The sequence below is a fragment of the Rhinolophus ferrumequinum genome, chromosome X, assembly GCF_004115265.2.
Source record: "Rhinolophus ferrumequinum isolate MPI-CBG mRhiFer1 chromosome X, mRhiFer1_v1.p, whole genome shotgun sequence".
NCBI classification, from domain to species: Eukaryota; Metazoa; Chordata; class Mammalia; order Chiroptera; family Rhinolophidae; genus Rhinolophus; species Rhinolophus ferrumequinum.
In genome coordinates, this window is record NC_046284.1 from 24,305,362 (window position 1) to 24,449,540 (window position 144,179).

The 144,179-nt window shown below is 37.6% G+C and overlaps 1 protein-coding gene and 1 pseudogene across 1 annotated transcript; both read left to right on the forward strand.

Annotated features, from left to right (window-relative positions):
- Nucleotides 1-3,473: 3,473 nt before the first annotated feature.
- On the forward strand, nt 3,474-110,255 carry LOC117034029 (cytoskeleton-associated protein 2-like; annotated as a pseudogene).
- A 2,965-nt stretch (nt 110,256-113,220) lies between these two features.
- Nucleotides 113,221-113,602, forward strand: LOC117026134 (60S ribosomal protein L37-like). Its single transcript, XM_033112664.1, has one exon. The coding sequence runs from the start codon at nt 113,251-113,253 to the stop codon at nt 113,542-113,544; it is 294 nt and encodes a 97-aa protein (XP_032968555.1). The 5' UTR covers nt 113,221-113,250; the 3' UTR covers nt 113,545-113,602.
- Nucleotides 113,603-144,179: the final 30,577 nt, after the last annotated feature.

The window sequence follows — 144,179 nt, forward strand, 5'->3', positions numbered from 1 at the left end:
ATTCTTTTTTCTTTCTGTTGTTCCGTTTGGGTGATCTCTTGTACCTTGTCTTCTAAGTCGCTGATTTGATCCTCTGCTTCCTCTAGCCTGCTGGTAATTCCTTCAAGTGAGTTCTTAATTTCGGTAATTGTATTCTTTAGTTCTAACTGGTTTTTCGTTATGATTTCTACATCCTTCTTTATGTTTTCTCTAAGCTTGTTCGTTATGATTTCTACATCCTTCTTTATGTCTTCTCTAAGCTTTTTAAACATTCTTATCACCAGTGTTCTGAACTCTGTCTCTGAGAGGTTGGTTACGTCTGCTTCATTTGGTTCCAGTTGTGGAGGCTTCTTCTGTTCTTTTATTTGGGACGTGTATCTTTGTTTCCCCATTCTGGCTGACTGTGTTTATTTTGATATATTAGGTAGATCCCCTAGAGTTCTTAGTTCTTGCTAGGTTATGTTATGTAGTATGTGTCCTTTATATTTGACTCGTACCATGTCGTCCTCCTCTGCGTGTGCTCCAAAGGTGACTCTTGTGTTGTGTACACTGTCCCGTTCAAGAAGATCTTTAATTGCTTTTTGCTTGTGAGTAGGTGGGGTTAACTCCTGGGCTGACCTGTTTGAGACTTGGCTCTGCCCCCCGCAGTGCGCTCTGCTGTGTGAGGGTTGACCACCCTAATGTGGTTTGGCCTTTATGGGCTCCAGTGCCTGCAGAGAACCCCCTCTGGGTGTGTGACCTGCAGGTCAAACCCGGCTGCACTCCGATTTGGTCTGGAGTTGGCCCCTGGATATTCTGGGTCCTGTGCCTCTCAAGCTAGGCTCCGGCCGGGCAGTTTCAGAACAAAGCAAATCACCAAGCACAACAGCAACGACAACAGCAAAGAAAAAAATCAAGTACATTCACATGCAAAAAAACAGCCGATAACCCCCACTCGACAGAGGCAAAGATATCAAAGATATAAAGACAAAGCAAAACAAAACAAAGCAAAGCAAAACAAAAAGCAGCGACAGTCTCGGCCTGAGCCCACCAAGCAATGTCCAGGTTGTCCTCTGCTGTACCAAAGAGCCCCCTGCTTATTGCGCAGGCAGAGCCGGTCACCTGGTGCCCAGAGAAACTTTGGTTCTGCAGACTTAAATGCGTGGGCCTGAGGGGTCTGGATGATAGTTTTTACAATGTCAGTGCAGTTTCTGCCCTTGCCTGCACAAATGCACACTGAGAGTGGCACCACCAGATTCATGTCCAGTACTCTTGAGACTTAAGGCACTTCTTCAGAGTGTTTGTGTGTGAGTGCGGGCGGGAGATTTCTGATCTGCTGAAAGCCCAGAGCTGCGCCTGCCTCACTGCTGATCTCCGGGTGTGTCTCGGCAGCTGCACCCACCCCACCCTAGGCAAGCCAGGAAGGGTGGGGGCTGGAGATGGAGGGGTCTTCACTCTCCCAGCCCAGCCGTGCGTCGCCCTCTTCCCGCAGGCCAGAAAAGGTGGTGGCTGGGGGTGGAGGAGTCTCTTCTCTCCTAGCGCAGCCAAAATCACACACACTTCCCAGTCTCCCTGTGTCAGGGCTGCCCGTCAGGCTTCCCAAAGCCTGAGCACTACGGCTCCTGTATAATCTGACACCAGTCCTCAGTTCAGGGGCCGGTTTAAGTCTCTGGAAGGGCGGAGTAGGATTGGAAGAGCGGGGCGGGGGAGGGGCCCAGGTATGGAGACTATGTTCTTTGCGCTAGGGTCCTCTGGCCGCCCTCCCGGCGGGAGAAATCAGCCGTGGGTCGCAGGGAAAGAGCCCACCCCCCGGTCTCTGCGCTCTCCGCTCCGCCCTGGGATCCCGTGCGTACCCGGCACAGCGGGTCAAGTAAGTTCTTTATTTCAGTAATTGTGTTCTTTATTTCTAACTGGTTTTTCATTATGAATTCTCTATCCTTCTTTATGTCATCTCTAAGATCCTTAAACATTCTTATCATCAGTGTTCTGAACTCTGTCTCTGATCGGTTGGTTACCTCTTTTTCATTTAGTTCCATTTCTGGAGGTTTCTTCTGTTCTTTTATTTGGGACAAGTTTCTTTGTTTCCTCGTTCTGCCTGACTCTCTGTGTTTGCTTCGATGTATTAGGCAGATCCCCTAGCGTTTTAGTTCTTGTTGGGTTATCTTTTGTAGTATGTGTCCTTTATATTTGACTTGCACTACTTTGTTCTTCTCCTCTGCGTGTGCTCCAAAGGTGACTCTTGTGTTGTATATATCGTCCTGTTAAAGAAGATCTTTAATTGCTTTTCGCTTTTGAGTAGGTGGGGTTAACTCCTATGCTGACTAGTTGTGAGACTTGGATCTGCCCACTGCAGGGTGTTCTGTTGTGTGAGGTTTGACCACTTAAATGTGGTTTGATCTCTGTGGGCTCTTGTGCCTGTAGAGAATTCCCTCTGGGTGTGTCACTTGTAGGTCAAACCCAGTAGTACTCTGGTTTGGTCTGCAGTTGGCCTCTCTGTGTGTTGAATCTTGTGCCTCTTAACCTGGGCCCTGGTAGGGCAATTTCAGAACAAAGCAAATCACCAAGCCCAACAACAACAAAAACAACAAAGAAAAAATCAAATACATTCACATGTAAAAACAACCGACAACCCCCACTCAACACAGGCAAAGTTATCAAATACAAAAAGGCAAACAAAACAAAACAAAGCAAAAAGCAGCGCCAGTTGGCTTAAGCCCACCAAGTAATCTCCAGGTTGCCCTCTGCTGTACCAAAGAGTCATCTGTGCATTGTGCAGGCAGAGCCGGTCACCTGGTACCCAGAGTGACGTTGGAACTGCAGATTTAGATGCGTGGGACTGAGGAGTCTGGATGGTAGGTTCTACAAATTCAGTGCCGTTTCTGCCCTTGCCTGCACATATGTGCACTGAGAGTAGCACCACCATCCCTGTGTCCAGTTCTCCTGAATCTTAGGGTACTTCTTCCGTGTGTGTGTGTGTGTGTGTGTGTGTGTATGTGTGGCAGGCGGAAGATTTCTGAGCTGCTGAAAGCCCAGAGCTGCGTCTGCCGCCTACTGCTGATCCCTGGGAGTGCCTCCGCAGTTGTAATTGCCCTGCCCTAGCCAGGCCAGAAAGGGTGGGGGCTGGGGATGGAGAAAAGAATCTCTCCCAGCCCAGCAAAAATCACACTCTTCCCAGCCTCTTCCCTGGGTCAGAGCCGCACGCAGGTCTTCCCAGAGCATGAGCAGTAAGGCTCCTCTCTAATCTGACACTACTCAGTTCAGGGGCCAGTTTAAATCTCTGGAAGGGCAGGGGGTAGGATTGGAAGAGTGGGAGGAGGGGCCTAGGTATGGTGTTTATGTCCTTTGTCTGAGTTAGAGCCCAACTGGAGGTCTCAGCTGAGGTTATTGCCTCAAATGCTGCATATGCTGTCCCCTCAGCAGGAGAGATCAGCTGTGGGACATAGTGAAAGAGCCCAACTCCTGGCTTTTGTGTTCTCTTTTCCATCCTGGGATCCCCTGCATCTCTGCAGTTCCGGATGCCGTTGCAATTTCCACCGCCACACATGCGGGCCGCGTTTCCACAGCTGCAGATGTGGGTCGTGTTTCCACAGGCGAAGGTGCGGGCTGCGTCCCCACAGCCGCAGATGTGGACCCCATTTCCACTCTGCTCCCTTCCCTGTTCCCCTGCTTGCCCAATTTGCCCACCTTCAAGTAATCCTTGCAGGAGTTTCTTAGCTGTTTTGCTTATTGAGCAGAGAGTCCTTTGATGAGTTATAGATGTCCCGTTTGTGATAATATCCAGAGGAGAACTTAAAAAGTGAGCCCCGCTGCCGCCATTCCTATGACGTCACTCTATACCATGCTGTTTTGATTATTGTGGCCCTTTAGTACAAGTTAATGTCAGGGAGTGTGATACCTCCAGCATTATTTTTTTTTTTCTTAAGATTGCTTTGGCTATTAGGGGTATTTTGTGGTTCCAAACAAATCTGATGAATTTTTATTCTGTTTGTTTAAAAAAGGTAGTTGGGATTTTGATAGAGATTGTATTAAATCTGTATATTGCTTTGGGTAATATGCCCATTTTAACTATGTTGATTCTTGCAATCCATGAGCACGGAATCTCTTTCCATTTCTTTGTGTTTTCTTCAATTTCTTTTAAAAATATCTTATAGTTTTCAGCATACAGTTCTTTCACATCCTTGGTTAAGTTTATTCCTAGGTATTTTATTCTTTTTGCTTCAATTGCAAAAGAATCGTGGGTTTTTTTAATGTCTTTTTCTAAGATTTCAACGTTAGTATATAGGAATTCAAAGGGTTTTGTACGTTGATTTTGTAGCCAGCAAGTTTACTGTATTCGTTGATTGTCTCTAATAGCTTTTTGGTAGAGTCTTCAGGGTTTTCTATATATAGCATCATGTCATCTGCAAAGAGTGACAATTTAACTTCTTCATTTCCAATTTGGATGCCTTTTATTTCTTTCTCTTACATGATTGCTCTGGAGAGGACTTCCAACACTATGTTGAAAAGCAGAGGTGATAGGGGACAATCCTATCCTGTTCCTGAACGTAGAGCAAAGGGTTTCAGTTTTTCACCATTAATTATGAGTTTAGCTGAGGGTTTGTCATATGTGGCCTTTATTATTTTAAGTTATGTTTCCTTCTATACCTATTTTATTAAGTGTTTTAATCATAAATGGACGTTGTGTCTTGTCAAATGCTTTTTCTGCATCAATTGATATAATCATATGATTTTTGCCCTTTATTTTGTTTATGTGATATATCACATTGATGGATTTGCGTATGTTGGACCATCCTTGTGCCCCTGGGATAAACCCCACTTGGTCGTGATGAATAATCTTTTTAATGTATTGTTGCATTGATTTGCTAGAATTTTTTTTAGGAGTTTTGCATCTGTATTCATCAGAGATATTGGTCTGTAGTTTTCTTTTTTTTTGTTATCCTTACCAGGTTTTGGTATCAGAGTATTGTTGGCCTCATAAAATGCGTTAGGAAGTACTGTCCCTTATTCAATTTTTTGGAAGAGTTTGAGCAGGACTGGTATTAGATCCTCCTTGAATGTTTGGTAGAATTCAATAGTGAAGCCATCTGGTCCCGGACGTTTGCTTTTGGGAAGGTTTCACATGACTGATTGAATTTCGTTACTGGTAATAGGTTTATTTCGATTTTCCAGTTCTTCATGGTTCAACCTAGGAAGGCTAAATGATTCTAAGAACTTGTCCATTTATTCTAGGTTATTGAATTTGGTGGCATATAGTGCTTCATAATGTTCTTGGATGATCTTTTGTATTTCTGTGACATCCATGATAACTTCCCTTCTTTCATTTCTGATTATTTTTAATTGTCTTTTCTCTTTTTATCTTAGTGAGTTTAGCCAAGGGTTTGTCAATTTTGTTAATGTTTTCAAAGAACCAGCTGTTTGTCTCATTAATTTTTTTCTATTGTGTGGTTTATTCTCTTTTCCATTTCGTTCTGTTCTGATTTTTATTATTTTCCTCCCTGGTGACTTTGGGTTTCATTTGTTCTTCTTTTTCTGGTTCTTTGAGATGTAGTGTGAGGTTATTTATCTGGGATTTTTCTTATTTCTTGTGATAGGCCTATAATGATATAAATTTCCCTCTTAAAAGTGCTTTTGCTACATTCCAAATATTTTTTTAGGGTGTATTTTCATTGTCATTTGTTTCTAAGTATACTTTGGCCTCTCTTCTTATTTTTTCTTTGACACAGTCGTTCTTTCAATATATGTTGTTTAATCTCCACATATTTGTGGTGTTTTCTGTTATCTCCTTGCAGTTGATACCAAATTTTAAAAACTTGTGATCAGAGAATATGCTTGGTACGATTTCAATCTTCTTAAATTTGCTAAGGCTCATTTTATGTTAAAATATATGGTCTATCCTTGAGCAGGTTACATGTACACTCAAAAGAATGTATTGTCTGATGTTTTATGATGAAGTGCTCTATAAATGTCAGTAATGTCCATTTCATGTAATGTGTCATTTATGGTTGCTATTTCTTTATTTTCTGCTTGGATGATCTATCCATAGCTGTCAATGATGTATGTAGGTCCCCTACTATAATTGTTTTTTGGTCAATTTCTCCCTTTAGATCTGTGAGTAGTTGTTTGGTGTATTTCGATGTTCCCCAGTTGGGGGCATAAATATTGATGACTGTTTTGTCTTCTTGTTGTATAGTCCCCTTTACCATTATGAAATGTCCATCTATATCTCTTGTTACCTTTTTTATCTTGAAGTCTGTTTCATCTGATATCAGTATGGATACACCTGATTTTTCTCTCGATACCATTTTTTTTGAGTGTTAATTTCCACCCTTTCACTGTGAGTCTAAATTTATCCTTGTAGCTGAGCTGTGTCTCTTGGAGACAGCATATGGTTGGGTTTAGTTTCTTGATCCAGTCTGCTACTATGGCCTTTTTATTAATGAGTTCAGTCCATTTACATTTAGGGTGATTATTGATATATGAGGATTTCCTATCATTCTGTCTTTGGTGTTCTGGTGGTACTGTGTCTCTATTGTTTCTTTGCCATTTTGTTGTCTGTTATTTGTATATGGTGGTATTCTATGAGTTTTCCCTGTGTTTCTTCTTTTATTATGTTACATATTTCAGCTTTGGATTTTTTTTAAGTGGTTACCATTAATTTTATGTAAAAGTAAGTTTCATGTTTATTAATTTTTTAAAAGATTTTATTGGGGAAGGGAAGCAAGACTTCATTGGGAAACGGTGTATACTTCCAGGTCTTTTTCTAATTCAGTTTGCTGTCCTTTCAATCTTAGTTGTGGAGTCCGCTGTTCGGCTCCAGGTTCAGTTGCCGTTGCTAGTTGCAGTGGGCGCAGCCCACCTTCCCTTGTGGGAATCCAACAGGCAACCTTGTGTTTGACAGGATGCATTCCAACCAACTGATCCATCCCGGAGCTCAGCAGTAGCTCATCTCAAGGTGCCGTATTCAATCTTAGTTGCAGGGGTGGAGCCCACCATCCCTTATGGGAGTTGAGGGGTCGAACAGGCAATCTTGTGGTTGAGAGTCCACTGACCCATGTGGGAATTGAACCGGCAGCCTTCAGCGTTAAGAGCACGGAGCTCCAACTGCCCAAGGCTTCGGGCCAGCTCGAAAGTTTCATATTTAGAGTATTCCATTTTCCTCAGTATGCTTATTTTCTCCATTCCTGTATTCTGGTTAAGGCCTTCACTCTCCCCCCTTTTATGTTTTTGTTGTCACAAATTATCCCTATTTATGCTGGTTGAATAGCCTCCTTCATTATTTCTTGTAGTGCAGGTCATGTGTTAGAAAATTCCCTCAGCTTCTCTATGTCTGAAATTGTCTTTATTCCTGCTTCATATCTAAAGAATATCTTTGTTGGAAATATTATTCTTGGCTCATAATTTATCCCTTTCAATAGCATGAATATTTGAGTCCATTCCCTCCTGGCTTGTTGATTTTCTCCTGAAAAATCTGATGATAATTTAATGGGCTTTCCTCTGTAGGTTACCGTCTTATTTTCCCTGGCTGCCTTGAGGATTATTTCTTTGTAGTTAATTTTTGACAGCTTCAATACAACATGCCTTGGAGAAGACCTGTTGGGATTGATGTAATTAGGTGTTCTCTTTGTTTCTTGGAATCGAGAATACAATTCTTTCCACAAGTTTTGGAATTTTTTGTCGACTCTTTTTTTGAAAATACTCTGTTCCCTCACCATTTCTTCCCCTTCTGGTATGCCCATTATTCTTATATTGCTCTTTCTAATGGAGTCAGAAAGTTCTTGTAGAGTTCTTTCATTTATGTTAAGTCTCAATTCTCTTTGTTCTTCGATCTGTGTCATTTCCAGGTTTCTATCTTTGATGTCACTGATTCTTTCCTCCATCTGATCAGCTCTATTACCTAAGCTGGCTATTTCATTCTTCGTTTCTTTTATTGATTTCTTAGTGTCCAGAATTTCCATTTGGTTCTTTTTTTAAAACTACAAGGTCTTTGGTGAAATGTTCATTTTGTTCTTTGAGTGTGTTTCTGATGTCATTAAACTGCCTGTCTGTGTTTTCTTGCATCTCATTGAGTTTTTTCAGAACTGCCACCTTGAAATCTCTGTCATTTAAGTCACATATTTCCATGTCTTTCCATTCATTTCTGGAGACTTTTCATTTTCTCTCTAAGCTTCCTTGTTACCTTGGTTATACATGGAGATTGGTGAATTTTTATTTCTCTTCCTAGGTATTTACAGGAGTGGGTTCTGCAACATGTTTGTTAAGAATAGGTCTTTCCTTTGCTTTCTGGTAGGAATTGGTAGAATGATTTATTTTTTCCCCCAACTTTCAGCCTTTAATTCGCTCTCATGCTGTAGTATTTTATTTTCTCTGCACTCTTCCTGCTTCTCAAACAAGGGGGGTATTCCTTGGAAGTTGGGCTTCTCCTCTGTGAGTTGGTTGCCTGGGTCTCAGAGCACTGCCTCCGTTGGAGGATGTGGAAATCTTCTTAAGTTCCTAATGTCTTCATGCACCAGATTCAAAGCCTGTGTGTTTCAGAGCCTCTGTTTACCCCTGCAGGGATCCATCCATATAGGTGGGGTGGAGTCAGAGTGCATTTTTTTTTAATTAATGCTTATTGGGGTGACATAGTTAGTAAAGTTACATAGATTTCAGGTGTGCAATTCTGCAATACATTATCTATATCTCACATTGTGTGTTCACTATGCAGAGTCAGTTCTCTTTCCATCACCATATATTAGACCCCGTTTACTCTCTTCTCCAGCCACCCCCAACCCTCTGGTAACACCTATTGTCTATGTCTGCGAGTTTTTGTTCCTTTTTTAATTAGTCTTGTTCTTTTACTGTTTTCAGTTTTATGTATGGCATATCAGTGAAATCATGTGGTTCTCTACTTTTTCTGTCTGAGTTATTTCACTTAGCATGATAATCTCAAGATCCATCCATGTTGTTGTAAAGGGCACTATTTCATCTTTTCTTCTGGCAGACTAGTATTCCATTGTATTTGTATACCAAATGAAATAAATGCTCCTATTTCTTTTGACTGATGCTTTACTCCATTTATATTGAAAGTAATTGTTGACATATATAGGTATTGCCATTTTATTATTCATGACTTTGATTGTTTTTTATTCATCTTAAAACAGTCCCCCCAATATTCCTTGTAATACTGGTTTGGTGGTGATGTACTCCTTTAGCGTTTCCTTTTTTGGTAAGCTCTTTATCTGTCCTTCAATTCTAAATGGCAGCCTTGCTGTGTAGAGTACCATTGGCTGTAGTTCCTTGCTTTTCATCATGTTGAACATTTTGTGCCAATCCCTTCTGGCCTGCAAAGTTTCTGTTGATAAATCAGCTGACAATCTTATGTGGGCTCCCTTATAATTTACTAGTTGCCTCTCTCTTGCTTCTTTTAGGATTCTCTCTTTGTCTTTAACCTTTGCCATTTTAATTATAATGTGTTTTGGTGTGGGCCTATTTGAGTTCATTTTGTTTGGGATTCTCTGCATTTCCTGGACTTGTACGACTATTTCCTTCACCAGGTAAGAAAGTTTTCAGTTATTAGTTCTTCAAATGTGTTTTTAATCTCTTGCTTTCTGTCTTCTCCTTCTGGGATCCCTATGATGCAAATGTTGTTATGCTTGATGTTGTCCTAGAAGTCTTTTAAACTACCTTCATTTTTAAAAATTCTTTTTGCTATTCTGAATTGGTATTTTCTGCTACCTAGTCTTCGAAGCACTGATTCGATCCTCTGCTTCATCTAGTATGTTGGTGATTCCTTCTAATGTATTCTTTTTTTTCAGTTATGGTATTCTTCACTTCTAACTGGTTCTTTTTTGTTATGGTTTCTATGTCCTTTTTTTAATGCTTTTGCTACCTGTCTGTTGAAGTTCTCGTTAAGTTCCTTGAACATCCTTATAACCATTGTTTTGAAGTCTGTCTCTTGTAGGTTGCTTGCCTCCATTTTGTTTAGTTCTTTTTCTGGAGTTTTCTCCTGTTTTTTAATTTGGAATGCATTTCTTTGTTTCCTCATTTGGGTGCCTTTCTGTGTTTGTGTCTATGTATTAGGTAAATTTTCTATGTCTCCCAGTCTTGGCCTGCTGGATTTATGTAATAGGTGCCCTAGGGCCCTGGCACACTCTCCCTAGTAACCTGTTCCAGGTGCTCCAGGAGTGTCCATGTTGTGGGTAGTGTGTGCTGTCTTGTTGTAGTTGAACCTTGAATGCTATTGGCATGTCTGTGGGTGGCATTGACACTCACCCTGAATGGCTATGGGTTTTGGCCACACCCTCAGTTTATGAGCTGCTGTGCAGGGTGGCTTACTCTACTGAATGGGGTTTGCCCCTGTGGGCTCTGGTGCCTGTTGTCACCAGCTTTGTGTGTGCTGCTTGTGAGGCTAATTGGGCAATGCTCTGCTGTGGTGTGAAGCCAACCTCCAAGTATGTTGGTTCTGGGGTCTCTTGAAAGGAGCTTTGGTGCAGGCCCAGGTCACCCACTGCCTATGACTCACTGGTGACTACCTGGTATGAGCTACAAAGTGATCCATGGTTGTTTGCTGTCTGTGGTAAAGTTGGAGGCGTGTGGGAGAGGCCATGCTGTGAACCGAGAACTACTGCCACCAGTACTGGGCCTGGGGTAGCTCTGCAAAAAGCCAGGACACTTGAAGCCTGCTGCCATCTGCTAACTCCCTTAAGGTTCAGCCCGAGATAAAGCCTTGTGCAGTAGGTGAGTTGGAAGAGGCAGCATCTCAGGTAGTCACTAGAGTGGGAAGAGTTGTGGTCACCAGGTTAATCTTGACTCTGGTTTGGTGTCAGTGCTGAGACTGGAGCTACTGAGCAAAAGTCTCAGAGTACTCTGAAGCCAGTCACTGCCTGCCTGAAGTCTGCGGACTCCAGTAGTTTTCCAGAAAGAGTGCAATATGGGTGGGGCTGGCTGCTCATGAAAAAGTGCCTCTCCTGTTGGGGGTGTTGTGGACAGGGTCCCAGGAAAACTCACCACATTATCAAATTCAGATTTGGACATCGTGGGGGAGGACTCAATACAGGAAAGATGGCACCTGCCTGCATGGGAGTAGGACCCCACACAGGGAAAATGGCAATTGCCCTGCAACCCTCACCTTAAGCCACACACCTCAGTCTGCCCCCAGATGCCTCCAACGTCCCTCGAGTCATTATTCTTGTGCCAGAGCCTAGAGTGAGTGGCTGGGAGTGAAAGAGTCTGTGTGTGAGCCATTTAAGAGGACACTTGGGTTTCCATCAGCCTTCCATCTTACAATTACAGTGGGAATTCCCACTGTTTTTCACAGCCAGATGTGGAGTCTTCTTTTCCTGGCACCAGTACTCCAGTCTAGGAAGCCTGGTGTGGTTCTGGAGTCCTTCGATTCTCCAGGGTTGAGATATACCCCTGATCCTCAACTGCCACATGGGAGTATGGTACCACCTCATCCCATCCTACCAGTCTTGACGTGCCTTCTTCTTTATATTTTTAGTTATAAAACTTCTGTTCATCCAAACTTCAGATTGTTCTCCAGGTTGATTTTTCTATAATTTAGTAGTAATTTTAACGTGTTAATGGAAGGAAGCACACACAGTGTTTATCTACATTATCTGGGATCTTCCTGGGATACATTTTCAATTCCTTGCTTTTTCTTTTCTCCTTCTGGCACCCCAATGATGTGAATGTTGATACATTTGACGTTGTCCTGTGGACCTCTTAAACTATCCTCATTTGATTGGATTCTTTTTTCTTTTTGCTCTTCTGGTTGGGTGTTTTCTGCTACCTTATATTCCAAATCTCTGATTCAATTCTCTGCCTCCTCTAATCTACATTGATTCCCTCTAACATATTCTTAATTTCAGTGATTGTAGCCTTCATTTCTGACTTTTTAAATGTTTTCTATCTCCAATTTATGTTTCCTACCTCTTTATAGAAGTTCTCACTGAGATCATTGAGCAACCTGATAACCAATGTTTTGAATTCTGCATCAGGCAGATTGTTTGTCTCCATTTTCTTTAATTTTTTTTTTTCCTGGAGATCGGTTCTGTTCTTTTATTTGGGACATGTTTCTTTGTCTACCCACTTTGGCTGTCTCCCTGTGTTTGTTTCTATGTATTAGGTAGAGCTGCTATATCTTCCAGTCTTAGTACAGTGGTGTTATGTAGGAGGTGTCCTGTGGGGCCCAGTGGCACAGTTTCTCTGGTAATCTGAGCCTTGTGTTTCATGTGTGTCCCTTGTTTTTGTTGTGTGTGTCTTTCTGTGTTAGTTGAAACTTGGTAGCTATTTTCACATCAATGTGAGGAATTGATCCTCAGGCTGATTCACTGTGAGGACTGGCTGTGACTATAATGGAGTAGCTGTTGTTCAGGGGTTGACGCCATGGAGCAGTATTCTTTTATCAGGCTCTGGTGCCTGCCCAGTCTGCTCTTTGAATGTGTTGTCTGTGGAGGCAACTGGATGGTGTTCTGGCGCAGTCTGAAGCCAGCCATTCGCTGTGCTGGCACCAGGACCTCCTGGGAGGGGCTTTGCCACAGGCCATTTTTAGCAGCCTACTGTGTCTTGCCTGGGGCCACCTGGCATGAGCCACAAAGCTCCCTGCAGTTGTCTTCCAACTGCGCCTGTCTTGGATGTGCCTGGTAGAGGCTCAGCTGTGAACTGAAGCCAGCTGCCACAAGTGCTTGACTTGAGGCTGCTCGGCAAGAGGTATGAGGCATGCCAAGACCAGATGCTGCTTTTTTGGGGTTTGTGAACCTGTGAGAGATATTAGGAAAATCTGCAGCATAAGCCAAGGCATGCTCTTCATATTGAAAAGCCACTGGAAGTGACTTGGGTGGGCCCACATTTGGGTGAGACAGGGTCTTAAGAAATCACCAGGGCATGTCAAACAGTGTTAGCTAGTTTGAAGGAGACTCAGATATAGTGGCCCACCAGCATCTGTTCACCAGGAGTTGGGAGAGCTCAAGAAAGAAAGAGTGGATTCTGCCAGCACTTCTGTCTGGGAGAAAGCTGTCCCTCTAGCCCTCATCCTGAAGCCAGACAACTCAGTTCCTTCCTGTATGTCCCTCACACCTTTCAAGCTGCTGTCCCAGTGCTGGAGCTAGAGCAAGTGAGTCTGTCAGTCAGTAAGTCCATGCATGGGCCCTTTAAGAGAATTGTCTGGGGCTCTAGCCATCCTCTGTCTCACTCAGCCACAATCTCTGCTGGTTTTCACAGCTAGAAATTATGGGGACTTCTCTCCCTGGATCTGGAACCCTGGGCTCAGGATCGTGGTGTGGGAATGGGGTCTCTTGCTCCTCAGGGAGCATCTTTACAGCTGAGATATTCCTCCCAATTTTTAACTGCTACATGTGGGTGTGTGACCAGTCCATTCCTCTTCTCTGCCCCTCCTACCAATCTCGACATGGCTTCTGTATATCCTTAAATTTCTGTTCAACTGGACTTCAGATGATTCTCAATGATGGTTTTTCTTCAGTTTAGCTGTAATTTTGATGTCCTCATGAGAGGATGCAAGCACAGCATTTACCTACACTGCCATATTGACCAGAAACCTAAGTTTAATTTTTAAGAAGTTTCCATGTGTTTTTTGACATTGTTCCTAAAATTTTACATGCCCATGAGAAATATATAAGCATTCCAGTTTCTCCAAATCATTACTAATGTTGTTGTTGGTATTTTAATTTTAGCTATTCTAGTGGGTGTGTGATAGTATGTCATTTTTAAAAAAACTATTTTGAAAGCACATCAGATTTAGAGAAAGGTTTTAGAGATAGTACAGAGAATTCCTACACACTTTCACCTTAAGATCACCCTCTTATTGAGGTTTTAATTTGCACTTCCTTACTGACAAATAATGCTGAGTACATTTCACATGACTATTGATAATTCACAACCTTCTTTTGTGAATTATATGCTCAAATCTTTTGCCTATTTTTATTGGGTTGTCCTTTTGTTATTGATTTTTAGAAGTTGGTTCTATATCATCAATATAATATTTTAAAATATATAAATATTGTGAATATTTTATCCCAATAGGTGGTTTGCATTTTCATTACTTTAATGGTATTTTTGAGGAACAAAAGCTTTAAATTTTGATGAAGCACATTACCCTTTTTAAAGATAACTTGTGCTTTTTCATGATCTGTCCAGGAAATCTTTACCCCTGTCAAAGTCTTAAAAAGTGTTCTATATTTTCTTCTAGAAGCTTTATGTTTTTAGCATTTACTTTGGTCTATAATTCATCTTTCATCAATTTTTGAGTATCGTGTGAGGTAAGAGTACAGGTTTATTTTTTTATGTGTGTATCTATATTGGTTTTCTAAGACTGTCATAACAAATTACCACAATCTGTGTGGATTAAAACAAATTTATTATCTCACAGTTCCAGAAGGCAGAAATCCGAAATCAAGTTTTCAACAGGGCTGTAGGAAAGAATCCTTTCTTACCTCTTCTAGCTTTTGATAACTTCTGCTCTTTCCTTCCTTCCTTCCTTCCTTCCTTCCTTCCTTCCTTCCTTCCTTCCTTCCTTCCTTCCTTCCTTCCTTCTTTCTTCCTTTCTTTGGCTTGTGGCAGCATGACTTCAATCTCTGCCTCCATCTTCACATGACATTCTTCTCTGTATGTCTCTTGTTGTCTCCTTGACTTGTAAGGACATCAGTCATTGGATTTAGGGCCCATCTTTAATCCAGTATGGTATCATCCTAAGATCCTTAACTAGTTACATCTGCAAAGAAACTTTCTCCAAATAAGGTCACAGTCTAAGGTTCTGGTAGAATATAAAGTTTTTGGTGGGGACACTATTCAAGCTGATATAATATTCAAGTGTTCCACCACCATTTCCTGCAAAGACTATATTTTCTCCAGACCTGGTACCTCTGTTAAATAGCCCTTATATTTGTTGCTCCAGTTCTGGACTCTATTCCAATCTATTATTCTATTTGCTTATGCTCAAAGGAATGCCAGTCTAAATATCTCTTTAGAGTATAAAAATTAGGTAGTGTGAGTCATCGATTTTGTTTTCTGTTTCAAAATTGTTGGCTATTCTTGATTCTTTATTTTTGATATATATTTTAGAAAAAAATTCAATTTCTACAAAAGTTCCTTTCGGGATTTTCAATGGATTGTGTGGAACATATAGATGACTGTGGGGAGAATTAACCTCTCGTAGAAATGAAATTGATTTAGTATGTTGACCTGTAGTCAACGAACCTTATAAATTCATTTATTATTTCCACTACCTTTTCATTTTCATAAATGCTTTAGACTTATTCTTCCTATGCTGTTGGCAAATAAAGACAGTTTTCCAGTTTGATGTCCTTTATTTCCTTTTCTTACCATATTTTGCTAACAAGAAACTCCAGTACAACATTGAATATAACTGGTGAGAGTGGACACCTTTAATTGGTTCCTTAATTTAGGTAGAAATAATTCAGTTTTTTATCAGAATATGATGGTAACTGTAGGGATTTTTTTGTTGTTGTTGCTTTTTTCAATAGATACTATTAATGAAGTTGAGGATGTTTCCTCCTATTTCTAGTTTGCTAAAAGTTTTTATCATTAACAGGTGTTAAATTTGATCAAATTCTTTTTTGTGCATCTATTAAAAATGGTCATATGGTATTTCTCCTTTATGCTTTACATAGTTACTATTTATTCTTTACATAGTTAATACCATTGATTTAGTGTTTGGATATGAAAGCTACCTTAATTCCTCAGATAAACACATATAGTCATAATATAGAGTCATTTTAATATATTCAATTGTATTCAGTTTGAATCCATTTTTGAGGATGTTTGCATCTGTTTTCTTGGGGGTGTTGATTTGTCATTTTTCCTTGTAGTGTAATTGTCTGGTTTTACTATCTGTGTAATAATCATAAAAAATATTTTGAAAGTATTTTATTCTTTTCTATTTTCTTAACAAGTTTGTATAGCATTGATTTATTTTTCCCCTGAAATGTTTGGTTGAATGTGCTAGAAAAATAATCTCATACTGGAGTGTTGGTCTTTTTCCCCCCATCATTATTGAGATATAATTGACATATAACAATATATAAATTAAGGTGTATGGGTGTTAATTTGATATACTTATATATTATAATATGACTACTACTGTAGCATTAGTTAACACCTCCATCAGTTCACATAATTGCCTTTTATTTTTCTTTTTGTGGTCCTGAACTTTCCTTGGTTGAAATGTTTTAAAGCACCGTTTCTAATGATATAAAGTTGTTGAGGTCAATTTCTTTTTGGGTTAATTTTGGTAATTTGTATCTTTGGAGGAATATGTACATTTTATCTAAGTTGTCAAATTTTTTTGTGTGAAGTTCGTAATATTCACATTTTTCTCTTTTATTATTTTAGGAACTATAATAACGGCCCCTTTCTTATTCCTGATTGTTATTTCTGTATTCTTTTAGATAGATATTTATCAAATGTATTTTTAAAATTATATTTGGGTTTACACATATCCATCTATATACTGCTTTAGCTGCTCCTACAAATTTTAATAAATTGCATTGTAATTATAATTCAATTTAAAATATATTATTTTTTTAAAGTTATACAATCATATGTTTAATTAAACATGATGAACACAAAGGTTATCATGTATAATCTGAAATGTATTTTCAGTCAAATACATTCATTTGACCCATTGAGTATAACTATATTTTTCTTTTTTAACGTGATAAAAAGATGAGGAGAGAAGACCAAATTAAATAATAAACATAATAATAAATGTAATTTAGCTCTAATAAATACAGTCAAGAGTGACTGATGTAACAGTTGATTAGTAGGTTTGAATTTATGTATCTCAAAAAATATTTTTAACACTTAGGAATTAAATTATTATGGAATTAATCATGACTTTGAATTTGAGATGATCCTATCTTATGTGCTATGTAGTATCTGCATTTGAATATTTCACTGATACTGATACTTCTTTTTTTTTTTTAATTTATTGGGGTGAAAATTGTTAGTAAAATTACATAGGATTCAGGTGTACAATTCTGTATCACATCATCTATAAATTACATTCTGTGTTCACCACCCAGAGTCAGTTCTCCTTCCATCACGATATATTTGATCCCCTTTACTCTCATCTCCCACCCCCACCCCCCTTACCCTATGGTAACAACTAAATTATTGTCTGTCTTGTCTATGAGGTTGTTTTTTTTTCTCTTAGACGTTTATCATTTATATCCCTCACATTGTGGACCCCCTCCCCCCATCCACTATCTCTCTGACATCGCACCAAGCCATCCCATTTCCACTGTATCCACTCCCAAAGCTGTACTCTGCCTCTTCTAAATGTATACATACATATATATACATATATATATATATATATATATATATATATATACACATATATATATATAAAATATTATAGTTGGCATTCATTATTGTACAGCTTCAGGTGTACAGTGCAGTGATCAGGCATCTACATCTTCCCTGAGATGGTCTCCGAAATGAGACACATGTCTATTGGCTACCCTACAAAAACTTTACAACATTATTCATTACGTTCCCCAGATTAATTTTCAAAACCCCATGGCCATCTTGTGGTTACTGATTGTTTTCTAATCCCCTCAACTCCCCCCTTACCCACACCCCCCCACCCATCTAGCAACCCTCAGTTTTTCCTCTTTGTCTCCAAAACTGTTTCTGATTAGTTCATTCACTTATTCTTTTCTTTAGATTCCGCATATAAGTGAGATCATATGGTACTTATTGTTCTCTGTCTGACTTATTTCACTTAACATAATGTTCTCTAGGTCCATCCACGTTGTTGCAAATGGTAAGATTTCATTCTTCTTTAAGGCTGCGTAATACTCCATTGTATAAATGTCCACATTTTCTTAATGCACTCATCTACCGATGGGCATTTCCGTTGTTTCCATGTCTTAGCTATTGTGTATAGTGCTGCAATAAACATAGGAGTGCATAAAGAGTTTTGAATTGGAGTTTTGGATTTCTCCGGATAGATACCTAGGTGTGGAATTAGTGGATCATAGGGTAGTTCCATTTTCAGATTTTTGAGATACCTCCATACTGTTTTCCATAGTGGCTACACCAATCTGCAATCCCACCAACAGTGCACAAGCGTTCCCTTTTCTCCACATCCGTGCCAGCACTTGTTGTTTGTTGATTTATTGATGATAGCCATTTTGACTGGGGTAGGTGGTACCTCATTGTGGTTTTTATTTGCATTTCTCTGATGGTTAGTGAGGTTGAGCATTTCTTCATATGTCTGTTTGCCATCTGTATGTCCTTTTTAGAAAAATGTCTCTTCAAGTCCTCTGCCCATTTTTTAATTGGGTCGTTTGTTTTATTGGAGATGAGAGAGTTTTTTATAGATTTGTGATATTAATCCCTTATCAGATATATCATTGGCAAATATATTTTCCCATTCAGTAGGATCCCTTCTTGTTTTATTGATGGTTTCCTTTGCTGTGAAAAAACTTCTTAGTTTGATATAATCCCACATGTTTATTTTTTCCCTTACTTCCCTCGCGTGAGGGTATATATCAGTAAAAATCTTACTCGGGGTAATGTCTGTGAAGTTTCTTCCTATATTTTCTTCTAGGAATTTTATGGTTTCAGATCTTACACTTAAGTCTTTTAGCCATTTTGAATTAATTTTTGTATATGGTGTAAGGAGGTGGTCCAGCTTCATTTTTTTGCATGTGTCTGTCCAGGTTTCCCAGCACCATTTATTGAATAGACTGTCTTTACCCCATCGTACATTCTTGCTTCCATTGTCGTAGATTAAATGGCCATATAGGCACGGACTTATTTCTGGACTCTCTATTCTGTTCCATTGATCTATGTGTCTGTTTTTATGCCAGTACCATGCTGTTTTGATTACTGTAGTCTTGTAGTGTAATTTGAAGTCAGGTATTGTTATACCTCCCACTTTGCTCTTATTTCTCAAGATTGCTGAGGCTATACGGGGTCTTTTATGGTCCCATACAAATTTTGGGATTATATGTTCTATTTCTGTGAAAAACGTCGTTGGTAGTTTGATAGGAATTGCGTTGAATATGTATATTGCCTTAGACAGTATGGACATTTTAACTATATTAATTCTTCCTATCCAGGAACATGGTATGTGTTTCCATCTATTTGTATCTTCTTTCATTTCTTTCTTCAGTGTCTTATAATTTTCTGAGTACAGATCTTCTACTTCTTTGGTTAAATTTATTCCCAGGTATTTTACAGTCTTTGGAGCAATTGTAAATGGGATTGTTTTTTAATTTCTCCTTCTGATGTTTTATTATTGGTATATACAAATGCAACTGATTTCTGAATATTAATTTTGTATCCTGCTACTTTACTAAATTCATCTATCAGCTCTAACATCTTCTTGGTGGAGTCTTTAGGGTTCTCTATATATAGTATCATAGCATCTGCATGTAATGATAATTTTACTTCCTCCTTACCAATGTGGATGCCTTTTATTTCTTTTTCTTTTCTGATTACTGTGGCTAGAACTTCCAGCACTATGTTGAATAGAAGCGGAGATAGTGGGCAACTTTGCCTTGTTCCTGATCTTAGGGGGAATGATTTTAGCTTTTCCCCATTGAGAATGATGTTAGCTGTGGGTTTGTCATATATGGCCTTTATTATGTTGAGATATGATCCCTCTATTCCCACTTTCTTAAGGGTTTTTATCATAAATGGCTGTTGGATTTTATCAAATGCTTTCTCTGCATCTATTGATATGATGTGATTTTTATTTTTCATTTTGTTAATGTGGTGTATCACATTAATTGATTTGCGGATGTTGAACCACCCTTGTATAACAGGGATGAATCCCACTTGATCATGGTGTATGATCTTTTTAATGTATTGCTGAATTCTATTCACTATAATTTTGTTGAGGATTTTTGCATCTGTGTTCATTAGAGATACCGGCCTGTAGTTTTCTTTTTTTGTGGTGTCTTTGTCTGATTTTGGGATCAGGGTGATAGTGGCTTCGTAAAAAGTGTTTGGGAGTCTTCCCTCCTTCTGGATTTTTGGAAGAGCTTGAGGAGAATAGGTGATAATTCTTTTTTGAACGTTTTGTAAAATTCACCTGTAAAGCCATCTGGTCCAGGCCTTTTGTTTGTTGGGAGATTGTTGATTACTGATTCAATTTCCCTGGTGGTAATCAGTCTATTCAAGTTTTCTGTTTCTTCTTGAGTTAGACTTCGAAAGTTGTACACCTCTAGAAAATTGTCCATTTCTTCCAGATTATCAAATTTCTTGGCATATAGTTGCTCATAGTAATTTCTTAAAATTTTGTGTATTTCTGCGGTGTCTGTTGTCACTTCTCCTCTTTTATTTCTGATTTTATTAATTTGGGTCCTCTCTCTATTTTGTTTTAATGAGTCTGGCTAAAGGTTTGTCAATTTTGTTTATCTTCTCTAAGAACCAACTCTGGATTCATTGATTTTTGTATTGTTTTTCTGGTTTCTATTTCATTTATTTCCCCTCTGATCTTTATTATCTCCTTCCTTGTGCTCCCTTTGGGCTTATTTTGCTGTTCTTTTTCCAGATCCCTTAAGTGTGAAGATAAACTGTTGATTAGTGATTTTTCTTGTTTCTTTAGGTAGGCCTGCAAAGCTATGAATTTCCCTCTTAGGACTGCTTTCGCGCCATCCCATAGATTTTGGGTCGTCGTGTTTTCATTTTCGTTTGTCTCGAGATATCTTTTGATTTCTTCCTTGATCTCCTGTTTGACCCATTCATTTTTTAGTAATAAGTTATTCAGCCTCCATGAAGAGGTGTGTCTTCCAGTTTTTTTCCTGTAGTTCATTTCTAATTTCATAGCATTGTGATCAGAGAATACAATTGGTATGATTTCAATTTTCTTAAATTTATCAAGACTTGTTTTGTGGCCTAACATATGGTGTATCTTGGAAAATATTCCATATGCGGTTGAGAAAAACGTGTATTTTGCAGCATTGGGGTGAAATGCTCTGAAAATATCGATTAAATCCAAGTGGTCCAATGTATCATTTAAGGCTGTTGTTTCCATATTGATTTTCTGTCTGGAAGACCTGTCCTTTGTTGTCAGAGGTGTGTTGAAGTCCCCTACTATGAGAGTGTTACTGTTGATCTCTGTCTTTATGTCAGTCAGTACCTGTTTTATATATTTAGGTGCTCCTATGTTGGGTGCATAGATGTTTACTAGGGTTATGTCCTCTTGTCGGATCGATCCCTTTATTATTATATAGTGCCCATCTTTATCTTTTAATATGTTCCTCATTTTAAAGTCTATTTTGGCAGATATAAGTATTGCAACTCCAGCTTTTTTCTCATTTCCAATTGAATGAAATATCTTACTCCAACCCTTCACTTTCAGCCTGTGTGTGTCTTTTGTTCTGAGGTGAGTCTCTTGTATACAGCATATACAAGGGTCTTGCTTTCTTATCCAGTCAGCCACCCTATTTCTCTTGATTGGAGCATTTAATCCATTTACATTTAAAGTGATTATTGATAGGTACATAGTTATTGCCAATTTTAAATTTGTAGTTAGATTGTTTTCATCTTTCTTCAATTTACAGAAGCCCTTTTAGTATTTCTTGCAATGCTGGCTTGGTGATAATAAATTCCTTTAGCTTTTTTTTTTCTGGTAAACTCTTCACATCTCCATCAACTTTAAATGATAGCCTTGCTGGATAAAGCAATCTAGGTTGTAGGCCTTTGTTTTCCATCACTTTAAGTATCTCCTGCCACTCACTTCTGGCCTTCAATGTTTCTGTAGAAAAGTCATTTGATAGTCTTATGGGAGTTCCCTTGTATGTAACCCTCTGTCTTTCTCTTGCTGCTTTTAGGATTCTCTCTTTGTCCTTAAGCTTTGCCATTTTTACTATAATGTGTCTTGGTATGGACCTGTTTGGGTTTATCCTGGTTGGAACTCTGTGCACTTCCTGGGCTTGTATGTTGGTTTCCTTCATCAGGTTGGGGAAGTTTTCGAACATTATTACTTCAAATATGTTCTCAATCCCTTGCTTCCTCTCTTCACTTTCTGGTATTCCTATGATGCGCATGTTGTTGTGCTTGATTTTATCCCAGAGGTCTCTTAAGCCATCCTCATTGTTTTCTATTCTTTTTTCTTTCTGTTGTTTCCTTTTGGTGATCTCTGCTACCTTGTCTTCTAAGTCGCTGATTCAATCCTCTGCTTCGTCTAACCTGCTGGTAATTCCTTCAAGTGAGTTCTTAATTTCGGTAATTGTGTTCTTTAGTTCTAACTGGTTGTTCGTTATGATTTCTACATCCTTCTCTATGTCTTCTCTGAGCTCCTTAAACATTCTTATCACCAGTGTTCTGAACTCTGTCTCTGAAAGGTTGGTTACCTTTGCTTCATTTGGTTCCAGTTGTGGAGGTTTCTGCTGTTCTTTTATTTGGGACGTGTATCTTTGTTTCCCCATTCTGGCTGACTCTCTGTTTTTGCTTTGATGTATTCGGTAGATCCCCTAGAGTTCTTATTTCTTGCTAGGTTATCTTATGTAGTATGTGTCCTTTATATTTGACTCGCACCACGTTGTCCTCCTCTGCGTGTGCTCCAAAGGTGACTCTTGTGTTGTGTATATTGTCCTGTTCAAGAAGATCTTTAATTGCTTTTTGCTTGTGAGTAGGTGGGTTTAAGTCCTAGGCTGACTCTTTGTGAGAGTTGGCTCTGCCCACCGCAGGGCGTTCTGCTATGTGAGGGTTGACTACTTAAATGTGGTTTGGCCTCTATGGGCTCTATTGCCTGCACAGAATTCCCTCTGGGTGTGTGACTTGTAGGTCAAACCCAGTAGTACTCTGGTTTGGTCTGGAGTTGGCCTCTGGATATTTTGAATCTTGTGCCTCTTAAGCTGGGCCCTGGTAGGGCAGTTTCAGAACAAAGCAAATCACCAAGCACAACAACAACAACAACAAAGAAAAAAATCAAATACATTGACATGCAAAATCACCCGATAACCCCCACTCGACACAGGCAAAGATATCAAAGATATAAAGACAAAGCAAAACAAAACAAAGCAAAGCAAAACAAAAAGCAGCGCCAGTCTTGGTTTAAGCCCACCAAGTAATCTCCAGGTTGTGCTCTGTTGTACCAAAGAGCCCCCTGCTTATTGCGCAGGCAGAACTGGTCACCTGGTGCCCGGAGTGACTTTGGGACTGTAGATTTAAATGCGTGTGCCTGAGGGGTCTGGATGATTGTTTTTACAAAGCCAGTGCAGTTTCTACCCTTGCCTGCACATATGCACACTGAGAGTAGCACCACCAGCCCCGTGTCCAGTACTCCTGAGTCTTAGGGCACTTCTTCAGTGTGTGTGTGTATGGCGGGGTGCGGGCGGGAGATTTCTGAGCTCCTGAAAGCCCAGAGCTGAGTCTGCGTTTACTGCTGATTCCTGGGAGTGTCTCTGCAGTTGCACTTGTCCCGCCCTAGGCAGTCCAGAAAGGGTGGGGGCTGGGGATGGAGGGGTCTTCTCGCCCCAGCCCAGCTGCACGTCACCCTCTTCCCGCAGGCCAGAAAAGGTGGTGGCTGGGGGTGGAGTAGTCTCTTCTCTCCTAGCCCAGCCAAAGTCACACTCTTCCCAGCCTCTTCCCTGGGTCAGGGCTGCCTGTCAGTCTTCCCAGAGCCTGAGCACTACTACAGCTCCTCTGTAATCTGACACTACTCCTCAGTTCAGGGGCCAGTTTAAGTCTCTGGAAGGGTGGGGGTAGGATTGGAACGGGGGGAGGGGCCGAGGTATGGAGTCTGTGTTCTTTGTCTGCCCTAGGCCCCACTAGCTGCCCTCCCGGTGGGAGAAATCAGCCGTGGGACGCAGGGAAAGAGCCCACCTCCTGGTGTCTGTGCTCTCCGTTCTGCCCTGGGATCCCGTTCGTGCCCGGAACTGTGGGTGCCACTGTGGTTTTCGCCGCCGCCGCTGCTGGCCGAGACCCCGCCGCGGGCCCACGCGTTTTCACTTCTCTCCCTTTCTTCCTTCCTTCCCCTGCTCGCCCAATTAGCGCACCTTCAAGTAATCCTTCCACCAGTCTCTTAGCTGTTCTGTGTGATGAGCAAAGAGTTCTTTGATGTGTTTTAGTTCCCGTTTGTAATAAGATCCGGAGGAGAACTCAGAAAGTGCGCCCCGCTGCCGCCATTCCTATGACGTCATCTCCTGCATTTATATACTTTTACAACCATTTATTTCCGACTGATCTTTTTGTATATTTTTTAAGTGTTTCTCTTATGAACAAAATATATTTGGGCTTTGTTCTTTTCCATTTTTTTAAAACCTCTGCAGGTTAATTTGAGTGTTTAATGCTTAACTATTTAATGGAATCATTGATATGATTGTTGATATGTAGTCCATTTTATTATTTAATTATTAATTTGTCACCTCTCTTTAATTATTTTTCCTATGTATCACCTTTAATAGCTTTTTTTGGTTTATTTGAATATTTTTTGAATTTCATTTTAATTTTGCTATTGGCTTTTTACTTATATTTCTTTAATTATTTTTAGTGGTTGTTCTAATGAGTAGACTTTACCTCTTTAACATATCATAGCCCACTTATGGTTATTAATGTGTCACTTAATGTGAAATATAGGACACTTGAAACCATATAGGTCAATATCCTCTCATCCTTTATACCAGGGGTTGTCAAACTGTGGCCCATGGGCCAAATCTGTCTATTTTTGCATGGATCTGAAGCTGAAAATGTTTATATATTTTTAAAGGATAATAAAAACAACACCAATGAAGAATATGTGACAGAGATACTATGTGGCCTGCTCTAAAATACTTATCTGGTCCTTTACACGATAAGGTTGCCTACCATTTTATACAATAGTTGTTTCATGTTCTATATCTACATATGTTATAAATCCTATAAGACAATGCCATAAGTTTTACTTTAGCAATCACATTATGATAAAAAAACAAAAAAACATTTTGCTATTTGTCCAAGTATTTATCATTTTCAATACTTTTCATTTTATACTGAGAATCTAAGTTCCCTTCAGCATGAAAGGAATGATAACTTACTTTATCATTTCTTATCCTGCAGTTCTACTAGTGGAAAATGTATTACTTTTATTTTATTTGGAAATGTGTTTATTTTCCATTCATACTTAGAGAATATTTTCACCAGATGCAGAAGTCTGGGGTGATTGTTTATTTTCTTCTTTCAGCCTTTTAAAGATATTGTTCCATTCTATTTTGGCCTCCATATTTTTTGTATGAGAATTCAGTCATTAATCTAATTATTTTCCCTCATATGTATTATGTTGCTTTTCTCTTACTGCTTTCAAGACTTGTTCTTTATCTGTGGATGTGAACAATTTAACTATGATGTGCATTGACATGTCCTTTTTCATGCTTATTCTATTTAATGATTTTGGATGTCTTGCATCTATAAATTTATGTCTTTATTTAAATTTGGGAAAATTTCAGCCGTTTAATTTTCAAATATTTTTTTCTGTCCCATGTTCTTTCTTTCTTTCTTTCATTAAATTTATTTGGGGTGATATTTACGCTTATGTTGGACTGTTAGATATTTTCTAACAATTCTCTGAGGCTTTATTAATTTCTTTAATCAATGATATTTTTGTCTGTATTCTTCACATTAATCAATCTTCAAGTTAATTTAGTATTTCCTCTGTCATTTCCATTCTGCTTTCAAGTACATTCAGTGAATTTAATTTCAAATATTTTATTTTTCAGTTCTACAATTCCATTTTGCCTTTTTTTCTTTGTTTCTATTTATTTGCTGAGACTTTCTGCTTTTTTGTTCCTTTCAAGTAATTTTTTCACCTCACTGAGAATAGTTAGAAAAATGTTTCAAAAATATTCTGCTAATTCTCTTGTTTGTGTTAGCTTGTGGTGGGTCTCAGTTGATTTCATTTTGTATTAAGAATGTATCACATTTTCCTGTTTCTTCATGGGTTAGGTGATTTTGGATTGTGTCACAGATATTTTGAATGGTTAGTGGTGGAAGATCTAAATTCTTTTACTTTTCTCTGATGAGTCTTGTTTCTTTTGTTTTAGCTGGCAATTATCGTGGTTGTACTCAAAGTACAAACTATAATTTTTGGATGGAAGCTCCAGGCTTTTTCATTCATATCTTTTCTCTTTAACAGAGCTTTTTTGAACCTGATTTGCCTGATGTGTGATTCTGGGGTCAGACAAATATGTACTCAGACAGAATTGGGGGATTCAGTACCGTAATATTTTTCTTCTGGAATGGCCTTTCTCTGTCCAGCACTGTGATTTATTTAGACTCAGTTTTCTGAATCCCTAGAAAAGAAACACTACCAATCTGCTCACCACCACCACTCTGCACAATGTGCTCCCTATACATGGCCTTAAGCTAAAACCCATGAAAATAGGAACTCATTTTATGCAATTCTTCTATAAGTGTGAAGTCTTCAACAGATTTTATTTATTTATTTATTTATTTATTTATTTATTTATTCATTCATTATTCATATGTTTATTTCAGTTATAGGTGACATTCAACATTATTTTGTGTTAATACCAGGTGTACAGCATAATCTTTAATATTTAAAAAATTTATACAGTGATAACGCTGATTATTCTAGTATCCACCTGAAAGTATAGTTGTTACAACATTATTATTATTATTATTATTATTATTATTATTTTTAATTAAAGTTTATCAGAGTGACAATTGTTAGTAAAGTTACATAGATTTCAGGTGGACAATTCTGTATTACATCATCTATAAATCCCATTGTGTGTTCACCACCCAGAGTCAGTTCTCCTTCCATCACTATATATTTGATCCTCTTTACCCTCTTCTACCACCTCCTCCCCCCTTACCGTCTGGTAACCACTAAACTATTGTCTGTTGTCTATGAGTTTTTGTTTCTCATTTGTTTGTCTTTTCCTTTTGTTGTTTTAGTTTATATACCACATATCAGTGAAATCATATGGTTCTCTGCTTTTTCTGTCTGACTTATTTCACTTAGCATTAAAATCTCAAGATCCATCCGGGTTGTCACAAATGGTCCTATTTCATCTTTTCTTACCCCCAAATAGTATTCCATTGTGTACACATACCACAACTTCTTTATCCATTCATCTATTGAAGGATATTTTGGTTGTTTCCCTGTCTTGCCACCGTAAAGAAAGCTGCAATGAACATTGGAGCACACATGTCTTTATGGAAAAACATTTTCAAATTTTTTGGTAGATACCCAGAAGAAGTAATTTGTAATTTTTTGAGGAACCTCCACTCTGTCGTCCATAGCGGCTGCACCAGTCTGCATTCCCACCAACAGTGTATGAGGGTTCCTTTTCCACCACAACCTCTCCAACACTTATTACTATTTGTCTTGTTGATGATAGCCATTCTAACTGGGGTGAGGTGATATCTAATTGTGGTTTTTATTTGCATTTCTCTAATGACTAGTGATGTTGGGCATTTTTTCATATGTCTATTTGCCATTTGTATGTCCTCTTTGGAGAAATGTCTCTTCAGGTCTTCTGCCCATTTTTCAATTAGGTTGTTTTCTTTGTTGTTGAGTTCCATGAGTTCCTTGTATATTTTGGATATTAGCCACTTATTGGAGACACTGTTTGCAAAAATTCTCTCCCATTCAGTTGGTTGCCACTTTATGTTGTCGATGGTTTCTTTTGCTGTGCAGAAGCTTTTAAGTTTGATATAGTCCCATTCATTTATTTTGGCTTTTACTTCCCTTGCCTTTGGAGTCAAACTCATAAAATGCTCTTTGAACCCAAGATCCATAAGTTTAGTACCTATGTTTTCGTCTATGTGGTTTATTGTGTCAGTTCTTATGCTTAAGTCTGTGATCCATTTGAATTAATTTTGGTACATGGTGACAGATAGCAGTCCAGTTTCATTCTTTTGCACGTGGCTTTCCAATTCTGCCAACACCATTTATTGAAGAGGCTGTCTTTTCTCCATTGTATGCTTTTTGCTTTTTTGCAAAAATTATCTGTTCATATTTCTGTGGGCTTTTTTCTGGGTCCTCAATTCTATTCCATTGGTCTATGTGTCTCTTTTTCTGCCAATACAATGCTGTTTTGATTATTGTAGCCCTGTAGTACAAGCTAAAGTCAGGGAGTGTGATACCTCCAGCATTGCTCTTTTTAGTTAAGATTGCTTTGGCTATTCGGGATCTTTTGTGGTTCCAAACAAATCTGATGATTTTTTGTTCTATTTCTTTGAAAAATGCCGTTGGGATTTTGACGGTGATTGCATTAAATCTTTATATTGCTTTGGGTAATATGGCCATTTTAACTAGGTAGATTCTTCCAATCCATGAGCACAGAATGTCTTTCCATTTCTTTTTGTCTTCTCAATTTCTTTTAAAAATGTCTTATAGTTTTCAGCTTATAGGTCTTTCAGATACTTGGTTAAGTTTATTCCTAAGCATTTTATACTTTTTGCTGCAATTGAAAAAGGAGTTGTGTTTTTTATTTCTTTTTCTGAGATTTCATTGTTAGTATATAGGAATGCAATGGACTTTTGTATGCTGATTTTGTAGCCGGCAAATTTACTGTATTCATTGATTGTTTCTAATAGCTTTTGGTGGAGTATCCAGGGTTTTCTGTGTATAGCATCATGTCATGTGCAGAGTGACAATTTAACTTCTTCATTCCCCATTAGGATGCCTTTTGTTTCTTTCTCTTGCCTGATTGCTATGGCGAGGACTTCCAACACAATGTTGAAAAGCAGAGGTGACAGGGGACAGCCCTGTCGTGTTCCTGAATGTAGAGCAAAGGGCTTCAGTTTTTCACCATTAATTATGAGATTAGCTGAGGGTTTGTCATATATGGCCTTTATTGTGTTAAGGTATTTTCCTTCTATACCTACTTTATTAAGTGTTTTAATCATAAATAGATGTTGATTCTTATCAAATGCTTTTTCTGTATCAATTGATATAATCGTATGATGTTTGTCTTTTATTTTGTTTATGTGATGTATAACATTCATGAATTTGCGTATGTTGAACCATCCTGGTGCCCGTGGGATGAACCCCACTTGGTTGTGATAAATAATCTTTTTAATGTATTGTTGCATTCGATTGTCTAGAAGTTTGTTTAGGATTTTTGCATCTGTATTCATCAGAGATATTGGTCTGTAATTTTCTTTTTTTGTGTTGTCCTTACCAGGTGTTGGTATCAGGGTAATGTTGGCCTCATAAAATGAGTTAGGGAGTACTGTCTCTTCTTCAATTTTTTGGAAGAGTTTAAGCAGGATTGATATTAGATCCTCTTTGAAGGTTTAGTAGAATTCACTAGTGAAACCATCTGGTCCCGGACTTTTGCTTTTGGGAAGGTTTTGGATGACTGATTCTATTTCATTACTGGTGATCAGTCTGTTTAGATTTTCCAGTTCTTCATGGTTCAGCCTTGGAAGGCTGTATGTTTCTAAGAACACGTCCATTTCTTCTAAGTTATTGAATTTGGTGGCATATAGTCCTTGTGTATGATATTTTTAATGTATGGCTAAATTTAGTTTGCCAATATGTTTTTGAGAATTTTTGCATTTATGTTCATTAGGGATATTGACTTACAAGTTTATTTTTTTGTAATGTCTTCATCTGGTTTTGGAATCAGGGTAATGGTGGCCTCATTAAATGAACTTGGGAGCTTTCCTGTCTTTTGAATTTATTGAATAGTTTAATAAGGATAGGTGTTCATTTTTCTTTGAATGTTTGGTAAAATTCACCTATGAAACCATCTGGTCCAGGACTTTTGTTTGTTGGGAGTGTTTCGATTATTGATTTGGTTTTGTTAGTGGTAATTGGTTTCTTCAGATTTTCTGTTTCTTTTTTTATTCAGTCTTGGAAGAAAGTATATTTCTAAGAATTAATCCTTTTCCTCCAGATTGTCTAATTTGTTGGCATATAATTACTCATTTTTTTTTCTTATAATCTTTGATACTTCTCTGGTGTCAGTTGTCACTTTTCCTCCTTCTTTCTGATTTTATTTATTTGGGTCTTCTCTCTGTTTCTTTTTTGTTTTTCTTGAAGAGTGGTAAATGTTTATCAATGTTGTTTATCTTTTCAAAGTACCAACTCTTGGTTTCATTGATCTTTTGTATTGTATTTGTAGACTTATTTCTGCTCCGATCTTTGTTATTCCTTTTTTTCTCCTTTCTTTTAGCTTTGTTTTCTGTTATTTTTCTAGTTCAAGTGTAAAATTAGATTGTTTATTTGAGATTTTTCTTGTTTCTTGACGTAGAGCTGTACTGCTATGAATTTCCCTCTTAGGACTGCTTTTGCTCTCTCCCATAGCTTTTGGGTCATTTATGTTTTTATCTACATTTGTGTTAAAGTATCTTTTGAGTTCTTCCTTGATCCCATTGTTGACCCATTCATTACATTGTAGCATGTTATTTAGCCTTCATTTGTTTGTGTTTTCCAGTCTTTTTTCCTTGAAATTGGTTTCTACTTTTATATCATTGTGGTTAGAAAAGTAGCTTGATACAATTCTCATCTTCTTAAATTTATTAGGACTTGTTTTATGGCCTAAACTGTGGTGTATCTTAGAAAAAGTTCCATGTGCACTTGAAAAGAATGTATATTCTGCTGCTTTGGGTTGAAATGCTCTATAAATATCAATTAAATTGTCTGGTCTAGTGTATCATTTAAGGTTGCTGTTTCCTTGTTGATTTTCTGTCTGGTAAAGTTGGTGTCAGTGGGGTGTTAAAGTCCCCTACTATGATTGTGTTACTGTTGATCTCTCCCTTTATACCAGTCAATATTGGCTTTATATATATAGGTTCTCCTATGTTTGGTGCATAAATGTTTACAAGTGTTATATCCTGTTGTTGGGTTGATCCGTTTATCATTATTTTGTGTTCCTCTTTGTCTGTTATTATAGCCTTAGTTTTAAAGACTATTTTGTCTGATATAAGTGTTTCTATACCAGCTTTTTTTTGGTTTGCATTTGCAAGTTCCTTGTCTATCCGTTTTCTTTCTGTCTGTGTATGTCTTTTGATCTGAAGTGGGTCTGTTGTAGACTGCATATGTATGGGTCTTGTTTTCTTATTTTTCAGATACCCTATGTCTTTTGATTAAAGCATTTAATTCATTTGCACTTAATGTGATTATTGATATGAATAGTTATTGACATTTTATTATTCATGTTTATATTCTATCCCCCCATTTGTTGCCTCCTCCTCTTTCTTTCTTCTTCTACTTCAAGAAGTCCCTTTAAAATTTCTTTCTTTTTAAATTAAAGTTTATTGGGGTGACAATTGTTTGTAAAATTACTTAGTTTTTAGGTGTACAATTCCATAATACATTATTTATATCTCACATTGTGTGTTCACCACTGAGTCAGTTCTCTTTCCATCACCACATATTAGACCCCATTTAGCCTCTTCTAAATGCCCCTCCCCCTTACCCTCTGGTAACCCCTAAACTATTGTCTATGTCTATGAGATTTTCTTCCTTCATTTGTTGTAATGCTGTTTTGGTGATGACAAAGTCCTGTAATTTTGTTTTTTTCTGGGAAGCCCTTTATATCTCCTTCAATTTTAAATGATAGCCAAGCTGGGTAAAGTAGTGTAGATTGTAGTTCTTTGCTTTTCATCAGTTTGAATATTTCATGCCAAGTTTTAGTGGCTTGCAAATTTTCTGTTGAGAAATTAGCTGACTATCTTATGGGACCTCCCTTATAAATAAACTAGGTGCCTGTTCTTGCTGCTTTAAACATTCTCTCTTTGTCTTTAACCTTTGCCAGTTTAATTGTAATGTGTGTTGGAATGGTCCTGTTTGGATTCATCTTGTTTGGGACTCCCTGCTCTTCCTGGACTTGTATGTACAAGGTCTGGCAAGTAAGTTGGTGCACCTGTCACAGTGCACTTACATTGGCAGCACTGTACAATTGGTAAGGTTTCATACCCTTGATTTACCAGTGTCTCACACCTGTGTTCATGTTGATGTGTGGCGGTGTCTTCCTGTGGGTGTTCATTATTGTTCGTGTTTTTGTGTGCTGTCATGAAAATGTCTGAGCTTGAATTAGAGCAATGAACAAACATTAAATTTCTTGTTAAACTTGGCAAGAGTGGAAGTGAAATCAGGGACATGTTAGTCCAAGTTTATGGGGATAATTCCATGAAGAAAATGGCAGTATACAAATAGATTGAACATTTTTCTGAGGGGAAAGAGCACGTCACTGATGAAGAGAGGTCATAGCGGCCAGTAGTGAGCAGAACTGATGAAAACATTGCAAAAATTCATCAAATTCTCTGTCAAAATCATTGGCTGACTGTGAGAAGCATAGCAGACCAAGTAAACATCAATGGAGAAACAAGAAAATCTTAACTGAAAATCTTGGCTTGAGAAAGGTGTGTGCAAAAATGGTCCCAAAGGAGCTTAGCAAAGACCAAAAGCAAAGGAGAGTTGAAGTTTGCCAAAACCTTTTGAAGAAGCAAGATGATGTTTTGGCCATGTTATCGCTGGTGATGAATCATGGGTGTAATGGGTGTACCAATACGACCCTGAAACAAAGTGTAAAAGTGCACAGTGGAAGTCAGTCAATTCTCCATGACCAAAAAAGTTCCATCAGTCGAAATTAAGAGTCAAAACAACGTTGCTAAACTTTTTTAATATCACAGGGATTATTCATTATGAATTTGTACCAACTGGACAATCAAATAACCAAGTTTACTATTTGGAAGTGCTGAAAAGGCTATGTGAAAATGTTAAACGAAAACTATCTGAACTTTTCACCAACAATTCATAGCTCTTGCATCACAACAATGCACCATCTCACATGGCACTGTCTGTGAGGGGTTTTTAGCCAGTAAACAAATAACTGTATTGGAATACCCTTCCTACTCACCTGATCTGGCCCCCAGTGACTTCTTTCTTTACCCGAAGATAAAGGAAATGTTGAAAAGAAGACATTTTGATGACATTCAGTACATCAAGGGTAATATGACGACAGCTCTGATGGCCATTCCAGGAAATGAGTTCCAAAATTGCTTTGAAGAGTGGACTAGGGGCTGGTATTGGTGCATAGCTTCCCAAGGGTAGTACTTTGAAGTTGACTGTAGTGGTATTCAGCAATGAGGTATGTAGCAATTTTTCTAGGATGAGTTTGCAAAATTAATTGGCAGACTTTCTATTTCGTTCACCAGTTTGGGAAATTTTTCAGTTAGTTCTTCAAAATCTTGCTTTGTCTCTTCTCCTTCTGGTACCCCTATGATGCTAATGTTGTGCTTAATATTGTCTTAGCCACTTCTTAAAATATCCTCATTATTTTGGATTTTCATTTCTGTTCCATTTGAACGTTTTCTGCTACCTTTTCTTCCAAGTTGGCGATTTGATTCTGTGCTTCATATATATAGTCCTCTGGTAATTCCTTCTAATGTACTGTATTCTTCATTTCAGTTATTGTATTCTTCACTTTATACTGGTTCTGGTTCTTTTTTCTTTCTTTCATTTTACGTCCTTTTCTATGCTTTCTAGCTCTTTGTTGAAGTTCTCACTAAGTTCCTTGAGCATCCTTTTAATGATTGTTTTGAATTCTGTAACTGGTAGATTGCTTGTCTCCATTTTGTTTAGTTACTTTTCAGGAATTTCTTCCTGTTATTTCATTTGGGATGTAATTCTTTGTTTCCTCATTTTGGCTGACTCTCTGTGTTTTTTTTTCTATGTATTATTTAGGTTTGCTACATCTCCTGTTTTGGCTGGTGACCTTATGTAATATGTGCCCTATGGGGCCCAGGGGCACAGTCTCCCTGGTCATCTGTGCTGGGTGCTCCAGGAGTGTCTGTTGTGAGCTGCGTGTACCCTTCTATTATAGTTGAGTCTTTATTGCTATTGGAAGTTCAGTAGGTTGGATTGACCCTCAGGCTAACTGGATGTGGGGTTTGGCAATGTTCACTGCTTACAGACTGCCATGCAGGGGGCTCACTCCACGGATGATATTAACTTGGCGCAAAAGTTATTGCAGTTTAAAAGGTTAAAAATAATTGCAAAAACTGTAATTGCTTTTGCACCAACATAATAATTAGCCCCAATGGGCTCTGGTATTTATTGAAAATGCCCTTTGTGTTTACTGCTTGTTGGGCTAATTGGGTGGTGCTCTTTTGTGATTTGAAGCCAACCTCCAGGTATATTGATTCTGGGGCTTCTTGAAAGGGGCTCTGGTGCCGGCCCAACTCAGCCACTGCCTGTGACTAGTTGGGGAATACCTGTTAAGAGCTGCAAAGTAATCCATGTTTGCTTACTTACTGTACTAGGCCTGAAGGCATGTGGGAGGGTCCACACTGTGAACTGAGGATGGCTACCACCAGTACTGGGCTTACGGTAGTTCTGCAAAAACTGGAGGGCACTTTAAGGCCTGCTGCCACCTGCAGACTGTGGTAAACCTCAGCCACTGATAGCCTCATTTGGGACATGAGTTGGGTGAGGCAGGGTCAATTCAATATAGATTCGGATTTGGTGCCAGTGCAGAACTTGGAGCTACTCAGATAAAGTCTCAGAGCACACTGAGGCTAGTTGCCCCCGATCTTGGGCCAATGGATCCCCAGTGTTCACCAAGAAAGAGTGCAATGTGGGCAGGGCTGGCTTCTTGCTGAGAAAGTGCCACTAGTATTGGGTGCAATGCCATGCAGGGTACCAGGGTGTCACCTGGGTGCAGTAAGTGGAGCACACCAGGCCAATTCAGATTCAGATTTGGCCATGTGCAAGAGGCCTAACACAGGAAAGATGGTGCCCACCTGCTGTCTGCATGGAAGGAGGACCACACAAGGAAAATGGTTACTATCCTTCTAGTCTTCACTCTGGAGCCACACAACTCAGTCTCTCCAATATGTCTCTGACACTCTCCAAGTCACTGTTCCTTCCTCAGAGCTCAGGGTGAGTGCCTGTGAGTGAATGAGTCTTTGTGGGAGCCCATTAACAGGATGTCTAAGTTTTCCCAGCTTTCTGTCCCTCCTGGATAGTCAGATCTCCACTGTTTTTCACAGCCAGATGTTTTGGGGGCTCCTCTTCCTGGCACCAGTACTCCGGGCTGGGGAATCTGGTGTGGGGCTGAGGTCACTTGCTATTCCAGGATAAACCTTTAGGGCTCAGGTATCCCTCCCAATTCTCATCTGCAACATGGAGTTTTGGGGCTGGCCTTTTCCACATCTCTACCCTCTTACCAGTCGCATTATGGCTTCTTCATATACTTAGTTATAAAACCTCTGTTCAGCAAAACTACAGGTAGTTCTCTATGTTGACTGTTCTACAATTTAGTTGTAATTGTAATGTGGTCATGGGAGGAGACATGCACAGTTTTTATCTACTCCCCCGTCTAGGATCCTCACTCCACTTTTGACCAAATTCTGTCATTTTCTATTTACTCCCCAGTGCCTTCAAGTAGCTACTTGTTATATATAGTAGTGCTGGTCTAGTAGGATTTTACTCAGCTATCAACAAAGTGGAAATCATAACTTTCTCTTATTTTTCCTGATCAGATTTGCTAGGGATTTAACCATTTTATTAACATATCCAAACAACAAACTTCAATTTTACTCATTTTCTGTTTTCTAGTTCACTGGTTTCTTCTCTTATATTTGTTATTTCTTCCCTTCTCCTAACTCTGTGCTTAATCTGTCAGCTTTTCCTATTTACTTACAGTTAAAGTATAGATAATTTATTTTATATATTTCTTCTTTTTAATACAAACACTGAAAGTTATACATTTTTCTCAAAGCATTACTTCAGCTGTAGTCCTTGAATTTTTATGTTGTATTTTCATTTTTATTTAGTTTGATGTATTCTTGAATTTTTCTTTTGACTTCTTCCTTAATTCATGTGCTACTCAGTAGTGTGATACTTAAATTCCAAATATGTGGGACTTTTCCAATACTCCATTATTGTTGATTTGTAATTTATTACTTTTATGACCAGAAAAGTTATCCTGTTTGATAGCAATATGTGAAATTTACTAAGACTTATTTTGTGGCCCAACATATGATCTATTTCAAAATTCCATATGCACTTTAAAGTACATGTATTCTGAACTTGTTGGTTGCAGTGTTTTATAAATGTGAATTAAGTCTGTATGTTTGATGGTGTTGTGAAAGTGTTCTTTATTGTTACTTTTCCCTCTGACGAGATCATTTGTATCACTCTGGCTCCAATTTTGTTAAGCATTCTTTCTACCATCTCCAAGCCATTGAATTTTCATTTCAAATAACATACTTTTCAGTCTTAGAATTTCCATTTGGTTTTATAGTTTCAATTTCTATGTTTAAATACACATTTGTCCACTTATTTTTACCACTTTTTTAAACTGTAAACATATTTATGAAAGCTTTTATATTCTCTGCTAATTCATCTAGATCATTATTGTAACCATTTCAACACACTTTTTCTTATAACTCTTGGTTAAATTATTCTCTTTATTCACATATCTAGTAATATTTGCTTGCATAGTTGTTACTATTAATAATATCTTGTAGGATAGACATCATAAAAATGGCAGCACGAGATGAGCCTCTTGAAATCTCCCTTGGAATTTATAACAAATTGAACAACTATAAGTCCATAAAGGACTCCCTGTGCAGCAGACAGACAAGACTAAGAGATGCATTACTGAAATCATCTAAAGTTGGGAAAATTGCATGAGTGGGGGAGGAGGGAAGGAAGAAGTGCAAAGACAGGGATGCATGGGTGCAGGAAGCAGGCCAAGGACTGTGCTCAGAGCTCGCTGCATTCCGGAATTACCGCAGCTACGGGAGAGGGAAGAACTCGGACTGCTAGGGCTCTGCTTGTGGCCCACAGGGCTGAGGGGACAGAATATAACATGACTGAACCCAACACTCACGGCAGAGTCCTCGGAGGAAAGACTGAGGAAAGAAGGCTGAAAATGGTGTTTTAAGCCCTCACTGCCAAGCAGAGAATGGAAGCCTTAGGCACTGAGCCTAGCCACCCCTTGTTAGCCTCCCAGAGATCACCTTGCTCCCACCTGCCCAATGATAGAAGGGGAACAGTAGCAGTGTCAGGTCAAAAGAACAGAATATTTTCAGTTCTGAGAACTGTGGTCAGCAGACAAAGGCTCGCATCCCAACTGGTTACAGCAAAATGGAGGTAGCAGTCGAAGCAGGGCTGGCTGTGGTGGGGGTTGCTGCCATTGCTATGGGCCATCTCTCACACCTCACCCCACCCCTGTCCCCACCTATCTGGGCAGATCCCTGCGGGAGTAAACAGAGCTGCTGAAACACACAAGCTCTGAATCTGGTGCAGGAAGAGCTTTGGAACTTCAGAGGTTCTCCACACCCCTCCTCCGCCATGGAGGCAGCCCCCTATGACCCAGGCAAACTGTTCACAGAGGAGAAGCACGCCTTCTGGGGAATCCCCACATTGTGTAAGAAGCCAGAATAGTGCAGAGAAAATACAACGCTACACTGTGAAAGAAAATAAAAGGCTGCAGTCAGAGAGAAAATAAAACATTCTACAAACACCTACTGGAAAACAAAAGAAAGACCTCTTTCTGTCAACCTGTTGCAGAACCCACTGCTGTAGATGTCTAGTAAGAGAAATAACAAATCATTAATTTCCATGAATAAGCAAGGAAACAAGACAGCTCAGAAAGAAAAAGAAAAATCTACAGCAAATGAACATAAAAAAATGGAAATAGGGGACTTCAATGACAGAGAATTCAAGTTTGCATCTCTTACAAAGCTCAACAAGATACAAGAAAACACAGACAGGCAGTTCAATGAACACAGAAACACAATCAAAGAACAAAATGAACATTTTACCAAAGAGATTGAAATTTTAAAGAAGAACCAAATAGAATTTCTGAAGATTAAGAACTCAATAAAAGAAATGACAAATGAAATAGCAAGCTTAGGTAATAGAACTTACCAGATGGAGGAAAGAATCAGTGACATCAAAGATAGAAATCTGGAGATGACACACATGGAAGCAGAGAGGGAGTTGAGAGTTAAAAGAAATGAAAGAACTCTATAAGAACTTTCTGACTCCATCAGAAAGAACAACATAAGAATAATGGGTATACCAGAAGGAGAAGAAAGGAAGAAGTGAACAAAGAGTACATCAAACAAATAATCAATGAGAACTTCCCAAACTTATGGAAAGAAGTGGATCCTTGAGTCCAAGAATCAAACAGAACACCTAATTACCTCAATCCCACAGCCGTTCTCCAAGACACATTGTATTGAAGAGGTCAAAAAATTAATGACAACGAAAGAATTCAGAAGGCAGCCAGGGAAAAGAAGACAGCAACCTACAATGGAAAGCCCATTAGATTATCATCAGATTTTTCAGCAGAAACTCTACAAGCCAGGAGGTAATGGACTCAAATATTCATAGTACTGAAAGGAATAAATTATGAGCCAAAAATAATATTTCCAACAAAGATATCCTTTAGGTATGAAGAAGAATAAAGACCTTTCCAGACATCAGAAGCTGAGGGAATTTTGTAACACATGACCTGAACTACAAGAAATGCTGAAGGAGGCTATTCGACCAGCATAAATAGGGATAATTTGTGACAACAAAAACATAAAAGGGGGGAGAGTAAAGGCCTGAACCAGAATATGGGAATGGAGAAAGTAAGCATGCTGAAGAAAATGGAATACTCTAAATATGAAACTTTCAGGCTGGGCCAGTGGCTCAGGCGGTTGGAACTCCATGCTCCTAATGCCAAAGGCTGACAGTTTAATTCCCACGTGGGCCAGTGGACTTTCCACCACAAGGTTGCCTGTTGGACTCCTCGACTCCCACAAGGGATGGAGGGCTCCATCCCCTGCAAGTAAGATTGAATACGGCACCTTGAGATGAGCTGCCGCTGAGCTCCCTGATGGCTCAGTTGGTTGGAGTGCATCCTCTCAACCACAGGTTGCCCTTTGGACTCTTGCAAGGGATGCTGGGGCTGCGCCCCCTGTAACTACCAATGGCAACCAGACCTGGAGTTGAACAGCGCCCTCCACAACTAAGATTGTAAGGACAACAACCTGAATTGGAAAAAGTCCTGGAAAAACACACTGTCCCCCAATAAAATCCTGCTTCCCTTCCCCAATAATATTATTAAGTAAATAAGTAAATATGAAAGTTTCTTTTACATAAATTTAACGGTAACCATTCAAAAAAATCCAGAACTGAAATATGTAACATAATAAAAGAAGAAACACAGGGAAAAATGATAGAATACCACCACATAGAAATAATAGACAACAAAATGTCAAAGAAACAATAGGGACACAATCCCACCAGAACACCAAAGACAGAATGATAGGAAATCCTCATATATCAATAATCACCCTAAATGTAACTGAACTGAACTCACCAATAAAAAGGCCATAGTAGCAGATTGGATCAAGAAATTAAACCCAACAATATGCTGCCTCCAAGAGACACATATTTGTCCTATACAAGGACAAATATACATTCAAAGTGAAAGGGTGGAAATTGACACTCCAAGCAAATGGTATCCAGAGAAAATCAGGTGTAGTCATACTGATATTCGATGAAACAGACTTCAGGATAAAAAAGGTAACAAGAGACAAAGATGGACATCTAATAATGAAAAAGGGGACTATGCAACAAGAAGACCTAACAGTCATCATTATTTATGCCATCAATCAGGGAGCACCGAAATATACCAAGCAACTACTAACAGATCTAGAGGGAGAAATTCACCAAAACACAATTATAGTAGGGGACCTAAATACATTATTGTCAGCTATGGATAGATCATCCAAACAGAAAATAAATAAAGAAATACCAGACCTAAATGGCACATTAGATGAAATAGACATAATTGACATTTATAGAGCACTTCATCCTAGAACATCAGACTATACATTTTTTTTTCTAGTGTACATGGAACATTCTCAAGGATAGACCATGTATTGGGACATAAAACTAGCCTCAGCAGATGTAAGAAGGTTAAAATCATACCAAGCATATTCTCTGATCACAAGGATTTGAAATTGGATGTCAACTGCAAAAACAAAGCAAGGAAAACCACAAATATGTGAAAATTAAACAACATACTTTAAAAGACTGAGTCAAAGAAGAAATAAGAGGAGAGATCAAAAGATACATTGAACAAATGAGATTGAAAATACATTCTACCAAAATTTTGGGGATGCAGAGAAAGCAGTTTTAAGAGGGAAATTTATATCATTACAGGCCTATCTCAAGAAACAAGAAAAATACCAAATAAATAACCTCACATTACACCTTAAAGAACTAGAAAAGAAGGACAAATGAAACCCAAGTTCAGCAGAAGAAAGAAAATAATAATGACAGAAAGAACTAAATGGATTAGAGAGCAAAAATACAATATCAAAAATTAATGTGACAAAGAACTGGTTCTTTGAAAAGGTTAATAAAATTGACAAACTCTTGGCTAGAATAACATAAAAAGAGAAAAGACACTAATAAACAAAATCAGAAATGAAAGAGGGGAAGTTATCACAGATTCCATAGTAAAACAAAGCATCATCCAAGAATACTGTGAAGGACTATATCCCACCAAATTCAATAACTTAGAAGAAATGGACAAATTCTTAGAAACATGTAGCCTTCTTAGGCTGATTCAAAAAAGAATTGGAAAATCTAAATAGACTGATCACCAGTAAGGAAATTGCATCAGTCATGTGAAACCTTCCCAAATGTCCAGGACCAGATGGCTTCACTAATGAATTCTACCAAACATTCAAAGAGTATCTAATACCTGTCTTATTCAAACTCTTCTAAAAAAATGGCAGAAGAGACAATTCTCCCTAACTCATTTTATGAGGCCAACATTACCCTGATAACAAAACCTGGTAAGAATAACACAAAAAAAGAAAACTGCAGACCAATATCTCTGATGAATACAAATACAAAAATCCTAAACAAAATTCTAGCAAATCGAATACAGCAATGCATTAAAAAGATTATTCATCATGACCAAGTGGGGTTAATCCCAGGGGCACAAAGATGTTTCAACATATCAAATCCATCAATGTGATACATCACATACACAAAATCAAGGACAAAAATCATATGATTATATCAATATATGCAGAAAAATCATTTGACTAGGTGCAACATTCACTTATGATTAAAACACTTAATAAAATAGGTTTAAAGGCCATATATGAGAAGCCCTCAGCTAATCTCATAATTAATGGTGAAAAACTGAAGCCCTTTGCTCTACATTCAGAAACACGACAGGGCTGTCCCCTATCACCTCTGCTTTTCAACATAGTGTTGGAAGTCCTCGCCAGAATAACCAGGCAGGAGAAAGAAATAAGAGGCATCCAAATTGGGAATGAAGATGTTAAATTGTCACTCTTTGCAGATGACATAATGCTCAATATAGAAAACCCTAAAGACTCCACCAAAAAGTTATTAGAAACAATCAACGAATACAGTAAAGTTGCTGGCTACAAAATCATTGCATTCCTATATACTAACAATGAAATCTCAGAAATATAAACTCAATAAACAATTCCTTTTGCAATTGTAACAAAAAGAATAAAATACCTAGAAATAAGCTTAACCATGGATGTGAAAGACCTATACGCTGAAAAGTATAAGACATTTTTAAAAGAATCGAAGAAGACACAAAGAAATGGAAAGACATTCCGTTCTGGTGGATTGGAAGAATCAATATAGTTAAAATGGCCGTATTGTCCAAAGCAAATACAGATTTAATGCATTCCCCATCAAAATCCCAATGGCATTTTTTAAAGAAACGGAACAAAAAATCATCAGCTTTGTTGGATCCACAAAAGATCCAGAATAGCAAAAGCAATCCTAAGAAAACAGGACAATGCTGGAGGTATAATATTCCTTAACTTTAACTTGTAGCACAGGACAACAATAATCAAAATAGCATGTATTGGCAGAAAAACAGACACATAGACCAATGGAATAGAATTGAGAACCCAGAAATGAAACCACATAAATATGGACAGGTAATTTTTGACAAAGAAGCAAAAAACATACAATGGGGAAAAGACAGCCTCTTCAACAAATGGTGCTGGCAGAATTGGAAAGACACGTGCAAAAGAATGAAACTGAACCATGTACCAAAATTAATTCAAAATGGATCAAAGACTTAAGCATAAGACCTGAAATGATAAACTGCATAGAAGAAAACATAGGTACTAAACTTATGGATCTTAGGTTCAAAGAACATTTTATGAATTTGACTCTAAAGTCAAGGGAAGGAAAAGCTAAAATTAATGAATGGGTCTATATCAAAATTAAAGTTTCTGCAAAGCAAAAGAAACCATTGACCAAATAAAGAAGCAATCAACTGAATGGGAGAAGATTTTTGCAAACAGCACCTCCAATAAGGGCTAATATCTAAAATAACAGGAACTCATACAATTCAAACAACAAAAAACCGAACTACCCAATTGAAAAATGGGTAGAAGACCTGAAGAGACAATACTCCAAAGAGGACATACAAATGGCAAATAGACATATGAAAAAATGCTTAACATCACCAATCATCAGAGAAATGCAAATAAAAACCACAATGAGATATCACCTCATCCCAGTTAGAATGGCTATCATCAACAAGACAAATAGTAACAAGTGTTGGCGAGGCTGTGGAGAAAAAGGAACCCTCATACAGTGTTGGTGGGAATGCAGATTGGTGGTGTACCTGCTATGGAAGGCCTCAAAAAATTAAAAATAGAATTACCATATGACCCAGCAATTCCTCTCCTGGGTATCTACCCCAAAAATCTGAAAAGATTTATCCATAAAGGCATGTGTTCTCCAATGTTCATTGCAGCTTTATTTACAGTGGCGAAGACATGGAAACAACCAAACAGTCCTTCGATAGATGAATGGATAAAGAAGTTGTAGTATATATACACAATGGAATACTGTGTGGTGGTACGAAACAATGAAATAGGACCATTTGTGACAACATGGATGTATCTTGGGATTATAATGCCAAGTGAAACAAGTCAGACAGAAAAAGTAGAGAACCATATGATTTCACTGATAATGTGGTATATAAAATTGAAAACAACAAAAGAACAAGACAAACAAATGAAGGAATAAAAACTCATAGACATGTAGTTTAGGGGTTTCTAGAGGGTAAGGGGGAAAGAGTTCTCTAGAAGAGGGTAAACGAGGTCTGATATATGGTGATAGAAAGAGAACTGACTCTGGGTCGTGAACACACAATGTTAGATATAGATAATGTATTGCAGAATTATACACCTGAAATCTATGTAGCTTTGCTAACAATTGTCACCCCAATAAACTTTAATTAAAAAAATATATTTTGTAGAATTTTTGTTTCTTTTATCTTCCTTCTAACAGTATTTTGATTTTTGTTACAGCTGGCAGTTAAATTATAGGCTGATCAGCTTGAATTTTTGAAACCTTCAATTTATACTTTGTTAGTATGAATCTGATTCAGTTTTACCTTTGGTCTATTAAAGTAAATCCTTAATCCTTGGATATAGTCTTTATTACTAAGGCATCGTTCTTTGGGAGTTTCAATAGAAAGCCTAAGATATTTACAAAAGTCCTCCAAATTGGTATAATTGAACCTCCAAACTCTGTCTCCCTTATGGTGAGCAATTGTTAAAATCTCTTTTCCAAAATTTTAGCCTTATTTCTTTTGCTTTCTGTTAGCTTTCTTATTTTTATTTATTTATTTATTTATTTATTTATTTATTTATTTATTTATTTATTTATTTAGTACACTTGCAGTTCAGGGGTCATGAAAGTAGTACGTAAAAATTAGGGCTCACTTCTCTACGACACTCATCTTTTTGGATTTTTTCCTTTGGTTTCTAACCATTCTGGCAAGTCCCAACTTTATCCTCTGTTACCACAGCCAATATGACGTAAGATTTCTGCTCATGTGTTAGCTATCTCACACCAGGTTTCCTGGGCAGTGCCTTCAGGTGAAAAGCCATATGGACATGGATCTCAACCAGTGTGTTATTAATATTTTAACCATTGAATATTCCTCAGTTTGTATTTCCCAGTTTGTGCCTTCAAGTAGTTCATTTTAAATATTTTTCTATAGTTCTTTTTTAATCTGTGTGACCATTGGTACAAAATAAGCCACTTGGCCATTCCGAATTGGTTCATATATATATTCAAAAGGAAAAATATGTCATTTGCATGACATATCTCACAGGATAAAGTGTGCAGATGCATTTACAAGTAAAACTGAAAATGTCATACAGTTATCTGTGGTTCCTCATATAATACATAACTAAAAAATTACATGTCTCAGTTTCTGGAGAGTGTTGTGTGTAACCTTGGGAACAATCACTTATTATCTCAGCAAACTATTGATAAAATAAGAAGTTATGTATATCTCGATTATACTTCATAGAAAATGTCAGTTTTTCTGGTCAGTTATCTGTTCTCATCTTACTTGGCCTACCAGAAGCATTTGACAGAGTTCATTATTCTCTCCTTCTTGATACCTTCTGCTTTTTTGTTTTCCAGAACAATACACCCCCCTGATTTGCTTTATAACTCACTGGCACCTCCATGTCATATTTTGCATGTTGTTTTCTTCATGATTTCTTAAGGCTGGAGTTCTTTAAGTCTCAGTTCTAAAAAACTTTTTGTTTTGTCTAGTTACTTATCTCTTGGCGATCTCAACCATTCCAATGGTTTTAAATATAGTCTGTTTGTTGACAATTCCCATATTTATATTTCCAGTTCAGATTTCTCCTGAACTCTAGATTCATATGTTTATTTGCTTAACTGACATCATCTCTCTTTTTTTTTTAATAGGCATCTCAAAATAAAAATGTGAAACTGAAATCTTGCTCTCTCCCTCCACGTCCTCTCTCCAAAACATTCCCTGATATTTGGAGATGGATTTCCATCTCCATTGTCCTATATTCCTAGTTTCTTAAAGCATCAACATTTGAGTTATCCTTAGCTCTTTCTTTCACACCCTGATCCAATCCATCATTGAATTCTGATGATACTTCCTTCAAATATTCACAAAATCCTATCACTTCTCACCACTTTGATTGCCACATTTTTCTAATCCACAATCATATTTTACCTGGGTTATTGCAATATTCTTCTAAGTAGTCTATATATTTCTGCCCTTACTCCATTAAAGTCAATTTACCCTTTTAAAATGTAAGTCATATCAGGACAATCCACTGCTCAAACTCTTTCAAAGAGTTAGGAATAATTATAAAAGTATGTTAATGGGCTTATAAGGTATAAACATGTAATTTATATGACAATAATATTATAAATGAAGGCAAAGGAACTGTGTTACAAAACAGCAAATTTTATGTGTATTGTCGAAATTAAATGATAATAAGTGATATTTATATCCCTGAAATTCAAGGTTGGCTTAACAGCTGAAAATCAATATAATGCACTATATTAATTTATTAAAGGGTACAAACCATATGATCATCTAAATGGATAGCTAAATAATTTGACAAAATATGGTGATGGAAGGAGAACTGATTCTGGTTGGTGAACACACAATGTGATAAATAGATGATGTATTATAGAATTGTACACTTGAAACCTATGTAATTTTACTGACCATTGTCATCCCAATAAATTTAATTAAAAAATACCTTCATGATAAAAAGTCATTAGGCAACTAGAAATAGAAGGGATGTTCCTCAACCTGATAAATTTCATCAATAAACCCCATGCAAGTATTACATTGTAATTAATGGTGAAAGACTGAAAGCTTTCCCCATAATATCGTAGAAGAAGACCATGATTTCTACTTTTGTCACTTTTGTTCAATGCTGTAGTATGATATTTGCCAAGGCAATTAGGTAAGAAAAAGAAATATCATCCAGATTGAAACAGAACTGTAGCTATCTTTATTCATAGATGTCATGATCTTGTATATAAGAAATTCTAAGAATCCACAAGGAGGAAAAACTAGTACATCTAATAAGCTCTTGCAACAAGGTTGCAGGATACATGGTCAATATACTAAATCAATGGTATTTCTATACACTAGCAACAACAATCAAAATGAAATTAAGAAAACAATTCCAATTACAATGGCATAAAAATTATAAAATATATAGGAATAAATTTAACAGAATAAGTATAAGACTTGTCTATTGAAAACCACAAAGTTGTTGAAAGTAAAGAAGACCTAACTAAATAAAATTTTCCCATCATTGTGGATAAGAAGACTTATTGATAAGATGACAATATTCCCCATGTTGATCTACAGGTGTAACACAATATCTATCTAGGTTCCAGATGGAATTTTGCAGAAACAGGCCCATTGACCTTAAAATTCATATGTAAATAAAAAGGACACAGAGTGGCCAAAATAATTTTGAATAATAAGAACAAAGCTGGAAGATTCACAAATTCCCCATTCTAAAAATTACAAAAAGATTATAGTAAGAAGGACTGTGTGATACTAGAATAAGTATAGACATATTGCTCAGTGGAATGGAATATATCTAATAAAGCCATACACTTGTGGTCAATTTATTTTGACACTAGTGCCAAGAAAATTCAATAGGGGAAATACTAGTTCTTCAACAAATGATGCTAGGAAAAGTGGATATCCATATGCAAAGGGATGACATTGGAACACTACCTCATCCTATATACAAAAGCTGACTCAAAATAGATCAAAGTCGAGACGTCATCAAAATGGCGGCGTGAGGTGACCCTCTATAAATCTCCCCTGGAATTTACAACTAATCGAAAAACAATAACTCCACAAAGGACTCTCTGCACAGCAGACAGGCAAGACGAAGAGGCCCACTACTGAATTCACCTAAAGGTGGGAGAATCACGCACGCTAGCAGGGGAGGAGAGAAGGGAGAAGTGCGGAGACAGAGACACGTGAGCCAAGGATGCAGACGTGGCTCAGTGCTCCAAGCTCGCTGCATCCCCGAACTACAGCAGCTGTGGGAGAGGGAAGAACTCGTACTGCGAGGGCTCCGTTTATGGCCCACATGGCTGAGGGGACAGCAAATAACACGGCTGAGACAACACTCACGTCAGAGACCTCCGAGGAAGCACTGAGGAAAGAAGGCTGAAAACGGTAGTTTAAGCCCTCACTGCAGAGCAGACAACGGAAGCCTTAGGCACTGAGACTAGCCCCCCCCTCCCTACCCTTCCAAGCACGCACAGCATCCACCTGCCTGGAGCTAGAAGCGGAACAGTAGCAGTGTCAGATCAAAAGAACAGAATAGTTGCTGTTCTGAGAACTGTGGACTGCAAACACAGATTCACAGTCCAACTAGCTCCTAGAAAGGGGAGAGAGTTGTGGAAGGAGGAATGGCTGTGGCGGTGGTCCCATGCCATTCCTCTGGGCCACTTCTCACAACTCACCCTGCCCCTGGCCCCACCTATCTGGGTGGATGCCTGCAGGAGTAAACAGAACTGCTGAAACATACGGGCTCTGAATCTGGTGCAGGAAGAGTTTTGGAACTTCAAAAGTTGTCCGCATACCCACACGGACACTGAGCCCTGTGACTCAGGCGAACTATTAACAGAAGAGAGGCCTGTCTCCCAGGGAATCCCCCCATTGTGTGAGAAGCTGGAATAGTGCAGAGAAAAGATAGCACTACCGTGTGAGAGAGGAAAAAAAGGCAGCAGTTGGAGAGAAAATAATACATTCTACCAAAAAGTACTGGGAAACAAAAGAAAGACCTCTTCCTATTAACCTGTTGCAGAAGCCACTCCTGTAGATATCTAGGAAGAGAAATAATAAATGAGTAATTGCCATGAATAACCAAGGCAACAAGACAGCTCAGAAAGAAAGTGAAAAGTCTCCAGAAAAGGAACTTAAAGACATGGCAATATGTGACTTAAATGACAGAGAATTTAAGATTGCCATTCTGAAAAAACTCAACAAGATGCAAGAAAACACAGAGAGGCATTTCAATGAACTCAGAAAGAAAATCAAGGAACAACATGAGCATTTTACAAAAGAGATTGAAATTTTAAAAAAGAACCAAATAGAATTTCTGGAGATTAAGAACTCAATAGAAGAAATTAACAATGAAATAACCACTTTAGGTAGTAGAGTTGACCAGATGGAGGAAAGAATCAGTGACATCGAAGATAGAAATCTGGAAATTACACAGATGGAAGAAGAAAGAGACTTGAGACTAAAAAGAAATGAAAGAACTCTACAAGAACTTTCTGACTCCATCAGAAAGAGCAATATAAGAATAATGGGCATACCGGAAGGAGAAGAAAGAGAAGGGAACAGAGAATATATTCAAACAAATTGTCAATGAGAACTTCCAAACTTGTGGATAGAACTGGATCCTTGAATCCAAGAAGCAAATAGAAAACCTAATTACCTCAACCCCAATAGGCCTTCTCCAAGGCACATTGTATTGAAGCTGTCCAAAATCAACGATAAAGAAAGAATCCTCAACTCAGCCAGGGAAAAGAACACAGTAACCTAAAAAGCAAAGCCCATTCGATTATCATCAGGTTTTTCAGCAGAAATTCTACAAGCCAGGAGGGAGTGGAACCAAATATTCAAACTACTGAAAGAGAGAAATTATGAGCTGAGAATAATATATCCAGCAAAGGTAACCTTTAGACAAAAAGAAGGAATAAACACCTGGCCAGACATACAGAATCTGAGGGAATTTTCTAATACACGACCTGTACAAATGAAATACTAAAGGAGGCTATTTGACCACCACCGACAGGGACAACCAAAGAGTGAAAAGGGGGAGAGTAAAGTCCTGAACCGTGATATGGGAATGGAGAAAGTAAGCATGCTGAAGAAAATGGAATACTCTAAATATCAAACTGTCCTTTACATAAACTTAGTGGTAACCACTCATAAAAAATCCAGAACTGAAATACATACCGTAATAAATGAATAAACAGAGGTAAAAATCATAGAATACCACCACACAGAAATAATAGATAACAAAAAGACAAAGAAACAAATGAGACACAGTATTAACAGAAAATTAAAGATAGAACGATAAGAAATCCTCACATATCAATAATCACCATAAATGTAAATGGACTGAACTCACCAATAAAAAGGCACAGAGTAGCAGATTGGATCAAAAAACTAAACAGAACCATATGCTGTCTCCAAGAGACACATCTCAGCTACAAGGACAAGCATAGACTCAAAGTGAAATGGTGGAAATTGTCACTCCAAGCAAATGGTATGCAGAGAAAATCAGGTGTAGCCATAATGACATCAGATGAAACAGACTTCAGGGTGAAAAAGATAACAAGAGACAAAGATAGAAATTTTATAATGGTAAGGGGAATATACAACAAGGAGACATAACAGTCATCAATGTTTATGCCCCCAATCAGGGAGCACCGAAATATACCAAGCAACTACTAACAGAACTAAAGAGAGAAATTGGCCCAAACACAGTTACACTAGGGGACCTATTACATCATTGACAGCTATAGATAGATCATCCAAGCAGTAAATAAATAACGAAATAGGAGCCCTAAATGACACACTAGATGAAATGGACATAATTGACATTTATAGAGTACTTCATACTAAAACATCAGACTATACATTTTTTTCTAGTGTACATGGAACATTCTCAAGGATAGACTGTATATTATGACATAAAACTAGCCTCAGCAAATTTAAGAAGATTGAAATCATACCAAGCATATTCCCTGATCGCAAGGCTTTGAAATTGGATATCAACTGCAAAAAGAAAGCAGGAAAAAACACAAATACATGGACATTAAACAACATACTTTTAAAGAATGACCAGGTCAAAGAAGAAATTATAGATCAAAAGATACATAGAAACAAAGGAGAACGAAAATACATCCAACCAAAATTTTTGGTATGCAGTGAAAGCCATTTTAAGAGGGAAACTTATATCTTTACAGGCCTATCTGAAGAAACAAGAAAAATCTCAAAGAAGTAACCTCGCGTTACACCTTAAAGAACTAGGAAAAGAAGAACAAATGAAACCCAAGGTCAGCAGAAGAAAGGAAATAACAAAAATCAGAGCAGAACTAAATGAAATAGAGAACAAGAAGACAATAGAAAAATTAATGTGGCAAAGAGCTGGTTCTTTGAAAAGATTAACAAAATTGACAAACCCTTGGCTAGACTCACTAAGATAAAAAGAGAGAAGACACTAATTAACAAAATCAGAAATGAAAAAGAGGAAGATATCCCGGACACCACAGAAATACAAAGGATCATCCAAGAATACTATGAAGCACTATATGCCACCAAATTCAATAACCTAGAAGAAATGGACAAGTTCTTAGAAACATATAGCTTACCTAGGCTGAACCATGAAGAACTGGAAAATCTACATAGACCGATCACCAGTAACGAAATTGAATCAGGAGTCCAAAACCTTCCCAAAAGCAAAAGTCCGGGACCAGATGGTTTCACTGGTGAATTCTACCTAATCTTCAAGGAGGATCTACAGCTTGTCCTGCTCAAACTCTTCCAAAAAACTGAAGAAGAGACAGTACTCCCTAACTCATTTTATGAGGGCAAAATTACCCTAATACCAAAACTTGGTAAGGATAACACAGAAAAGAAAACTACAGACCAATATCTCTGATGAATACTGATGCCAAAATCCTAAACAAAACTCTAGCAAATTGAAATCAGCAATACATTGAATAGATTATTCATCACAACCAAGTGGGGTTTTTCCAAGGGGCACAAGGATGGTTCAATATACACAAATCCATCCATGTGATACATCACATAAACAAAGTAAAGGACAAAAATCATATGGTTATATCAATTGATGCAGAAAAAGCATTTGACAAGACACAAATTCTTTTATGATTAAAACTCTTAATAAAATAGGTATAGAAGGAAAATACCTTAACATAATAAAGGCCATATATGACAAACCCTCAGCTCATCTCATTATTCACGGTGAAAAACTGAAGGCCTTCGCTCTACATTCAGGAAAATGACAGGGCTGTCCCCTGTCACCTTTGCTTTTCAACATAATTTTGGAAGTCCTCGCCAGAGCAGTCAGGCAACAGAAAGAAATAAAAGGCATCCAAATTGGGAATGAAGAAGTCAAATTGTCACACGTTGCAGATGGCATGATGCTATACATAGAAATCCCTAAAGACTCCACCAAAAAGCTATTAGAAACAATCAATGAATACAGTAAAGTTGCTGGTACAAAATCAACGTACAAAAGTCCATTGCATTCTTATATACTAACAATGAAATCTCAGAAAAAGAAATAAAAAAAAACAACAACTCCTTTTGCAATTACAACGAAACAATAAAATACCTAGGAATAAACTTAACCAAGGATGTGAACGACCTATATGTTGAAATCTACAAGATATTTTTAAAAGAAATTGAAGAAGACACAAAGAAATGGAAAGACATCCTGTGGTCATGGATTGGAAGAATCAACATAGTTAAAATGGCCATATTACCTAAAGCAATATACAGATTTAACCCAATCCCCAACAAAATCCCAATGGCATTCTTTAAAGAAATAGAATAAAAAATTATCAGATTTGTTTGGAAACACAAAAGATCCCAAATAGACAAAGCATTCTTAAGAAAAAAGAACAATACTGGAGGTATCACACTGTCTGACTTTAGCTTGTACTACAGGGCAACAATAATCAAAACAGCATGGTATTGGAAGAAAAGCAGACAAATTGACCAATGGAATAGAATTGAGAACCCAAAAATAAAACCACATAAATATGGACAGATAATTTTTGACAAAGAAGCCAAAAATATACAATGGAGAAAAGACAGCCTCTTCAATAAATGGTGCTGGCTGAATTGGAAAGCCACGTGCAAAAGAATGAAACTGGACTGCTATCTGTCACCATGTACCAAAATTAATTCAAAATGGATGAAAAATTTAAGCATAAGACCTGAAACAATAAACTGCATAGAAGAAAACATAGGTACTAAACTTATGGATCTTGGGATCAAAGAGCATTTCATGAATTTGACTCAAAGGCAAGGGAAACAAAACTAAAATAAATGAATGGGACTATATGAAACTTAAAAGCTTCTGCACAGCAAAGGAAACCATTGACAAAATAAAGAGGCAACCAACTGAATGGGAGAAGATTTTCGCAAACCGTGCCTCTGATAACGGGCTAATATCCAAAATATACAAGGAACTCATGCAACTCAAGAAAAAAAGAAAACAAACAACCCAATTGAAAAATGTGCAGAGGACCTGAAGAGACATTTCCCCAAAGAGGACATACAAATGGCAAATAGACATATGAAAAAATGCCCAACATCACGAATCATCAGAGAAATACAAATAAAAACCACAATGAGATATCACCTCACCCCAGCTAGAATGGCTATCATCAACAATACAAATAGTAACAAGTGTTGGAGAGGCTGTGGAGAAAAAGCAACCCTCATACCCTGTTGGTGGGAACGGAGATTGGTGTTGTAGCTATGGAAGGCAGTGTGGAGGTTTTTCAAAAAATTACGAATAGAATTACCATATGACCCAGCAATCCCTCTCCTGGGTATCTACCCCAAAAACCTGAAAACATCTATACATAAAGACAAGTGTGCTCCTATGTTTATTACAGTTTATTTACGGTGGCCAAGACATGGAAACAACCGAAATATCCTTAGATAGATGAATGGATAAACAAGTTGTGGTATATATACACAGTGGGATACTATTCGGTGGTAAGAAAAGATGATATAGGAACATTTGTGACAACATGGATGGATCTTGAGATTATAATGCTAAGCGAAATAACTCAGACTGAAAAAGCAGAGAACCATATGATTTCATTGATGTGTGGTATATAAAGGAAAATCAACAAAAGAACAAGACAAACAAATGAGAAACAAAAGTTTTCATATGAGTTTTCATAGACACAGACTATAGTTTAGTGGTTATCAGAGGTTAAGGGGGGTGGGTCGTGGGAGATGAGGCTAAGGGGGATCAAATATATGGTGATGGAAGGAGAACTGACTCTGGGTGCTGAACACACAATGTGATTTATAGATTAATTAATACAGAATTGTACACGTGAAATCTATGTAACTTTACTAACAATAGTCACCGTAATAAATTTTACCTAAAACAAAAAGAAAGAAAAAAATAGTTCTGCTTTCATGACTTGTAGAACTCAATGAGCATTCTGCATATAATTTTTTTATGGCTTAGTATTGGTGTTGTTGACAAACTCAGTAAAAACTAATTATGCATTTTTAGCCTTTCAAATGTTAAATTTCTTTCTTTTAATCACGTTCTGGGAAAGTTGTGGTTATGGCTCTTAAGTCTATATTCTTTACTCTCCTGCTATCAGTAAACAGCACGAAGCTTTTTTTTGTCAGTTGTGTCGATTTTGAAGGGGTCAGCTCAACCTCTAAGATGTCACTTTAAGATTCTGGCATACCTCGTGAGGAGATGGTGTTCAAGGAGGCAGAGTTGCCCATTATCAGCTGCAAGTCATAGGTGCTGTTTGGCAGAGATAAGAAATTTAAACATTTCCCAAAGCATAGGTAGTTCCAAAGCATTGCCTCTTTGTTACAACTCAAACTTGTTTATTTAGTAATACAAGGAAGGTTTGAATAAGACAATTTCACAATAAACATTAAACATAAAGGCACCTTATGTGTATATCTCTGATTAATTGTTCTTATAATCTCCTTCACTTTCTGTTCACCTAGGGTTTTGACTTTATGCCAGAAATCTTTCTGCAGCTTGTTCTCCTCTTCCAGATACAATATATTTCTCTCTCTTGAGAGAATCCTGTTCAACGTCTTTCTGAGGTAATCAAAGGAAGACATTAGTTTACCTGTTTAATTTTCTCTTGTAGCTAAAATGGTTCCTTCCTCTCCCCAATAAATTTGTCTCTGTCAGCAAAAGGCACATTTCACTGTTTGTTCTTCTCTACCTCGTCTTAGTCACTAATGAAAATGATCAAACTCTAATAAGTATTAGGTTTGCAGTTTTACTCCTTTTTATTTTTCCTTTTGAGTAATCACATTTGTTTTCCCCTTGTAGATTGTTTTACTTTATTTGCTCATCACATCTTCCTGGTTACCTTCCCTTTACTTTCAAGAGTGCTTTAGGTTAAATGAGAAGTATTTAGAAACACCAGAAACAAAACTTACAGGAGAATTTGTTCAAGGTTAAATGGGTAACATTACCACAAAATGTGCATAACACCATGGCTTCCTTTCTAAAAAATTGAGTTTTCTGCAGTTTCATTTTCATTTATAATAGTCTCCCATCAGCTTCTCTTGTCAACCAATTATGTATTAATGGCAGGAGTGCTTACCAGAGTGAAATAAAATGGATCAAATTGGGGAACTGCTTGTTAGAAAGTATCTGAAAACAATGTGGAGTCAATCAATGTTGAAACAAATTTGGGTGCTTTTTATTAGTCCTATGTCACCGAATGCATCATTTTTTGTTTCCAAAATTGGACTCATTTTGGGTTCATTGCCATTTTGAACCAACAACAGAGACCCTGACTTTTGAAATGCAAATGACCAACAAACGTAGGAAACATATTCAATCTCATTTCTAATAATACAAGTTCAAATTAAGACAACAGTGAGAACATTTTTTTCAGTCTATCATATTGTCATGGATAATTATTAAATGATACAGTCATTATTTATACAGACACAAACAAATGAACACTCATACAATAGGTATAGATGCTAGAGTGTGAATTGACAGTTTTCTTTTCTTTTTGTCTGACATGTATTCACTGTACACCATGTGCCACACATTATGATAGAAACTTAACATGTATTATCTCATTGAATTCTCAAAACAACTTTGTGAAGCAGGCACTCTTGCCACACACACTTTGCAGATGAGAAAATTGAAGTTCAAAGATGGAAAGTAACTAACTAAATTCTACATGACTGTGAATGGCAGACTTAAATACATATCTACTGGATTCTAAAACCTATGCGAGCCTCACTGAGTTTTGAGATTATAGGTGATTTTTCATTCCTCCTCTTACCCCCCCATGTATTTTAAATAATAAACATTACAATTTTTATAATCTTAAAAATTTGTACACAGTTGCTTGTTTTTAAGGAGTTGCTCCTGAGTTAAATTTTCTCTATGTCTGTGAAGAGAACAATTTGGAAGTTGCACGCAATTATCCAGGAGTAGTGTATATTGACAAAGAAAAGGTGGCCCTTTCTTTGATCAATACATATAAATATAAATTCCAGAGGGTCATCAGTTCTGGCCCTCAGTATCTACACAGTCTTGAAGGGTTCCTTTCTTCAACAGAGAACCTTCTATATGGAAGTCTTATATAGCAGTTGAGTAATTTTCTATTCTCTACCCACTCACATCCACCACTCTGAAGCCTGGGTCATGATATAAGTCATACAAAAAGAATTGAGGTAAGAATTGCCCATTTTGCAATTTTGTTCTTTATAATTTTTAAAAGAGAATATTAGAATATTGAAGAATTGCTCATTTAGTAAAACAAAATCAAACTACTCAGGATTAAAATGTACTAATTATTATTTTGTTTCATTAACTGTCCCACAAGATCGCCCTGTGTAATTTATTACTTAAATGAATGGCATTGTAAATGTTTAACCATATTTTTTCTCAGTGGCAGGATGTTCTTTATCATATGCTTGTCAGAAATAGTGGTTACCAGAGGGTAAGGGCGGAGGGAGGTGTTAGAAGAGGGTAAACGGTCTCAAATATATGGTGATGGAAGGAGCACTGACTCTGGGTGGTGAACACACGATGTAATATATAAGTGATCTATTACAGAATTGTACACTTAAAACCTACATAGCTTTACTAACCATTGTCACCTCAATAAATTTTAATTTAAAAAAAGAAACTAATTATCTTCCTAAAATATTGTTTAGAATTTCTACCTTGTTATTTTTACAAGTCAATGTCTAGTTGTTAATTAGATGAGCCTCCATGGGCTATTCAGGCTTTTTTAGGACTCTTCCTTCCTAATTATTTTTCTTAGGGTATCTTTCACTTCATTGTTCCTCAAGGTTTAAATGAGGGAAGTCAACAAAGATGTTACAACACCATAAAATGCAGAGATGAGCTTATCCTGGTCCTCGGACTCCCTTGACTGAGGTTTCAAGTACATGTAGATGTCTGTCCCACAAAATATCATGACCACAGTCAGATGGGATTCACAGGTAGATAAAGCTTTAAGCCTTGCCTCTGCAGAGAGGATCCTCAGTATAGCAACCACAATGCAAGCACAGGTGAAGGGTAGGGACAATGTGAATATGCCAATGACCAGACCAAGAATAAATCTGACTAGAGTGTCTAAGCCAATGATATTGTGTACACAAAAATGGGCAGAAATTGCAATGATTGGTATTATTGCTAAAAAAGAAGTCACTGGCCCAGATCACCATGGCCAACTATATGCAGAGCCAGTTGTTCATAATCATGGTGTAACACAGGGGATTGGAGATTGCAATAAATCTATCATAAGCCATGACAGCAAGGAGGGGACACTTTGTCATCCCCAGAAAAAGAGGGATGGTCATTTGAGCATAACAGCTAGTATAGGAAATGGTAGGGTAGTCTCTTACCACTGAACTACAAAAAAAAGGCACTGAGATGCTAGAGTAGCAGATATTGAGGAAGGGTAGGATGCTTAGGAAAAAAATACATGTGGATGTGAAGCCACCCATCAACTCTAACCATGATAATGAGATTGTTACCCACCAATGTGATCAGGTAGACTGCTACTGTTGTGCAATAAAAAGCAATCTGGGATTTTGGAGGACTAGACAAACTCATTAGGATGAACTCTGTCACTTTGCTGCCGTTATCAGTAATCAGAACATCTATTTTGTTCTATCTGCTTAGAAAGAAGAAATTCAATTTATTTTAATTTGGGAAATATTTATTGTGTCTTGTGTTCTTACAAACTTATGTCACTTAACCTTATATCAGGCACTATTAGGAAGAGATATCTCTGAAACAAGTGATGCTGTTTGGAAGTTTATGTTCTAATTTGGAACACAAAGCATTCATACACCACACAAGATTAATTTGCAAAGTAGCATAATCCATTGTGAGTCTTAATTCCTTCATTTGTAAAATGAGCAGGGTTGGACTCCTCCTGAAATGTGCTTTGGACATTCCCCTTAAAGAAAATGTGCTAATTTACTGCTCATATGTAATCAGATCCCTAAATCACAGAATTGCTAACTGATCTTTCCCACTATGGATATTAGCTAGAAATTTGTCTTAACTGGTTAATGTCTGTGACATAACATGTGTGCCCAGTTCATTTTCATTTTTTCCTTGCCCTGCACATCCAACCAATCACTGAATCCTATTGGCTCTTCCTCCTACATATATTTCAAATCTACCTACAAATCTCCATATCCACAGCCAATACTTATCTAGTTGGAACCACTGTCACCTCTCACCTGGACAAATACATGAGCTTCCTAAATAGGTCTCCCTACTTCCATTCATGCCTCTCTATAGTCTTCTCACAGCTAAAACATACATAATTATGGCCATATCCTTCACATGCTTAAAACCACTGTAGGGCTTCTAATTGCATTTTGAATGAATCTAACCTATTTACCGTGACATACAAAACTCTATATGATCTGGCCCTAAATTTATCTTGCACTGTGTCTCTTCTTGTGCTCACTATATTCCAGCTATACTGTCTTTATGAAGCACTCTAAGCTCATTCTCATCTCAGGGCTTTTGCACATTTAGTTCTCTCCACTGGAAATATTCTTTCTATCCTTTTTGCTTGGTGAAGTCCTAGTCATCCTTAATATGTCAGCCAAAAAGGAACTTCATGAGAAAAGCCTTCCCTAGCCCCACTAATCTAAATCAGGTCTCTTGCAATTGTTCATAGCACTCTGAACTTTTCCTATATTGCTCTCATCACAATTCGTATTTATATATTTATGTGATTATTTAATTTCTGCTCCCTTCTAAATCGTAAGCTCTAAGAGAAAAGAAGCCCTGACTGTCTGGTGTACTGCCTTATTTTCACCACTTCACAAAGTGTATAGTGTGAACCCATGGAATATATATTCAGTATGTGTTTGTTAAATGAATCAAGCCAGTTATTTGGCTCTTCTGTCTTACTCAACATCATGAAATTGATGTGACTAAAACTACATTGAATTGGCTGAAGGAAATAAATGTTTGAAGGTCAAAAGCCTATGATGAGAAATAGTCAATATCTCATAGTATTCATTCTTATTAATGACCTGAAGCTCAGAAATACACTTTAATGTCTTGTATTTTTTAGCCCTACAATTTATTCTTTGCATGGAGGGAAGGTATAATAGTGAACAGAGAAAATGGGTATTATTCTAGAATATGAAAAAAAAAGTGTTTTTACCCTTTTTCATCCATTCAGATTTTTATTTACTTTTTTTTATTTTACTATCAAATATAAATGCTATCACAGACCAGTTCATTATTAAGGTCAAGATCTTCTTCTGGATTGTGTGTACGATGCCCATCAAGTTTTAGTCACACATCAGGATTTTGGGCATTTTAGTATATAGTTTCAGACTCATGAGGCAGGTGAAAACAGGCTGTAGATGAGAAGGTTTGTCTTAGGAGCTAAGCAGCAGAAAGGACCATCCAGGCTAATTATGTAGGTAATCTCTTTCAATTTTCTAACTGGGACAGATTTCGGATGTCAGAAGTTGCAGGACCTTTCTGGGTAAGAAATTCAGTAAGTAGAGTAAGATTTTATAACAGGATCCTCAATAAAACTTAATACTATAGGATAAGGAGGCTCTCAATAGAAATCAGAGCCAAGGGCAAACAAACTGAAAAAAATACTTAGCTTCTTCCAACTTCTAACTACAACTGGTTTTATTTATTACAGAGAATGATTCTACAAGGAGACCCTTCACTATCTCTAATGAGAATTACAAGGCTCTTTTTGTCCTGTATACTACAAGAATTGGAATCAGAAAACAGAGTCAATCTGAAGGGAAAAAGTCTTCTTGGAGTAGAGTTATGAAGCTAAGAGTGAGGCGGAAGTCAGGTGATCTTGTCTTTATGCAGTGGTGACAATACAACCATAGATCCTGTTAGCATTATAAGAATGGAATTTTCAGGGCACAAACTTTTTCAAGGGATATTAAATTCACAATAGAATGGCAATATTTTTAATCCTTAAAGCCTTATTTTGACTTAAATTCCTCACTATCTTATAGCCCTAAAAGTTCCAAAACAAATACCAGTATAAATAGCTGGAAAACAAGGAACACATTTTTGTGTTTGCATGATTTGAGTGAATCTTGCTAGACTAAGCATATATATATATATATATATATATATATATATATATATATATTTAATAATTCAATGTTTTAGCACTGTGTAAGCCAGAATCTTCCTAAATTAACTAGACACATGAGGAGATACACATACATTCACAGGTTTTTGATCTTTCAGAAATATTTTGGACACACTTCAAGGCTTTTCTTCACACAGGTTTCCCGAAGGAGGGCCTTCCTGATCCCACCTACTGTGTAAGAGCATGCTTACCAGGAGGACTCATTTCATTTTTAATACTAAAATTAAGGGAAGAATGGAGTACCTTTCTTATTCTCAGAAATCTTCAAGAAGCTCAAAACATACTAATGGAATGGACAGTGCTTACAGATAAGAATTTCTATTATCCATACCAGGGATTTATTGTAGAGTGGTGGTTAAGAGGATGGACTCTGGATCAAAGTTTGAATCCTGGATCCATCACCAATTCACTGTGTGACATTGGTAATTTCCTTAACTTGTTTACACCTTAGTTGCCTCAATTGTAAAATTGGGATAATTATAGTTTCTATCTCATAGGGGTTTTGCGCTCTATAATAATTATTATTGTTGTTGTTATTGTTATTATTATTATTATTTTAAATTTAAGTTTTTATTTAGAAACAATTATAGATTCACAGAAAATTGCAAAGATAGTATAGAGAGGTGTCTTATACTCTTCATCCAGTTTCCTCTAAAGTTTACATTTATCATAACTATAATGCAATATCAAGACCAGGAAATTGACATTGATACGATGTGTATATATATATATCTGTCACTTTATTATAAGTGTAGATTTGTGTAACCACAATCTCAATCACAATACAGAACTGTACAATCATGAAAAAAATGTACATGATTGTTTTGCATCTTTATTTTTAGTAACCCAAAACTGGACATAACCAAAATGTCTTACAATACATAAATAATTAAACAATCTGTAATACATCCATAACATGGTATATGACTCAGCAATAAACGGAAACAGGCTACAGATACAGATAACAAGTTGAATGGATCTTTAGTCCGTTATGCATAGTATTATTTTTAAATAGCACATCACTTGAGAAGTAGCACCTATGGCAATATGACTAAATTGCTTTTCTTTCTTGTCTGGACAGTGGAAAATAATTCAATAAATGAGGACAGAAAAAAAGTAATATGGTCAGATTATACTGTAAGCCCTCTGAAAGCAGAATTTGCATTTTATTTATTTCTATAACACTAGTACTTGCCTCAGTTTCTGAAACATTGCAGGATCTCAATATTTTTGGAATCAAATATATTTTACTCACCTGAATAGCAGAAAGACAAAAACCCCAATCAAAAAACACTAAAGTCTTGAAAAGTTGTGTTGTTATAGCACCTTATGTGTTGCAGGATCATCAGCTCACTGAAGTATTGTAGTCTTTCAAGCAGAGTGAGTTACAGGTGCATCCTGGAAGATCCTTGTCAAAACTGACCATTCTACATATACAGAGGGTGCCAAAAAAAATGCATATACACATTTTAAGAAAGGAAAAAAAAAACTATTAAAATTGTAATACTCAATATATACCGATAACAAAAGATGAATGCAAGTCACATTTGGCTTCTGCAATTACAAGAGGTGCTCAAAGTGGTTACCAACAGTGTAATTTTAATTTCCTGTCTTAAAATATATATACATTTTTTTGGCACCCTGTATATATGTTTTCTTCCAAGAGACAAATATGCCTTCTTTTCTTCTTGCCAAGGTATACTTTCTTCACTTTTTCTTATAATGGGTTGTATCTTGATTCTGCTAAGCATTTTAGAAACCAGGGCTCCAAATGGTCCAAAATACAAACAAGAGAAGATCTTAAACATTCTTTGCAGCTACCTTCCGAGTTTATTCATTCTGGTTCCAAAGAAGCAATTTTACTGAAGAGACTTCAGGGACCAGGTCTCTAAAAGGACAATTGAATCCTGCTACTGAGTTGAAGCTGTATATTCATCTGGGAGTGTTATTTCAAAGTCATTAAAGTACAAGTACCTTTTGTCCACTAAATCTAATCCTTCATTAATGACAATACGATAAAACTTTGACTAACACTATCAGCTCCATTTCTTCTCTTAAGTTACCAGGGAGTAGGGCCTTCTTCAGAGTGATTACTCAGCGTCCTCTGTTTCTTGGGAGGGTTACTGATACAGTGACTCAAGAAGGTAATGCCTGAATGGAAAGGAGTGGCCAGAATCTATTGGGACTTTATGAAAACTTTCAATCAAGCATTCGGGTAAATGATGAAATTCTGTAAACAGTGTTTACTAGAGGTCTCCTCCTCCTCTTCAATTTTCAGTGACTTTCCGAAACCCATCCTAGCCATCTTTGATTTGAGTAGTTTCTGGAAATCCCACTTTGTTCTAAAACTTTCCAAATTAGTTTTGAGGTACTATTGTTGTCTAAATATAATCCTGCATCCTCTCTTTCATTGCCCCACTGATTTACTTCATCTGTGCATGTATCAAATTACAGTAGTTCTATTTTATTGATTACTTGCCCAGTTGTGGTCTGAATATATGTTGTACTTGTTTATTATTTTTATGCGTATCCTTGTTAAAATTTCCAACATAGATACCAATATTTTAGGGGGTAGGAATGAGGCATTTTTGCAAATACTCTAGCTGAGTACTATTCAAAATATTTGCAGTGAGATAAGGACAGAATTAAGAATAAACATTTAGTAACTTTTAAAATGATTTAATATTGCCATAACATTTTTATTGTATCTTATAAAATGTCAGTCTATAACACTGTGGAAATTAAAGAAAAAACAAAACAGCTACCCTTTACTACAAATCATCTAAGAAGTATTGGTTTGGCACTTATTCATTTAATCAATTCTTATCGTGCATGCACTCTGTACCAGAAACTATGCTAGGGAGACAGAGATGAATAAAACAAATTTCCTGCTATCAGTAAGCTTATGGTTTAATTGGGAATAAACACTACAAAACAACTAATTATACAATAACATGAAATACGTTAAATTTAAGGTTGGACAAAATGTTATTAAGCAAAAGAAATGGAATTAAGTCACCCATCCTGGGTTAAACAGAATGAGAAGAGCTCTGGGGAGGGCTTCACTTAGAAAATGACATTAGATCTGGCTCTTGAAGGATGACTAAGATTTTGTCAGGCGTAGAAGATAGAAAGGTCATTGCAGGCAGAGACAACAGCATATACAGTGGCATAGATTCATAAAAGGTTCAGAGAAAGAACGTTCAGTGGATCTTTAAACAATGTGGGGTTTAGGGACACTGACCCCCACACATTCAAAAATGAACTAATAACTTTTGGCTCTCCAAAAGCTTAACTACCTAGTTGTCCCTGGGTATCTGCAGGTACTTGATTCCAACACTCTGCTGATACCAAAATCTTCAGATGCTCAAGTCCTTTATATAAAATGACAGAACAATGCATACTGTATTGTTTTCCTGGAGCATGGGGTTTGTGGAGATGAGGTAGACAATGAGGATTTAAAAAGGTTAGCAGGAGCCTCAATTAATGTTGCATACCCTACAGGCAATAGGGAGCCACTAAAAGTTTCCAATCTTGGAGTGGGATTGTAGATGGGGGATTAATATGATGATATTTTCCCTTTAGAAAAGATACTCTAGAGACATTGATTGGATGGTTAGTTTAGAGAGAGATAAGACTGGATTAGAGAAAAATAGATAGGAGCTTGTTACACTTATCCTATTAGGGGTTGATGAGGCTGTGCACTAGCACGGATACACTTAGGATAGAAAAGAGGGGATGGATTTGGAAAACATTTCGGGGAAAGAATAAATAAGATTCAGTGAGTGAGTGGCTGTCAAAGGTAAATGAAATGATGTAGAAGCTAACTGTGAGGATAATGAAAATATCATCATGTATCATTTGTAATGTGCTTTTAACTTTTTAAAATCTAATATCTATGATCTCATTTGATCTTTCAGGCATTCTGAGGTAAGTTAAGGAATATATTTTCCCCATTTTGACAGACGCAGTCCAGAGAGGTTAAGTGATTCGCCCAGATATTCATCGCTCATTAATGGCAGAACCCTGACTAGAATCCAGACTTCCTGACGCCTAATCATGTGCTTTACCCACTCGATCATGATGTACTGAAAAAGTGTCTGACCTTCTGCCCACACTTAACCAGAAATAGTTACTATGCATATTACTAGTGGGAAAAAAGAAAAGAGAGAGAGAAGGTATCCACTAAGATGAGCATCGAGTATATTTGAGTCCATTGAGAATTTGATAATAATAATAATGACTATAATAACAATAATAAAAATAGGTAATGTTTATTGAGGACTTACTATGTCCCAGGCAAAGTTCTCAGCATTTTGTACAAATCAATTGATTTAATCATCAGAACAACCCTATTAGTTCCGTCCTATTAGTTCCTGTTGTACATGAGGAATTTAAGGCAGAAAATTGCCCAAGTTCATACAGGTAGTAAATGTCAGGGTCAGAGTTTTTTACCCAGGCAATCTGAAAACAGTGCTTCTTCCCTTTCTCTCAGTAACAATATTGCCTTCGTCCTACTCCTATTTTCCAAGGACTTCCTGAACCCATCAGGTTCCCATCATGAAGAGCATCTAAACATCAGAATTGTATTCATTTTACATTAAATTTATTGGGGTTACATTGGTTAGTAAAATTCTAACCAATTCTATAGGTTTCAAATGTACATTTCTATAATATATCATCTATATATTGCATTGTGTGTTCACCACCAAGAGTCAGTTCTCCTTCCATCACCATATGTTTAACCCTTTTCCCCTCTTCTACCACTTCCCCTCTCCCCTTACCCTCTGGTAACCACTGAACTGTTGTCTATGTCTGAAATTTAGTTTGTTTGTTTGCCTTGTTCCTTTGCTGCTTTCAGTTGTATATACCATATTTGAGTGAAATTATATTGTTCTTGACTTTTTCTGTATGACTTATTTTGCTTAGCATGATAATCTCAAGATCCATCCCTGTTTTACACAAATGACAGTATTTCACATTTTCTTATGGCCAAATAATATTCCATTGTATATATGTGCCACATATTTTTTATCCAACCATCTATTGAAGGCAACTTTGGTTGTTTCCATGTCTTGGCCACTGTGAATAATGCTGCAATGAACATAGAGGTACATATATCTTTATGGATAAATGTTTTCAGAATTTTTGGGTAGATACCCAGAAGAGGGATTGCTGGATATGGTAATTCTATTCTTATTTTTTCTTTCAGGAATTTCCATGCTGTTTTTCATAGTGGCTGTAGCAATTTTCATTCCCACCAGCAGTATATGAGGGTTCCTTTTTCTCCACAGCCTCTCAAACACTTGTCATTATTTGTCTTGTTGATGATAGCCATTCTAACAGGTGAGAGGTGATATCTCATTGTGGTGTTGATTTTCATTTCCCTAATAGCTAGTGAAGTCGAGCATTTTTTCATATATTTGTTGGTGGTTTATATGTCTTCTTGGGAGAAGTGTCTGTTCAGGCCCTCTTTTTAATCGGATTGTTTGTTTGTTTGTTATTGTTGTTGTTATTGTTATTGTTGAGTTGTATGAGTTCTTTATATATTTTGGATAATAGCCACTTATTTGAGGTGTTTTTTGCAAATATCTTCTCACATTTGTTTGCTTGCCTTTTTGTTTTGTAGATGGTTTCTTTTGCTGTGCAGAAGCATTTTAGTTTGATATAGTTCCATTCATATATTTTTGCTTTACTTCCCTTGTATTTGAGGTCAAATTCATAAAATCCTGTTTGAACCCAAGGTCCATAAGTTTAGTACCTATGTTTTCTTCCATGAAATTTACTTTTCAGGTCTTTGATCCAGTTTGAGTTTATTTTGGTATGTGGTGAGAGATGGCAGTCTAGTTTCATATTTTTGCACATGGCTTTCCAATTCTCCCAGCACCATTTATTGAAGAGGCTGTATTTTCTCCATTGTGTTTTTGGTTCTTTGTCAAAAATCATCTGCCCATATATATGTAGCTGTATTTCTGGGTTCTCATTTCTATTCCATTGGTCTATGTGTCTGTTTTTCTGCCAATACGATGCTGTTTTCATTATTGTCACTTTGTAGCATGAATTGAAGTCAGGGAGTGTGATACCCCCAGACTTGTTCATTTTTCTTAGGATTGTATTGGCTACTTGGGGTCTTTTGTGATTCCGTAAAAATCTGATGATTGTTTTGTTCTGTTTATTTAAAAATGCCATTGGGATTTTGATGGGGATTGCATTAAATCTGTACTCATATACTGCTTGAGGTAATATGGACATATTAACTGTGTTTATTGTTCCAATCCATGAGCACAGAATATGTTGGCATTTCTGTTTGAGTTCTTCAATTTATTTTAATGTCTTATAGATTTCAGTGTATTGGTACTTCACATCCTTTGTTAAGTTTATTCCTAGGTATCTCAATCTTTTTGTTCCAATAGTAAAAAGAATGTTTTTTTCATTTTTTCCTCAAATTTCATTGTTAGTATATAGCAATGCAATGGAGTTTTTTTCTTATTAATATATTGGGGTGACAATTGTTAGTGAAATTACATAGATTTTAGGTGTACAATTCTGCATTACATCATCTATATATGCCATTGTGTGTTCACCACCCAGAGTCAGTGCTCCTTCCATCACCATATATTTGATCCCCCTTAACCTAATCTCTCACACCTCGCCTCCCTTACCCTCTGGTAACCACTAAACTATTGTCTGTGTCTATGAGTTTTTGTTTCTCATTTGTTTGTCTTGTTCTTTTGTTGTTTTTGGTTTATATACCGCATATCAGTGAAATCATATGGTTCTCTGCTTTTTCTGTCTGACATATTTCGCTTAGCATTATACTCGCAAGATCCATCCTTGTTGCCACAAATGTTCCTATATCATCTTTTCTTACCGCCGAACAGTATTCCATTGTGTATATATACCACAACTTCTTTATCCGTTCATCTATCGAAGGACATTTTGGTTGTTTCCATGTCTAGGCTACCGTAAACAAAGCTGCAATAAACATTGGACCACACCTGTCTTGATGTGTAGATGTTTTCAGATTTTTTGGGTAGATACCCAGGAGAGGGATTGCTGGGTCATATGGTAATTCTATTCGTAATTCTTGGAGGAACCTCCACACTGTCTTCCGTAAGGGAGGCACTAGTCTGCATTCCCACCAAGAGTGTATGAGGGTTCCTTTTTCTCCACAGCCCCTCCAACACTTGTTATTATTTGTCTTGTTGATGATAGCCATTCTGACTGGGGTGAGGTGATATCTCATTGTGGTTTTTATTTGCATTTCTCTGATGATTAGTGATGATGAGCATTTTTTCATATGTCTATTTGCCATTTGTATGTCCTCTTTGGAGAAATGTCTCTTCAGGTCCTCTGCACATTTTACAATTGGGTTGTTTTTTTTGTGGTTGAGTTTCATGAGTTACTGTATATTTTGGATATTAGCCCTTAACGGAGGCACTGTGTGCAAAAATCTTCTTCCATTCAGTTGGTTGACTCTTTATTTTGTTGATGGTTTATTTTGCTGTGCAGAAGCTTTTAAGTTTCATATAGTCCCATTCGTTTATTTTAGCTTTTACTTCCCTTGCCTTTGGAGTCGAATTCATAAAACACTCTTTGAACCCAAGGTCCATAAGTTTAGTACTTCTGTTTTCTTCTATGCAGTTTATTGTGTCAGGTCTTATGCTTAAGTCTTTGATCCATTTTGAATTAATTTTGGTACATAGTGACAGACAGCAGTCCAGTTTCATTCTTCTGCATGTGGCTATCCAATTCTCCCAGCACCATTTATTCAAGACGCTGTCTTTTCTCGATTGTATGTTTTTTACTTCTTTGTCAAAAATTATCTGTCCATATTTATGTGGTATTATTTCTGGGTTCTCAATTCTATTCCATTGTTCTATGTGTCTGTTTTTCTGCCAATACCATGCTGTTTTGATTATTGTAGACCTGTAGTACAAGCTAAAGTCAGGAAGTGTGACGCCTCCAGTATTGTTCTTTTATCTTAAGATTGCTTTGGCTTTTCAGGGTCTTTTGTGGTTCCAAACAAATCTGATGAATTTTTGTTCCATTTCTTTAAAAAATGTCATTGGGATTTTGATGGGGATTGCATTAAATCTGTATATTGCTTTGGGTAATATGGCCATTTTAACTATGTTGATTCTTCCAATCCATGAGCACAGAATGCCTTTCCATTTCTTTGTGTCTTCTTCAATATCTTTTTAAAATGTTTAGTAGTTTTCAGCATATAGGTCTTTCACATCCTTGGTTAAGTTTATTCCTAGGTATTTTATTCTTTTTGCTGCAATTGCAAAAGGAATTGTTTTTTGTATTTCTTTTTCTGAGATTTCATTGTTAGTATATAGGAATGCAATGCACTTTTCTACCTTGATTGTGTAGTCAGCAAATTTACGGTATTCATTGATTGTTTCTAAGAGCTTTTTGGTAGACTCTTTAGGGTTTTCTGTATATAGCATCATGTCATCTGCAAAGAGTGATAATTTCACTACCTCATTCCCAATTTGGATGCCTTTTATTTCTTTGTCTTGCCTGATTGCTCTGGGAAGGACTTCCAACACTATGTTGAAAAGCAGAGGTGATAGGGGACAGCCCTGTCATGTTCCTGAACATAGAGCAAAGGACTTCAGTTTTTCACCATTAATTTTGAGATTAACTGAGGGTTTGTCATATATGGCCTTTATTATGTTAAGGTATTTTCCTTCTATACCTATTTTATTAAATGTTTTAATCATAAATGGATGTTCCATCTTGTCAAATGTTTTTCTGCATCAATTGATATAATCATATGATTTTTGTCCTTTATTTTGTTTATGTAATGTATCACATTGATGGATTTGCAGATGTTGAACCATCCTTGTGCACCGGGGATGAACCCCACTTAGTCGTGATGAATAATATTTTAATGCAATGCTGCATTTGATTTTCCATTGTCTTTTTGTTCTTTATTTCATTTAGTTCTGCTCTGATATTTGTTATTTCCTTTCTTCTACTGACCTTGGGTTTCACTTGTTCTTCTTTTTCTTGTTCTTTAAGGTGTAACATGAGGTTATTTATTTGGGATTTTTCTTATTTCTTGAGATAGGCTTGCTATGATATAAATTTCCCTCTTAAAACTGCTTTCGCTACATCACAAAAAATTTTTGCCGGATGTATTTTCATTGTCATTTTTTTTGTATTTATCTTTTGATCTTCTTATTTCTTCTTTGTCCCAGTCGATCTTTAAAAGTATGTTTTTGAATTTCCTTGTATTTTTGTTTTATCCTGTTTTCTTTTTGCAGTTGATATCCAATTTCAAAGCCTTGTGATCAGAGAATATGCTTGGTATGATTTCAATCTTCTTAAATTTGCTGAGGCTGATTTTATGTCCCAATATATGGTCTATCCTTGAGAATGTTCCATGTACACTAGAAAAGAATGTATAGTCTGATGTTTTAGGATGAAGTGCTCTATATATGTCAATTATGTCCATTTCATCTAATGTGTCATTTAGGGCTGCTATTTCGTTATTTATTTTCTGTTTGGATGATCTATCCATAGCTGTCAATGATGTATTTACATGCCCTAGTATTATTGTGTTTTGGTCAATTTCTCCCTTTAGTTCTGTTAGTAGTTGCTTGGTATATTTTGGCGCTCCCTGATTGGGTGAATAAATATTGATGACTTTTATGTCTTTGTTGTATAGTCCCCTTCACCATTATGAAATGTCCATCTTTGTCCATTGTTATCTTTTTCACCCTGAAGTCTGTTTCATCTGATATCATTATGCCTACTCCTGATTTTCTCTGTGTACCATTTGCTCGGAGTGTCAATTTCCACCGTTTCACTTTGAGTCTATGCTTCTCCTTGTAGCTGAGATGTGTCTCTTGGAGACAGCATATGGTTGGGTTTAGTTTTTTGATCCAGTCTGCTACTCTGTACCTTTTTATTGCTGAGTTCAGTCCATTTACATTTAGGGTGATTATTGATATGTGAGGATTTCCTGTCATTCTACCTTTAGTTTCCCGGTAAGACTATGTCTCCATTGTTTCTTTGCCTTTGTGTTGTTGTCAATTATTTCTGTGTGATGGTATTCTATGATGTTTCCCTCTGTTTCTTCTTTCATTACAGTATATATTTCAGCTCTGGATTTTTTCTTGTGTGTTTACCTTTAAGTTTATGTAAAAGAAAGTTTGATATTTAGAGTATTCCATTTTCTTCAGCACGCTTACTTTCTCCATTCCCATATTCTGGTTCAGGCCTTTACTCTCCCCTTTTTTATGTTTTTGTTGCCACAAATTGTCCTTGTTGATGATGGTTGAATAGTCTCCTTTAGTATTTCTTGTAGTGCAGGTCGTGTATTAGGAAATTCCCTCAGCTTCTGTATGTCTGGAAAGGTCTTTATTCCTCCTTCATATCTAAAGGATATCTTTGCTGGATATATTATTCTTGGCTCATAGTTTCTCTCTTTCAATAGTTTGAATATTTGGTTCCACTCCCTCCTTGCTTGTAGAGTTCCTGCTGAAAAATCTGATGATAATCTAATGGTCTTTCCTTTGTAGGTTACCGTCTTCTTTTCCCTGGCTGCCTTGAGGATTCCTTCTTTGTCGTTAATTTTAGGCAACTTCAATACAATGTGCCTTGGAGAAGGTCTGTTGGGATTGAGGTAATTAGGTGTTCTATTTGCTTCTTGGATTCGAGGATCCAGGTCTGTCTACAAGTTTGGAAAGTTCTTACCAACAATTTGTTTGAATATATTCTCTGATCCCTTCTCTCTTTCTTCTGCTTCTCATATGCCCATTATTCTTATATTGCTCTTTCTGATGGAGTGAGAAAGTTCTTGTAGAGTTCTTTCATTTCTTTTAAGGCTCAAGTTTCTTTCTTCTTACATCTGTGTAATTTCCAGGTTTCTGTCTTCGGTGTCTTCGAATCTTCCTCCATTTGGTCAACTCTACTACCTAAGCTGGCTATTTCATTCTTGATGTCTTCTATTGAGCTCTTAATCTCCAGAAATTCTATTTGGTTCTTTTTTAAAATTTCAATCTCTTTCGTAGAATGCTCATGTTGCTTTTTGATTGTGTTTCTGAGTTCATTAAACTGCCCATCTGTGTTTTCTTGCATCTCGTTGAGTTTTTTCAGAACTACAATCTTGAATTCTCTGTCATTTAAGTCATATATTTCCACGTCTTTAAGTTCCTTTTCTGGAGACTTTTCACTTTCTGAGTTGTCTTGTTGCCTTGGTTATTCATGGCAATTACTCATTTATCATTTCTCTTCCTAAACATCTACAGGAGTGGCTTCTGCAACAGGTTGATAGAAAGAGGTCTTTTTTTTTGTTCTCCAGTACTTGGTAGAATGTTTTATTTTCTCTTTGACTGCAGCCTTTTTTTCTTTCTCACACGGTAGTGCCATGTTTTCTCTGCACTGTTCCAGCTTCTCACGCAATGGGGGAATTCCCTGGGAGATGGGCTTCTACTCTGTTAATAGTTTGCCTGGGTCACAGGGCTCAGTGTCCATGTGGGTATTTGGAGAGTTTTTGAAGTTCCAAAGCTCTTCCTGCACCAGATTCAGAGCCCATATGTTTCAGCAGTTCTGTTTACTCCTGCAGGGATCCACCCAGATAGGTGGGGCCAAGGGCAAGGTGAGTTGTGAGAGGTTGCCGAGAGCAATGGCAGTGACCACCACCACAGCCGGTCCTGCTTCCACACCTCCCTCCCCTCTGCCGGAACTAGTTGGGCTGTGAAACTGTGTCTGCATCCACAGTGCTCAGAACAGCAAATATTCTGTTTTTTTGATCTGACACTGCTACTCTTGGGCTTCTAGCACCGGATAGGTGGGGGCAGGGCAAGCTCTGGCAGGGTAGGGAGGGGGCGGCTAGTCTCAGTGCCTAAGGCTTCCGTTCTTTGATCAACAGTGAGGGCTTAAACCACCGTTTTCAGCCTTCTTCCCTCAGTCTTTTCTCCGAGGTCTCTGCCGTGAGCGTTGTCTCAGCCGTGTTATATGCTGCCCCCTCAGCCCTGTGGGCCATAAATGGAGCCCTCGCAGTCCGAGTTCTTCCCTCTCCCACAGCTGCCGTAGTTCCAGGATGCAGCAAGCTCGGAGCACTGAGCCACGTCTGCATCCTTCGCCCACGCGGCTCCGTCTCCGAACTTTCCCTTCCCTCCTCCCCCGCTCGCGGGATTCGCCCACCTTTTGGTGAATTCAGTAGTGGTCCTCTTTGTCTTGCCTGTCTGCCCTGTAGGGAGTCCTTTGTGGAGTTATTGTTGTTTGATTAGTTGTAAATTCCAGGGGAGATTTACAGAGGCTCACCTCACGCGGCCATTTTGATCAAGCATGCCGAAATCTTGTCATTTGCAACAATATGGATGCCTAGAGGGCATTATGCTAAATGAAATAAGTCAGGCAGAGAAAGACAAATACTGTATGATTTCACTTTCATGTAGAATCTAAAAACAAAACAACACATAAACAGACACATAGAATCCAAAAGGATTTTTACCAGAGGTGAGGGGATAGGAGGATGAGTGAAAAAGAGGAGGGAAATAGTCAATGATATTGTGCAAAGATGGCATGATGACAAAGGATTAGTGGGGTGATCACATAGTAATGTATAAAAATGTCAAATCACTATATTGTACACCTGAAACTGATATAATCAATAAAATATTGTACAACAACTATACTTATATACTTATATTAAAAAAAAAGGAAACAAGGAAAAGTAAAATGTCTGTAGATGATATGGTTCTTCATAAACAAAACCCAAAAGATTCCACACAAACACACACACACACACACACACACACACACACACACACAATGCTATTAGAAACAATAAGGGAATAGGGTAATGTAACAGGGTACAAAATCAGTGTAAAAAGCTCCATTGCAGAGAGACGTCATCAAAATGGCAGCATGAGGTGAGGCTCTGTAAAGCTCCCCTGGAATTTAAAACTAACCGAACAACTATGACTCCACAAAGGACTCCCTGCATAACAGACAATAATATTCTGAATCTCTTCACTTCTTACCGCCTCCACTGCTACCTTCCTAGTCCAAGCCACAGTCATTTCTTGGCTGAATTATTGTAATAGGCTCCGAACTGGTCTCCATGCTTTAACCCTACTCTACTCAGCTCAATCGCCAAACAGTGGCCAGAGGGATTTTTAAAAACTGATAAATTAGATTATGTCACTTCTCTGCAAAAAAACCCTCCACAGAGAATTGGATAGCCATGTGCAAAAGAAGGAAACTGGACTGCTATCTGTCACCATGTACCAAAATTAATTTAAAATGGATCAAAGACTTAAGCATAAGACCTGAAACAATAAACTGCATAGAAGAAAACATAGGTACTAAACTTATGGGCCTTGGGTTCAAGGAGCATTTTATGAATTTGACTCCAAAGGCAAGGGAAGTAAAAGCTAAAATAAACGAATGGGACTATATGAAACTCAAAAGCTTCTGCACAGTGAAAGAAACCATCGATAAAATAAAGAGGCAACCAACTGAATGGGAGAAGATTTTTGCACACAGTGCCTCCGATAAGGGGCTAATATCCAAAATATACAAGGAACTCATGAAACTCAACCACAGAAAAACAGCCCAATTGTAAAATGGGCAGAGGACCTGAAGAGACATTTCTCAAAGAGGACATGCAAATGGCAAATACACATATGAAAAAATGCTCAACATCACTAATCATCAGAGAAATGCAAATAAAAACCACAATGAGATATCACCTCACCCCAGTCAGAATGGCTATCATCAACAAGACAAATAGTAACAAGTGTTGGAGAGGCTGTGGAGAAAAAGGAACCCTCATACACTGTTGGTGGGAATGCAGACTGGTGCAGCAGTTATGGAAGGCAGTGTGGAGATTCCTCAAAAAATTAAGAATAGAATTACCATATGACCCAGCAATCCCTCTCCTGGGTACATACCGTAAAAATGAAAGCATTTATACATAAGGATATATGTGCTCTGATGTTCATTGCAGCTTTGTTTACAGTGGCCAAGACATGGAAACAACCAAAATGTCCTTCAGTAGATGATTGGAATAAGAAGATATGGAGGAGACGTCATCAAAATGGTGGCATGAAGTGAGCCTCTGTAAAGCTCCCCTGGAATTTCCAATAAGTCCAGCAACAATGGCTCCACAGAGGACTCCCTGCGCAGTGGACAGGCAGGACGAGGAGGCCCACTGCTGAGTTCACCTAAAGGTGGGCGAATCTTGTGGGGGGGAAGGAGGCAAGGGAGAAGTACGGAGACGGAGCCTCTAGGGCACAGGACGCAGACCTGACTCAATGCTCTGAGCTCCCTGCATCCCGGAACTACCACAGCTGCGGGAGAGGGAAGGACTCAGACTACTGGGGCTCCACTTGTGGCTTGCAGGGCTGCGGAGGAAGCATATAACACGGCTGAACCCAAGGCTTGTGGTGGAGATCTCGGAGAAAAGACTGAGGGAAGAAGGCTGAAAACCGTGTTTTGGGCCCTCACTGCCAAGCAGAGAATGGAAGCCTTGGGCACTCAGACTAACCGCCCCCTCCCTACCCTCCCAGAGCTCGCCCCGCCCCCACATGCCCAGTGCTGGAAGCGGAACAGTGGCAGTGTCAGATCAAAGGAACCGAATATTTGCTGTTCTGAGAGCTGTGGACGGCAGACAGAGATTTGCAGCCCAACTGGTTCCAGCAAAGGGAAGGGAGCTGTGGAAGCAGGACCAGCAATGGTGGTGGTCGCCGCCATTGCTCTGGGCCACCTCTCACAATTCACCCCTCCCCTGGCCCCACCTATTTGGGCGGATCCCTGCAGGAGTAAACAGAACTGCTGAAACATACGGGCTCTGAGTCTGGTGCAGGAAGAGCATTGGAATTTCAAAAGCTCTCCACATACCCCCACGGACACTGTGCCCTGTGACCCAGGAGAACTATTAACAGAGGAGAAGCCTGTTCCCAGGGAATCTCCCCATTGTATGAGAAGCTGGAATAGTGCACAGAAAACATAGCACTACCGTGTGAGAGAGAAAAAAAAGGCTGCAGTCGGTGAAAAAATAAAACATTCTACAAACACGTACTGGAAAACAAAAGAAAGACCTCGTCCTATCAACCTGTTGCAGAAGCCACTCCTGTAAAATAATAATATCAGTAATTGCCATGAATAACCAAGGCAACAAGACAGCTCAGAAGAAAGTAAAAAGTCTCCAGAAAAGGCACTTAAAGATATGGAAATATGTGACTTAAATGACAGAGAATTCAAGATCGCAGTTCTGAAAAAACTCAACGAGATGCAAGAAAACACAGAAAAGCAGTTTAATGAACTTAGAAACACAATAAAAGAACAACATGATCATTTTACGAAAGAGATTGAAATTTTAAAAAAGAACCAAATAGAATTTCTGGAGATTAAGATCTCAATAGAAGAAATCAAGTATGAAATAACCAGCTTAGGTAGTAGAGTAGAACAGATGGAGGAAAGAATCAGTGACATCGAAGACAGAAACCTGGAAATTACACAGACGGAAGAAGAAAGAGACTTGAGACATAAAAGAAATGAAAGAACTCTACAAGAACTTTCTGACTTCATCAGAAAGAGCAATATAAGAATAATGGGCATACCAGATGGAGAAGAAAGAGAAAAGGGAACAGAGAATATATTCAAACAAATGGTCGATGACAACTTCCCAAACTTGTGGACAGGACTGGATCCTCTAATCCAAGAAGCAAATAGAGCACCTAATTACCTCAATCCCAACAGGTTTTCTCCAAGGCACATTGTACTGAAGCTGTCTAAAATCAACCACAAAGAAAGAATCCTCAAGGGAGCCAGGGAAAAGAAGACATTAACCAACAAAGGAAAGCCCATTAGATTATCATCAGATTTTTCAGCAGAAACTCTACAAGCCAGGAGGGAGTGGAACCAAATATGCAAATTATTGAAAGAGAGAAATTATGATCCAAGAATGATATATCCAGCAAAGATATCCTTTAGATATGAAGGAGGAATAACGACATTTCCAGACATACAGAAGGTGAGGGAATTTTCTAATACATGACCTGCACTACAAGAAATACTAAAGGAGGCTATTCGACCACCATCAACAGGGACAATTTGTGGCAACCAAAACATAAAAAGAGGGACAGTAAAACCTGAACTGGAATATGGTAAGGAGAAAGTAAGGGTACTGAAGAAAATGAAATACTCTAAATATCAAACTTTCTTTTACATAAACTTAAGGGTCACCACTCAAAAAAAATCCAGAACTGAAATATATACTGTAATAAAAGAAGAAACAGAGGAAAACATCATAGAATACCACCACACAGAAATAATAGACAACAACAAAAAGGCAAAGAAACAATGGAGACACAGCCTTACCAGAAAACTAATGATAGAATGACAAGAAATCTGCACATATCAATAATAACCCTAAATGGTTATTGGTTATTGGTAAATGGACTGAACTCACCAATAAAAAGGCACAGAGTAGCAGATTGGATCAAAAAACTAAACCCAAACCTTTGCTGTCTCTAAGAGACACATCTCAGCTACAAGGACAAGCATAGACTCAAAGTGAAAGGGTGGAACATGACACTCCAAGCAAATGGTACCCAGAGAAAATCAGGTGTAGCCATAATGATATCAGGTGAAACAGACTTCAGGGTGCAAAAGATAACAAGAGACAAAGATGGACATTTCAAAATGCTAAAGGGGAGTATACAACAAGAAGACATAACCGTCTTCAATATTTATTCACCCAATCAGGGAGCACCGATATATACCCAGCAACTATTAACAGAACTAAAGGGAGAAATTGACCAAAACACAATTATACTAGGGGACCTAAATACATCACTGACAACTTTGGATAGATCATCCTAACAGAAATAAATAATGAAATAACAGCCCTAAATGACACATTAGATGGAATGGAAATAATTGACATATATAGAACACTTCATCCTCAAACATAAGACTATACATTCTTTTCTAGTGTACAAGGAACATTCTCAAGGATAGACCATATATTGGGACATAAAATCAGCCTCAGCAAATTTAAGAAGATTGAAATCATACCAAGCATATTCTCTGATCATAAGGCCTTGAAATTGGATATCAACTGCAAAAAGAAAGCAGGAAAAAATACAAATACATGGAGATTAAACAATATACTTTTAAAGAATGACTGGGTCAAAGCAGAAATTAGAGGAGAGATCAAAAGATACATAGAAACAAATGACAATAAAAATATATCCTACGAAAATTTTGAGGATGCAGCGAAAGAAATTTTAAAAGGGAAATTTATATCATTACAGGCCTATCTCAAGAAACAAGAAAAATCACAAGTAAATAACCTCATGTTACACCTTAAAGAACTAGAAAAAGAAGAACAAGTGAAACCAAATGTCAGCAGAAGAAAGGAAATAACAAAAATCACAGCAGAACTAAACGAAATAGAGAACAAAAACACACTAGAAAAAATTAATGTGACAAAGAGCTGGTCCTTTGAAAAGATTAACAAAATTGACAAACCCTTGGCTAGACTAACCAAGATAAAAAGAGAGAAGACACCAATTAAGAAAATCAGAAATGAAAAAGGGGGAGTTATCATGGACACCACAGAAATACAAAGGATCATCCAAGAATACTACGAAGGACTATATGCCATCAAATTCAATAACCTAGAAGAAATGGACAAGTTCTTAGAAACATATAGCCTTCCAAGGCTGAACCATGAAAAACTGGAAAATCTAAACAGACCAATCACCAGTAACAAAAATGAATCAGTCATCCAAAATCTTCCCAAAAGCAAAAGTTCGGGACCAGATGGCTTTACTACTGAATTCTACGAAACCTTCAAAGAGGATCTAATACTGATCCTACTCAAACTCATCCAAAAAATTGAAGAAGAGACAATACTCCCTACTCATTTTATGAGGCCAACATTACCCTGATACCAAAACCTAGTAAGGACAACACAACAAAAGAAAAATACAGACCAATATCTCTGATCAATACAGATGCAAAAACCCTAAACAAAATTCTAGGAAACCGAATACAACAAGGCATTAAAAATATTATTCATCATGACCAAGTGGGTTCATCCCCAGGGCACAAGGATAGTTCAACATCCATCAATGTGATACATCACATAAACAAAATAAATGACAAAATCATATGATTATATCAATTGATGCAGAAAAAACATTTGATATGATACAATATCCATTTATGATTAAAACTCTTAATAAAATAGATATAGAAGGAAAATATCTTAATATAATAAAGACCATATATGACAAGCCCTCAGCTAATCTCAGAATTAATGGTGAAAAACTGAAGTCCTTTGCTCCACGTTCAAGAACACGACAGGGCTGTACATAATCACCTTTGCTTTTCAAGATAGTGTTGGAAGCCTTTGCCAGAGCAATCAGGCAAGAGAAAGAAATAAAAGGCATCCAAATTGGGACCGAAGAAGTTATATTATCACTCTTTGCCGATGACATGACACTATATATAGAAAACCCTAAACACTCCACCAAAAAGCTATTAGAAACAATCAACGAATACAGTAAAGTTGACGGCTACAAAATCAATGTACAAAAGTCCATTGCATTCTTATATACTAACAATGATATCTCAGAAAAAGAATTACAAAAAACATTTCCTTTTGCAATTGCAGAAAAAGAATAAAATACCTAGGAATAAACTTACCCAAGGATGTGAAGGACCTATATACTGAAAAGTATACGACATTTTTGAAAGAACTTGAAGAAGACACAAAGAAATGGAAAGACATTCCGTGCTCGTGGATTGGAAGAATCAACATAGTTAAAATGGCCATATTACCCAAAGCAATATACAGATTTAATGCAATCCGCATCAAAATCCCAATGACATTTTTTAAAGAAATAGAACAAAAAAATCATCAGATTTGTTTGGAACCACAAAAGACCCCGAATAGCCAAAGTTATCTTAAGAAAAAAGAACAATGCTGGAGGTATCACACTCCCTGACTTTAGCTTGTACAGGGCTACAATAATCCAAACAGCATGGTATTGGCAGAAAAACAGACACGTAGTTCAATGGAATAGAATTGAGAACCCAGAAATAAAACCACATAAATATGGACAGATAATTTTTGACAAAGAAGCTAAAAACATACAATGGAGGAAAGACAGCCTCTTCAATAAATGGTGCTGGGAGAATTGGATGGCCACTCGCGAAAGAATGAAACTAGACTGCTATCTGTCACCATGTACCAAAATTAATTCAAAATGGATCAAAGACTTAAGCATAAGACCTGACACAGTAAACTGCATAGAAGAAAACATAGGTACTAAAATTGTGGACCTTGGATTCAAAGATCATTTTATGAATTTGACTCCAAAGCTAATGGAAGTAAAAGCTAAAATAAACGAATGGGACTATATGAAACTTAAAAGCTTCTGCACAGCAAAAGAAACCATCGACAAAATAAAGAGGCAACCAACTGAGTGGGAGAAGGTTTTTGCAAACAGTGCCTCCGATCACGGGCTAATATCCAAAATATACAAGGAACTCATACAACTAAACAACAAAAAAACAAATAACCCAATTGAAAAATGGGCAGAGGACCTGAAGAGACATTTCTCCAAAGAGGACATAGAAATGGCAAATAGACATATGAAAAAATGCTCAACATCACTAATCATCAGAGAAATGCAAATAAAAACCACAATGAGATATCACCTCACCCCAGTCAGAATGGCTATCATCAACAAGACAAATAGTAACAAGTGTTGGAGAGGCTGTGGAGAAAAAGGAACCGTCATACACTGTTGGTGGGAATGCAGACTGGTGCAGCCATTATGGAAGGCTGTGTGGAGGTTCCTCAAAAAATTATGAATAGAATTACCATATGACCCAGCAATCCCTCTCCTGGGTATCTACCAAAACAATCTGAAAAAATTTATAAGTAAAGACACGTGTGCTCCAATGTTCATTTCAGCTTTGTTTACGGTGGCGAAGACATGGAAACAACCAAAATGTCCTTCAGTAGATGAACGGATAAAAAAGTGGTATATATACACAGTGGAATACTATTTGGCCGTAAGAAAAGATGATATAGGAACATTTGTGACAACATGGATGGATCTTGAGAGTATGATGCTAAGCAAAATAAGTCAGACAGAAAAAGCAGAGAAACATGATTTCACAGATATGTGGTATATAAACCAAAAACAACAAAAGAGCAAGACAAACAAATGAGAAACAAAAACTCATAGACACAGTCAATAGTTTAGTGGTTACCAGAAGGTAAGGGGTGTGGGGAGTGGGAGATGAGGGTAAGGGGGATCAAATATATGGTGATGGAAGGAGAACTGACTCTGGGTGGTGAACCCACAATGGGATTTATAGATGATATAATACACAATTGTACATCTGCAATCTATGTAATTGTAATAACAATTGTCACCCCTATAAATTAAAAAAAAAAGATATGGTATATACACAAATTTCCATCCCTCTTTTTTTTTTTTGGCAATTTTATTTTTTTATTTTTTATTTTTGATTAGTTTTAGGTTCACAAGACAATGTAATACTTAGACGTTTATCATTTATATCCCTCACACTGTGGACCCCCCGTCTCCCCATCCACTATCTCTCTGACATCGCACAGAGCCATCCCATTTCCACTGTATCCACTCCCAATGCTGTACTCCGCCTCTTGTAAAGGTATACATACATATATATACATATATATATATAATATTATAATTGGCATTCATTATTGTTCATCTTCAGGTGTACAGTGCAGTGATCAGGCATCTACATCTTCCCTGAGGTGGTCTCCCAAATGGGACACGTGTCCATTGGATACCCTACAAAAACTTTACAACATTATTGATTTCGATCTCCAGATTAATTTCTAAAACCCCCTGGCCATCTTGTGGTTACTGACTGCTGTCTAATCCCCTCACCTTCCCCCTTACCCCCACCCCCACCCATCTAGCAACCCTCAGTTTTTCCTCTTTGTCTCCAAAACTGTTTCTGATTAGTTCATTCACTTATTCTTTTCTTTAGATTCCGCAAATAAGTGAGATCATATGGTACTTATCTTTCTCTGTCTGACTTATTTCGCTTAACATAATGTTCTCTAGGTCCATTCATGTTGTTGCAAATGGTAAGATTTCTCTCTTCTTTATGGCTGCATAATACTCCATTGTATAAATGTACCACATTTTCTTAATTCAGTCATCTACCGATGGGCATTTTGGTTGTTTCCATGTCTTACCTATTGTGTATAGTGCTGCAATGAACATAGGAGTGCATAAAGATTTTTGAATTGGAGTTTTGGATTTCTCCGGATAGATACCTAGGAGTGGAATTACTGGATCATAGGGTAGTTCCATTTTCAGATTTTTGAGATACCTCCATACTGTTTTCCATAGTGGCTGCACCAATCTGCAATCCCACCAACAGTGCACAAGCGTTCCCTTCTCTCCACATTTGCGCCAGCACTTATTGTTTGTTGATTTATTGATGATAGCCATTTGAATGGGGTGAGATGGTATCTCATTGTGGTTCTTATTTGCATTTCTCTGATGATTAGTGAGGTTGAGCATTTCTTCATATGTCAGTTTGCCATCTGTATGTCCTTTATAGAAAAATGTCTCTTCAAGTCCTCTGTCCATTTTTTAATTGGGTCTTTTGTTTTTTTGGAGTTGAGTGAGTTTTTTTTTTATAGATTTGTGATATGAATCCCTTATCAGATATATGATTGGCAAATATCTTTTCCCATTCAATAGGATCCCTTTTTGTTTTATTGATGGTTTCCTTTGCTGTGAAAAAACTTTTTAGTTTGATGTAATCCCACATGTTTATTTTTTCTCTTACTTCCCTCACACGCGGGGACATATCAGTAAAAATCTTACTCCGGGTAATATCTGTGAAGTTTCTTCCTATATTTTCTTCTAGGTATTTTCAGCTTTCAGATCTCACATTTAAGACTTTAAGCCATTTTGAATTGATTTTTGTATATGGTGTAAGGAGGTGATCCAGCTTCATTTTGCATGTGTCTGTCCAGGTTTCCCAGCACCATTTATTTAATAGAATGTTTTTACTCCATCGTACATTCTTGCTTCCATTGTCATAGATTAAATGGCCATATAGGCATGGATTTATTTCTGGACTCTCTATTCTGTTCCATTGATCTTTGTGTCTGTTTTTATGCCAGTACCATGCTGTTTTGATTACTGTAGCCTTGTAGTATAATTTGAAGTCAGGTATTGTTATACCTCCCACTTTGTTCTTATTTCTCAAGATTGCTGAGGCTATTCGGGGTCTTTTATGGTCTCATATAAATTTTAGGATTATATGTTCTATTTCTGTGAAAAACGTTGTTGGTAATTTGATAGAAATTGCGTTGAATATGTACATTGCCTTAGGCAGTATGGACATTTTAACTATATTAATTCTTCCTATCCATGAACATGACATGTGTTTCCATCTATTTATATCTTCTTTCATTCCTTTCTTCAGTGTCTTATAATTTTCTGAGTACAGTTCTTTTACTTCTTTGGTTAAATTTAATCCCAGGTATTTTATAGTCTTTGGAGCAATTGTAAATGGGATTATTTTTTCAATTTCTCCTCATGTTTTATTATTGGTATATACAAATGCAACTGATTTCTGAATATTAATTTTGCATCCTGCTACTTTACTAAATTCATCTGTCAGCTCTAATGGCTTCTTGGTGGAGTATTTAGGGTTCTCTCTGTATAGTATCATATCATCTGCATATAATGATAATTTTACTTCCTCCTTACCAGTGTGGATGCCTTTTATTTCTTTTTCTTGTCTGATTGCTGTGGCTAGAACTTCCAGCACTATGTTGAATAGAAGTGGAGATAGTGGGTAACCTTGCCTTGTTCCTGATCTTAGGGAGAATGGTTTTAGCTTATCCCCATTGAGTATGATGTTACCTGTGGGTTTGTCATATATGGCCTTTATTATGTTGAGATATGATCACTCTATTCCCACTTTCTTAAGGGTTTTTATCATAAATGGCTGTTGGATTTTATCAAATGATTTTTCTGCATCTATTGATATGATCATGTGATTTTTATTTTTCATTTTGTTAATGTGGTGTATCTCATTAATTGATTTGTGGATGTTGAACCACCCTTGCATACCAGGGATGGATCCCACTTGATCATGGTGTATGATCTTTTTAATGTATTGCTGAATTCTGTTCGCTAATATTTTGTTGAGGATTTTGCATGTATGTTCATTAGAGATATCGGCCTGTAGTTTTCTTTTTTTGTGGTGTCTTTGTCTGATTTTGGGATCAGTGTGATAGTGACTTCGTACAAAGTGTTTGGGAGTCTTCCCTCCTTCTGGATTTTTTGGAAGAGCTTGAGGAGAATAGGTGATAATTCTTTTTTGAACGTTTTGTAAAATTCACCTGTAAAGCCATCTGGTCCAGGCCTTTTGTTTGTTGGGAGATTGTTGATTACTGATTCAATTTCCCTGGTGGTAATCTGTCTATTCAGGTTTTTTGTTTCTTCTTGAGTTAGCCTTGGAAGGTTGTACGCCTCTAGAAAATTGTCCATTTCTTCCAGATTGTCAAATTTGTTGGCATATAGTTGCTCATAGTAATTTCTTAAAATTTTGTGTATTTCTGCGGTGTCTGTTGTCACTTCTCCTCTTTCATTTCTGATTTTACTAATTTGCGTCCTCTCTTTTGTTTTAATGAGTCTGGCTAAAGGTTTGTCAATTTTGTTTATCTTCTCTAAGAACCACCTCTTGGATTCATTGATCTTTTGTATTGTTTTTCTGGTTTCTATTTCATTTATTTCTGCTCTGATCTTTATTATCTCCTTCCTTGTGCTCCCTTTGGGCTTATTTTGCTGTTCTTTTTCCAGATCCCTTAAGTGTGAAGATAAACTGTTGATTAGTGATATTTCTTGTTTCTTTAGGTAGGCCTACAATGCTATGAATTTCCCTCTTAGGACTGCTTTCGTGGCATCCTATAGATTTTTGGTCATGGTGTTTTCATTTTCGTTTGTCTCGAGATATTTTTTGACTTCTTCCTTGATCTCCTGCTTGACCCATTCATTATTTAGTAAAAAGTTATTCAGCCTCCATGAATTGGTGTGTCTTCCAGTTTTTTTCCGGTAGTTCATTTCTAATTTCATAGCATTGTGATCAGAGAAGACAATTGGTATGATTTCAATTTTCTTAAATTTATCAAGACTTGTTTTGTGGCCTAACATATGGTCTCTCTTAGAAAATGTTCCATGTGCGCTTGACAAAAACGTGTATTTTGCAGCTTTGGGGTGAAATGCTCTGAAAATGTCGATTAAATCCAAGTGGTCCAATGTATCATTTAAGGCTGTTGTTTCCATATTGATTTTCTGTCTGGAAGATTTGTCCCTTGCTGTCAGAGGTGTGTTGAAGTCCCCTACTATGATAGTGTTACTGCTGATCTCTGTCTTTATGTCAGTCAGTACCTGTTTTATATATTTAGGTGCTCTTATGTTGGGTGCATAGATGTTTACTAAGGTTATGTCCTCTTGTCAGATCTATCCCTTTATTATCATATAGTGCCCATCTTTATCTTTTAATATGTTCTTCATTTTAAAGTCTATTTTGTCAGACATAAGTATTGCAACTCCAGCTTTTTTCTCATTTCCATTTGCATGAAATATCTTACTCCAACCCTTCACTTTCAGCCTGTGTGTGTCTTGTTCTGAGGTGAGTCTCTTGTATACAGCATATACAAGGGTCTTGCTTTCTTATCCTGTCAGCCACACTATGTGTCTTGATTGGAGCATTTAATCCGTTTACATTTAAAGTGATTATTGATAGGTACATAGTTATTTCCATTTTTAAATTCGTAGTTAGATTGTTTTCATCTTTCTTCTATTTACAGAAGTCCTTTCAGTATTTCTTGCAATGCTGGCTTGGTGGTAATAAATTCCTTTAGCTTATTTTTTTCTGGAAAGCTCTTTATCTCTCCATCAACTTTAAATGATAGCCTTGCTGGATAAAGCAATCTAGGTTGTAGGCCTTTGTTTTCCATCACTTTGTGTATCTCCTGCCACTCCCTCCTGGCCTTCAATGTTTGTGTAGAAAAGTCATTCAATAGTCTTATGGGAGTTCCCTTGTATGTAACCCTCTGTCTTTCTCTTGCTGCTCTTAGGATTCTCTCTTTGTCTTTAAGCTTTGCCATTTTAACTATAATGTGTCTTGTTGTGGACCTGTTTGGGTTTATCCTGTTTGGAACTCTCTGCACTTCCTGGGCTTGTATGTTGGTTTCCTTCATCAGGTTGGGGAAGTTTTCGGACATTATTACTTCAAATATGTTCTCAATCCCTTGCTTCCTCTCTTCACCTTCTGGTATTCCTATGATATGCATGTTGTTGTGCTTGATGTTATCCCAGAGGTCTCTTAAACCATCTTCATTGTTTTTTATTCTTCTTTCTTTCTGTTATTCTGTTTGGGTGATCTCTGCTACCTTGTCTTCTAAGTCGCTGATTCGATCCTTTGCTTCGTCTAACCTGCTGGTAATTCCTTCAAGTGAGTTCTTAATTTCGGTAATTGTGTTCTTTAGTCCTAACTGGTTGTTCGTTATGATTTCTACATCCTTCTTTATGTCTTCTCTAAGCTCCTTAAACATTCTTATCACCAGTGTTCTGAACTCTGTCTCTGAAAGGTTGGTTACCTCTGCCTCATTTGGTTCCAGTTGTGGAGGTTTCTTCTGTTCTTTTATTTGTGACGTGTATCTTTGTTTCCCCATTCTGGGTGACTCTCTGTGTTTGGTTTGATGTATTAGGTAGATCCCCTAGAGTTCTTAGTTCTTGCTTGGTTATCTTATGTATTATGTGTCCTTTATATTTGACTTGCACTACTTTGTTCTTCTCCTCTGCGTGTGCTCCAAATGTGACTCTTGTGTTGTGTATATTGTCCTGTTCAAGAAGATCTTTGATTGCTTTTCGCTTGTGAATAGGTGGGGTTAACTCCTAGGCTGACTAGTTGTGAGACTTGGCTCTGCCCACCGCAGGGTGTTCTGCTGAGTGAGGGTTGACCGCTTAAATGTGGTTTGGCCTCTATGGGCTCTTGTGCCTGTAGAGAATTCCCTCTCTGTGTGTGACTTTTAGGTCAAACCCGGTAGTACTCTGGTTTGGTCTGGAGTTGGCCTCTGAATATGTTGAATCTTGTGCCTGTTAAGTTGGGCCCTCCTGGCTTTTGTGTTCTCTGTTCCGTCTTGGGATCCCCTGTTTCTCTGCAGCTGTGGATGCCGGTCGTGTCTCCTGGAGCTTATGATAAGAGTGGTACAGCTTCTCCCATCATCAGTTGGTGCTCAGAGGCAACCTCTTTGATCTAGTCACTCTTTAATTCTTCTAATGGATCAGCCATTCATTCTGAGGAGGCGTCTTCCTTCCTCCGCAGGGTGCTGCAGTGTTCGATCTCCCTCTTTTTTGATGTACCCTCTTTCCTTGGATTTTGAGAACTCTTACTCCCTTGGTTTTTCTTCTATCTCTCTGACTCATTCTTTCGTGGCTCTTGCATATAACCTTTAAATGTTTATTGTGATGTCTTAGAGTTTTTCTTTGCCTACTTTACTCTTTGTCTTGAATAAAATTATTCACTTTCATGATTTCAATTACCATCTTTATGCCAATGATTCTGTTTCTTATCTTTAATTTAGCTGTGTTTTCAGAACTCCAGAAATATATACCTATTTGTTATATCCACTTCTACATCTTATAAGCTCCTGAAAGTCAGAATTTCTAATACTAAACTCATTGTCTACCCACTCTACTGCCTGAAACCAATTTTGGCCACCCTTTGTTATTCCATACCTCAGTAAAATATGACATTATCACTTTTTGTCATTCTTGACACCTTCCATATTTTTTCTTAGATCCCATTTTTTAACTCCTATATATTTTCCATCTTAATTATCTCTCAAATGTATTCACTTCTCTCCATCACCCTTTTCGAAGTTGCCATTTCTCTGCATTTACTCTTGTTTTCTCCAAACAGTCCCCAGGCTAATACTTTTCTTTGACTTCCTATTCTTCTTAGTGTAAGGTCCAGATTTATTAATGTAGCTTACCATGCATGACCTTCTTCTGAATCTTCTGTTGTGCTACTCTCCCCTTCTTTCAATTTCTTAAAGCCCCAAGTTCCTTCTTGACTAATCTTTTTTTTCTTTCTTTCTTTTCATATGCTATATTATCTGTCTGCAAGGCAACATCCTCTATATCTGGCTAACTCATGTTTCTCCATCAAGTCTTCTTTAAATGCTTGTTGTTCAGGTAGACCTTCTCTGGCTCCTCAAGACTATGTCAGATCCTTGCAGTGACATCCCATAGCCACCTCTACTTATCCTATGAGAAGTATTTATTGCAACTACTAATCTGCCCTTTTTTTTTACTATAAATTCTATGACAGTGAGTATATCTATCTTTTGCTGTATTACCAGCCCTTAGCAAAGTGCCTGACAAATAGTTTGTACTTACTAATTTGCGAAAGATTGAATTAATAGAAGAATAGAAATTATATAAAGGACAATTAATTTTGGGTGGCAGTAGGGATCGTGGAAGACTTTAAAGAGAAAATGACTTTTTAATGAGTCTTGAGGAATGAAAAGGGGGATGGAGACATTCTTGCAATTTGAAACACCATTTGTAAAGATATACAGGAAAAAGTGTGAGATCTCAAAGTACAAGAAGCATGTAGTAACTTAGAGTTGTCCACTGTGGCTGTAGCACAGGGGAGAATATAGTAGGTGAGGCTAGAAGGTAGTAGGCTGGGTATGATTGTGAAGGTCTTTATGTGTACCATCTGATTAATGATGTTTGACAGCATATAAGAGGAATGACAAGTGTAATTTTTTTATGTGTGGAAAATTGAGAGTTCAGAGCAGACTAACAGTTACAAGAGAAGGACTAACATCAGAAATATAAGCCAAAATTGCTATAAACAATTACTCCTTTCCTTTGTGATTCCGTTTCTGTTTGAAGACTCTCTAGAGACTTTACTCCCTATTTCTATTGATTATAGAGCATGTGTGGGGCCTGCCTGTGTTTCCAAGTCACCAGAAAAAATGGTTTTGTAAAGACGGAGAAATGAGGAGCTGTGTCACCCTCTCGCAGACCCTTCAGCACAATTCCCCAGGTCAGTAGAAAAGTGATGGCTCTTCATGCCCCCTTTGTATTCCTACTTCATTTTGGTAAATCACATCACAACTTTCATTGGATTTTCCATGTTTTTAAGAGACTTGGACTTTTCCAAGAGGAAATTTGTCAGTCTTTAGGGAATTGGTATTCAGTATTGTAATTTCTGATATTTTTAAGGGGAATATTTGGAAACAGAGTGCACTGACACTGACCTTTCATCTGCGTGAATGTTTTTGCAAACGTCACAGCAAATGTGTTTAGGAATTGTTCATTAATGGGGCGGTTCAGAAACAGGGGAAGGGAAGCATCCTGGGAATCAACAATAGCAGCAAAGCAGCATAGAAAAGAGCAGGGATGTTCAGACATGATGAATAGTCATTTTTGCTTTGGAAAGATTGATGTTTCTTCATTTGGAGGACAGATCCATATACTCTTAAATTTTTGGTTGAATGTTTGTTTGTTTTGACACACAGGATCATAAACATGGTCATGGCTTTAGTCTCACTTCTATCCTCAACTACTGTGTTTCTCCCAAAATAAAACCAGGTTTTATATTAATTTTTGCTCCAAAAGACACATTACGGCTTATGTTCAGGGGATGTCATCCTGAAAAATCATGCCAGGGCTTATTTTCAGGTTAGGTCTTATTTTCAGGGAAACATGGTAATAGAGTGAACTTTGGAAAGTCTTCTGTAAAATGAGAGGATTAGAATAAATTATTTCTACTCTCCCTCACTACTCTGACATTTGATAATTCTATGATTTCAAATTTGGGTACATTTATGCATCTTGTGGTGGAAACATATTTGACTAGAAGGTATGTCATAGAAATAGTACAATTTCTTTTCAACTAATACAGTGAGTTTTGTGTATATGTGTTTTGATGTATAACTCAAAAAGTTTACCAATTTCCACCTTTAAGAAAGTTCCTGACAATAAAATTACATTCTGCCTAATCAGTTCTCTTATATTGTGTGTGAGGGTAGGGGACTTATTACAGAAGTGTGTGTTAGCTGAGAGAGGTCATCTGGAGGTGGTGGTAGAGGTAGACTCCTGTTTGAGATGAAGAAACAGGAGAAGGAATAGAAAAAGATTAAGCATAACTTTAAGTAATCTGTTCAATAATAGTTTTTGAAAAACACTAGGCAAAATTATTAACTTCTTAACTAAATCAGAGACAGTCTCTACTTACACCCTCATTGGCAATGTCTTCGAGGTGGACCACCAGAATATCCATTCATTCATTGTTTTACTAATGAAAGAAGGAGGTAGTATTAAAATTCTTCTTCATGATCAAGGAAGAGAAAATAAAGTAAATGAAGCAGCTATACGTATCCACTCTCCTCTAACTCTCATCCAATCGGCAGAGGGAGTCCAATGATCCAATGACTCTATTTCTTATCTTCTTCTCTTCCTCCCCCACAAACATCTTTAACAGCAAAAAAGAACAAAAAAAGAGGAAACACTGAGAAGAGTGGGAGAGAGCAAGGGCTACATTATTGTAGTGTCCCTGCTCCATCCAATTATCCGATTTATCAAAATATTTTTGGCAGCTAAGTAAGAGACATGGTGGGACATATTGAAGGGAGGTCAAGAGAGATATTTGGGTATCAAAATTAAACCACTTACCTCCTATTGTTGTAGAGAATCATAGAAGATGGTGTCACATTTTACTATTTAGCATTCTATATTTGGTGTATGAGCCATATTTTGCCAACCCTTAGCTCTTGTGCTTCCCCATAACATTAGGTTATTGTGTCCATTAAAAGAAATGTAAGGAAGTGAAATTTAGAAAGCACAGGTAATCAAATCCATTCTCAGAAGCAATTATATGGAACACACAAGTTTGTTAGGGAGAGCACACACTTGCACAGAGACAACCCTGCATCTCAAAGTAGTGTTTTCAAAAAAACAACTAAACAAGTGCAAACATAGAATGCAAAATAGAGTAAGGGAGTAGTTAGGGTTAGGTGGGGTTTTATCATGAAATGTTTCCTGGAGAACATAAGTTTTGGGAAGATGACAGTTCCCACAGCCATAATTTCTTCATAATCAGGAAATTATTGGGATTCTTTTCCGAGTCAGTGCTTCAGTCTCAGCAATAACCTTGATATTTTCAACCATGGTATGGAATTATTGGTCTATTTTTTTTTGTAGTATTTATTGTCATGTCAGTCTTAGGGAGCACACTCTTCTTGAAGACAGCTGCCAAGGGAACAAGGTGCTTGCAAGCTTCTAATTGGTCTGGGAAAGGATGAAATTTGCAACCTGAAGTGCCAAGGGAACAAGTACACAGTGCACTTCTTCCCTAATGAGACTCAAAGTTAGTGGAGAATGGAAATCTTTCAGATTTTCAGTTACTTAGAGTGGTCAAAAAGATGGAATTGAACAGTGAATTACAGAGTAAGGGTCACAGTGACCTAGGATTTTAGCAACCCTTAAAGCTTTGTTGAATTCTTTCAAAACCAACCTGAGTCATGGGTCTCTTGGAAAATAACCAAGTCCTTGAGAGAAAAGCCTATTCCTAGGAGACAAGGGTTCTATGTCCCAAATCTGACTTGAAATGTTATTTTCAGTGTGACTTGGAACATATTACTTCATTGATATGTATATTGGATTTATTATCTATTAAACACAAAGAAATGCCTTTCCTGGTTATATAACTTGATCCCACCAGATGAGTGACTTGGAAGGGTAATAAAATGGAGAGGGGTGTGCTGGGAGTTGAAAATTGGAAATGTAGGAGTGCTTCAGTGAGCTCCACAAATGATAAATCTCAAGGGGAATATGATTGTAGACTATTCATTCAACTGTAACATCTAGCAGGTCTGCTTGACACTTTGCCTCTTTTCTCTATCAGTTTCATTACTTTTATGGACTGAATTGTGCCCCCACACCCAAAATAATTTATGTATTGAATCCCTAACTTACAATATGATGGTATTTGGAGATGGGACCTTTGGAAGTGAATTAGGTTTAGATGAGGTAATGAGGGTGGGGTTTGATCATGATGGCATTAATACCCTGATTAAGAAGAGACATCAAAGAGCTCTCTCTCTCTCTGTCTGTCTGTCTCTGTCTCTGTCTCTGTCTCTCTCTCTCCCTGTTTCCCTCTCTGTCATGTGAGGATACAGTGAAAAGATGGTTGTCCGCAGGACAGGGAGAGAGCTTTCATGAGAAACTGACCGTGTTCTTATCCTGATCTTGAACTTTCAGCCTTCAGAACTGTAAGGAAATTAATTTCTGTTATTTAAGCCACCCAGTGGTGTTTTGTAATGACAGCCTGCACATAATAAGACAATTACTGTCCTAAGCAGGGCTTATTATGTGGCCCATAAAGAAAGGAAATCTAATACCACCAATGTGAATTTATGTTCTTGAGAATCCATTAGAGCCTGACTTTTCAAGAGGTCTCTTTTGTGAGGTAGTATAAGTTATTTGTTCCATTGTTATAGTGAGGAACTGGGCTTGATTACACTCCTTTGTATCAAAACAACTCTTCCCCCTTGTACATGCACAATCCATTTCACATCATTTGTGTATTTCTTCCTCACTAATGTGTCTTTTCTTCATGTTTTCTTCAGTGACAGAAACAAAGAAACTGGAGGACATTATATCAGAGTTGAAAACCATTGGTTTCTGTTCAGGTGTGACCTTGATGAGCCTGTTTATCATTTTTTCATCAGTCAGGGACTACCTTTTGAATTCCATTATATGGCCACCATGTGTATCTGCAACTCTATTCTGTTTCTGTGTTAAGGACTATGAACTCTTGATGGCTAATCCATTAATCAATTAATTCATGGGGTTGAAAATGGCTGATTAGATAAATGCTATGCCTACTGCATCCCAGGATCACACCAAAATTACAAATAAATTATAGAACAATCAACCTCAAGAATCATCTGAAGACTAGCTGAACAGAACCCCTATAACTAAGGATATAAAAAAGAGGCCAAATCAAGACTGGAGCTGGAGAGACAGGAACCATTGTTGTTCCTGTGTGGAGTCTGACACACATGTGACCTATCAGAGGGAGTTATCTTTTCGGTGTTAAGCCCTCCCTCAAAAGGCCAATTCTGGGACCACACTGGTCTGGTAGAATCCATGCCTTTGCACCACCTTGGTGATGCTGTAGGCCCCCGCACCCCCCCAGCTCATGTTACATCACCTGGGAAATTATTGACTGCTGTGCTGCTGGCCCGGCCCCACAGGTTGTGGAAGCCTGTTCGCAGTAGGCAAATGGCCCGTGGTGTGCCAGGAAACATTTGCTGGTGGACAGTAACCCAAGATCAGTGCTGCAGCATCTCTTGGGCAGCTCTTGGGAGCCTGCAAGCCTGAAATGAGTAGTGGCAAGCATGAGACGGGCTGCGGCTGGCTGTGTGTTCTTGGAGCATTTTTGTGGGGTGGTTGAGACACAGCACGATTGCAGGAGCCAAGACTACATTGACTTTGTAGAAACCACTGACCATACCCCTTAGCTCCCTGAAACCCTACCTTGCCCACCTACAATCACATTGCCAGGGGCACTCTGGAAGCCTGGGTGACTGGCCCCACCTCACAAGCCATGGAGGCTTTTTATAGCAATGGACAATCTGTGTCGACCTAGGAAGATTTTGGTGATGGAGAATGACCTAAAAACTGTGCTGCAGCCACTCTGGGGTAGCTGTCAGGAATTTGAAAGCCTGAGGAGACAGCTGGCTGCAGTATTCTAAGAACACTGTGAAGTGGTCGAAACCAGGTACTAGCTAAGAATTTAATCTGCATTAATTTTGTAAAAAAATTACTGGTCATGTCTTATGCTTTTTGGGACACCACCATGCCCAGCTAGTGCTGCATTACCAAGGGTACTCTCAACACTGGGACTATGAGTCCAGCCCACACACCTAAGAGGCTCCTTGAACAGCTGGATATTACTGGCAGCTGGTGTATGGCAATAGGTCTAAGGGACCCTGTGCATTTTGCTAAGCTGCCTCAGGCCCATATTGGTGGCAGCCAGCCTCAGTTCACAACAAGGCCACCCCCACATGCCTCTAAGTCCAGCACAGGAGCAGCCAACCACATATAGCTCTGTGGCTCCTACCAGGTAGCCACAGGCTGGTAACAAGAAAGGCTGAAATTGGGCTGCTCGGGAGACCCTCACAAAATTCATCTGAAACAACACACACAGAGGCCAGCTTCTGACCACACTAGAGCACTACCTGGTTAGCCCCACAAGAGGCACACTCAAAGCAGGGAGGAGGGAGGAGTCTCAACAAGCACAAAAGCTTGTGGGTGCAAAGTCTTCTCTGAGTGATCAGCCCCCACACAGTAGCTTATACACTGTGGGCATAGCCAATACTCAAAATCAGTCAGCCTGGGAGTCAATCCCACCCACTGATGCACCAAACGTAATCACAGCTCACCTACAATAGGAGGACACACACAACACACACAAGGGACACTCCTAGAACACATGCACAGGAGATCAGGGAGACTGTCACAGGACACATACTAAATAAGGCCACTCAGCAAAGACTGAGTGACATAGGAGATCTAAACAATACATAGAAGCAAACACAGAATGGCAGCCAGAATGAAGAAACAAACAGATACAAAAAACATGTCCCTAATAAAAGAACAGAAAAAACTGTAAGAAATAGAGCTAAATGAAATGGAGGCTACCAACCTACCAGAGCCAAAGTTTAAAACATTGATTATAAGAACACTTAAGGAATTTTGTGAGAATTTCAACAGAAATAGCAAGCATAAAGAAGGACATAAAAATCATAAAAAAGGTCAGAAATAATGAAATACTACTCTGCCATAAGATGAAATAGTGTCACTTGTGACAACATGGATGGATATTGAGATTATTATTCTAAGCAAAATAAGTCAAGCAAGAAAAGTTGAGGACCATATGACTTCATTGATATGTGGGATATAAAACTGAAAGTGACAAAGGAAGAAGACAAACAAATAAAGAAACAAAAACTCATAGACATAGTGGTTACCAGTGGGCAAGGGTCGGGGTAGAAGAAGGTAAACAGGGTCAAATATATGGTGATGGAAGAACTGACTCTGCATGGTGCACACACAATGTGATATATAAATGATGTATTACAGAATTGTACACTTGAAAATTATGTAATTTTACTATTGTCAATAAATTTTAATTAAAAAAGAAAAAGACGTAAAGAATACAATAACTGAAATGAACAATACACCTGAAGGAATCAACAGCAAATTAGATGAAGCAGTGAGTCAAATCAGCAATTCAGAAGAAAAGATAGCTGTATATACCCAATCAAAACAACGAGAAGAAAAAAGAATAAAAAACAATGAAGATAGAGGATAGTTTGAGGGCCCTGTTGGACAACATCAAGCATAAAAACATTCACATCATACAAGTAACAGAAGGAGAATAGAGGGAACAAGGGATCGAGAACCAATTTGAAGAAATAATGACTAAAAACTTCCCTAATCTGGTGAAGGAAATAGATATACAAGCCCAAGAAGGGCACAGAGTCCCAAACAAGATGAATGCAAACAGGCCCACACCAAGACACATCGTAGTTAAAATGGCAAAGGTTAAAGACAAGCAAGAGAAAAAAAGCAGCAAGAGAAAGACAACTAGATACTCACAAGGGAGCTCCCATAAGACTATTAGCTGTTTTTTTCTGTAGAAACCTTGCAAGCCAGAAGGAAATGGCAGGAAATATTCAAAGTGATGAAAAACAAGGGCCTACAACCAATACATCTCTACCCAGCAATGTTATCATTTAAAACTGAAGGAAAGATAAAAGAGCTTCCCAGATAAGAAAAAGGTAAAAGAATTCATTCCACCACACCAGCATTATAGAAATGTTAAAAGGATAATGAGAAGAAAGGAGAAAACAAACTAAGGAAGACCGAAAATACGAACAATAAAATGGCAATAATTATGTACCTATGAATAATCACTTTAAATGTAAATTGATTAAATGTTCCAATCAAAAGACATAAGGCAGACGAGTGGATAAGAAAACTTGACCCATGCATATGCTGTCTACAAGAGACCCACCTCAGATCGAAAGACACACAGAGCCTGAAATTAAAGGGATAGAGAAAGATGTTTCACATAAATGGATATGAGAAAAAAGCTGGGGTAGCAATACTTATATCAGACAACATAGACTTTAAAATGAAGAATATAATAAAAGACAAAGAAGGACATTATGAAACTGTGGTACATTTATACAATGGAGTATTATGCAGCCATAAAGAAGAAAGAAATCTTACCATTTGCAACAACATGGATGGATCTAGAGAACATTATGTTAAGTGAAATAAGTCAGACAGTGAAAGATAAGTACCATATGATCTCACTTATTTGCGGATTCTAAAGAAAAGAATAAGTGAATGAACTAATCAGAAACAGTTTGGGAGACAATGAGGAAAAACTGAGGGTTGCTAGATGGGCGGGAGGGATGGGGGCTGGGGGGGAGGGTGAGGGGATTGGAGGGCAATCGGTGACCATAGGATGGCCACGGGCTTGAAAATTAATCTGGGGAACGTAATTTGGTGGTTACCAGAAGGTAAAGGGGTTGGGGGGTGGGGGATGAGGGTGAGGGGGATCAAATGTATGGTGATGGAAGGGGAGCTGACTCTGGGTGATGAACACACAATGTGATTTATGGATGATGTGATACAGAATTGCACACCTGAAATCTATGTAATTTTACTAACAATTGTCACCCCAATAAATTAAAAATAAATTAAAAAAAAGGACATTATGTAATAATAAAGGGATCAATCCAACAAGAGGACATAACCCTAGTAAACATCTATACACCCAATATAAGAGCACCTAAATATATAAAACAAATATTGACGACATAAAGGTAGACATCAACAGTAACACAATCGTAGTAGGGGACTTTTACACCCCAATGGCACCACTGGACAGATCCTCCAGACAGAAAATCAACAGGGAAACAGCAGCCTTAAAATACACATTAGACCAGGTGGACTTCATTGATATTCTTAGAGCATTTCAGCTGAAACCAGCAGAATATACATTCTTTTGAAATGCACACGAAACATTGTCCAAGATAGACCACATGTTAGGTCACAAAACAAATCTCATAAAATTTTAATAGATTGAAATCATATCAAGTGTCTTCTCTGACCACAGTGATATGAAACTAGAAATCAACTACAAGAAAAAAATACCTGAAAAACATACAAACACATGGAGACTAAATAACATGTTACTAAATAATGAATGGGTCAACAATGAGATCAAGGAAGAAATCAAAAGATACCTTAAAACAAACGATAATGAAAACACAACAACCCCAAATCTATGGGACAGAGCGAAAGCAGTCCTAAGAGGGAAATTCATAGTAATGGAGGCTTGCCTAAATAAACAAGAAAAAACTGAAATCAACAGTTTATGTTTACAATTAAGGGAACTGGAAAAAGGACAGCAAAATAATCCCAAAATGAGAAAAAAGAAGAAAATAATAAAGATCAGAGTGGAAATGAATGAAACAGAGACCAAAAAAAAAAAAAAAAATCATTACAAAAGATGAACAAAATCAAGGGCAGGTGTTTTTTTTTTTTTCAAAAGGTAAACAAAATTGATAAACCTTTAGCCAGACTCATCAAGAAAAAAGACAGGATGCAAATAAATAAAATTGGAAATCATAAAGAAGAACTAACCTCAGGGGGATAAAAAAAAAAAAAGGAAAGAAAATACTATGAGCAATTATATGCCACAAATTAGATAATATGGAAGAAATGGATAAATTCCTAGAAGCATACAATCTTCCAAAGCTGAATCAAGAAGAAATAGAAAATCTGAACAGACTGATTAGTACCAACGAAACTGAATCAGCAATCAACAAGCTCCCAAAAAAGAAAAGTCCATGACCAGATGGTTTCAATGGTAAATTTTACCAAACATTCAAAACACAGTTAACAACTATTCTCAACTATTCCAAAAAACCCCGAATGAGGGATGGCTCCCAACTTCATTTTATGAGGAAACTATTACCCTGACCCCCAAACCAGACAAAGACATCACAAAAAAGGGAAACTATAGGCCAATATCCCTAAAGAACATAGATGCAAAAATCCTCAACATAATATGAGTAAACTGAATTCAGCGATACATTAAAAACACCATACACCACAATTAAGTGGGATTTATTCCTGGTATCCAAGGATGATTCAATGTCCGAAAATCAGAAATTTGGTTGCATTTTTATACACCAATAACAAACTATCAGAAAGGGAAATAAAGAAAACAATCCCATCAGTGATGTCACAGAAATGGCGGTGTGAGCAGCGTCTTGAAATCTCTCTTGAAAGTTACCACAAACTGAACAGCTATAATTCAATAAAGGATTCCTTGCACAACACACAAATGTGTCTGAGAGACCCACACATCGAATCACCAGAAGGTGGGCAAATTGGAGGAGCAAGGAGGAGGGAAGAGGCCAGTTCAGAGATGCGGGCTGTAAGGCTGCAGGACACAGTCCAGAGCTCACTGTACTCACGGGAGAGGGAAGAATTCAGGTTGAAGGTGCACCCTTGTGGCCCACAGTCCTGCATGAGGAATCAGCATATTATACAGTTGAACTGAGCTCTCTCGACATAGTCCTTAGAGCAAACACTGAATACAGAAGGCAGAGAATGGTAGTATAAGCACTCAATGTCAGGCAGAAAGACGGAAACAAAGACACAGAGCCTGGCTACTCCCCTCCGCCCACCCAGAACTCTCCCTACCCCCACCTTCACAGTGTTAGAAGTGCATGCTAGAAGAAACAGTAGCAGTATCAGATTAAAGAATAGAATATACTCATACACATCCCAGAGAACTACAGTGACAGTTTCACAGCCACAGACTCACAGCACAACTATTTCCAATGAAAGGGAAGGAACTGTAGCAGAAAGACAACTGTGGGCTGGTAGTCACCATTGGTCAGAGCCACAAACTAGTCACCTCACACAACTCACAATGGCCCACACCTTTCTGGGTGGATCCCTCGGGGGGCAACCAGAGCCACTGTGACACACAGGCTCTGCAACAGGATGCAGGGGCAATGTTGGGATCTCAGAAGTTCGGAACTCTATGGAACTCCACAAACTCTCATGAAGGTGATACCCTAAGGCCCAGGTGACCTGCTCACAGAGGAGAAGCCCACTTTTTAGGGAAGCACCCATGACATAAAAAGGTGGAACAGTGTAAGAGAAAATATAATGCCACAGCATGAGAGAAAATATAACACTGCAGTGGGAGAAAAAATAAAACATTCCAGCAACACCTAGTGGAGAGCAAAAGAAATACCTCTTTATATTAACCTGCTACAGGACCCACTCCTGTAGATGCCCAAGAAAAGAAATAATCCATTAATTGCTATGAATAACCAAGGTAGCAAGCAACATAGAAAGAAAATGAAAAGTCTACAGTAAATGAGCTCAAAGACATAGAAATATGTGACTTAAATGACAGAATTCAAGAGTGCAGTTCTGAAAAAACAACAAGATGCAAGAAACACAGACAGGCAGTTCAACGAACTCAAAAACACAATCAAGAACAAAATGAATATTTTACCAAAGAGATTGAAATTTCAAAAAAAGAACTAAATAGCAATTATGGAGATTAAGAAGTCAATAAAAGAAATGAAGAATGAAATAACCAGCTTAGGCAATAGAGCTGACCAGATAGAGGAAAGAATCAGTGACATCGAAGATAGAAATCTGGAAATGACACAGATGGAAGAAGAGAGAGTCTTGAGAGTTAAAAGAAATGAAAGAACTCTACACGAACTTTCTGATTCCATCAGAGAGAGCAATATAAGAATAATGGGTACACCAGAAGGAGAAGAAAGGAAGAAGGAACAGAGAGAATATTTTAAAAAATAGTCGACAAGAACTTCCTAAAGTTGTGGAAAGAACTGGATCCTTGAATCCAAGAAGCAAATAGATCACCTAGTTACCTCAATAACGACAGGTGTATTCCAAGGCATATTGTATTGAAACTGTCAAAAATTAATGAGAAAGAAAGAATTATCAAGGCAGCCAGGGAAAAGAAGACAGCAACCTACAAAGGAAAGCCCACTAGATTATGATCAGACTTTTCAGCAGAAACTCTACAAGCCAGGAGGGAGTGGAATCAAATATTCAAACTATTGAAAGAGAGACATGATGAGCCAAGAATAGTATATGGAGGAAAAATATCCTTTAGACATGAAAGAGGAATAAAGACTTTTCCAGACATACAGAACCTGAAGGAATCTCCTAACACATGATCTGCATTACAAGAAACACTGAAGGAGGCAATACAGCCTGAAACAAAAAAAAAAACAAAAGAATAGAAAACGATGAGTATAATTAAAAACAGACAAACAGAAGCAGGAAATGGCAACCTCTACACAAAATGGGACACTATACACTTAAACATAACATACAGGGTAAAGAAGAAAAAAAAAACATTTTTTTGTTTTTAAAAAGGAAAACGGCAACCTGCTAATACAATGCAGAAATCATGTCGCAGCGTAAGTAGGGATAATTTGTGACAACAAAACAAAAAAAAAGGGAGAGAGTAAAGGTCTGAACCAGAAAAGGGAAATGGAAATAAGAAGCATGCTGAAGGAAAAGGACTACAGAAAATATGAAACTTTCTTTTACATAAACGTATTAGTACCCACTCAAAAAATCCAGACAGAACTGAAATATATAACATTAAAACAAGAAGAAACAGAGGAAATAACCATAAAATACCACTACACTGAAATAATAGACAGCAATAAAAAGGCAAAGAAACAATGGACACAGCAAACCACCCGAAAACAAAAGACAGAATGGTAGAAAATCCTCATATACCAATAATCAGACTAAATGTAAATAGACTGAACTCATCAATATAAAAGTACAGAGTAGCAGATTGGATCAAAAAACTAAACCCAACCATACGCTGCCTCCAAGAGATGCCTCTCAGCTACAAGAACAAGCATAGACTCAAAGTGAAAGCGTGGAAATTGACACTCCAAGCAAGTAGTACTTAGAGATAAGCAGGTATAGTTATACTAATATCAGATGAAACAGACTTCAGGATAAAAATGCTAACAAGAGACAAAGATGGACATTTCATAATGGTAAAAGAGATTATACAACAAGAAGACATAACAGTCATCAATATTTGTGAACTCAACAAGGAAGCACCAAAATGTACAAAGCTACAACTGACAGAATGAAAGGGAGAAATTAACCAAAACAATTATATTACCGCATTTCCTCCAAAATAAGACTGCATCATACAATCAGCTTTAATGGTTCTTTTGGAGCAAAAATTAATATAAGACCCCTTCTTATTTTTCTATAATATAAGACCAGATCTTATCTAACAAAATATAATATGAGACTGAGTCTTATATTAATTTTTGCTCCAAAAGAGCCATTACAGCTGATGCCTAATTACGTCTTTTTTTGGGGGAAACATGGTAGTGGACCTCAATACATCATTGACAGCTATGGATAGATCATCCAAACAGAAAATAACTAAATAAATATCAGCCCTAAGTGACACATTAGATGAAATGGACATAATTGACATTTATAGACCACTTCATCCTAGAACATCAGACTATATAGTTTTTCTATTGTACAAGTAACATTCTCAAAGATACCATATATTGATACGTGAAACTAGCCTCAGCAAATTTAGGAAGATTGAAATCATACCAAACACATTCTCTGATCACAAGACTTTGAAATTGGATATTAAGTGGATACAGAAAACAGGAAAAACCACAAATATGTGGAGATTTGCCAATATGCTTTTAAAGAATGACTAGGTCAAAGAAGAAATAAGAGGATAGATCAAAAGATACACAGAAAAACATGAGAATGAAAATATATTCTATCAAAATTATTGGGATACAGTGAAAGCAGTCATAAGCAGGAAATTTATATCAGTACAGGCTTATCTAAAGAAATAAGAAAAATCCCAAATAAACAACCTCACATTACACCTTAAAGAATTAGAAAAAGAATAACAAATGAAACCCAAAGTCAGCAGAAGGAAGGATATAATCTGAATCCAAGCAGAATTAAATGAAATAGAGAACAAAAAGACAATACAAAAATTTATTACAACAAAGCACTTGTTCTTTGAAAAGATTAATCAAATTAACAAACCGTTGGCTAGACTCACTAAGATAGAAAGAAAAAAGACACAAAGAAACAAAATCAGAAATGAAAGAGAACTTACCATGGATGCCACAGAAATACAAAGGATCATCCAAGAATACTATGAAGGGTTATATGCACAAAATTCAATAACCTGGAAGAAATGGACATGTTCTTAGAAACCTATAACCTTCCTAGACTGAATTACAAAGAACTGGAGAATCTAAATACACCAATCAACAGTAAGGAAATTGAAGCAGTCATCCAAACCTTCCTAAAAGCAAAAGTTCAGGACCAGATGGCTTCACCAGTGAATTCTACTAAACATTCTAAGAGAATGTAACATCTGTACTCCTCAAACTGTTAATAAAAATTGAAGAAGAGGCAATAATTCCTAACTGATTTTATGAGGCAAACATTACCCTGATAGCAAAACCTGGTAAGGATAACACAAAAAAAGAAAATTACAGACCAATGTCTCTGATGAATACAGATGCAAATATCCTGAATAAAATTCCAGCAAATCAAATACAGCAGGGCATTAGAAAGTTTATACAACATGATCAAGTGTGCTTCCTCCCATGAGCACAAGGATGGTTCAACATGCACAAGTCGATGGATGTGATACACCACATAAACAAACCAAAAAAGGACAACAATCATATGGTTATATCATTAGATGCAGGAAAAGCATTTGACAAGATACAACATTCTTTTATGATTAAAACACTTAATAAAATGGTTTTAGAAGGAAAATACTTTAACATAATAAAGGTCATATATGACAAACACTCAGCTAATATCATAATTAACAGTGAAGAATGGAAGTCTTCTCCTCTCCATTCAGGAAGAAGACAGGGCTGTTCCCAATCACCACTGCTATTCAACATAGTACTGGAAGTCCTAGCCAGAGCAATCAGGCAAGAGAAAGAAATAAAAGGCATCCAAATTGGGAATGAATAAGTTAAATTGTCACTTTTTGCAGATGACATAATGTTATACATTGAGACCCTAAAGGCTCCACCACAAAGCTATAAGAAACAATAAACAAATGCAGTCACTTACACACTACAACATCAACGTACAAAAATCTAGTGCATTCCCATATACTAACAATGAAATATCAGAAAAACAAATTAAAAAACAGCAATTTCTTTTTCAATTGCAACAAAAAGAATAAAATACCTAAAAACGAACTTAACCAAGAATGTGAAGGATCTATACCCTGAAAACCATAAGACATTTTTAAAAGAAATTCAAGAAGACACAAAGAAATGGAAAGATATTCCATGTTCATGGATTGGAAGAATTACCATAGTTAAAATGGCCATATTACCCAAAGCAATATATAGATTTAATGCAATCCCTATCAAAATCTCCATGGCATTTGTTAAAGAAATACAACAAAAAAGCATCAGACTTGTATGGAACCACAAAAGACTCCTAATAGTTGAAGCAATCCTAAGGAAAAAAAAACACAAAACAAAACAAAGCAAAACAAAAAACAATGCTCGAGGCATCATACTCCCTGACGTCAGCTTGTTCTACAGGGCAACAATAATCAAAACAGTATGGTATTGGCAGAAAAACAGACACAAGGACCAATGGAATAGAACTGAAAACCCAGAAATAAACCCACATAAATATGGACAGGTGATTTTTGACAACAAAACAAAAAACATACAATGGAGAAAAGACAGCCTCTTCAATAAATGGTGCTAGGAGAATTGGAAAGTACATGCAAAAGAAAGAAACTGGACTGCTACCAGTCACCCTGTACCAAAATTAACTCAAAATGAATCAAAGACCTAAAGATAAGTCCTGAAACAATAAACTGCATAAAAGAAAACATAGGTACTAAACTTATGGACCTGGGTTCAAAGAGTATTTTATGAATTTGACTTCAAAGGCAGGGGAAATATTAGGTTTATGTAATAGTAATTGTCGTTTAAAAGGTTAAAAATAACTGCAAAACCCGCAATTACTATTGCACCAACCTAATATAAGCTAAAGTAAATGCATGTGACTATATCAAACTAACGAGCTTGTGCACAGCAAAAGAAACGACCAACAAAATAAAGACGCAATCAACCAAATGGGACAAGATTTTTGGAAACGAGGCCTCCAATAAGGGGCTAATATCCAAAAATATACACGGAACTCATAAAACTCAACAACAACAACAAAAAATCCAATTAAAAAGTGGCCTGAGCACCTGAATAGACATTTCTCCAAAGACAATATACAAATGGTCAATAGACATATGAATAAATGTTCAACATCATTAATCATCAGAGAAATGCAAATAAAAACCACATTGTGATACTACCTCACACAAGTTAGAATGGATATAATCAACAAGACAAATAATAACAAGTATAGGAGAGGCTGTGGAGAAAAAAGGAACCCTCATATACTGTTAGTGGGAATGCAAATTTATGCAGCTCTAATGGAAGGCAGTGTGGAGATGCTTCAAAAACTTAAAAATAGAATTACCATGTAACTCAGCAATCCCTGTCTTGTATCTCTACCCAAAAAAATCTTAAAACTTTTATCAGTAAAGTTATATGTGCTCCAATGTTCATTGCAGCTTTGTTAACGGTGGCCAAGATATGGAAACAACTAAAGTGTCCTTTGATAGATGAATGGATAAAGAAGTTGTGGTATATATACACAATGGAATATTATTCTGCCATAAGAAAAGATGAAACAGTGCTATTTGCGACTACAAGGATGGATCTTGAGATTATAATGCTAAGTGAAATAATTAAGACAGAGAAAGTAGAGAACCATATGATTTCACTGATATGTGGTATATAAAACTGAAAGCCACAAAGGAACAAGACACACAAATGAAGAAACAAATACTCTTACACACAGACAATAGTTTAGTGGTTTACCACAGATTTGGGGCAGAAAGGTGATGGTAGATGAAGGTACAAGGGATCAAATATATGGTGATGGAAGGAGAACTGACGGTTCGTGATCACACAATGTGATATCTAGATGATGTATTACAGAATTGAACACCTGAAACCAATGTAACATTACTAACAATTGTTACCCCAATAAACTTTAATTTAAAAGAAAGAAAAAGAAAGAAAGAAATGGAAAGACATTCCATTTTCATGGACTGGAAGAATCAACATAGTTAAAAAGACCATATTACCCAAAGCAATATACAGATTTAATACAATCCCCATCAGAATTCCAAGGGCATTTTTTTAAAGAAATAGAACAGAAAAATCATCAGATTTGTATGGAACCAAAAAAGACCCAGAATAGCCAAAGCAATCTTAAGAAAAAAAGAATAATGCTGGAGGTATCACACTCCCTCACTTCAGCTTGTATTACAGGGCAATCATAATCAAAACAGTATGGTATTGGCATAAAAACAGAAATGCAGAACAATGGTATAAAATTGAAAACCAAGAAATAAACCCACATACATATGGACAGATAATTTTCGACAAAGAAGCCAAAAACATCCAATGAAGTAAAGACAGCCTCTTCAATAAATGGTGCTGGGAGAATCAGAAAGCCACATGCAAAAGAGTGAAACTAGACTGCTCTCTGTCAATGTGTACCAAAATTGACTCAAAATAGATCAAAGACCTAAACATAAGTCTAGAAATAATAAACTGCATAGAAGAAACATAGATACTAAACAGATGGAATTTGGATTCAAAGAGGATTTAATAAATTTGACCTCAAATGCAGGGGAAGTTAAAGCTAAAATAAGTGAATAAGACTATATCAAACTAAAAAGATCATGCACAGCAAAAGAAACTAGTGACAAAATAAAGAGGCAAACAACCAAATGGGAGAAGATATTTGTAAACAACGCCTCTAAAAAGGGATCAATATCCAAAATATATAAGTAACTCATGCAACTCAACAACAACAAACAATCCCATTAAAAAATGGACAGAGGACCTAAATAGACATTTTCCAGAGGACATACAGATAGCTAACAAACTATAAAAAGATAATAAAAAGATGCTCAACATCACAAATCAGCAGAGAAATGCAAAAAAAAAAAAAAAAAAACCCACAATGAGGTATCATCTCACACCAGTTAGAATGGCTATCATAAACAAGACAAATAATAACAGGTGTTGGCGAGGCTGTGAAGAGAAAGGAACACTCATGCTGTCTGTGGGAATGCAGATTGGTGCAGCTGCTATGGAAGGCATTGTGTAGGTTCCTCAAAAAATTAAGAATAGAATTACTGTATGACCCAGCAATCCTTCTGCTGGGTATCTACCAAAAAAATCTGAAAATATTTATCTGAAAAGATATATGTGCCTCGATGTTCATTGCAGCTTTATTTACAATAGCCAAGACATTGAAACAATCAATGTGTCCTTCCATAGATGATTGGATAAAGATGATGTGGTGTATATATACACAATGGAATACTATTCTGCCATAAGAAAAGATGAAATAGTACCATTTGCAACAATGTGGATGGATCTTGAGATTATAATGCTAAGCGAAATAGGTCAGCAGAAAAAGTCAAGAACCATATGATTTCACTGATATGTGGTATATAAACCTAAAAACAACAAAAGAACAAGACAAACAAATGAGAAACAAAAACTCATAGACACAGACAATAGTTTAGTTACCAGAGGGTAAGGGGGGTGGGTGGTGGGAGATGAGGGTAAGGGTGATCAAATATATGGTGATGGAAGGAGAACTGACTCCGGGTGGTGAACAAACAATGTGATTTATAGATGATGTAATACAGAATTGTACACCTGAAATCTATGTAATTTTACTAACAATTGTCACCCCAACTAAAAAAAAAAAAAAAAAAAAAAAAAGAGCCAAATAGAATTTCTGGATGTTGAAAATTCAACAAATGAAATGAAGAATGACATAGACAGCTTAGGTAATAGAGCTGATCAGATAGAGGAAATAATCCGTGACATCGAAGATAGAAATTTGGAAATGACACAGATGCAAGAAGAGGGAAACTTGAGACTGAAAAGAGGTGAAAAAACTCAACAAGAACTTTCTGACTCCATCAGAAAGAGCAGTATAAGAATAATGGCCATACCAGAAAGAGAAGAAAGGGAGAAGGGAACAGAGAGTATATTCAAACAATTAGTTGATGAGAACTTTCCAAATTTGTGGAAAGAGCTGGATCCTTGAATCCAAGAAGCACACAGAACACCTAATTACATCAATCCCAACACCTCTACTCCAAGACACATTGTATTGAAGCTGTCAAAAATTAACGACAAAGAAAGAATCCTCAAGGCAGCCAGGGAAAAGAAGATGGTAACCTACTTAGGAAAGCCCATTAGATTATTATCATATTTTTCACCAGAAACTCTACAAGCCGGGAGGGAGTGGAGTCAAATATTCTAACTATGGAAAGAGAGAAATTATAAGCCAAGAATAATATATCCAGCAACGATATCCTATAGATATGAAGAAGGAACAAAGGCCTTTGCAGACATACAGAAGCTGAAGGAATTTTCTAACACACGACTTTCACTTCAAGAAATACTGAAGGAGCCTATTCAACCTGAAACAAAAAAGAAAATGAATGCAAAACCATGAATAGCATGATGAACAGACAAAAGCACGAAATGGCAACCCCTACACTAACTAGAACACTGTACACTTAAACATAACACACATGGTAAAGAAGGAGAAAAAAACAGTACTCCCTAGCTCATTTTATGAGTCCAACATTACCCTGATACCAAAACCTGGTAAGGATAACAGAAAAAAAAATCACGGACCGATATCTCTGATGAATACAGATGCAAAAGTCCCAAACAGGGCGCAGCATGATGGGTCAGTTGGTTAGAGTGCGAGCTGTTAACAACTAGTATGCCCATTCAATTTTTCCATGGGATTGTGGGAGGCGCCCCTGCCACAAAGAAGGAAAACTGCAACTGGACTTGGAATTGAGCTGCGCCCTCCAAAACTACATTGAAGGACAACGACTTGACGTGGAGCTGATGGGCCCTGGAAAAACACACTGTTTCCCAGTATTCTCCAGTAAAAAATTTACATAAAATTCTAGGAAATCGAATGCAACAAAGTATTAAAAAAGATTATACATCACAATCAAGTGGGGTTCATTTCATGGGCACAACAATGTTTTCACATATAAAAATTCATCAATGTGATAAACCACATAAACAAAATAAAGGACAAAAATCATATGATTATCTTAATAGATGCAGAAAAAACATTTGATGAGATACAACATCCATTTTTGATTAAAACATTTAATAAAATGGGAATAGAAGGAAAATACCTCAACATAATAAAAGCCCTATATGACAAATCCTCAGCTACTATCACAATTAATAGTTAAAAACTGAAACCCTTTGCTCTACATTCAGGAACACAACAGGTCTACCCCATATTACCTCTGCTTTTCAACACAGTATTGGAAGTCATTGCCAGAGCAATCAGGCAAGAGAAAGAAACAAAAGGCATCTAAATTGGGAATGAAGAGGTTAAATTGTCACTTTTGCAGATGACATGAGGCTATATATAAAAAACCCTAAAGATTCCACCAAAAAGCTATTAGAAACAATAAACGAATAATGTTGCCGGCAACAAAATCAACGTGCAAAAGAATGAAATTGGACTGCTATCTGTCGCCACATACCAAAATTAATTCAACATGGATCAAAGACTTAAGCATAAGACCTGAAACAATAAACTGCATAGAAGAAAACATAGGTACTAAACTTATGGACCTAGGGTTCAAACAGCATTTTATGAATTTGACTCCAAACTCAAGGGAAGTAAAAGCTAAGATAAATGAATAAGACTATATCAAACTTAAAAGGTTCTGCACAGCAAAAGAAACCATAGACAAAATAAATAGGCAACCAACTGAATGGGGGAAGATTTTTGCAAACAACGCCTCCAATAAGTGACTAATGTCCAAAATGTACAAGGAACTCATGCAACTAAACAACAAAAAAACAAACAACCCCATTGGAAAACGTGCAGAGAACCTGAAGAAACAGTTCTCCAAAGAGGACATAGAAATGGCAAGTAGACATATGAAAAAATGCCCAACATCACTAATCATCAGAGAAATGCAAATAAAAACCACAATGAGATATCACCTCACCCCAGTTAGAATGGCTATCATCAACAAGACAAATAGTAACAAGTGTAGGAGTGGCTGTGGAGAAAGAGGAACCCTTATACACTGTTGGTGGGAATGCAGACTGGTGCAGCCGTTATGGAAGGTAGTGTGGAGGATCCTCAAAAAATTACGAATGGAATTACCATATGACCCAGCAACCCCTCTCCTGGGAATCTACCCAAAAAATCTGAAAACATTTACACATAAAGACAAGTATGCTCCAATGTTCATTGCAGCTTTATTTACGGTGGTCAAGACATGGTATCAACCAAAATGTCCTTCGATAGATGAATGGATAAAGAAGTTGTGGTATATACAGAATGGAATACTAATTGGCAGTACGAAAAGATGAAATAGGACCATTTGTGACAACATGGATGGATCTTGAGAGTATAATGCTAAGCTAAATAAGTTAGACAGAAAAAGCAGAGAACCATATGATTTCGCTGATATGTTGTATATAAACCAAAAACAACAAAAGAACAAGACAAACAAATGAGAAACAAAAACTCATAGACATAGAGGGTAAGGGGAGAGGGGGGTGGTAGATGAGGGTAAAGGAGATCAAATATATGGTGATGGAAGGAGAACTGACTATGGGTGGTGAACACACATGGGATTTATAGATGATGTAATACAGAATTAGAATTGTACACCTGAAATCTATGTAACTTTACTAACAATTGTCATCCCAATAAACTTTAATGAATAAAAAGAAAAATAGAAAAATGATTTTTGCATACAAACAGGGAAATCAGATATTATCCAGTAGAGATCAGAGAGCAATGACATCTGAAGGTCAAGTCCAAGAAGGAACAAAAGTTCTGAAACTTAAGACAAAATTGCTGATAAAGAATATATCAGTAGATCTATAAGGAGCAAAAATAATGTAACAATTGAAAAAGATTGTATTCCTTTAAAGCCTTCTAATGAATTAACCAATTCAACTATAGCAATTGACACACATAATTTGGAGAATAATAATCAAAGTCTGCAGTTACCAAATAAATATAAGCCCCCAAATCAATGTATAACATTAAGCCAAGCACTTCACATTAAAAACAATAATAAAGAGAAACAAATGACTACAGAAAACCAAAGCAAGATGCTAACATGCTCAAGAAAGCTGTTCTTGGATGTTATCATGGCCAAATTTTTCAGTCTTAGGTTAATTCATTTAGAAAACCTGCACAAGTCAAAGAGGAGAATGATGCAACAACAAAGAAACTTTCAACTACTATCTCTAAAGGCACAAAGCCTCAGCCTATAAACACCAGCAGTATAACAGTGAAAAGTGAGAGAGCCTCAAATATGAAGACTATCACTAAATTTGTGAGCACTACATCTCAGAACAGACAACTTTTGTGTCCTCCTATTAGAAGTCACTACAATAATACCCAGGACTCCATGAACCAAGGCATCAGTAGAACCTCTGACAATGTTACAATTCGGAAAGGGCCTCCTGAAAATAATTACTGCAATCAAATTCAGTTTTATCTAATGTGAAAACCAGTTCTTCTCAGGAAGCAAAAAGAAATAAGGCACTATCAAGAAGCATCACATCGGAAATTATAGCCAGGACTGCTTCATCTTCTAATACTAAACTGCTAGAAAAGTCAAAAACCATTGACCAGCGCAGACATACTATCACAAAAGCAACTATCAATAGTAGATCTGCTCAGCCTAAAGAAACTGCAGAAGAGAGAAAAGCTCATCTGAGTGAGTGGAAAGCTGGCAAAGGAAGAGTGCTGGACAGGCCTCCTAGCTCAGTAGTTACCCAACCTGAACCTGAAGCACAAAATCAAAAACCAATTGGGTCCTTTTGGACTACCATGGCAGAAGAAGATGAACAAAGATTATTTACTGAAAAAGTAAAAAAGACAGTTTCTGAATTTCTTAACCTAATCAATGAGGGATGCCCAAAAGAAGAAATATTGGACACACTGAATGACCTGATTAAAAATGTTCCAGATGCCAAAAAACTCGTTAAATATTGGATATGCCTTGCATGAATTGAACCACTTACAAGTCCTATTGAAAATATTATCGCAATCTATGAGTGTGCCATTCTGGCAGGACCTCAGCCTGTCAAAGAGATGCGACATGTAATTGTAGATATTCTAACAATGAAGAGTCAAGAAAAAGTTACTTTTGGAGAAAATTTTGAAAAGCCTTGTGCAACCAAGGAACAAATCCAGGAAGTCAACACTGAAGATACTGGTGTTAAACTAGAGTCAGGAAAACCAGAAATAGAAAATAAATATCATAGAAATGTGGTATTTCAAGATTGTGAACAAGAGCAAAATGACAAAACAAAACATCTAGCCAATGATGTTAAAACTCCCTGTACAGAAATAGAGTTGCTTAATTAAATATTATGTGTCTACTATAGCATACTTACAAAGTGTAAAAAAGAAGATGCAGTTTGACAAAATAAATTCTGCATTTAAATAGCTAACACCAGTTAGACAAGATTTCTAAATTGCCAGATATGTTAAAAGATCATTATCCTTGTGTGTCTTCATTGGAACAGTTAACACAGTTGGGAGATGAAAGTGATGCTTTTATATGCCTCCCTAATGCAGCACTGTGCCAGATGTATATGGGGCCTGAAACAATAGAAGAGAGATGAGGCAATGATAAGGACTGAGGTTTTTATTATTCCTGGGGTGTTTTGTTTGTTGTGACTTTGTATGTCTCTTGGGTCAGGAGTTAGCCAAGTATCTAAGTATTCATGGCAGTAAGCTCTTTTACTAACATTGACGTTATACAAGGTGTTGCCTTCTGTGTGTCTGAAAGCTAAACCCTATGTTGTCTATCTCAATAGACTAAGGTTTTCTCTAAAATAGGTAAATTTTATCAACTAGTTTACTGTGTTCTTTGCATATAGTTAATAAATGACATTCTAGTTTCAGTGATATTTCTAAAATAACAAATACTTAAACTTGTTTTGTAATATAAAAACTTCACTGTTAAATCATGTCCCCTGAAACATGATAGTTAGATATTGTAAATAGTTCTCTTCTCTCCACACACATAAGTACTACTAATAAAATTGGCTTTATATACCTTTGAACTGATACTTAAATGGCATATATGCTCTACTAGCTCTACTGTTTCAAGTAAGTCATTGTAATATTAGGCAGTTTTAAAACTGTGTGTAATGTGAATGTGGTTGAAAATCACCTACATAGTCCTACTGACGTTTATATAATCCATTTGTATAATAGCTCGTATCTTCTATTTATTGTCTTCTCATGTTCTAGAGAATTGGATTTTTAGTTTTTAAAAACTAAAACTATTTTAGTTTTAAAAACTAAAACTAAAACTGTAACTATTATGAATACAATAAATTAAAATGTCTATATATATATATAAAAGAATAGAATTACCATATGACCCAGCAATACCTCTCCTGGGTATCTACCCAAAAATCTGAAAACATTTATCCATAAAGATATATGTGCTCTGGTGTTCATTGCAGCTTCTTTTATGGTAGCAAAGATATGGAAACAACCAAAGTGTCTTTCGATTGATGATTGGATAAAGAAGTGGTATATATACACCATGGAATTCTATTCTGCCACAAGAAAAGTTGAAATAGGACCATTTGTGACAACGTGAATGGATCTTGAGATTGTTATGCTGAGCGAAATAAGTCAGACAGAAAAAGTCGAGAACAATATGATGTCACTTATATGTGGTATATAAAACTGAAAACAACAAAAAAACAAGGCAGACAAATGAAGAAACAAAAACTCATACACACAGACAATAGTTTAATGGTTACCAGAGGTTAACGGGGGCAGGTGGTGGTAGATGAAGGTAAAGGGGATCCAATATATGATGACAGAAAGAGAACTAACTCTGGGTGGTGAACACACAACGTGATATATGTAGAATTTTTATTTATAAAAAAATACGGTGAATGTTTATATTAAAAAGATTTATCACAGTCAAAAACACACTTGCCATTAATTCCCCCCAAAATATTGTCCCTTGCTTTGAACACACTTATCCTATCATTCCTGCCACTTTCTGAAGCAGTTCTGTAAGTCCCCTTTCATAAGTGTCTTTAGTTGCACTATGGTGACTGCCTCGATGTTCTGAATCAATTCAAAACATTTTTCTTTCATGGTCATTTTGATTTTGGGGAAGAGCCAGAAGTCGTACAATGCCAGATCCAGTGAATAAGGTGAATGAGGACACACTGTAATGTTATCATTTGACAGAATTGCATTACCAGAAGTGATATGTGACAGGGCCCATTGTCATTATTGAGAATGAAGCAAAGACACTCACAAAGAACTTCCAGATAAATGTGTTCAAAGTGAGGGGGAGTATTTTGAGGGGGATTATTGGCAATGTGCTTTTCACAGTAATAATTTTTTTTTTATTTAAACATTCGCTGTATCTTTTGATCACACCTCATATACCACATCTTCTTTATCCAGTCTTCTATTGTAGGACACTTTGGTTGTTTCTATGTCCTGGTCATTGTAAATAATGCTGCAGTGAACATCAGGGTACATATATCTTTACAGACAAATGTTTTCAGGTTTTGGGGGGATAGATATAACACCTATTCAAATAGTTGTCATCAACAAGACAAATAATTGCCAAGTATTGGAAAGGCTCTGGTGAAAAAGGAAACCTCGACACTGTTTGAGGGAATGTAAATTATTACAGCCACTGTGGAAAACAGTATAGATATTCTTTAAAAAATTAAGAATAAAATTAGCACATGACCCAGCAATCCCTGTTCTGAATATCTATACAAAAAATCCGTTTGTTTTGTTCTTTCTTTAGATTCCACATATAAGTGAAATCACATTGTCTATCTCTCTGTCTGACATATTCCACACAGCACAATATACTCCAGGTTCAGTTATGCCCCCACAGATAGTAAGAAACCAATCCCATCCATGATTGAACAGCATTTCATTGTCTATATGTACACCCAGGCTGCCTTCACATCTTGGCCAATGCTGCAATGAACATATGAATGCACATGTCCCCTTGAAGTAACATTTTTGTGTTACTTCACAAAAATGGGTCCTTCTTTGTCTCTTGTTATATCCTATGTTTTAAAGTCTGTTTTGTCTGGTATAATTATTGCTACCCCAGATTTTTCTTTTTCCATTTTTATTTTCATGGAATATCTTTTTCCATCTCTTTACCTTCAGTGTGTGAGTGTGTCTTTCAATCTGAGGTGAGTCTCTTGTAATCAGCCTATGTATGGGTTTTGCTTTCTTATCCATTCAGCCAACCTATGTTTTTGATTAGAACATTTAATTCATTCACATAAAAAATAATTGTTGATAGATATGTAGCTATTGATATTTTATTATTCATATTTTTTATGTACACATATTTTTCATTTTAAAGAAGTCCCTCAAATATTCCTTGTAATACTGGATTGGTGGTGATAAACTGCTTTAGCTTTTTCTTGTCTGGGAAGTTCTTCATCTGTCCTTTAATTTTAAAATGATAGTCTCACTGGGTAGAATAGTCTGCATTGTAGACGCTGGTTTTTCATCATCTAGAATATTACCTGCCAATCCCTTCTGGCCTGCAAAATTTCTGTTGAGTCTTCCGGCCTTTTTGGTCTCGGTGGCAGAAGCGCGATGACGAAGGGCACGTCATCGTTCGGAAAGCGTCGCAATAAGACGCACACGTTATGCCGCCGCTGTGGCTCTAAGGCCTACCACCTGCAGAAGTCTACCTGTGGCAAGTGTGCCTACCCTGCCAAGCGCAAGAGAAAGTATAACTGGAGTGCTAAGGCTAAAAGACGAAATACCACGGGGACTGGTCGAATGAGGCACCTAAAAATCGTATACCGCAGATTCAGGCATGGATTCCGTGAAGGCACAACACCTAAACCCAAGAGGGCAGCTGTTGCAGCATCCAGTTCCTCTTAAGGATTTCAACGATTAGTTGCACAATAAATGTTTTGATTTTAAAATAAAAAAAAAAAAATTTCTGTTGATAAATCAGCTGACAATCTTATGGGAACTCCCTTATAGGTTACTAGTTGCCTTTCTCTTGCTGTTTTTAGGATTCTCTCTTTGTCTTTAACCTTTGTCATTTTAATTATAATGCATCTCAGTGTAGGCCTGTTTGGGTTCATCTTGTTCAGGACTCTGTGCTTCTTGGCCTTATACATCTATTTATACACCTTCACCAGGTCAGGAAAGTTTTTTGTCACTATTTCTTCAAATAGGTTCTCAATTTCTTGCTTTCCCTCTTCTCCTTTTGGTACCCCTATGACGTGAATATTGTTACACTTGATGTTGTCCCAGGGGTCTCTTAAAGTATCCTCATTTTTTGGATTCTTTTTTTTCCCTGTCCAATGGGGTGTTTTTTTTTACCTTGCCTTCCAAATCATTGATTCAGTCCTCTGCTTCATCTTGTCTGCTGGTGATTCCTTCTAGTGCATTCTTCATTTCAGTTATTATATTCTTCACTTCTGACTGGTTCTTGTTCATGGTTTCTATGTCATTTTTTAATGTTTGCTAACCCTTTGTTGAAGTTCTAACTAAGTTTCTTGAGCATCTTTATAACCAGTGTTTGGAACTCTACGTCTGGTAGGTTGCTTGCCTCCATTTTGTTTAGTTCTTTTTCTGGAGTTTCCTCCTGGTCTTTTATTTGTATCATTATTTTGGCTGCATCTCTCTGTTTGTTTCTATGTATTAGGTAGGTCTATTATGTCTTCCAATCTTGCTGGGTGGCCTTATGTAGTAGGTGCCCCATGGGGCCCAGTGGCACAGTCTCTCTGGCCACCTGTGCTGGGAGTTTTTTGTGTGGGTGATGTGTGCCCCCCTGTTAATTTAAACTTTGGTTGGTATTAGCACAGTGGGTGGGATGTACCCTCAGGCTGACTGTGTGTTGGGTTTGGCCAGGTTTACAGCTTATGGGCTGCTGTGCAAGGGGGCTAACCACATGGAATGGGATTTGCCCCAGCAGGCTCCAGTGCCTGATGAGACCGCTCTTTGGTTGTACCACTTGTGGGGTTAATTTGGCAGTGCTCTGCTCTGGTCTGATGCCAACCTCCAAGTATGTTGGTTCTTGGGCCTCATCGGAGGGGCTCCTCTGCAGGCCCAGGTCACCCACTGTCTGTGACCAGCCAGGGACTACCTGGTGGGAACTACATAGTGATCCACTGTTGGTTGCTGTCTGTTCTGGACCTGGAGGTACATGGGAGAGGCTATGCTATAAACCAATGACGGCTGTCACCAGTACCAGGTCTGGGGTAGACCCTCAAAAAGCCAGGACACACTGAGGCCTGCTGTTGGTTACTGGCTCCTGTAAGGTTCAGCGACTGATAAAGCCTTGTGTAGTACAGAGTTCAGTGTGGTGTGGTCTCAGTGAGTCACCAGGGTGGAGCAAGTGGAGCTCATCAGACCAATTCAGATTCAAATTTGGCCATTGGTGTTGGGGGAGGGCTCAACACAAAAAATATGGCACCCACCTACTGGCTGCATGGGAGGAGGACTCCAATCAGGGAAAATGGCAACTATCTTCCAGCCCTCACCTGAACCCACACATCTCAGTCTGCCTGCCGTATATCTCGGGCTTCCCTGAAGTCACTGCCCCTGCACCAGAGCCCAGGGTGAGTCCCTGTGAGCAAGTTTCTGTGGGTCTTTAAGAGGACATCTGGGTTTACCGCAGCCTTTTGTTCCTCCCATATGGTCAGAATTCCCACTGTTTTTCACAGCCATATGTTGTGGGAGCTCGTTTCCAGGCACCAGTACTCTGGGCTGGGGCACCTTGTTCCTCCATGGCTGAAATATCCCTCCCAGTTTTTGTCTGCCACATGGTGATTTGGGGCCAGCCTGTTTCACCTCTCCAACCCTCCTACCAGTCTCAACATGGCTTCTTCTTTATATCCTTAGTTATAAAACTTCTGTTCAGCTAGACTTCAGATGGTTCTTCAGGTTGATTGTTCTATAATTTAGTTGTAATTTTGATGTGTTCATAGGATGAGGCAAGCACAGCATTTATCTACTCTGCCATCTTTGATTAACCTCCTGTATGACATCCTGTTGTAGTTGAGCCTTGGTTGCTGTTTGCCTGTCAATGGGAGGAATTAACCTTTGGGCTACTGGCTGTGAGGAATGGCCATAACTACACTGGAGGAGCTGTAGTGCAGGGGCTGACCCTATAGAGTAGGATTCACTGTAGCAGGTCTCTGATGCCTGCCCAGTCTGTCTTTGGGTGTGCAGAACTTGGAGGCAGCCGTGTGATGCTCTGGCTTTCTCAAAATCTCTCCATTAGGCATGTCAACCTTGAGGACTCTTGGGAGGGGACAGCCAAGTTCAGCCACAACCTCTGCTCTGCTCTGGGCCACATGGCATGGGTCATAAATCAATCTGTAGATGGCCATCACCTGGGCTGGGCTGGATATGACTGGAGAGGCCAGCTGCCACTAGTGCCAGGCATAGGGCTGCTCAGTCAGAGGCAGGGAACATGCTGAAGACAGATGCTGCTTATTTGGGGTTTGTGAACCTTTGGGAGATTTTAGGCAAGTTCACAGCATGAGCTAACACAGACTGTTTGCATGGAAAAGCCCCTGGAAGCAGCTTGGGTGTGCCTGAAATTTGGGTGGGGTGTGATCTCAGGGAATCACTAGGGCAGGTTGGTTGAAAAGTGATAGCCAGTTTGATGGAGACCTAGATACAGTGGCCACCTGAATCTGCATGCTGGGAGTGGGGAGCATTTGACAAAGAAACAATGGCTTCTACTAGTACCTGCCTCTGGGAGAAAGCTGCCCCTCCAGCCCTAACCCTAAAGCTAGACAATTCAGTTTCTCCTCATATGTCCCTGGTGCCTTACAAGCTGCTGCCACAGCACTGGAGCTTAGAGCAAGTGAGTCCATCAGCAAGTAAGCCCTTGCATGGGTCCATTAGAAGAGCATCTGGGATTGTAGCCACCTTTATCTCACTCAACCACAATCTCTGCTGGTTTTCACAGCCAGAATTTATGGGGAATTCTTTCCCTGACACTGGAACCCTGGGCTGGGGAGCCAGGTGTGGGGCTGGGACCCCTCGCTCCTCCAGGGGGGAACTCCACAACCGACATATCCCTCTTGATTTGTAATGGTCACATGCAGGTGTGGGACTGTATCTCTGCCCCTCCTACCAGTCTTGAGGTGGCTTCTTCTGTATGTTCTTTGTAGGGCTTTGGTAGAGCTAGACTTCAGACAATTCTCAATGATGATTGTTCTGTAATTGAGTTGTAATTTTGATGTGGTTGTGAGAGGAAGTGAGCACAGCATTTACCTAATTCACCATCTTGAACAGAAATCCCCAGTAAAATTAATTTAAAAAAAATTGTCATGGTAGGCCCTACTCCAGATGGTTTGGCTGGATCCTTTCTGTTGGTGAAATTCTAAATATTTTTAGGTAATTTTCTATAAGTTTGGTCAGATTCTCTCAGAAAATAATCTTCCAATATTCTACCTGGGGGATACAAACCTTAGCTACAGGTTTTTGGGAACCAAGTAGGAAAAGAAGGCGAGTGGTCTCAACATATAGTTTATAGCTAGACTTTCATCTAATCTCCCACTCAGTACTATCTGAAACACCCAATCCAAACACCTTCTATTTTAATTATCAGAGAATAAGTCTGTAGTCTTATGTGAAAGGGACATATATAGGAGAATCACCCAACTGTGAAGAATAAAGGAGGCAATTTGGAAGCCTAAATGCTTCATAAACCATCTTTCAACAAATTCTCATGTATTTGGCTCCACTTTCACTCTCACTTAAGGAAGTACCTGATGCTACCAATTTCTGAGCCTCTTGGGAATTTAATGGTATAAATTATATGGTTCTTTTTCTCACTGCTATTTTAGGATTTAGATTAATCAGTTAATATTTGCTCTTTTGCTTTCCTTTTCCTAAAATGGTGCTGATCTCATTCTCCTTCATATTGCTCTTTTACCTCATGGGTTTATGACTCTAAAATAGTTCTTTTATGCCATTTATAGATAAACATGTGTATGTAATCCACTGCATTTCATTAGAAACCTTTCTTCATTGGTCATCATGATATTTAACTTGTTTATTGTAGCATTTTCATTATATTATATATTTATATATTTATTATACGTCTCTGTTCACAAGTATGTAAGCTTCATGAAAATAGGGATATTGTCTATCTTGTTCACTAGGTATTCATAGTGCCTAAGACATAATAAACACTCAGTAAATATTTTTTGAATAAATTAATCTGACATTTTGTTATTTGGAAAAATGATATTTGTAGTCATAACATCTAGTAGTGTTTGTGGCAAAAACAAAAATAATTATATAGCAATTTAGTCAAATCAAAATGAAATAATTAGGATGTCATAGGAATGGCGGCAGCAGGGCGCACTTTCTGAGTTCTCCTCCGGATCTTGTTGCAAACGAGACCTATAACCCATCAAAGAAATTTTTGCTCATCACACAGAATAGCGGGGAGATTCGTGGATTATTTGAAGCTAAGGAGTACTTGAAGGTGCGCTAATTGGGCGAGCAGGGGAAGGAAAAAGAGGAGCGGAGTGAAAACGCCCGGCCGGCAGCGGCGGGAGATCCCAGCCCGCCACGGAGCCTCAGCTGGCGGGAGCAAAAACCAAAAACCGCGGTTGAACCCGCTGTGCCCAGCAGGCACGGGATCCCAGGGCGGAGCAGAGAGCGCAGAGACCAGGACGGGAGCTCTTTCCCTGCGTCCCACGGCTGATTTCTCCCGCCGGGAGGGCAGCTAGAGGGCCGTAGCGCAGACAAAGAACACAGTCTCCATACCTGGGCCCCTCCCCCGCCCCTCTTTTCCAATCCTACTCCGCCCTTCCAGACACTTAAACTGGCCCCTGAACTGAGGAGTGGCATCAGATTACAGAGGAGCCGTATTGCTCAGGCTCTGGAAATCCTGACGGGCAGCCCTGACCCAGGGAGACTGGGAAGTGTGTGTGATTTTGGCTGCCCTAGGAGAGAAGAGACTCCTCCACCCCCAGCCACCACCTTTTCTGGCCTGTGGGAAGAGGGCAACGCGCGGCTGGGCTAGGAGAGTGAAGACCCCTCCATCCCCAGCCCCCACCCTTCCTGGCCTGCCTAGGGAGGGGCGGGTGCAGCTGCAGAGACACACCCGGAGATGAGCAGTGACGCAGGAGCAGCTCTGGGCTTTCAGCAGATCAGAAATCTCCCGTCCGCACTCATACACACACACACAGAAGAGGTGCCTTAAGACTCAAGAGTACTGGACACGGAACTGGTGGAGCCACTCTCAGTGTGCATATGTGCAGGCAAGGGCAGAAACTGCACTGACTTTGTAAAAACTATCACCCAGACCCCTCAGGCCCACACATTTAAGTCTGCAGTCCCAAAGTCTCTTTGGGCACCAGGTGACCGGCTCGGCCTGCGCAATAAGCAGGGGGCTCTTTGGTACAGCAGAGGACAACCTGGACATTGCTTGGTGGGCTTAGGCCGAGACTGTCGCTGCTTTTTGTTTTGCTTTGTTGTGTTTTGTTTTGCTTTGTCTTTATATCTTTGATATCTTTGACTGTGTCAAGTGGGGGTTATCAGATGGTTTTGCATGTGAATGTATTTTATTTGATTTTTTTCTTTGTTGTTGTTGTTGCTGTTGTGCTTGGTGATTTGCTTTGTTCTGAAACTGCCCTGCCGGGGCCCAGCTTGTGAGGCACGGTCAGCAGATCAGAAATCTCCCACCCGCACCCATACATACACACACTGAAGAAGTGCCCTAGGACTGAGGAGTTCTGGACAAGGGGCTGGTGGTGCTACTCTCAGTGTGCATAAGTGCAGACAAGGGCAGAAACTGCACTGACTTTGTAAAAACTATCATCCAGACCCCTCAGGCCCACGCATTTAAGTCTGCAGTCCCAAAGTCACTCTGGGCACCAGGTGACCGGCTCTGCCTGCGCAATAAGCAGGGGGCTCTTTGGTACAGGAGAGGACAACCTGGACATTGCTTGGTGGGCTCAGGCCGAGACGGTCGCTGCTTTTTGTTTTGCTTTGCTTTCTTTTGTTTTGCTTTGTCTTTATATCTTTGATATCTTTGCCTGTGTCGAGCGGGGGTTATCGGCTGTTTTTTGCATGTGAAGGTACTTGATTTTTTTCTTTTTATTGCTGTTGTCCTTGCTGTTGTGCTTGGTGATTTGCTTTGTTCTGAGGCTGCCCTGCCGGGGCCCAGCTTGAGAGGCACGGGACTCAGCATATCCAGGGGCCAACTCCAGACCAAACCGGAGTGCTGCCGGGTTTGACCTGCAGGTCACACACCCAGAGGGGGCTCTCTGCAGGCACTGGAGCCCATAGAGGCCAAACCACAGTAGGGTGGTCAACCCTCACGCAGCAGAGCGCCCTGCGGGGGGCAGAGCCAAGTCTCACAACGGGTCAGCCCAGGAGTTAACCCACCTACTTACAAGCAAAAAGCAATTAAAGATCTTCTTGAACGGGGCAGTGTACACAAGAGTCACCTTTGGAGCACACGCAGAGGAGGACGACGTGGTGCGAGTCAAATATAAAGGACACATACTACATAAGATAACCTAGCAAGAACTAAAAACTCTAGGGGATCTACCTAATATATCAAAATAAACACAGTCAGCCAGAATGGGGAAACAAAGATACACGTCCCAAATAAAAGAACGTTTAAGGAGCTTAGAGAAGACATAAAGAAGGATGTAGAAATCATAACGAACAACCAGTTAGAACTAAAGAACACAATTACCGAAATTAAGAACTCACTTGAAGGAATTACCGGCAGGCTAGATGAAGCAGAGGATCGAATCAGCGACTTAGAAGACAAGGAAGCAGAGATCACCCAAATGGAACAACAGAAAGAAAAAAGAATAAAAAACAATGAGGATGGCCTAAGAGACCTCTGGGATAACATCAAGTGCAACAACATGCGCATCATAGAAATACCAGAAGGTGAAGAGAGTAAGCAAGGGATTGAGAACATATTTGAAGTAATAATGTCTGAAAACTTCCCCAACCTGATGATGGAAACCAACATACAAGTCCAGGAAGTGCAGAGAATTCCAACCAGGATTAACCCAAACAGGTCCACACCAAGACACATTATAGTTAAAATGGCAAAGCTTAAAGACAAAGAGAGAATCCTAAGAGCAGCAAGAGAAAGACAGAGGGTTACATACAAGGGAACTCCCATAAGACTATCAAATGACTTTTCTACAGAAACATTGAAGGCCAGGAGGGAGTGGCAGGAGATACTCAAAGTGATGGAAAACAAAGGCCTACAACCTAGATTGCTTTATCCAGCAAGGCTATCATTTAAAGTTGATGGAGAGATAAATAGCTTTCCAGAAAAAAAAAAAAAATAAGCTAAAGGAATTTATTACAACCAAGCCAGCATTGCAAGAAATACTAAAAGGACTTCTGTAAATAGAAGAAAGATCAAAACAACCTAACTACAAATTTAAAAATGGCAATAATTATGACCTATCAATAATCACTTTAAATGTAAATGGACTCAATGCTCCAATGAAGAGACATAGGGTGGCTGACTGGATAAGAAAGCAAGACCCTTGTATATGCTGTATACAAGAGACTCACCTCAGAACAAGACACACACAGGCTGAAAGTGAAGGGTTGGAGTAAGATATTTCATGCAAATGGAAATGAGAAAAAAGCTGGAGTTGCAATACTTATATCTGCCAAAATAGACTTTAAATTGAAGAACATACTAAAAGATAAAGATGGGCACTATATAATAATAAAGGGATCGATCCTACAAGAGGACATAACCCTAGTAAACATCTATGCACCCAACTTAGGAGCACCTAAATATATAAAACAGGTACTGACTGACATAAAGACAGAGATCAACAGTAACACTATTATATTAGGGGACTTCAACACACCCCTGACTACAAGGGACAGGTCTTCCAGACAGAAAATCAATATGGAAACAACAGCCTTAAATGATACATTGGACCACTTGGATTTAATCCATATTTTCAGAACATTTCACCCGAATGCTGCAAAATACACGTTTTTTTCAAGCACACATGGAACGTTTTCCAAGATAGACCATATGTTAGGCCACAAAACAAGTCTTGATAAATTTAAGAAAATTGAAATCATACCAATTGTCTTCTCTGATCACAATGCTATGAAATTAGAAATGAACTACAGGAAAAAAACTGGAAGACACACCAATTCATGGAGGCTGAATAACTTATTACTAAATAATGAATGGGTCAAGCAGGAGATCAAGGAAGAAATCAAAAGATATCTCGAGACAAACGAAAATGAAAACACGACGACCCAAAATCTATGGGATGCCACGAAAGCAGTCCTAAGAGGGAAATTCATAGCTTTGCAGGCCTACCTAAAGAAACAAGAAACAGCACTAATCAACAGTTTATCTTCACATTTAAGGGATTTGGGAAAAGAACAGCAAAATAAGCCCAAAGGGAGCACAAGGAAGGAGATAATAAAGATCAGAGCAGAAATAAATGAAATAGAAACCAGAAAAACAATACAAAAGTACAATGAATCCAAGACTTGGTTCTTAGAGAAGATAAACAAAATCGAAAAACCTTTAGCCAGACTCGTTAAAAAAAAGAGAGAGAGGACCCAAATTAATAAAATCAGAAATGAAAGAGAAGTGACAACGGACACTGCAGAAATACAAAGAGTTTTAAGAAGTTACTATGAGCAACTATATGCCAACAAATTTGACAATTTGGAAGAAATGGACAATTTTCTAGAGGCGTACAACCTTCCAAGGCTAACTCAAGAAGAAACAGAAAACCTGAATAGACTGATTACCACCACGGAAATTGAATCAGTAATCAACAGTCTCCCAACAAACAAAAGGCCTGGACCAGATGGCTTTACAGGTGAATTTTACAAAACGTTCAAAAAAGAATTATCACCTATTCTCCTCAAGCTCTTCCAAAAAAATCCTGAAGGAAGGAAGACTCCCAAACACTTTTTACGAAGCCACTATCACCCTGATCCCAAAATCAGACAAAGACACCACAAAAAAAGAAAACTACAGGCCGATATCTCTAATGAACATGGATGCAAAAATCCTCAACAAAATATTCGCGAACAGAATTCAGCAATACATTAAAAAGATCATTCACCATGATCAAGTGGGATTCATCCCTGGTATGCAAGGGTGGTTCAACATCCGCAAATCAATTAATGTGATACACCACATAAACAAAATGAAAAATAAAAATCACATGATCATATCAATAGATGCAGAAAAAGCATTTGATAAAATCCAACAGCAATTTATGATAAAAACCCTTAAGAAAGTGGGAACAGAGGGATCATATCTCAACATAATAAAGGTCATATATGACAAACCCACAGCTAACATCATTCTCAATGGGGAATAGCTAAAACCATTCCCCCTAAGATCAGGAACAAGGCAAGGTTACCCACTATCTCCGCTTTTATTCAACATAGTGCTGGAAGTTCTTGCCACAGCAATCAGACAAGAAAAAGAAATAAAAGGCATCCAGATTGGTAAGGAGGAAGTAAAGTTATCATTGTATGCAGATGATATGATACTATATAGAGAGAACCCTAAAGACTCCACCAAGAAGCTGTTGGAGCTGATAGATGAATTTAGTAAAGTAGCAGGATACAAAATTAATATTCAGAAATCAGTGGCATTTGTATATACCAATAATAAAACATCAGAAGGAGAAATTAAAAAAACAATCCATTTACAATCGCTCCAAAGACTATAAAATACCTGGGAATAAATTTAACCAAAGAAGTAAAAGATCTGTACTCAGAAAATTATAAGACACTGGAGAAAGGAATGAAGGAAGATATAAATAGATGGAAACACATATCATGTTCATGGATAGGAAGAATTAATATAGTTAAAATGTCCATACTGCCTAAGGCAATGTACATATTCAATGCAATTCCTATCAAACTGCCAACGTCGTTTTTCACAGAAATAGAACATATAATCCTAAAATTTATATGGGACCATAAAACACCCCGAATAGCAAAGGCAATCTTGAGAAATAAGAACAAAGTGGGAGGTATAACAATACCTGACTTCAAATTATACTACAAGGCTACAGTAATCGAAACAGCATGGTACTGGCATAAAAACAGACACATAGATCAATGGAACAGAATAGAGAGTCCAGAAATAAATCCATGCCTATATGGCCATTTAATCTACGACAATGGAAGCAAGAATGTACGATGGAGTAATGACAGTCTATTAAATAAATGGTGCTGGGAAACCTGGACAGACACATGCAAAAAAATGAAGCTGGACCACCTCCTTACACCATATACAAAAATACATTCAAAATGGCTTAAAGTTTCAAATGTAAGATCTGAAACCATAAAATACCTAGAAGAAAATATAGGAAGAAACTTCTCAGACATTACCCGGAGTAAGATTTTTACTGATATATACCCTCGCTCGAGAGAAGTAAGAGAAAAAATAAACATGTGGGATTATATCAAACTAAAAAGTTTTTTCACAGCAAAGGAAACCATCAATAAAACAAGAAGGGATCCTACTGAATGGGAAAAGATATTTGCCAATGATATATCTGATAAGGGATTAATATCACAAATCTATGAAAAACTCACTCAACTCAACTCCAAAAAACCAAACAATCCAATTAAAAAATGGGCAGAGGACTTGAAGAGACATTTTTCTAAAAAGGACATACAGATGGCAAACAGACATATGAAGAAATGCTCAACCTCACTAACCATCAGAGAAATGCAAATAAAAACCACAATGAGATACCACCTCACCCCAGTCAAAATGGCTATCATCAATAAATCAACAAACAACAAGTGCTGGCGCGGATGTGGAGAAAAGGGAACGCTTGTGCACTGTTGGTGGGATTGCAGATTGGTGCAGCCACTATGGAAAACAGTATGGAGGTATCTCAAAAATCTGAAAATGGAACTACCCTATGATCCAGTAATTCCACTCCTAGGTATCTATCCGGAGAAACCCAAAACTTCAAATCAAAAATCTTTATGCACTCCTATGTTTATTGCAGCACTATACACAATAGCTAAGACATGGAAACAACCAAAATGCCCATCGGTAGATGACTGGATTAAGAAACTGTGGTACATTTATACAATGGAGTATTACGCAGCCATAAAGAAGCAAGAAATCTTACCATTTGCAACAACATGGATGGACCTAGAGAACATTATGTTAAGCGAAATAAGTCAGACAGAGAAAGATAAGTACCATATGATCTCACTTATTTGCGGAATCTAAAGAAAAGAATAAGTGAATGAACTAATCAGAAACAGTTTTGGAGACAAAGAGGAAAAACTGAGGGTTGCTAGATGGGCGGGGGGGGTGGCGGGTGGGGGAGAGTGTGAGGGGATTGGAGGGCAGTTGGTGACCACAGGATGGCCATGGGTTTGAAAATTAATCTGGGGAACGTAATTTGGTGGTTACCAGAAGGTAAAGGGGTTGGGGGGTGGGGGATGAGGGTGATGGGGATCAAATGTATGGTGATGGAAGGGGAGCTGACTCTGGGTGGTGAACACACAGTGTGATTTATGGATGATGTGACACAGAATTGCACACCTGAAATCTATGTAATTTTACTAACAATTGTCACCCCAATAAATTAAATAAATAAATAAATAAATAAATAATAAAAAAATGAAATAATTAGTGATTCAAGGAAAAAGGTATACAAGATGCAGAATAGTAGTACATAAAATTTCACTTTTTCAATATGTATTTTAATTTTCACTTAAAAAGATCAACTGGCTATGCATAATAAATTTATTTGAGAGGAGAAAAAAGCCAAATGGAGATCACTTAGCAGATTGTTGCAGTAATCCACATGAGAAAAGATTCTGACCTCACAGAGGGGGTTAAAAGAGTTGAACAGTCAAGAGCAATTTAGAAGATAGAGTTAGAAGTACTTAGTTACCTATGGATAAGGAGGGGAGTGGAGAAAGGAGGAAGTATTATGGTATCAAGGGTTAATTCTCGGTTTTTGGTTGATGCAGAGTGGCACCCTTCCCTGAGATTGTCAGACTAACTGGAGGAGGACAAGAGCAGGTATGGAGAGACAAGCACTGACATTAATTTGCCCTGCTTTTCTGCAACTGCCCAAGTGTTTTCATTTGGCAATTTTCTTGCCTCAAAATTTAGCAAAAAATATTTTAGGCTGAGTTACTCCGATTCCCAGTATTCTATTTTGCTCTTCTTGCCTAGATTAGCTAAATAATGGAGTGAATGAAAATCATTATTTATGTTTTTTGCCTGACACCACAAACTGTTAATAGCAGTACAACCTAGTCTAAAGAGTATTAGTTGAGTGCATAAAAACTACTGACCTGCGGATGAAATTACCTGCGTTCTAGATTCAGTCCTGTCATTAACTCACTGTGGGACTTTGGACTAGTCATATACCTTCAAGTTTCCTTATATGTAAAGCCAGGTTGCTAATATAGTAATTACACTCAGCAATCTATTGTTTGACTGGGAGAGTAGAGAAAATCCATGTTTATTTTGAGAGCTAGAAAGATAGAGTATTTATAAATAAGTAATGCACAAATATGTTCTAAAGAGAAAGTTACAGTGTTTTAGCCTATATAGCAGCTATTAATGGCTACCACTTATTGAGAGGCTATCATTTACCAAGTGTTTTACCTATGTATTCTTATTGAATTATCAGAATAATGATATAAGGTTGGTATTACTGCCTCCTTTTTGTCGACGAGATAGGTGAGGCTCCAAGATGCAAGCTTAGTCAAAGTAATATTGCTAGTTAGTGATAAATCCAAGATTCAGAATCAAATTTGTTTTACTGCAAAGCCAATGCATTTTCAAGTTTATAATACTACTTTTGTACATAGTGAGCCTCTCTGAAACATGTCTGTGAAACTAAACTCATTGGATCTCAGAAGTGGGGAAAAAAACAAACAAACAAACAAACAAAAAAAAAAACCCCACAAAAACCCTGTAAATGGTCCAGTCCAATATCTTGTTTTACAAGCAAGAAAACTGAGGACCAGAAAGGGGGAGTTATTAGCTGAAGATTAGATGTCTAGTTAGTGGTAGAACAGAGGCCAGAGCTCATCTATCAGAAAATTTACCCATTGTTCTGTTTAATTTGGGACCTGGAGAGCCTGATTCTAATCAGCATAGACATGTAAGTATGACCAACACTGGCCTACTAATCTCATAGGGGTGTTAGGACAATAAAATTGTAGTAATAGATTTGAGTGGGATTTGGATGAAAAAAATTAGTGGCAGGAGTTTTTTTTGTTAACATTTGCATGAACATAAGCTATGATTTGAGAAAGAGAGTCTATTTACAGAGTAGTCTTTCAGTTAACCTCAGATTCTCTCAGAGGAAGATGATTCTGTAAACATAATGTACATTGCTGTGTTGAATACCACACAGTTGGCTCATGTGTGGTTATTTATATGGATAGAAATCAAAGAAACTAAAAGCCTCAGTTCTTCCAGAAGAAACAATTGGAAGATATGGGTAAAATGCTGAAGGTGCTCCTGAGGAAAATAACAGGACATTGTAGGTACGATTAGTGGCATTGTGCATTTTATTGAAATCCCCCCACTTGCAGTGGAGAGGAGCAAGCAATGGGGTAAGCCCTTTTGCTAACAGCCACTGATTTTTGTCATACAGTAAAAACTGATCTATTTTCTTTCTTTTTAAATTAAATTTATTGGGGGTGACATTGGTTAATAAAATTATATAGGTTTCAAGTACACAATTCTATAATACATCATCCACACATTGCATTGTGTGTTCACCACTCAGAGTCAGTTCTCGTTCCATCACCATATATTTGGCCCCATTTTCCCTCTTCAACCACCCCCTACCCCCTTACCCTCTGGTAACTACTAAACTGTTGTCTGTGTCTATGAGTTTTTGTTTCTTTTCTTGTTTGTCTTGTTTGTTGCTCTCAGTTTTATATCTCACATATGAGTGAAGTCATACAGCTCTCAACGTTTTTCTGTGTGGCTTATTTTGCTTAGCATAATCTCAAGATCCATTAATTTTGATATGTCTGGTGGGGCCTAGAACTTGAAAAATTTCAGGCAGAGAGTCAAGTTTCTCTTTGAATAACTCTAAATTGCTTTTCACTCTATTTTATGTGTGCAGAGGGAACACACAATAAATTTGGGTAAGAATGTAGCAGGCAGAAATCAGAGCTGATGAATTCCAAGCTTACATGAACTAAGGTTCCCAATCCTGGGGGCTTTTCTTTTTCCCTGTCAGTAGACTTAGTAAAACAAGACAGATGTTCTGAGTACTCCTATCTCCTGTCCCATTACTCAGGGATTTTGGAGACTAGGCATTTCAATTGCTTTGTTGAAGTAAAAGAGGATTTAGTGGATTAGGGTGTAAGGGGGAGAGGGGATGAAGAGAGCAGGGAATGGCACATCAAGCAGATGAATTGTGTTTGTAGGAGATGTGAAAGTGAAAAAAGCATAGAATCCATGCCCTGCAGTAACTCAAGCAACTACCACTCTTACTTTCTTGAAGACACTACAAGAACCTAATGTTCACAATCCTCCTGACTCAGAGAGTTTAATCCCAGGTTAGGATGAGAGCAAATTCTTAGTGGTTTGCCTTAGCACTCATATTTATATAATGTGGTTGACTTTTTAAAAATTATTCAACAGTATTTTATTTTTTAATTATTTATCATTTTCAGTTACAGTTGACATTCAATATGATTTTATATTATTAGTTTCGGGTGAACAAAATAGTGGTTAGACATTTACTAAAATTATGGTACATAAGCAACTTCACTAAAACAAACATTGTAGATAGCCACCATTCTGAATGTCTATATGACTTTTTTCAGGTACAGTCATGTTTTATGTGGCTTGAAGTTATAACACAAATATATTTCTTTTGTGTTTTTTTTTCTAGTGATTATATAGCCATCTCGTCTGTTAATATCCAAGAGTGTGTTTAGCAATTCTTCAGTTATTAAGCATTTGGAATCTTTCATTAAATGTCTTTTAACTGCACCAAACACTATTACCTTTCAAGGTCCATGGTCAATATTACCTCCTCCATAATACCTTTCTTCTTTCCACCCCACACTGCTCCATCCACGTGGAATGAAATCAATCATTCTTCTTTGTTCTTGCAGCTCTTTGTCTTTAATTCCATTGATAGAAAGTGTTATACATACAGTTAGTTGCCTTCCCTACTATGTTATAGGCTCCTTAAGGGCAGAGATTGGATCTTACACATAACTGAATCCCCTAATCATATAACATGGCGTTTTACAGATATATACACAGTAGGTGATATTTAAACAAAAACATAGTGAACATTTTTTCATACATTATTTTCATTTATTTTGGATTATATCCTTGGGAATATATTCTTGCAAATGGAATTACTCAGGCAAACAGCAGTTACACATCATCATACTGTTTTCCAAAAATTTACCAGCAATTTACATGGTATGAAAAATAATAAACATTGCCACCATCAATTTATATGGTGACCTGTTGCCTGACAGTGATCTTTATTATATACATACCTACCAAGCTGGGGAAAACTGTGTTTTAAATTATATTATGCAGAGGTCATACATTTGTTATGTGATTATATACTCAGTACATTCCCTACTGTGCATGTTGTCCATTTTCTTTGATGAATCATTTAGTGAGCTTCATATGTTGATCTCATATATTTCATTATTTATTTATATGTTCTGACTGGTGTTTTTCTAAAATTTTTATTAAATTTACTGGGGTGACATTTGTTGGTAAAATTATATAGGTTTCAAGTGTACAATTCTATAATACCTCATCTATATATTGCATTTGTGTTCACCACTCAAAGTCAGTTCTGCTATCACCATATAGTTGACGCCGTTCTATCACCACTTTTTGACACCCTTAATACTCTTCTACCACCCGCCTTAAACTCTGGTAACCACTAAACTGTTGTCTGTGTTTATGAGTTCTTGTTTGTTTGTTTTTTGCTTTCAGTTTTGTATCCCACATGAGTGAAATCACATGGTTCATGACTTTTTCTGTCTGACTCATTTCACTTGCTTAACATGTTAATCTCAAGATACATCCATTTGTCACAAATGACAGTATTTCATCTTTTCTTATAGCCAAATAATATCCCATTGTGTATATGTACCACATCTTCTTTATCCAATATCTATCAAAGGACATATCAATTGTTTCAATAAGGCTACATATATCTTTCATATAAATGTTTTCAGACATTTTTGGGTAAACTCCCAAAAGAGGGATTGCTGGGTGATATGGCAATTCTACTCTTAATTTTTTTAGGAACCTCCATAGTGTTTTGTATAATGGTTGTACCAATTTACATTCCCACCAGCTCTGTATGAGTGTCTATTTTCTCCATAGCCTCTCCAACACTTGTTATTACTTGTCTTGTTGATAATAGCCATTCTAACAGGTGTGAAGTGTGAATTTGCATTTCCTTAATAACTAGTAAAGTTGAGCATTTTTCCATATATCAGTTGGCTATTTGTATGACTTCTTGGGAGAAGTGTCTGTTCATTTTTTAATTGTTTTTGTTGTTGTTTTATTGTTGAGTTGTACAAAGTCTTTATATATTTTGGACATTAGCCCCTTATCGGAGGTGTTGTTCACAAATAGCTTCTCCTGTTCAGTTGGCTGCCTCTTTGTTTTGTTGATGGTTTCTTTTGATGTGCAGTAGCTTTTTAGTTTGATATAGTCCCATTCATTTATTTTTGCTTTTACTTCCTTTGCCTTTGGAGTCAAATTCATAACATCCTCTCTGAATGTGAGGTCCACAATATAGTACTTATGCTTTCTTCTATGTAATCTATTTTTCATGTCTTATGATTTGTTTTTTGATCCATTTTGAGTTAATTTTGGTATATGGTGACAGGTAGCAGTGTAGTATCATTCTTTTGCACATGGCTTTCCAATTTTCCCAGCACCATTTATTGAAGAATGTTTCTTTTCTCCATTATATGTTTTTGGCTCCTTTGTCAAAAATTATCTGCCCTATATATGTGGGTTTATTTCTAAGTTCTTAATTCTATTCCATTGGTCTCTGTGTGTTTTTCTGCTAATTCCAAGCTGTGTTGATTATTGTTGCTTTGTAGTAGAAATTGAAGTCAGGGAATGTGATACCTCCATCTTTGTTCTTTTTTCTTAGATTGCTTTGGCTATTCAGGGTCTTTTGTGATTCCATACAAATCTGATGATCTTTTTGTCCTATGTTACTTAAAAATGCCTTTGGGATTTTGATGGAGATTGCATTAAATCTGTGTATTGCTTTGAGTAATATGGACATTTTAACTGTGTTGATTTTTACAACACAGTTTCTTTGTGTCTTCGATTTCTTTCAATAATACCTTATAGTTTTCAGTGTATTGGTTGTTCACATCCTTCATTAAGTTTATTCCTAGGTATTTTATTCTTCTTGTTGCAATTGCAAAAGCAATTGTTTTTTCATTTCTTTTTCCTAAATTTCCTTATTAGTATGTAGGAACACAGTGGATTGTTGTACATTGATTTTGTATCCTGTCACTTTACTGTATTTTTTTAAATTTTTTCTAGTAGTTTTTTGGTGGAGTCTTTAGGGTTTGTTATATAAAGAATCATATCATCTGCAAAAAGTGACAATATGACTTCCTCATTCCTGATTTTGATGCCTTTTGTTTCTTTCTCTTGCCTGATTGCTGTGGCTAGGCCTTCCGATATTATTTTGAGAAACATACAGCAACTTGTGGCTAATTGTAGAGGAAAAACTTTCAGTTTTTCATCATTAAGTATAATATAAGCTGAGGGTTTTTCATATACGGCCTTTATTATGTTGAGGTGCTTTCCTTTTATACCCATTTTATTAAGTGCTTAATCATAAATGGATATTGTATCTTGTCAAAATGCCTTTTCTGTATTTATTGATATGATCATATGATTTTTATCCTTTATTTTGTTTATGTGGTGTATCACATTGATCAATTTGTATATGTTCAACTATATTTGTTCTCCTGGAATTAATCCCACTCAATCGTGATATATAATCTTTTCAATGTAATGTTGTATTAAATTTGCTAGTATTTTGTTTAGGATTTTTGCATATGTATTCTTCAGAGATATTTGTCAGTAGTTTTCTTTTTCTGTGTTATCCTTGCTAGTTTTTGGTGTCAGAGTAATGTTGGCCACATAAAATTATTTAGGAAATATTGCCTCTTATTCAATATTTTTGGAGACTTTGAGGACAGATATTAAATCATCGTTGAATGTTTGGTAGAATTCACTAGTGAAGCTATCTCCTGGACTTTTGCTTTTGGGGAGGTTTTGGATGATTCTTTCAATTTCCTTACTGTTGATCGGTGTATTTAGATATTTCAGTTCTTTGTGATTCTGTCTAAAAAGGACATATTTCTAAGAACTTATCCATTTCTTCTAAGTTTTTGAATTTTGCGGCATATAGTCTTTCATAGTATTCTTGTATTTCTGTGATATCCATAGTAATTTCTCCTCTTTCATTTCTGATTTTATTTGTGTCTTTCCTCTTTTTTTTTCAGTGAGTCTAGCCAGGGTTTTATCAACTTCATTAATCTTTTCAAAGAACCACCTCTTTGTTGCATTAATTATTTTCTATTATCTTTTTGTTCTCTCACTTAATTCTGCTCTAATTTTTATTTCCTTACTTCTGCTGAGTTTGAGTTTCATCTGTTCTTCTTTTTCTAGTTCTTTAAGATGTAATGTTAGGTTGTTTATTTGAGATTTTCTTGTTTCTTGAGATAGGCTTTTAATGATATAAGTTTTCCTCTTATTACTGTTATTACAGCATCCCAATAATTTTGATATGTTGTATTTTCTTTCTGATTATTTTTTATTTTTATTAAATTTACTGGGATGACAGTGGTTAGTAAAATTATGTATACAGATTTCAAGTGTACAATTGTATAATACATCATCTATATATTGTATTTTTTGTTCACCACTCAAAGTCAGTTCTCCTTTCATCGCCATAAATTTGACCCCTTTTACCATCTTCTATCACCTCCCCTTGCACTCTAGTAATTACTAGACTGTCGTCTGTGTCTATGAGTCTTTTTTTCTTATTCATTTGTAGCTTTCAGTTTTATATGACACTTAGGAGCAAAATCATACGGCTCTCAACTTTTTCTGTTTGACTTATTTCAGTTAGCATGATAATATCAAGATACATTGTTCCCATTTGTTTCTATGTAACTTTTGATCTCTGCTTTTATTTCTTCTTTGACCCAGTCGTTCTTTAGTAGCATGTTGTTTTAAAAGTCCTCCTCAATTGTACATATTTTCCCTATTTGGTTGTTTTCTTTTTGATCTTTTTTTTTTTTAAATTACAGTACAGTGTGCATGAGATTTTTAATCATATATTTGAACATATCATCCTGGCTTTAACGATACCTTCCATTTTTCCAATAGCTACAGTAGCTAGATAAACAATGTTGTTCTGTTTTTTCCCCCTAGTTTCACAGCTCAAATTTTTATGAATAACTTTTTGGTCCCTCTGGAATTTATTGAAGCATATGACTTGAGGTACATATTCAGATTCACATCTCTTGTTACAGGTACACAGTTTTCCCAACTATATTTATTTGTTAGTGCTTCTTTCAGTGTGTGTGTTTCTATAAGTTTGCCTCTATTTCTCTGAAGTATGCTATTTCATTAATCAATATATGTGTTTAACCCAATACCAAATCATCTTTTTTATATGTATGACTTTTTAATAAGGTTTAAAATTTGAGAAGCTATTTACCATTACTACTTAAAATAGTATATTTTGGTATTTTTGTCGCATTTTTCTTCCAGGTGAATTTCACTATAAATTTGTCATGGTCTATAAAATATCCTGTAGAATTTTTAATTGATATTGCATTAAATTAATACATCAACTTCAAGAGTCTCATCCTTCTTATATTTTTAGCTTTGCCAGTGGGGAACATGATATCTCCACTATTCATGTCTTTATTTCACCAATTATGATTTTATTATTTCCTTTGTATGTATTTCTTTTTCCACTGTTAAATTTTTCAAAGTATTTTTAAATTGATGATCTTATCCAGTGCTTATCAGGACTCTCTGCTGTAGGTCAGTAGAGGATTTAGAAGCAGCCAAGGATGACCAATCTATAATGAACTTATTTTTGTCAGTATTCATTAGGATTACTTTTTTTTTGGTTAACAGCCTTATTGAGAAATAATTCACATACCATAGAATTCACACATATAAATGTGTATACATTCAATAATTTATAGCATATTCAGAATTATATAACCTTCACCATGATCTATTTTAGAACATTTTCATTACCAGCAAAAAAAAAAAAAAAATTGGAAAACTTGAAAACATATGGGAATACCAAATCATGGTAGATAGTAAACTAAAGAAACAATAAAGTCCTTGTTTCCATGAGTATCAAAATTTTTAGACATATTGCCATTTGTGACAACATGGATAGATCTTGAGATTATTATGTCAAGTGAAGTAGATCAGACAGAAAAGTCAAGAACCATCTAACTTCACTTATATATGATACATAAAACTGAAAGAAACAAAGGAACAAGAAAAACAAATAAAGAAACAAAACGTCATAGACACAGACAACAGCTTGGTGGTTACCAGAGGGTAAGAGGGAAGGGGGTATGGTAGAACTGCGTAAAGGGGTTCAAATATATGGTGATGGAAGAAGAACTAACTCTGGGTGATGAACACATAATGCAATATATAGATGATGTATTATAGAATTGTATACTTGAAACCCTTGTAGTTTTATTGACCATTGTCCCCAAAATAATTTAAATTAAATCAGATAGCTAATAAAAAACAAACAACAAAAAAACCTACCATTCCTACAGCACTCCTCAAGATATTGGCACTCAATAATCTACTTTCTGTCTCATAGATTTACATATTCTGGACATTTCATATATATATGGAATTGTAAATTTTTAAAAAATGGACTTTTAAGGAGAAACAAAAACAACATTTACTAAACACCTAAATATCCGTTAGGCACTTTATATATATATTTTTTTTCTTATTTAATCTGCAAAACATTCAAGTTAGGTAATATTATTTCCATTTTAGATAAGGGAATTGATGGCAGAGATTGTTAAGTACTTTGTCCAATATCATAGGATGTGGCATAACTTGAATATGTGACCAGATCTTTGACCAAGCTCTTTCTGCCTTAAGGTAGTTAGGAAGTTTGAAAAAAACATCCCTCCCATGCTTTTGCTTCAGTGGTCCTCAGGGCCTTGCACAGAGACTATACATCAATATAACATTTCTGACATTGTAGGTTGAAAGAGTAGAGTAGGGTAGAGTGATTTGTATAGTATAGACTCATGGAACTACAGAAATTTGCTTTCCCCATCCCTCCCTCAGATATTAGAAATGACCAATGATCTATGTACAGTTTGATTCACAGAGCCATGAGAAATTAGATCTCAAAACTGGAAAGAGCTTCAGAGACCATCCAGTCTAGCTGCTTCATTTTATTTATAAAGAAACTAGGACCCAGAAAGAGCAAACTATTTGCTTATGATAATATAGCTCAAATATAGTGACAGAGGATGACCTTTCATCTGTTATTAGAAGAACAAATTTTCCAAAGGTGAAAGTCCCATCCACAATAACTTCAGAGAACAAATTAAGGAGAAAGAAAGACAGTGACGTGGAAAGGTCACTGAATTAGATCAGGAGATCTGGGTTCCACACCAGCTCTGACACTAATTCACTGTAAGACCTTAGACAAGACACTAAACCTTTTTAAATTTCTTTTTCTTTGCCTGGAAATGGGTGAGTTGGAATATATGATCATTTGGAAGACTGCATTTACTAAAAACTCAAGAAATTTTTTTGAATAAGTAAACAAGTGAAACTTTATTTAAATTCTAAATGTTATGCTATTTTTGAAAGATTCTCAGTGACCTACATAATTGAAGAACTGAATAGTGGGGTAACAAAAAAAATTTTTTGTTAAGAACTGATAATATAAAATGCACATGCCTCTAGGGATAAATTCATTAACGGCATCTTTTAAACATGAAAGATTACTTCTTCAACAAATAAAAGGAGTTCCTGATTATTTCCAATAGGTAAATATCAAAGATGCATTAGTCAAGTTAATAATACACTAATTCTGGCTGCTATATCAATACTAGTTAATGTGTTGCATGTGTAGATGCGATATGTCAAATCATTTCTTTAATAAAATCTTAATTTTGAGTGTTTATTTCTTTGGGAAGTAAAAGCAATTCAATCTTATTTTAAGGGAGAAAAAAGATTTCTCCATGGTCTAACGACTAATAGAGAGTCAGTTATTCATCCAACTAATATTTATTGAATGCAAACAATGCACGCAGACATCAAGTAATAGAGTTATCCTAAAATGGGAAATTTTAAAAATGATACAAGAACGTGAAACTCACATTGAAAACATGTCTCTTTTGATGCAAGATACGTGAACAGCTAAGAGCTATTTGTTTAAAACTTCAGAGGTTGACACTTTCACAGTGGAGAGGCAGAGCAGATAATGTGTGTGTAGGGGGTGAGTGGGAGGGCACAGAGTGCAGCTCTGTAAGCAGGAGCTGATGCAGACAGCAGAAAATGGTCACATTGACGCATTTCTCCTTCCTTTCCCACCTTCCATGATGAAATAATAATAGGGATCCATTCCATGTGTATTGTATCATACTTCAGAGTTTATAAAGTTCTTTCACATTCATTATTTTTTATTCTCATGCCAACCCTAAACGAGAGGCATAGCGGGTATTGTTTTTATTTTTTTCCATTTTCAAGATAAGAAAATACGGGGCTCAAAGAGGTTAAGTGGCTTTTCCTTTGAAAGACAATACAAATTAGTGGCAGAAGTAGAATTCATGTCTTTTGTTTCTGAAATCAGTATTCTTTCCATTATCTCTATTCAGCCCATTCTCTCTATTTGGAGGTATAGGTTATTGAACGTTCCCCGGGGCAGGCTGCTGTGCTGAGAGCAGCAGCAGGAGTTAAGTCCAACAGTTTTGGTAGAGCAATAAAGAGCGAATTACTACCATAAGTAAAAGACTCTTCTTTTATCTGCTCTGACCAAACTTTGAGTGTGTGTGTGTGTGTGTGAGAGAGAGAGAGAGAGAGAGAGAGAGAGAGAGAGAGAGAGAGAGAGAGAAGGAGAAGAGCATGGAGATTATACTTCAGCCATTCTCTCTAAAGTTCACTTCTCTTGGTCTAAAATGATAATAGAGTACATAGACAATGCTTCTACTTCCATTTGGTGAAATGGAGAGAAAAAGTAATAAATGCATAATTAGGAGTTATCATGAAGGAATAAAGAAAGTAAGATTCAGTGAGCCCATAATATGTACCAAATACTTATAATATTTCATTTAATCTTCACTATTGCTCCATGATATAGGTCCTATGAGTGCCTTTCTTTTAGAGATTAGTAAACTAAAGCTTAGGTATGTTAAGTCCCAAGTCACAGAACCAGTGATCTCCTAAGCCAGGATTCAAATAGGTCCATATGGTTACAGAATACGACAAATTTACTAGTACACAAAATAAAGAATCTATATTTTCTGATTAATTGAAACAGACATGGCTTTGTTTTGAATCCAAGTTGGGAGATCCCTCTGAGGTTTCCTAGTCCAATCTCTCAACAAATATAGAAGTGCCTTCTAGACGTCCCTCACTGATGGCCATCCAGTGAACCATAGGAGTTCTCATTTAGTTCAGATTCTATAAATGGAGATGGATCTGCATGGAGTTATGCCTTGTCTTCTCTGCTGCTTCATCCAGGGCAAAACCCAGTCATTTGCATGAGGCAGCAAGCCAGCATTAGAGATGTCCTGTGATATATTAATATCTAATATCACAAGAGAGAGGGCCAGAGTCCATGCAACTAGCATCAGTGCCACCTGACTGTAACTCTTTTGTGACCTCGTACTTTTCTCAGACTGATATGACCAACAAGGTCTTGTGGAATTCTCCACTAGTTTTGCACAGTTGCATTACCTTTGCCCCAAGCCTGGTTAGAGGTATCCGTCAGATTCCTCTGCTGCCAGAAGCTGCATGAATCCTTTGGTTGCTCTTTCACAGATTCAAAATGATACCTTCAGATTTACATTCAGTTTCTGATAGTCATTTAGGAGTATTCTAATTCTGCAACAACCCATTAGTGAAGAGATGATCAAGGTCCTGGTAAACCTTCTAGTGACCAAGCAGAATAGTAAGCATTGTTGACTTCCACCTTTTCAGAAATAATATCACAAATATTGAAGGGGCATGTGTGTATCAGGATAAAATAAGTTGACATATTAACCCTATTGTTACCTCATAGGCAATAATTCCTTGGGCTTGATTTGGAAAAGTGAGAGAGAGAGTGAGATGGAATTCCATATCCCCAAATTTTCTGAGTTTGTAATCCTGCATCAGTAAAGAATATCTCTTGATGATGCTCATTAGCTTTCTCTCTCAGTTGTTCATTCTTTCAACAAATATTAAGTGGCTTTTGCATCCTATGTATTTACTCCCTTCTTTCTCTGGGTTCCTTTTACTTTCTGAATGTTCTTTACCTCCTTAATTCCTTCCCTTTTTTTCTCCTATTTTCACTGTCTCGATGTTATGCTTTTGAAACTGTGATACTGTTTGGGAAGGTGTTTCAAGTGAGAATGTAGATGTGGGGAAGGGTTGGAGAGCATTGTGAATTTGTGTTTTTGAATAGGACTGTTTTACATGTGTCATCCAGTTTTCTATTAGTTTTTTTTTTCCCTTAAAACATGTCTAAAAAACTCTTAACAAGTCAAGAATAATACACAGCATCTGTCAATGGAGAATTCATCTATAGTGACTGATTTCATCCTTCTTGGCACGACAGAAAACGCTCAGCTTGGAGTCTTGCTATTTGAAGTTTTCCTTGTTGTTTATTTTGTCACTGTGTTGGGGAATCTAGGCCTGGTAGTCCTGATCAGAGTCAGTCCCTGCCTCCACACTCCCATGTAATTTTTTCTATTTAAGCTATCTTTCTTGATGTTTGTTTCTCTTCTACCACAATTCCACAGACTAGCAACTTTATTATGTAAGTTGCAGGCTGTTTCTTTCCTGGGATGTGTGACTCAAATGGGCTTGTTCATAATATTTGCCTATGCTGAATGCAACCTATGTCTGCTTCCATGGCCTATGACTGCTATAGTGCCATATGCCACCCACTGTTCTAGAGCATCCCATGTTTAGAGTTTGTTGTCTCCCATTGGTAGCAGGATGCTACCTTGGTGAGTGAGTTAATATGAATTTTGTGACAAATCCCATCCCACAATTATCATTATGTTGACCATCTGTCCTTCCCCACTTCTTCTGTGACACTGTTGGCATTGGCTTTTTCAGACCCTTGGGTCACCCAGACCTTGATTATTGGTTGCAAGGGACTTACCCTGGTTACCTCCATTGTGGTGATCCTTGTCTCTTGCATATCTGTCATGATAACAAATCTGGGAATGCTATCAGCTTCCAGCAAACAAAAAGACATAAATATAAGACCTGAGATAACAAATTGTATAGAAGAAAACATAGGTATTAAACTTATGGACCTTGGTCTCAGAGAGAATTTTATAAATCTGACCTCAAAGGCAAGTATAGTAAAAGCAAAAATAAGTAAATGGGATAGTAGCAAACTAAAAAGCTTCTGCACAACAAAAGAAACATCAACAAAACAAAGAGGCAACCAACTGAATAGGAGAAGGTATTTGCAAACACCTCTGATAGGGGGCTAATATCTAAAACGTATAAAGAACTCATAAAACTCAACAACAAAAAGACAAACAATCCAGTTTAAAAATGGGCAGAGGACCTGAACAGACACTTCTCCCAAGAAGACACACAAACAGCCAACAGATATAAGAAAAAAAGTTCAACTTCACTAGCTATTAGGGAAATGCAAATTCAAACCACAATGAGATGCCACCTCACACCTACTAGAATGGCTACCATCAACTATACAAATAATAACAAGTGTTGGAGAGGGTGTGGAGAAAAAGGAACCTTCACAGCTGCCGGGAGGAATGGGAATTGGTATAGTCACTATGGAAAACAGCATGGAGGTTCCTCAAAAAATTAAGAATAGAATTGCCATATGACCCAGCAATCCCTCTCCTGGGTATCTACCCAAAAAATCTGAAAACATTTATACATAAAGACACGTGTGCTCCAATGTTCATTGCAGCTTTATTTACAGTGGCCAAGACATGGAAACAACCAAAATGTCCTTCGATAGATGAATGGATAAAGAAGTTGTGGCATATATACACAATTGAATACTATTTGGCGGTAAGAAAAGATGATATAGGAACATTGGTGACAACATGGATGGATCTTGAGAGTATAATGCTAAGCGAAATAAGTCAGACAGAAAAAGCAGAGAACCATATGATTTCACTGATATGTGGTATATAAACCAAAAACAACAAAAGAACAAGACATAATGGGTCTTAACACTACCAAATTCAGCTTTCAGGATCTTGGATTTAGTTTCATTGTTTCTCCAACAGGCTCTCAAGAAGAAAATGTCTGGACTTTCCAGTCAAGATGGTAGAGTAGGTAAATACTGTCCTTGTCTCCTCTCATGACCACATCAAAATTACAGTTAAACTACAGAACAACCATCATTGAGAATCACCTGACATCAAGCTGAATCACTATCCTACAACTAAAGATATACAAAAAAAGCCACTTTAAGACTGGTAAGAGAGGTAGAGATGCAGAATGAGCTAGTCCCACACCTGCATGTGACCCTTAAAAATTGGGAGGGATATCTCAGCTGTGGAGGTGTCCCCCTGGAGGAACAAGGGATACCAGTCCCATACCACACTGCCTAGCCCAGGGTTCCAGTGCTGGAGAGAAAAGTCCCCATAACTTCTGGTTGTAAGAACCAGTCAAGATTGTGACTAAATGACACAGAGGGTGGTTGAAGTCCCAGGCAATCCTCCTAAAGAGCCTGCAAATGGACTTACTCACTGATAGACTCCCTCTGTCTGAGCTACAACAATGGGGCAGCAGCTCAAAAGGCACCAGGGACATACAAGGAGGAACTGAGTTGCCTGGTTTCAGGGAGAGGGCTGGAGGGGCACCTTTCTCCAAGACAGGAGTACTGGCAGAATCAATTGTTTGTTTGTTGAACCCTCTCCCCTTCCACCATACAGATGTGGGAAGTGCCATATCTGAGTCTCTATCACCCTAGCTAACACCTTTCTTCCACTGTTCCCTGAGACTCCCACTGTGATTCCCTGAAACAGCTGCCCCACTCAAATTTCGAGTACAGCCAAGCCACTTCCATTTGTTTTTCCATACAAACAACCTGTCTTGGCTAGTGCTACAGTCTATCCTAAAGTCTCTTAAAGGTCCACAAAACCCAAATAAGCAGCATCTGTTCTTGGCGTGCCCCACATCTCTTGCTGAGCAGCCCCAAGTTGACTATAGTGGTAGCCAGCCTTGATTGGTGACTTGGCCTCTCAAAGCATGGTCAATCCGAGCTCTTGGTGGCCAGGTGTGGGTTGCTTTGTGGCTCATGCCAGATGGTCCCGAGCCAGGCACATGTTGCAGTTGAATTTGGCCTGTGGTGGTGCCCCTCCCATGAGGTCCCAAGGCTGGCATGCTTAGTGGCTAGCTACAGACTGCCAGAGCATCACCTGTCCACCCCTGAGGATGGCATCCCAAAGGGCAGACTGGGTAAGCACAAGAACTCTGCTAAAGTGAATCCATAGGTTCAGCCCCTGAACCACAGCTCCTCCACTGTAGACAGAGTCAGTCTTCAGAAAGAATCAGCCTGAGGATTAACACCTCCCGTTGATGTGCAAATAGCATCCAAAGCTCGGCTACAACAGGTGGGCACACACAACCCACACAAAGGACACACTTGGAGTACGTGGCTCAGGTAAACAGGAAGACTGTGGGCTTCCTGTGAAGCCCACCACTGGCCCAGTGGTGGGCTTCACAGGAAACCTACTATATAAGGCCAATCAACTAAGACTTGGAGACATAGCAGCTCCACCTAATACATAGAAACAAACATAGTGAGGCAGCCAAAATGGGGAGACAAAGAAACATGTCCCAAATAAAAGAATGGAACAAAGCCCCAGAAAAAGAACTAAACAAAATGGAGATAAGTAATCTCCCAGACATAGAGTTCCAAACGCTGGTTATAAGGCTGCTCAGTGATCTAAGGGAGAACTTAAAAAACGAGATAGGAAACATAAAGAGAGGAATAGAAAACATAAAAAAGAAAATTTCAGAGATAAAGAATACAATAACTGAAATTTAGAATACGTTAAAGGGAATCAACAATATTAGATGAAGCAGTGGATCAAATCATCAATTTAGAAGACAAAGTAGCAGAAAACAACCAATCAGAAGAGCAAAAAGAAAAAAAGAAGACTAAAAAAGAATGAGGAGAGTTTATGGGACCTCTGGAACAAGATCATGTGTACCAACATTTGCATCATAGGGGTACCAGAAAAAGAAGACAGAACACAAGCATTGAAAAACTATTTGGAGAAATAATGATGGGAAACTTACCTAACCTGGTGAAGGAAATAGACATATAAACCCAGGAAGCACAGAGTCCCAAAAAAGAAGAACCCAAAGAGGTGCACACCAAGTCACATCATAATTAAAATGCCAGACGTCATCAAAATGGTGGCGTGAGGTGAGCCTCTGGAAATCTGAGGTGAGCCACCTGGAATTTACAACAAATTGAAAAACTATAACTCCACAAAGGACTCCCTGTGCAGCAGATAGGCAAGACTAAGAGAATTTCAACTGAAGTCATGTAAATGTGGGCAAACTGGGCGAGCAGCGGCAGGGGGACGAGCGTAAGGGGAAGTGCAGAGATGCAGGCAATGCAGGCATAGGACGCAGACTGGAGCTTGGAGATCTCAGCTCATTGCATTGCAGAATTACCACAGTTTTGGGAGATGGAAGAATTCCGACTGTTAGCACTCCCCTTATGACCCACAGTCCTGCCTGAGGAATCAGCATATAACACGGCTGAACCCAACATTCACTGTGGAGACCTCAGAGCAAAGACTGAGGGAAGAAGGGTAAAAACGGTGGTTAAAGACCTCACTGCAGAGCAGAGGACAGAAGACACAGGCAAGGAGCCTAGCAGACCCCTCCTCCACCCTTTCGAGCTTGCCACACCTGCACCTGCCCAGTGCTAGAAGCAGGACGGTAGCAGTGTCAGATCAAAAGAACAGAATATTTGCAGGTCTGAGAACTGTGGCCAGCAGCCACGGACTTGCAGCCTAACTAGTTCTGGTGATAGGGAGAGAGCCTTGGGTGCAGAAATGGCTGTGCTAGTTGTCGCTGCCATTGCTAAGAACTACCTCCCACAACCCACCCCACACCTGCCCCCACCTATCTGCGTGGATCACTGCACAGGAAAACAGAGCTGCTGAAACATACAGGCCCTGAATCTGGTGCAGGAAGAGCTTTGGAACTTCAGAACCTATCCATGTCCACAATGGAGGCAGTGCCCTGAGAACCAGGCGACTGGCTCACAGAGAGAAGCCCGCCTTCCAGTGAGTCCCCCCATTGTGTAAGAAGCTGGAGCAATGCAGAGAAAATATAACATTACAGCAAGAGAGACAATAAAAGCCTGCAGAAGAGAAATTAAAGCATTCTACCAACACCTACTGGAAAGCAAAAGAAAGACCTCCTCCTACCAACCTGTTGCAGAACACATTCCTGTAGATGCCTAGGAAGACAAATAATAATTCATTAATTGCCATGAATAACCAAGGTAACAAGGCAGCTCAGAAAAAAAAAAAAATGAAATGTCTCCAGAAAATGAACTTAAAGACATGGAAATATGTGACTTTTGACAGAGAATTCAAGATCATAATTCTTAAAAAAGTCAAAGAGATGCAAGAAAACACAGACAGGTAGTTTAATGAATTCAGAAACACAATCAAAGAACACAATGAATATTTTACCAATTTTAATAAAGAACCAAATAGAATTTCTGGACATTAAGAACTCAATAAAATAAATGAAGAATGAAATAGCCAGCTTAGGTAATAGAGCTGACCAGATGGAGGAAAGAATCAGTGACATCGAAGGTAAAAATCTGGAAATGACACAGATGGAAGAAGAGAGAGACTTGAGACTGAAAAGAAATGAAAGAACTCTACAAGAACTTCCTGACTCCGTCAGAAAGAGCAATATAAGAATAATGGGCATACCAGAATAAGAAAGGGACAAGAGAATACAGAGTATATTAAAGAAAATAGTCAATGAGAACTGCCCAAACTTGTGGAAAGAACTGGATCCTCGAATCCAAGAAGCAAATATAACACCAAATTACCTTAACCCCAACAGGCCTTCTCCAAGGCACATTGTATTGAAGCTGTCTAAAATCAACGACAAAGAATCTTGAAGGCAGCCAGGAAAAAGAAGATGGTAACTGACAATGGAAAGGCCATTAGATTATCATCAGATTTTTCAGCAGAAACTCTACAAGCGAGGAGTGAGTGGAATCATATAT

What these genes read in the sequence shown, in the direction of transcription:
- LOC117026134 (XM_033112664.1), top strand. Translation starts at nt 113,251, where the DNA reads ATGACGAAGGGCACGTCATCGTTCGGAAAGCGTCGCAATAAGACGCAC.